Source organism: Tachypleus tridentatus, chromosome 13 (genome assembly GCF_004210375.1).
Source record: "Tachypleus tridentatus isolate NWPU-2018 chromosome 13, ASM421037v1, whole genome shotgun sequence".
NCBI classification, from domain to species: domain Eukaryota; kingdom Metazoa; phylum Arthropoda; class Merostomata; order Xiphosura; family Limulidae; genus Tachypleus; species Tachypleus tridentatus.
In genome coordinates, this window is record NC_134837.1 from 21,472,047 (window position 1) to 21,601,224 (window position 129,178).

Genomic DNA, 129,178 nt, shown 5'->3' on the forward strand with positions numbered 1-129,178 from the left:
ACAAATGTTTATAATCTGAGAAAGGACTATTACATATCATTTCGATGGGTCACATTAATCAGTGATGTCGAGAAAACCCATTGTTTGCTCTTCAATGTAAAATATTTTCTCAACCCAAACGAGCCGTTTTTGCATATAAATTTCTCTACAAGTGGGTTTTCTCAACATCACTGATTAAAGGGACAAGTGTTTTCAACAGTAGCACTTTGAACAACACTGATCAGTGAACTGAATCGGATCTATACCTACAGTAACCACAAAGGAAAACCTGTCCTTTGTGGATATACAAGTAAATTATCTTGCTTTAAATCCCAGCAAACCACTTAGTATCTAAACCATCACAATCATGATAAAAAGACCCACCACAACTGATAGACAATTTCAGCTAAACCACTTACAGTAAGAATATTGAGCCTTGGTACTTGGATCCACAATCTTCAATACCAGCCATTTACCATTTCATAAACCACTCCACTTATGCAGAATTCTACATCATGTTTTCCTATTTGGTCCTAGAAATGACAAAAAGCATTGGCATCCTTGTCCACTAAAGATGTTTAAAACAAGTCATACATCACAGATGTGTGGTGTAACAACAGCTTAAAGAGTAAAGAAATCCCTGACCAAAACTTTATTTTTCTAAAGCTGCAAAGTATCAACAAATAAAATATCAGTCTTCAAAGATCATGAACTTGAGTCAGAAAAATGGCAGCACTTGGCCTGTACACTTGCCAAAGACAGCTCTAAAGATGGTTTTAACTAAGATGTACTTTCACACTATCGACCATGGTAGCTAAGTTGATAGTAGCATAGTGTCTGATGCAACATGAAAAGCCAGATCAGTACAGATATGCAGTGTCTTGCTCAAAGAAACAGCAACTGAAAAATGAAGGCTAAAGAGGCCAATGGGAAGATCTCCACTGTCATGCATAGGTTTACAGGGAAGTTCAAAAGGTTTCTGGTATATTACAACAACCTGATCATACAGAAATCCAAAGGTTAAAGGATATTCATGTATTCCATGGTAGAGCACTGTCATCAGAACCTACATGGGTGAGCAAGAGGAGGTTGATTCTAAAAACCAAACTACAGAAACATTGATTATCTTTTCTAAGACTTTTATACAGACAGCTTGTCAAAACAATAGATAGATAGCTATTTGAAATCTTTGAATCCTTCCCAGGCATAGAAAAGTGTAATATAATAGCTTGGTGCCAGGCACAAGATGTCCTCTTGCCAAATCCATTTGAAAACAATCAGAGGGGCAAAAAGAGAGGTTGGAGATAAATAGTGCAGTATCTCATAGTTAATGTTGTTAGGTCCAATTGATGACCTGCTGGACTGATGAAGAGGGATCTGCAGTTCCACCACAGTGAATAGATAATAGTAGTCAGAGAGACCCACCTCCATGAGGTAAAACAGCAATCAGAACAGCAGAAAAGATAAAAATTCTCTCCAAGGGTGTCAGTAATCAAAGACACCAGCAACTTCCAAGCCATCAGACAGCAAGATCAAAAGGATTTGGGAGGTGTACAATTCACCAACACTCCAAATCTTGTCCTATAGAACTTTAGAGCTGGTGAAAATAGATATACTGGAAGTGAACTTAATCCAAAATTCTTTCTGGCTTTGACATCTGACCTGCCAAGTGTGGGCATGAGCCTGTTGATAAATGATGCGGTTAGATAGAGAAGGATACAATTACAAGGTCCACCATACTTGTTTTTAAGCCATCCTGGCAGACTGGAGTCCACCATGGATATGGATACTATGGAAAACATGTCAAGATCACAGAAATAGAACAAGCAGCTGCCTGGACTATAGTCAGTCATTGCTCTCATGCAGTTGCCAACAGATGGCAGACAGACAGTGGGAGGATCAAGTTCTGATAGAGTGAAGAAATGGGGCCACTCAGTCTGTAAAATGATTAGAAAATTATCACTGTCACACAGGTTACTAGCCACACTCCAATAAAAATGAGAATAATGTGAGGATGAGCAGATAGATCTATAGCAGTAAAAGACTGACTGGGTGTATGAAAGTAAACAAAGGAACCATCAAAGAATATAGATTGATTATGATCTGAGAGCATACACTCCATAGAACAACCCCTTCCATCAACGTTAGCACTATACCAGAAGGAGCTACGTCTATTAAAAATACACAAAAGGAGAATGGGAGATAGCAACTTATCTAAACGAACATTTAAGCCTGAGTAACTGTCTCTCCTGGAGACAGGTAGATGGAACAAATAGTGATGGTACAACCCAAAGAGAGATGAACTGCCACAGCCTCAAGTGAAGTGCCTAGAGACACAGATGTGAGGCTGTGTGCTGAGTGTTCAGCAAAGCCACACCACCATGGATTTGACCATCACAAAACCTGTCTTTCCTATGGAGGAAAAACTGCTGAAGGGTGATGGGATTGGCAGGATTCTGTGAGGAGAGACAGAGTGGAGAATATGAATAAATCAGGACCTTAATGATGTCCAAGTTTGAATGTAAGCCATGACAGTTCCACTATATCAGCGTAGCCATTGCTATTTAGCAGTAAATGAAGTTGGAGAGCCCTTTGGTTTGTGCCCATGTTTTTAGATGTATTCAGGGTAACATGGGAGTAACAAGAATAGACAAATCTCCCAAAGCCTTGGACTTCAAGAGACATTTGGTTTTGATGTATCCTTATTGATAAAAAAAATGGCAACATTTGTCCAAGGGACTTTTCAGATAGTGAATGTAAAATGAGGAATCGAGGTACCTTATAAACTGTAGCTTGAAACTGAATATTAAAGCTATGCAAAAGTGGTTGCTTACCAATCAAAGATTGTTTCACCTTAGCAATGAGTGTGTTATGGGTGTGATAAGCTACAAGAAATGTTCAGTGTCACCGACCCCACCCAACCATAGAACCAAATGAGAGAATGCACTACAGAGATGAAATCAAAAGACTAAGCAGCAACACCAAGATTTTAGGGATCCTACACCCAAACACCAGCACAAGGTTCACAACATCTGTTGAGAATGTCCAATACTGACCCCAGCCACGAAGAACTAGCTGAATGACCCTGGGGAGGCACCCTAAAACCATCCACCCCCACACACAGGAATTCGAGAACAAAGTAGTGTGTTGGGGTTGGACCCCTCAACCACCAGGATCCTCTCCTCCCCTTCAGCAAACACGAGTGGATATTCAGATTTCAGAGGAGGTAAGCTGAAAAGATGGAACCTTGTCTGGGAGGTCCACTCACAATGTACAGGCATCTATACTGAAGTAATTTAAAGAAAACATTGTACATCAATTTAAAAAGATGGCTATACATACTTAGGACAACTGGAAACACTTGGCCACATAAAATGTTTTTCTTTATTTAAAGCGTATATATCCCAAAAAGAAAATCTCAGTGAAAATGATTTTATACTTTCTTAGTTTACATATACAACGTTCACTATAAAATATTGATAGTAACCACTTATGTTAGGTAGTTTTCTTTATGTCATTTTTAAAGAAGTGCTAACTGTGAAACACTGTTCAACTTTCCATTTAAAAAAATTTGTTACCTTCCAAGAAAGATATGGTTAAATTCCATCCAAATATGGAGACATAATTACACAGTAAATATTGCTTTACCCTGTTAATAGGAAAATAATTGGTGGGAAAAGTTTAATTTGAAGTTAACCATACATGCAACTTAATGTTTACTATAATATAAAATTTACTACACATGTTCTCACAAAATCTGGGAAGCTTTAAGTAAGTGCTAAAAGTCTAATGTTTGTTTGTTTCTTTCTTGAATTTTGTGCAAAGCTACACGAGGACTATCTGCACTGGCCATCCCTAATTTACTAGTGTAAGACTAGAGGGAAGGCAGCTAGTCATCACCACCGACTGTCAACTCTTGGGCTACTCCTTTTACTAATGAATAGTGAGATTGACCATCACATTATAATGCCCCCACAGCTGAAAGGGTAGGCATGTTTGGTGTGATGGGGATTCGAATTCACGACCCTCAGATTACGAGTCAATCTTCTTATCCCACCTGGCTATGCCGGGCCTAAAGTCTAATTTTTACAATAACTAAATTCTTTAATAACATATTTTTATTGACTATTTGTCTGTGAATATCGTGTTTTGAATAAAATGTTTTCACCTTAAAGTTCTAATATTTCACTTCCATTAGCTCCAGAACCTCAATAAAATGTTTTCACCTTAAAGTTCTAATATTTCACTTCCATTAGCTCCAGAACCTCTTAAATGAATATCAAGTTTTTTTTCCAGCAAAACTTTTTATCCTATCTGTTATTTTTTTTCTTGCTAGAATGACTGAATGCACATTGTAACGCATTACTTATTTTCTTACTTTTAATTTAGTTTTTTTCATTGCTCTACATCTGCAACTGAACCCTGTCAGCAGGTCACAGCCTGGACACCTTTGTGTAAAAGAAGTATCAAATAATCAGTACAACTGTATAATTACACAATCAATGTATTTCTCCTATCAAGTACTTCTTTATTTAGTTTTTTTCATTTAAGTCTTCTAATCTAGCCTAATAAATTTCTAATTTTTTATATATCAGTTACTTTTATAACAATTTATACAAAATGAGTAAGAAATGTATTACTTGCTTCTTGAATCTTGTTTTCTTCAAAGTTTTTATAATTAAGAATCAAGCAAACGATGCATACTAAGTCTAGGTATTGTTGTATGACAAATTATTATTTTTATTTCAAATATGTAATTTAGAAGACAAAATATTAACATGCACATAAAAGAGAGAATACTCTAAACTACTATAATGTAATTGGCATTTAAATAAACTATAAATTAGTTTGAAAATTTTCATTATCTTGTTGAGCTGATCTTAGAAAATAGCAAACAAAGAAACTGAGGCCAAATTTTATGAAATCTGTAATTATAATTTTAGCACAATGAAAATGTTGGAGTAGTCATTATAGGAATCATTTTTAACTGTTTATATTAAAATCAAAACAGACTTAATATTAAATAAGAACACCACTGAAGTGAAATAACTAAAGCAGGATTTATTATATTAGCTCTTTTTCTTGTACATAAGATATGTTATGCCAATATTTGGATTCAAATGAAAAGAAACCATGCCTATTTTAAGATGTATGGGCATTTTTGCACTTACCTACAAGACCTGCTTTTTTAAAATTACTTTCATTTCAAAATTTAGTTTATGATTAGTCCTTATCAATGAATATACGAACAATGAAACACTAATAAATATTAATTTGTGTATATGCACTATTACACTTGGTAACAAACACACATTCTCACATGATAAGTGTTTCACTCATCACATTTATTCACACATGAACTTTTTAATATCAAGTTGCCTAAATCAGCTAAACCTAAGAATTAAATTTACATTTTTCCTATTGGTCTGTCGTAAGTTACCATTACTTACTGATGAAAAAATATAAAGTGTTTCTCATAACTCCATGTTGACAGTGACTCAAATAATGCATCTCAAGATGCTGTAAGGATTATTTACATTCTTTTGTAATACTAATAATTCCACAAGTTAAGGAAATTATCATATATCAGAATGATATTCCTAGAAAATACAAGTCCATAAGTTAATATAAGAAATAACTAGTATATATGATAAATGTAGGCAAAGACAGACAGAACTTCAAAAAATCATGAAAATATTTTAATGCAACTGGATGATGTTCTTGAACACTTGAAAAGATGACATTTTTATGACCTTTATGTTATTTAATCATAGTGATTTGAATCAAAGGCTTGCATCTTAACCTTCTGCTAATATAAATTAACCCTTTTAGAAGTGAGTTACTGTTTCCTGAAGAATCAAACTCTCTGAATCAGATAAAACTTTAGTTGGTGAGTCACTTGTTATGGATTTCACTTCTGCCTTTTCATCTCTGTGGTCAGAACAATAATACTGTCCATCTACATTAAAAACATTGTCTGGTGTACCGTGTTCTTTGCAAAATGAGTTAGGACACTCAACACAAAGAATTATGGATGCTTTTCCACAGTCATCACAGTGATGCCAAGGACACTCCCACTTTCCTAAAAAGATAAACCAATTTAAGAATACCAACTCTAAAATCAATAACTTGAAAAATAAAAAGAATTTTGAATTATCTGTTAAAATTAAATGTTCAAGAAATTTTCAAAAAGCACAACAAGAACATTTTTTACTGACTTCAAATTTTTCAAGAAATCCTTGGTTTAATACTCATTTCAATGTATAAGTTCAATCAGTTCATTAATTAGCAACATGAACATAGTCTTCTTAACATTCAAAGTAGCTTTTATTCCTTTAATAATGGTACAACTGCAAACCAAAGATGAATGTTAACAAAACTATGATATTCAAGGGTGTAACAGACATTTTGTTATCACATGCATGATTATTCCTGGTAGCTGGCTTGTAGAATAAATTACTGCACAGGTATAGAAGTTTACTGGAAATGTTTGTATAAGACAAAACAACAAATCAAACAAAAAATCAGGTGTAATTTTTTTTTTCTGTGAGACATTTTGGTTTTGGTCTTGTTCTGGTCAAAACTGCCAGTACAGATTTCCACACCCAATACAGAATCCTTCCACCCCCAGATACTGCTCTTTAGAGTGAAGTTCTACTTTCCACAAAGTTCACTGAATTTAGTAAGTGTAAATAAAACACACTCATTCAGTTAATAATATTGTTTATATGGTCTTAATATAAGTATGACCACTATTACATTTGATAGTTTTTTCCTAGCTCTGTAAAAATAAAATTGATGTAAAATGTGGATTTCATCATGAAGAATGAATACTTTTTAGTTTACTACTATTAACAAGTTGTTTAAATTACCCATGAATTACTGCTGTTGTAAAAAAGAAACATAATGAAATTACCATAAGGAGGCTTGGTTAAGTTGAGACAGTTGAGATGGTAAGCCTTGGGGCAACCTTTTTTGTCACACATTAAAATTTCTCCTCCTTCTCCACATCGGAAACATTCATCTTCATGTTTGGGTACTTGAGATTTTTTCTTCTTCTTTTTAATTAAAGTTTCTTTGGCTCGTTTTTCCTGTAAGGCCAGTGCCATACTCTATTTTTTTTTTTTTTAAATAAACAATATACATTATTTCACATCATTCAATAAGTACATTTACAATGTATTACACAAGAATGTAAGGTTTGATATCTGGTTATAATTACTGCTGTTGTGTCAGTGAAAAGAAGTTTTTAGGCATAAGATATGTAGTACAATCAACATAATTTCTTAAAATCTAATATATTATACAGAGCCTTGTAAGCAAAGATCATGTATTCCACAACACTAAGCTACTACGCCTTTTCAATTAAGACATCCTAGATTCATAACACCACACACAAATATCAAACAAGTAATGAACAGGTGTTGTACACCTACCACTGTGATAATCACAAAACCTCAGGTTTCCCACTTTGGAATAAATACATTGTACCACTGGGATTTGTGAAAATCATCCTAGACAGAGAATGAACATATTGGGCATAATACTAATGAAACACTAAACTTTTCCACAAACAGCACAAGGATAGAGCTTTCTCATATGAATGAAAGTTAACATTTTCCCTACCTGAAAGTGTATTTCCAGTAAATACACATCTACGCACAGAAAGTTATCTTCCTTTTACATCTGCCTTAGAGACTAGAATGCCACTAGCCTTTAGGCCAAAACTCACAATATTTCTCACGATTTGCACTACTCTTTAATAATATTTTTATGTGGTAAAGGTCTTCCATTAACAGGAGAGTTTCACACCTTCCTCTACCCTAGTTTCCTCTATACTTTTCACTCATGATCTTCATTCCATGATGATGCAAGGACTGCCAAGTTACACTGGATGCAAAAACGACAGTGTGGGAAGCATGTGGTGAGGTATCTATCAGAAATACATTTCCAGGTGAGGAAAATGTTAACTTCTGCAATGATATACACCTCTTCCCATAAAACTTGAATACCACCTTGATAAATGAAGGGAACAATGTTATAGTTACTCAGATGAGCTCCCTTCAGAAAGTTCCTGAAGAAAACCTATTGAGTGTGACACCCACTAGCAAGGGCTCAACAGGAGCATGCTCAAGGGAGACTATACTGCATCTATTTCAGGATACACTCTATGCCCAGAGCAGAAGAAAGAAAGAGGCAAACAAGAATCATATGTTGTTAGTATGGATGGAATAATAACATGGCTAAGTACTTTCACACAAGAGGTCAGAGAGCCAATATGTGTGTCATGGTTAGAATGCATTCAGACTGTACCTGTTGCACACCTCAACTATACCATCAGATTTATTGAACTTGCAACAATTGTAATTAATCAAGCATGTTTGTCTGAACTTTATAAGCAGACTCTTAAGCCAACACCAGCTGTAAGAGTGCATATAATTCACACCATAAAATGATAGTGGTTACTCACCTCAACTTCACAGTCAGACTCTTGGATCAACACTAGCTGTGGGTGAAGAACACAGAAATTCATGCTATATGTTATGTAATATTAAGTGTGCACGTGCCAACTCAACTGAACAGCATTAGCAGCTGTAGGAGTGCATTTGTATATATTGTACGATATCCTTGATTATAAAGAAAAAAACACGACCACAGGAGAAGTGCCTGATACTGTAAGTGCATGGGCACCTTGACTCTATAAGAAAGTATCAGCCTGCAGTAGAAGGGTACATATTTTGAAATGTGCTCATCTCAAACTCTACTGAACAGTCACAAGCCACAGGAAGAAGTCAAAGTATGCCTCTGTAATGTTGTTGATATAATTATATAAGAGGTGGTATGCACTACATTGACAGTATACCACTGTCCCATTTCCCACTAACTGGCACTTCGTGTTCTTACACCAGCAGCTAGTTCCCCATCAGTGAGGGTTCTCCACCACAACAGGAACTTGTAACTGGTAAGTATTTCACTTGCTTCACTTGAAGAAAATGGGCTGGGAGATTCATGGTGAGATGACCTGGAGAAAATGCCTGGACCTCCATCAGTCCTGTTTTAGCTGGTTAGCTCCTTTATTGGAAGCTGTGCAACAGGTAACCATGTAAACCTATTTTGAAAAGTAAGCAAAAGCAAGCCTGAAAAAGAAACAGGACACACCCTTGTTGGTGCTGGCTTTTTCCCTGATAGTCCAGTAAACAGATATCATCATATGGTATGAGGATATTTCAAAGTCTTGCAGAATTTGCTATCTAAACAGTGAGAATATACAGAGCCAAGGTGGATAGTATGAGTGTTTTTTATTGTCCTGCCTTGATGTGTAATTTGAGACATAAGTGTACCCTAAGAGAGATCAACAACCACCTGGGTAGATTGTAGGATGGAATTTGGAAGCAAGCAGTGATCTTCAGGAGAATAGACAGCCAAAAGGTGAAAAGAATGGGCAATGAAGTTATGTAAGGTAATCCATGTTGGAATAATCTCATCCAGTGGCTGTCCCATATGATTGGCAGGACAATGAAAAAGAGGCAATGAATCTGATGATGCAAACCACCTGCAACAAAACAACTCCCTATGTAAAGTAGGCTAAACAAAGAATTTGGCAGACCATATAAAGACAGAAGTAGATTTATTCCTGAAGGAAGAGGAATCCCAAAGAAGGTAAAGTGGAAGAATGAAACTTCAAAAGTGAAAAGTACATGATAAGTAGCAAAAACAGAGCACTGGAGTAAGTTTGGGTCCAAACAATGACAGAATAGTGAAACAGAAAGAATAGAGATAGCAGCTGAAGATCAGTCTGAAGAAATATGGTTGATGGAAAGTAGAAAGAAGGAGTCACTAGCACAATGAACTGCACAACACTGATCACAAGTGAGAAGTAAGAGAAATATGTCTGAAGAGAAAATGTTAGAACATGCAGGTTGTCAATAATCAAAATGGTGAGAGTAAAAATGTGCAGGATGACAATGAGGTCCCAGTCAGATAAGGGAACAGGGCTAGAGCATCTAAAGATAAGGAAGGACAGGAAACAGTATAAAGAGAACTGGAGAGTAAATACTTTACAGTAGTGATAAATGCGAAATTATGAAGACTAGGCCACACAATAAGTAGTAAAGGTGGGAACAGTTCAACTTTATCAAACTGGTAAGGGGAAGGGAGATGTGTGATAGTAGAAAGATCAGAAAGAAGGTGGCAAAACACGGACCAACATCGAAAGCTATGCTCCCCATGCAAGTAGAAAGACCAGCTAAAATGATGTGTAGATGAGGAAAAGAAAGAATTACCAGATGGTTTTGGTTTGTTCTGAATTTTGTGCAAAGCTACTCGAGGGCTATCTGCTCTAGCCATCCCTAATTTAGCAGTGTAAGACTAGAGGAAAGGCAGTTAGTCATCACCATCTACTGCAAACTCTTGGGCTATTCTTTTACCAACAAATAGTGCGATTGACTGTTACATTACAATGCCCCCACAGCTGAAAGGACGAGCATGTCTGGTGTGGCAGATTCAAACCCACGACACTCGGATTACAAATTGAGTACCTTAACCACCTGGCCGTGCCGAGCCTACCAAATGGGAAATTCCAGTTTACCAATCAATGAACCAGACAAATCAAATGTGAAAATTGAAAGACAAGATCCAGTGACAGAAGAGAAACAGGAGATGAAGAGGGGGTTAAGTTGTCATGTGGCACAGAAGAGAAAATCAAAAGTAAGCCAGCCAGAGAGACACCATCAAAAGAACACAACAAAGAGTGTCTCTAGTCAATGCCGGAACCCAAGGTAAAGACCAGAAACTGGTGAACATTATAGCAATTATAAGGCAGCAACAGTTGATGGTTTCTCTAGATGTTAGTTGCAGGTACTTACCTCAGTAGAACGCTTTATATTCATTTTTTATCACTTTCATAATTACAGTAATGATATAATATCCTTAGAGATCTAAAAGTTTGTTATACAAATAATCTGTTTATATGGCAAGGTTGATTTTACTTCTAAAAGTCACATAAAAAACCTTTCCAAACAAAATTGCCACTCTCCAATTAAAGCCATCATTTGTGATTTATTTTATGACTAACAATCATTGTGTACCACAAAATTTAGAACAGATACAAAAACACTTCAAAAGTTTAGCATAAAATTTCAACATCTGATGGAGCAAACAAACCTTATAATCAACCAACTACTAACATCATAATTCATTACACCTTGTCTCTAAAATTAAAATACCACACAATAACTATTCAGTGTTTTCTTTTTAAATATTTAACAAAAATATACCTAAAAAATGTTTCACTTCACTGACATAAGACAATGTCAATGTAACTACACACCTGAGACAATTCTTTTTATGAAGTTTATTTTCACAGTATTTGGCACATAAATTATAAGTGTTACAAAACACGATATTTAAAAATATACCAATTAATCTCAAGTAATTAAACTACTCTAGTGTTAAGTCTGATAATGAACTGCTCCTGCCTTAAAAATCGTTTTTTAAATACAAATTAGACTAAGAATTGCATGAATTATATAAGCAATGCTAATTCTTCCAATATTCTCAGATTCTCTCTGATAAGCACAAAGAAAAAAATATCCTTCAACAAATAGAGTCTTTAGAAGAACACACACCTTTGGTCGAACTCCAATGAAGCCACTACAGTTTGGTGCACCACACATACACTTTGTCTTTTCATCTCCACGACACTCTAAATTATAGTTAAAAGTGAGCTCTGAACCTGGATAAGAAAAGAGCATTAGTAATGGAAAATTGTACTCGTAAACACTTACAATCTTTAAATATAAAAAAAACACTATTAATTATTTTTCTAATTCATCGTGATTACTGTTAATATTTACTATTGTACTTCTTTACCAGTATGTATGGCCTTGTTTCAGATAACTCATTTTGTTTAATAACATGAAATTTGTAAAATCTAAAATCAATTTAATTTAAAGAAATTTAAATTTATTATATGCTTAGATTCAATGTTAGTTATAAGTTTCAATCTTTAAAACCCACTGAGCACTTAAAGCCTAAAATTACCTTACTTTCTCACTACACTTCTTCAAAAAATTATCCATTTCAAATACATTTTTCCCATTTCTGGAATACACATACTAAACCTATATTAGAACGACCTTCATGTACTTTATGGTTTCCATTTTTTATTTGCTGTAATTAACTTTTAATATCTAAGACCCTTTACAGAGTTGCCACTTCTATATCACATCTTCTTAATAAAATGGTGCTAAGGTTCACTAATGGCCTAAAATCTGCATTTAGTTTTATGATTCTTTAGTTTACTGTTGTATGTTTATACTCAATACAGCAATAAAAACTGTATATAGGAATAAGGAGAATTTTGTTACTGTATAACGTTAAATTACCATAAATATATATATATATACACACACACACACAAATTTTCTTTTTTAATATTTATGGATCTTACATGAATCCTGTGCAGTCTTTAGTGTACTTCTAAACTCAAACTAACCTTTTTACAATACCCTTGACATTTTACATACAGAAACTGCATATGTAAAAACAAGATGTATCATTACTTTCAAGACAATAATTTATGAATAATATAATAATGTCAAATATTTACATAGTTTTAAGTTTGATTGTTTAAATGTTCATAACAGTAGGCTATAATCATTTCTTAAGCATCATAATATTGTCTTTTGTTTAATATATGGAGAAAGTGCAATGTGGATGGACAATGCTGTTGATGATCTAAAACTTAATTCTCCCTACACAAACTCTGTAATTTTAATTTAGAATGTTGTAAGAAATCTAGCAAGCTTCTAGTAGGCATTAGAAGTCTGTTCTACACAAAACGTTAGATTTGGTAAATAAAATATTGTTTAGTAAAGATTTATCTTTGAATTTCCTCTACTGAGTCAATCTGAATGATGATTTTCATGCTACAAATAAATAGTTCTTTTCATGTTACAGTTTTCATATTTCACTTGCAAAGCTTCTAAAACATCCTGATGAAACCTTACTTCTTACTTTCTCTGACACTAACCACAGCAAAACCATTACTTTTAAAACCATGTATAATTACTGAAATAAGTAAATAATTACTAGGTGTAATAGCAGTGTAAACAAACAGTTCAGGTTATTATATACATGTAAAAGTGATAATGTAAGTTTTTTAATCATTTCTTCACTTTAAGGTTTCTTATCTACCTATTAAGTTTTATTTTTTTATATTTAGTTGCTTTTATTAAATACTACATAATAGTGAATAAAAACTACATATAATAAATCAAGAAAGTCTGAACCTAGCTTTCAGCCAGTTTGCATTTGACCAAAGGCCATTCCTGCTTTGGTAACTCATATTTCTCTGATTAAGTATGTTGTCTAAAAACATTCTAGCTTTCAACACAGCTTTAAAAAAAAAAAAAAAAATATCACTCACTAGATTAGGTTATACAATAACTGTAATTTATCTGGAATCCTACCTAACTAAATTATAAATATAATTTAAACATTTATACTGCTCAAAGCAATGAGTTATTCAATGCACATTTAGTTCTTCTTGAGAACTACTGTCTTTATTTACCAAAACTTCTTGTACATTACAATATGTTCTTTCTATCAGTTATAAACATGACCAATTAAAATTATAAACATTTTTTTTTAAAGACAGAGGTAGTGGCAGAGGAGTTTAAATACAAGTTGAATGTAGTTATATCTCAGTAATAAAAATGCTTCTAATTCATTGAACAATCCAAAGATCTTGTAAGAAAAGAGGAAAAGTGTGTTAGAAATTACATGTCCACCAAGTCATGTGACTCACTGTTGAAGATTGAGAATTTATATAATTATTTTCTTTTTAAAGTTAAGAAATCAAAATTCAGATAATAAAAAATTTGAATTCAAAACCAAGCTTATTAAAACATACTTATAATAAGGTTATACATATTTAAACTTTGAATGTAACTCTGTAAAATGTTGCAACATGCAGATTTTGATTCCTGCCCATATTAAAAGGGTTAAAACTGTTAGAATTTCAAAATGATTATGAATTGAAAGATGGAGCATGGAAGTACTGAATTATTGCCATAGAGATACAAAAGAAAACTTGTGTTAAAAGGGACTGGACAAGTATGGAATAGCATGAATACCCATTGCATTCTCTAGTTGGTCGAAGTATGTGACAGTTAAGCAGGAGGTATAAATGAAAGCCTTATCTTGAAGAACCCATACTCTGACAACCCAGTTTGCATACTATGTTTAAATGTGCATCTTTTTACTCAAAATTCCCTAATATTATAATTCAAAGACAATATGTTGTGATATTTTGTCTCTCACTTGAAAAAATACTGTTTGTGACCAATATACATGTGTGTAATGATTTTCAGCTTTTCAACTGGACAACTCTGTTCTAGTCACAAACAACCTTGACATACCATGTCCTGTTGTTCAGAATTTCCCTGAATCAATGGTTTATCTGTACACATTATTACGTATTCGTTAACAATAACAAAACGTTGCTGCTCATAGGTAGAAAAAATTTTAGAATAAAAATAAAATAAACTTCACGCACTTGAATTCTAAAACATTTACTGCACTGACAGTTAAGTTTATTTAAAAACATTACACAACTGGTGTGCCAAGAGAACATGCACATGTCAAAGCAATGTCCATTACCATAACTACCATTATCAATTAGCAACACATTTGTTTGTACAACCTTAAAGTAAATACCAGGTATTCATACGATACAGCAATGTTTTTGTTTTAATTCTGATTTTGTTCAAAATATATTTTGCATGTGCAATAATCATTAGTGAGTATGCTTGAAACTTGATAAAGTGCTATAAATAAAAGTAGAAATAGTGATTTAAATATTATAACAGAACCTATACAAGTCAACATTATGTACATTTACTTTTACTTCTTCAAGACACCTGCAGTAAGGTGTTTGCTTGGTTAATAAATGATACTACCTACTGTTGGACTATTTAGTGGAAATTTAAATATAAATCATGATTTATCAAAGTAGTAATTTTTTTATTATTAAATTCTTTGTTTTATGTCATTTTCAAAAGTTAACACCTGAATTGCATGTGAAAATCATAAATAATTAGTTTGTTCTGATTTGATTAACTTTGTATCCTTTGTCTTTACAATTTCAGGAAGTAAGAAAACTTCTCTTTAGATGAATTATGAATAACAATAATACATAACCCATATCATCACACCTAACACCTTCAGAATCACATAATGTATAACACCTCCACAATCACCCACGAAAGCATCGGGCCTCTTATTAATGTTATTATTCCATTATATTGAATCATAACTCTTTAAAATAAAACCAAAAGATTATTGAAATACAAAGTTCCAAGTTCACTGTAAAAAGACTGTTTTATATAAAAAGCACAATAATGAAAATTTTTAAACACGAAAAAGTCAAAGACAACTGAGTTATATGATAATACCATCAGGAACAATTTTATTTTCACCTATCACTAACTACTATTGTCTTAATATTAATTTATGTATAATTATACAGAAGAATTCATTTTATTTCTTTTATCGAGATCTGCAAATAGTTTAAATACCTTCTATAACTTAAAAACTGAATAACTTGTGTTATGTTGAAGTTAGTAAACTTCTTTCCTAGATCATTTTTACACAATATGTTTATTTTAATACAAAACTAGGGTTGAAATAATGAAACATAAAAACAAAGTTTTCATAGATATCATCTGGAAGTTAAAGTAATAAAAATTCAACATTTAATAGATATAATTAGACATTCAAAGATAGATGAAATACATAGTTACACTATACACAATAATAAGATGACAATCTTTTAATAGCTAACTGACTTTTGTACATCACCTACCTGCAGGTATATCACAAATAGCAAAGAGTCCAACTCTTGTATCTCCATTAACCATCCATTTCTGAGTTTCACAGTTTGGCTGGCAAGAGTGGTTCATAAAACGAGACAGGTTTCCCTTAGGGCCAGCATCAATGATGCGGTCTTTGTCAATTGTTAAGAAGTAAAAATTTGTATCATTTTCTTCATGCATCCATTTGAGGCGCTTCTGACACTCCTCTTCATCAATTAACTCTCCCACATATTCAATCACAAACTCACCCTGGCTCAACAACATAAAATGTTGTAAAGAACTTTTCATTTGTAAGTAAAATATACAATTCATGCTTCAATACAATTTATTTTCATCAACAATAAATAAATATCAAACCTGTTAATTTTTAGATACACCAAATTTTTGCTGTTTCTCTTTTGCAACTCTTTTCAAATTAATTACTAATACAAAGATGAAAAAAAACAGATACAACTTTATAGACTTTATGTGGTTGTTGATTATCAGCTCATACAGTATTATCAAACTTTCACTATAAGAGTGGAGAAGATAGGGCATAATAGACGAATCAAGAAAACTTTATTTTGAATTAATTAATATAACAAAACAAAACAAATATACATGAACTTAATTATTCATGTTGCATTACATTCAATGTTGAATTTACTTACCTTTTTCACATCTATTAAAGTCTGAAGACCCCAACCTCTTTCTTTCACTTTGAATGGTCTAGCTGGAACATAATTACGTTTCTGGAACCTCTGGTTTTGACACTTATCTCCAGCTGGACAAGTACTTGGACACTCAAACATCAATACACGATTAAGACAATCTATCTCATTACTACATGGATTTTTAGAATTGGGGTCACACTCGCACCGATTCAAACTAAGTGGGTCCACAGTATAGATTTGTACTTTCCCAATAGGTTTATTTGACTGAAAAAATAGCAAGAAATACTGTTTTTAAACTTACTTATCCTTGTTATTAAGAGTCTCACCTTTCCATAATTACAGGCATGAACCAATCTTTAGTTAATATTTCCATACATTAATTAAAGCAAAATAATATTCCAAGGATATCAAGCCTTTACAAATGAGCCAAAGATTACTGTAAATTACTTCAAAGATAAAGGAACGTGTTTCATATTTTCACACAACATACTCTTCATAAACATGATTAAAATCTACAATACTTTACTATCTTGAGTTCATTAGTATAACTCTGTCTTGGTTCATTTTACAAAATAACACTTTTAAATGTTAAACTTCACACATTTGTTACTTCACTTTTACTTTAAATTATGAAAAGTGTCTTCACATTAAATAAAGTATTTTAAGGTATATAAGTCAGTTTATATTTAATATATTATAAGCTTAAAAGCATACAAAAGTCCTCCAAGAATTTCACAATTGCATGCAAATATATTTTCCCACAAAAATTTTAGAATTCAAATCCTCAACTGGGAAAATATTTCATAACTTTTTTAATACACAATTCACAAAAGGTAAAACGTTGTTTTATGAATCTAGATCAGAGTTTTACTAATTAATCTACTCTATCACATTTATATGTAAAATATTACTTTCCATATAATTAAAGTTTTAAATGAAGGTTACACTTTGATGTACAGAATGTCCTAGAAGTTTGGACCTATATAGAAAAATACACAATGAATTCTTAATTTATTTATTATCCAAACTGCATGTCATCAATTCTTGGTATACTATACCAGCAGAGTATTTTCTTTCAAGAAATATGTACAACTGACATTACAAATGTGTTTGCTTAAGAATATAATGAGTCCAGATTTCTGGGACACCCTGTATTGGTAACTGAATACAGACAACAATTTTTTTTTTAATTTTCACTGTTGCAATGATGTTCATATAATGTGTTAAAGTGGTATCTAACTTTTAGAGTAATCAAATAATTCTGCAGTGGAAAATCATATTAGGTAGGCACAAACCTATACAAGATCAACAGCATAAACTCTACTGAAAATTACCAGCTCTGCTGCTCAATTCACATGAATTAGTCAAGTTGCAAATGATTTACATTTAATCTCTAATGAAGTACAATACAGTGAATATTTTATGCACCATTGAACAATACAACGTCAGGCCAATTGTACAGAAACCACTGAGATAATTCTTTGCAAAAAAAGTAAATTAGAAAATTTTCAGAGAAATATAAAGAACAACTATTTTCAGTTCCTTCATATTGTATAATTGTTGTAATGAGATGTAACTGCCAGGGGTTGGTTCATAACAAGTCATACAAGGAGTGAAAAGTATATACAACAGTGACAAAGTAGAGCAGTTTTTACAAAAGGATGTTTGACATATGTAGAATTATGTAATAAAAACAAACAGTTACTTGTATTCTAACTGGATTTCTTCATATAATGAAAACAGAACTATGGTTCGTAAAAGACCAAATGTTGAATTTTTATGTTGTTTTATTGGTAATGTATGTAAAGATCACGAATGACAAACAACATGAAAGTCTGGTGCATTCCTTAGGAAAAAATGTTCATATTTAATTATTTTTATATTGTCTCATTCAGTTTCACAAGTCTCTAATTTTTACATTTTTGTTCAAAAATATTTGATAATTAATAAAAAATATACATAAAACCCAAGAAATTAAACTCATTTTATAGCCTTGAGATCTTTTGCCCTCTGGTGCATGGTTTAGTTTTTTTCTTTGCATTTTGTTGTTGTACAAAAATAATTCCTGTAGCTTTCAAAAACTTATTTTCAAACATAAAAAATATATCAGAAATTAAAATTGAATGTCTCAAAACTACTATAATATACCTGGATTTCTAAATAACCTATAAGTACCTTAATAAAAATTCCATAGCTACTGGATAAATATCTTTAATCTTAGCTTACATAAAAATTTGAATTATAAATTATGTTTTCATATCAGGCATATTAGCAAACAATGACAACAAAATAGTTTAACATTTAAATTACAGATCAGAGGTCAAAGGCCATGTCATCGAGTTTGTTGACTTGCATTCAATATTTTATTGAACTACTATCTTATAATTTATGTCAATAAGTTTGGAATGAAATTATAGATTATAATTCAAACTTTAATATTATATATGAGTTAATTTTTTAATTTAACAGTAAATATTAAAATAACACATTTGAATACATGTTTCAGTGAGTCACATGGTATGTTTAATGTAGCACTGTTTAAAAATAGATGTTTGTGATGTCAAAATACTAAGTCTATAATTTTGTACAAATAAAGAACTCAAATTACTGATAATTATCAAGCTATAATATAAAATAAGAACCTCGTAACTTTTTATTTTGCTGAGATATGGTTTATGTGTTGAATTAACAGCTTAGAATGTCCCTAGAAATAAGCTTAGTAACTAAGATGTATTTAGATTTAAAGAAATATGAAACTTTGAGCAGTCTAAAGACACTCTACTTCATTGAAATTTTGGATTGAAAGAACATTGTAGCTTATTCACAGATTCATATTTTTAAAATCAAAATACATCTTAGTTACTAAGCTTAATAAATTAGTGGAATTTCATGGTATCATTGCAATTATTTTTTTTTTTTTAGTTGTTCAACTGTATATATATAAAACCGTAAAAAATTTTATTTGATATCCTCCATGTGCAAAACTTTAAAAGGCTCAACAACCTATGTCCAAAAGCAACCGAGTACAAATGTTGTAGCAAGAAGAAATAATTGTTTGCTTTACTTCTTAATTTATTGCCCTATATTTCAAAAAAAATAATTAAATAATTTATTTCTACATAGTAATAATCTATGTACATGTATAATGTATAATAACTGAAATGTGACTGTATATTACAAAATACTAGTCCACTAGGACACAGCCAAAAAGAGAAGAGTAAAGGTCAGTTTTATATCACTGGATACATGACCTGAGTGAGCATGCACAATGTCAATGCAAGTTTTGTAATTTTAGCTAGGCATGACTGGAAGGTCAGTATAATTAAAAAAAAATTATATATATATATATATCATTATAAGACTCAAGCTACTTTGACTAAACATTTGTATTATAATATGCAGTCATTTTGGTATGAAAAAGGCATAACTTATATTTATTTCCTTTTTTTTATGATGGTTATATGGTTGGTCAAGTGACAGACACCACACAGAGTGTAGAAAAAATCATGAAGTAAAAAGTCTTACTGAAAATAAATGTTTGAAATGAATTTAGGAGTTTTAGAAATTATGCAAATTGTATTTGAAATTTTTGAGATGAAGAATAGTTGTTTTAATCTTAACATGAATCACTCTGCTCTCAGACTAGTAATGAAACAGACTATCTTCACAAACAAATCTTTAGCAAAAATATTTCATTAAAAATCTGTTGCTTTTCTTGCATACTAAATACTTGTAATATTTACTAAAAGGTCTATAATATTTTGTAAAGATACACATGCTGTATCAAAATTTATACTTAACATCTGCAAATGTTTAGATGAACTTGTTTATATTATACGAAGCCCATAAAAAAATGGTTAATGAAATTTTAAATTTAATTCTATAAAACAGTTATAAAATGCATTATTTCATCCTGTCTTTCACATAGGATTAAATATTGAACAAATAAGCCCAAACATTCAACTTTTAAAATGTTATTTGCATGTTTGTTCAAATGCATACAAAACTAATCAAAGGCCAAATGAATGATGTACTTGTCTCCTAATTTTGAAGTAAAAGACAAGAGAGAATGCAGATAGTAAACATCACCCACCACCAATTTCTGGGCTAGTCTTTACCAATGAATGTGTGATTGACCATGATACTATAATTCTTCTATAGCTAAAAGGGTAAACATGTTTAATGACAGGTTTTAATCCCATGACCTACAGATTGTGAGTCAAACTCCCTAACTACCAAGCCATACCAGGCCTTTAAAAGCTAGATTTACACACAATATATAAAGGTATTACTCATAAGTGATTAACCCTTAAATGTCAGCCATCACCAATTATTATGTTACCTCAACATTCCTACTGTTTATGGGTTGAGTCTCATACATTCAGACAGAGCTTTGAGATAACTAACTTGTTAATTTTCAGCCAATAAACTGTCACAGGGTCAGCTAACAGAAAAATCAGTGAACTCTCAAAGGACAAAGATTATACTAAAATGTTACTAAAATACAGAAAATCCTCTATAAATTGCATGAATTATTTATTTTTAACCAACTGTCTCATATCTCTAACCTAAGTATCAAGTATTATTTAAATTAGCTCATTACATTTACTTAGTTGTTATACCTTTTTCTAATTAACAGTATTTTTACAAGACATAATACAGTTTATACTGTAAATGACTGAACAGAAACAAAAGCAATATCATCTTTAAAATTTTATACACCTTTATATATTTAAAAATTGGGGGTTTAGATGATTTCCCTGCTTCCAAGCTTCGAGCTTCTCTACTTGTTTGCCACTCTTTGAAAGCTATATCTGCCTCTTCCACAGCTGAATAAAAATTAACAAAGACTATATTAACCTAAATTTCTTCACATAAGACAAATCTATTCTACATTTTCTCTAAAAAATGTGAACTTGTATTATGCTTAAAACACAATTAAAACAGTAACATTTTCTGAACATAAATATTTTTATTTTAAAACTTTGACAAAGCATATCATTAAAAAATAAACTAAACTTATAATAAATGCAGTGTATCTACTTCCCTTTCAACAGCCTTTTACATCACTGCTGGTTCCTATTGTATAAAGTAAGTGAAAAGAAAAAAAAAGTTACACATACAATTCATATTTTCCTCTAATATTCTAAAAGGTATGTACCTTTAAGGAAAACCTTTGCTAAATGTCGGTATGGGAATTTTTCTTTGCTTCCCCTGTCCCCCTCTTGGAATACAAACACCCGTCCTCTATGGGTCCAGTAGTACTCATGTGAGCCAAAAAACTTGACAGGGAATTCTCCAATATCATGTTCCAGCTTCTGAATGTTTGATGGAACAGATAATGGGTAACATATTTTTCCTGGCCACCACCTGCATCACAGAAAATTGCAGTTAAAGCTAACTGTGTAATCTACCTCTAAATATTTTATAAACATAGATACATATTAACTAGAGTTTAAAATCATGTGATATTTATAATAAAAAAACAACTTTACATTTGATTATAACTCTTAACTCTTCTTTTGAAATGTTTTATTCAAGTTGTTTGTTCTAGAAGACTTTAGTATTTAGTGAACAATCAGTGAAACAGTTAACATTTTTTTCTCAGTGAAATAAATGTAGTTAAAACAAATGGGGAAATCACTCATCAAATACATCAATTAAGATGTGATCTTTCAAATATCAAATATTAATTTAATTTATAAGCATGACATCCATCCATTACTCTAACTAATTTTTGTGAATCTATACAAAGCAATGTTCATTATAATTCTGAATTTATTAAGTATTCACATACCAAACTTTGGTAAGCTTTTAGTCAACATTACAATTCTTTTTTACACACATAATAAAATATTTTTTAATAAAGTACTTTTACTAAGTATGAGACTGGTTATTTATGAACATTTAACTGAGTTAATCATTTGCATACTCTTTAGAACAATGTTTCTTAGAGCAATCAGTCCTGCCCTTCACAACCATCTTACAAGGTCATAGTATCTCATAAAAACAAACAAACAAAAGGAACGGTATATGCATATGTATATCACAATGGTTTTTCTTGTACTTGCAATTTAGTGATATAAAATAATTTAGGGAGGAAGTGAGCCAGTTCCTGGTATCAAAACGTTTCAGAAATGCTGTTCTACAACACCATAAATGAGTAGTTTTTGCAGCAAAATATTTTATTTCATACTTTTACCACTATAATAGCATAGTTCATTTCAGTCTTTAAAAACATCAACTAAATACAAAAAGAAAACAGTTACAAAATATGAAATAAGCTGTGTAAACAAGTAGTTTACTCTTCAGTAGTGACTGGGAGGTTTAAAGTTAATTAAATTAACAGCCTAAAATCTTTATCTTCTAACAGAAATAGTTTCAATTCTGTTTATGCTTTGCTATGTACAGCAATAACACTCCTCCTCCCTTAACAACAAAGCAACAAATTACAGCATGACCATGAAGCTAAAACTAACACAGAGTTCTTAACTAACATGAGCTACGAAATTGAAAGTGAGTTTTACTGACCTTAAGAAGTAAAATAAGAAACCTATGCACACTTAAGTTCTTGGACTTTCAAATTGAAAGGACTGTTGAGAAACTGAAATTGTACAGCAACAAGTGAAAACTTACATGTTTTTCACTTATACCTTTGATGTTCTGTATGCAGTTGATTCAATTTCTACTTTAGTTTGTTTGAGGTAAGATGGTCACAATTTTTAACAGACTTTTTAGATTGTTACAATATTCACAGATTTCAAAAACTCTTATTATAATAAGTAATAATCATAGTTGTCAAATGACAAACAACAATGTATAGGCATTAAGAAAACTATTTCAGGTAAAGAATGGTTGGTTGGTTATTTGGAGTTTTATGGCACAAAGCAACAGAACTATGTTCATCAAACAACTAGTACAAAAGGAAAAACTAAAATAGTATAAAACCTAAAAAAAAGCAAATTAAAAATTAAACAATGCCCCCAAATTAGATACAATCTAAATAGAAGTAAAAGGCCAATAGTCCATAAAAAAATAAAAACACAATCAAGTTGGACAGTGTTACCATCACCCAATGGTACTGTCCAACATCAGGGGTAAGCCCTCAGAAAACACGTATCTAAAATGGTACCATCACTAACATTCATAACAATGGCACAAAAGTAAAATGTAAGAAATTGTGATTTGTGTGTCACAAAGATCACACACTGCTGGATCAATCCCACATGATGAGAGGAAAAAAGTGATCAATATGTCACCTACATAATACAACTTCCTACTGTTGATCCTCAAGGAAACTAGAAGGTCACACAACAAGAAGTTGACTGCAAGTAGGTTCAAAGCCATGCTGTGATCACAGAACCATAGTCCATAAATTGCAGAGGCAAGACTGTAACAAACTTAGCTCTAATGTAAACAAAGTCATTCCTGCAAATATCAACATGGCCAGGAATCCAGAAAAATTGGAGAGATGGTAGAAGACAGTGAAAAGTGAGCCAGTTGTTTCTGAATAGTGATGAGAACCAATATTAAGCAATTACAGAATGAGCAGAGAGTTAAAAGGGTTGGTTTAATTTGTACATTTACTGTACTGCTTAGCTTCTATGTGATCCAAAGTAAAAAAAGTGGCATACACCTTAGTAGTAAAGATAAAAAATGTAGAAGGGATCATAGCAACTACCAAGCTACAACAAACCATAACAGGAGCACAAAATCATCTGATTTTGAGCAATCCATGAAAACAGGTGCAGAAAAATACTTTGAAAGACGTTTCACAAAGCGAAGAGACAACACTTCCAACTGAAAGTGTCTGACTTTCTCAGATGACTCAAAGAAAGGTCCCATGTGTGGATGGGAATGAGCCATGGCAAGATGGGCTGAACATCATCATCCAATGACAGATCCAAGTCAGCCAGCTGTACATGGAAATGAAAGTCAAAAGGAAAATTTGACAGACTGTCTATTCTGAAAGAGCACAGCCGACCAAGGAAGGAAAACAAATCCAGGTGAACTGTTGTTGTAAAAAATGAAGCTTGGTGACATATTATAAAGAAAGTTATAAATAGTGAAGATGAAAAGCAGGTTCATGAACCTTGGATTATACACTCTGGATGGCTAAGTGTGAAAAGCCCCTGAGCAAAGCCAAACTCCTGATGGTGGACAGGGTCCAGTATCTTCAAGAAAAAGAGCGTGGCAAAGCCACATACAATCAGTTACTACCTCCCTCCATGTTGCTGTTAATAAATGGAAGATGAATGACAGCAGGATCTGGTTCTGAGAGAGTGGCACTGATCATGGTCAGCCTTCTTCAAAATGATAGGAAAATGAGCACTGTATCATAGGTCACTGTTACACACCTAAAAAAAAAAAGAGAAATAGCAATAAAATACTGACTAGATGTATAAAAATAGTTAATAGAACCAGTATTGAAGAAAGAAATGGTGTGATATAAAAGCATTTGCTCCACAGAATAACTCTTTCCATCAATATCAACACCAACCAAGAAAAGAGTGCATCCATTAAAATCTCCCAATGTGAAAGAGGGAGGTGGTAACTCAAGATTTGATTGGTCACAAGTCTTTTAGGAAGACAGGTGCAAAGAACAAACAGTAATGATACAACTCAAAGATATAGAGCCAGCTACAGCCTCTAGAGATGTTTTAAGAGGAACAGACAAGTTGGGTACATTATGGTCAATCAGCAGTGCCATATCTACATGAATTCATCCATCAAACAACCTGTTATTCTTGTGTAAGTAAAAACTGTCAAAAGGTGACAGCATTAGCAGGTCTCAGGAATGCTTCTTGTAAGGAAAGACACAGGAAGATAGCAAGCAATCAAAACCATAATGTCATCCAAATTAGAACAAAAACCTCCACAGTTCCACTGTATCAAATTATTATTTTTATTTAGTGGAGAAAACTTGGTGGAGAACCTGCTTACTTGTGACTAATAATGTTTTTCTTTAATGGAAGAGATCTGTCTTCCTCCTTGGAAGTTACCCTGGGTCATTTAAGCAGATCTCTGTCAGACAAAGAAAATTTCAGTGCCAAATGTTGTGAATGAATAATGGTCCTGCATCTTGAGGCCAAAGATGATGAACCTGAGCAGTCATTGAAAGCAATTACAGAGACAGAAGTAGATGTAGATTTGTCAACTCTAGTATTTTGCCCTCTGTGGATGATAGAGTTGACAAGTCTAGCATCCACAGAGGGTAAAATATTTTTTTACATAATGACAAAAAGACTGTTAGAGACACTGAGAGGTATGTCTGCACTCCCAGTGTAGCAGTGGAACAGAGTGCATCAGCATATATCCTTGACAGTACAGGAGACAACTACTTCCAAACCTTAGTGTAAGAAATGTTGATTACAGTACATAAACATTGTACCTTTTGTTTCTCCACCCATTTAGTGCAAGATCTTAACTAAGAGGGATAAGAACAATCACAATTGATACAGTGAGGGTTCATCTGACATACATAAGCATCAGTCTTTGCCCCCACAATGAGCACACATGAAAGAACCACAACAAGATGCCTTTTAATGTTCAAACTACTGACACTGTAATATAAGGCAATACCTGCCTTGACTGTGGCAGGCAGATATGGTGATGTAAATATCAATAAAAGAACCTTCACTGGAATCACAATTCCTTCTTTTTGAGTGGAGATACATTGGACAGCAAAACTCCTTCACTGGAGTAACCAGTGAAGACATTCAACTCAGGAATGTTTCATAAATCCCTCTCAACAATCACTTCTCAGGAGGAATTCAAAGTAGCATGAGAAGTAACCTCAATAGATATATCCATAATGGCCTTCAAATTTATGAAGAGATCACTGTGTTTTGTTTCCACCAAGATGTTTGCAGAATGCAGCTTCTTCACTGACTTTGGAGTGCCAGTATGCCCTGCTGACCCCTTCTGAATAAAAAAAGAAATTTGCCCTAAAGGTTTGTCTAACAAAGAATGCACACTGAAAAAATGAGGTACAGGGGCACAATAGAGTGGAGACTGCTGTTTAGTCTTCCAAATGTGGTTGCTTTTCTATAAATTGTTTTTAGGGGCCACTGAATGCAGAATCCATGAAAAAGAAAAACTTCAGTCCACACTGACCACACTTATCATAGAGCCATACAAGGTAATAAACTACATTGCTAAAGTCAAGCACAAATTTTTATTAGCTTTTTAACTGAATGTATAACAGTAGTTTGTGAAACTTTTCTGCATTTTCTTTATCTGTAGAATTTTTTAGATATTTTTTCCCGAGTTTTATAAAAGGTATCTTAATAAAAAATAGTTTAGAAACTTCCTGCTGACTCATTTTGTTTTGCACACATATAATAATGATGCTTATTTTCAATGATACGTCAAGATCAGTTGGTAATTTTATACATGTCACATCAGTAAGATTTTTTAAAGTTTTCTACAAGGCTTGTAGTAAAACATTTTTATAAATATCCACAGTTTTATATGCAAGATTTGTTTTCTGAAAGGTCTTCCCATTTTTGGTAATTTCATTCTGGTTTCCTTTTTTTCATGTCAACACTTGCACGCATTTTTATACATCACAGTTTATTTAATTTATTCTTGTAATTCAGCATGTGTAGTAATGGTGTTCACTTTCACATGTAAAAATTTGAAAATATTTTTATATGTAAGAATTTGCAAAACGTATCATAGATTCATAAAATTTTTTTTATTAGTGGTGTTCATTTTGGTAATGAAATAAAATTTGTACAGAGTGTTCGAAAAGTCACTGTGCACTTACATATTTTATTAACAGATATGTTTCAATATAGAATACAGGAAGTAGATATGAATGACAATTATAAAAAAATGTTGAAAGTGACCCCCATTGGCATCAATACAGGCTTGGATATTTCTTATTTTGTTTCTAAACACTGCTATTAGTTGCTGGTTTGAAATAGACTGAATAAAATATTATTACAAAACTGCATAGTGACTTTCCGAACACCCTGTATATTATTAGTGGCTTTTTTAAGCCATGTGTTATAAATAAACCTTTGTTTAAGTTGCGAAATTTATAGTGTTGTATAATTTGTTTTTACTTTATCTCTGTATTAAGTAGAAGAATAATATAATCAGTTGTGAAATGTAATAACCCATTAAAAATGACTCAGTAAGTGCAATTTCATAACTAACAAACCTGCATTTTGCCAAATATAACCAAATTTTAAAAATTTCACTTCTGTTTAGTGCAACGACTGTAATAGACATACTCCAACTTTTACTAGAAACTAGCCTTCCTCTCCAAAACTTTTCAAGCAGCTATCAGATTGCATGGTTTAAAATCTGCTCTTTCTATAGGTTATAAGCATATTTAAAACAAGTAGCTGTGAATAAAATTATGGTTTCCAAAAAACAAAGGGATGGACAGGAATTCCCTGTTAGATTTTCTAAATATATTAATATCTCAGCAAATAATAAAAGAGATTATTGTTATTTTATATTCCAGCTTGTCAGTGTAAGAAGTCCAAGTTTCTAGCTGGTTAACCACTGTAGATATTCTATCATATATGTAATAATTTAAACAAAATAATTCAGAACATGAATGGGTCATGGCACAAGAATAAATATTATGTGTTTTTAAATATTACCTCTTTAATTAAGAAATTAAATTTATACAATACTAAAACTTGAATTAGTAACACATTTTGATGTCAAGTTTACTGACATATATTGATAATAAAGTTGTTTAATAAAACCTTGAATGTAACTCCTCAAATAACATGTGGCACACATTCCAACCCAACATTCACACAGAGTTAATGGTTGAAATACTTTTTAAAGAAAAACTGAAACAAAGAATATTCAAAGGTTAGAGAAATAGAAAAACTGGTGAAAAAAATGTACACAAAATGAGTGTTAAGGTTGGAAAAAGAATCAGAAAGGAAAGAAAGCAAATATACACGTGCTTTAATCAGTCCTCAAATTGGTCAACTACAGTTAGAAATAAGCCTCAGTCAGTCCTGATAAAAACATAAATGGAGCAAGTCTTAACTTCTAAGTAAGTTTCTTACTATTTTGAAATTATAATGTTTTATAACAATTAAGTTATAAATAAATCACTCTAACAAAAGAACAATGAAATATTACTAATGTAACAATGTACATAAAAGTATTAATAAATATTGTATTTTACTCCACTATCAGACTATGTGTTCCTTATTCTTGAATAAATATCTTCACATTGGTGACCTACTCAGTATTGCCACTGACTGCATGTTTCTAATATTTAAGTAACTACTGTTTTAGAAACTCAGCAACTGTCTCACGACAGCCCACTACAAAATGGCATGGTTCCTCCAAGATTTAAAAATCAATGAGCAACAGATTGTGAAATTGAAAAGTTATTACCCAAGTTAAACACATAATAAATACTACATATTTAGATATGGCTACTAGCACAGAAAAAGAAGACAGAAACACATGCTGCAAGAGACACAGATTCAGATGCTTCACAAATCTCAGAGATGCAATGCGTTTCTACATGTTTGACAAAAAATGTCCCACAGTATTACGGCACATTAGTTTACCGATAAAGCGTATACAGAGTCAATGAGATTTTCCCAGCAGGTAACTGAAAAAAAGAGAGAACAGAATATTGGTTACTAGTCAACATAGGTGACAGATCTTCATTGTAAGTGCACATTTATTAAAGAAATATACCAGAACTTTTAGATTATACATGAAGTTTTGGAAAGCATATATCAACTTCTATTGCAGGGCACCCCATCAGAACATTAGAAAAATATTAAATTCAAGTATGATTTGGAGATTTACAGCTTGAATAATTCATTTTATGTCTGGAAGCAGAGAGAGACAAACAGTGTTTTAAAGCAAGATTTTCTAAAAAGTTATGACACTGACATATCCATTACCAGAGGTAAATTAAGCATATTAATGAAGAACTTAAGTTTTAACCATATGGCCTCAGCACCCTTTTTAAATTACTTTCTGAATATGGTACTGAATTACATTAAAAATTTACTTAAATATTTTACAATCAAATATGAAAATGAATGAAACATAATATTGTATAATTTGAATCTTAATGTTGTGTAACTTTCAGTTATTGTTTCAAAATAAAAAAACTTCTCAAATACTTAAATTACAGTTCTCATGATGCGTAATCTTTTAAAAAAAACAATTTAGCACCATTTTCTCTTAAGCACACAAGCTAGCATGTAAAGGTGTTTCTACACACTAAATACATATATTTAACCTAACTGTCATGCATGTTCTAAGGTCTACAAGCTGAGTTGTCTTTGATGGAGATCAACAATATACATCTATTTATTTTACAAAAATGTATGTAATTGCTAAAGCTCAATTTACACTATACTCTACCAACAGAAAATCTGAAATTGGCACTTAGTTTTCCTAATAGTGTACATGAACTGCCATTCATACTGTTGTCTCGTTGATCAACTATAGCACATACAGTGGTTTGTTACATACATGTATTATAGTTAAAGAGGCAATTAAACTGTATTTAGGCCTTCCTTTTACATTTTAGTTAATTATGTATCATTTTTGTTTTAAAATCATATTTGAATAGTTTAATAATTTTTGTATGTTTAACTTGTTTCTCAACTCTTGAAAAGTTATAAACAAGATGGTATGTAAAAGAGCCATCTTGTTTCAGCAATGAATCTATGCATAAAGCCTGTTGAAATACTTTTGAAGAGTCTCGTAGGCATCAGTTAATTTACATACATCAATGATAATAACCACAGAACTTGAAAGGAAAATCAAAACTTTAAAATAAACTATAAGTGAAAAGATAAAGAATTGAAATTACACATATAACAAAAAATATGGCAATTCTAATTTATTTCTACGAGGAGTTGAAAAGTTTGTTTCAAAATTTTGTGCAAGGCCAAACAAAGGTTATCTGTTCTATTTGTCACTAATTTAGCAGTGTAAGACTAGAGGGAAGACAGCTAGTCATCACCACCCACCGCCAACTCTTGGGCTACTCTTTTACCAACGAATAGTGGGATTTACTGTCACATTATAATACTCCCATGACTGAAAGGGCAAACATGTTTGGTGTGACAGGGATTCAAACCTGCAACCTTTGGATTACGAGTCGAGCACCTTAACCTTCAAATATAAATATTTACCTAAAACACCTTTGATATTCATTTATAAAGTCTTATATAACATACAAATGAAATATGAGAACTGTAAGATAGAGAGAAAGTATTTTTATACTTTATAAAAAATCACCTTAAAGATGAACTATTCAAAGTATGAATACAAATAACTACATTAAATGACAAATGTTTTATTTTTCTTAAAGTATGTATATTCAAAAATGTTCTTGTCAAATTTTACACAGTTTCATCCATTACTTTTATTTGCGGAACGAAACATGATGACGGTGACATTACACGCAGTTGCCATAAGGATAAAGGAAATACAGCTTCAGACTTTTTTGCTGTTAGAGACACATTTAATAGCTTGCTGCTGTCTAATATGTGCAGTTCTAATGCCTCTCGTGTACTGAACAGTCAAGTGAGACTAAAGGTTCAGAGGTCTACATAAAATAACATTAACACTCCTCATGGTGATATACAAAACAAAAAAGTGAAAATTATGAGAAGATGTCATCAAAAAACATACTTAGTGGTAACAAACAGAAAAAACAAACACCAAGTAGTGAGAAAGTTAAAATAACTACAAATGTATTGCCACACTAATTACCTCTTCTGACACTTATAGCTAGTAGTTGACCAATGGGGCCTTCTTCCTTTCCCCCCATCTAAACATTGGTCTGATTATTTCTCACTTACTCCAGTACTTTATACCTCACTCAAATGCCCTCACCAATATTTGCCTCATGATACTCTCTACCTACATCAGTGTGCCCTCTTTCCTGGTATTGCATATAAGCACATCATTCATATTATATTATTACTCTTTTATGACCAACACCATTCCAGCCTCTAACACTGGCACTTTGTGAAAAGATGAGTAGGAGAGTACCAGCAGAGCTAACTATTGTTGGAAATACATTCATGACGTTATAAAAACACACAAGTTCAAAAAATCTTGATAGAAAAGAACAACTCTACAAATGGAGCACTTTTGAAAGGTGGACCTGTTTTATTCAGGAACAAACTGAGAATAGTGGTTTAATTGAATGAGTGATATATAAAGAGATTAATGACATCATGAAGGTCACCTGGATTTCAAGGAAATGTATGTTTCGCTATGTACTCTTGTGTCTCATTTCTGATACGATGTAGCTGATGGCAAGAGTATATGTGAAAAGTTGTTTAGATTATTTTATTTTAGAAATATCTAAACATATTTGAATACTTAAAATTATACTTTCCTTATAAAATTAAGAACTTAAAACATATATTACAAAGAAAAAAATGTAATATAATATCTTATTTGCTTTCTATTGGTTACAAATAATATAGTTTAAAACAGAGAAAACTACTGGCAGTTTGTCAAAGAGGATGTAACAGGTAAGAATGGCAAGTGAGTCTGATTTTCTAGTTTATGGCTCTGTAAACAAATAAGATTAAATGCTAAGAAAATTATACTTTGCTTGAGCAATATCTATATTGTAATGAGTAATTTACATTAAATTCCATATTTCAGAGAGGTATGGTAAATCAATTAAAGAGAAAATGTAATAATTCTCATAAAGAGATTTTTAAAAATATTTCCTTATAAAATTAAGAACTTAAAACATATATTAAAATTTGATTTAGTAACTATGTTTTGGTGCCCAGTTTATTCATACACAGTGATAACAAAGTAGTTTAATTAAATTTTGAATGTAACACTAAAAAAAAACAATTCACGTACACACTAATCTTCCTGTAGTGAGAGGATTAAGGGTTATGTGATTGTTATAACTAGCAAGTAGAATTACAGATTTGGTAAAGAACAAATTATCAAGTTTATTTACAGTACAGACAAAATGGTGTGTACTCTTGTGATATCATGGCTACTGTACTTGAAAAAACATAAATATTCTAAAAAACTATCTCAGTACAAATAACACTATGCTTTGTAATTATATTATTAAATATACTATTATACTGATCAGATAAATTAGCAGCATTTATTCCCTGAAAGCTTGATGAGTTAGGAAAATTTAGAAAGAAAAATAATCACAAAAGAAATAATACAAATATTACCTACTCAGGAAAAACTATAGTAGTTGAATTAAATGATTTGGATAAACAAAATTAACTGAAGAACAATAAGTAGCATGAATGACTTAAATCTATAAGTACATAACCAATTGATTATCATCTGCACAATATTAAAAATTTTCTAGCAAAATTTTAGATTTGGCTAAAATGACAATGGTGTACTACCTACAAACCAGAAGTGAAACAAATGAGTGAAAAGTTTGACAGGAAGCTGACTAAGACATCAATCAGATTGTTTCATACCATCTAAGCTACAGAAACAAAAACAAAAAATACAGCAGGAAATTCATGTGTAGTGAAGTGGGAAGTTGAAACTACATACAACTGATGCATAGAATAAAAATGATTACAGTGGAGATACAAAAGATTAAAACTGTATACAGTTAAAGATACCATTATCAGGAAAGCAACATTAAAGACAGTGTCGATGCTCATAACTGTGTAGAATGAAATAATAACCATGTGTAATTAAAGAAGACACCAACTAATTACCTGATGTTTTAAAACCTGTTGAGAGGTTTGCTTACTATACATATATTTATGAAGTATACTTATGGTTAGTGTTTTAAGTGATATTATGAATAGTTATTAAGACTGTATTTTTAATTTTTTTTTCATTAACAAGATCTGAGTTTATTTCATTCTCTCTGGGATTATAGAAGTATAGCTTATTATTGTTATTATTATGGTATAATCTTGGAAGATATAATGACAAAGTTTATTTCACCTTAAATTAATATAATGATTTAAGTTAACTTTACTGTTTATAATATTGTGATATTATGATGAAATATAAAAGGGATTATTGTGATATTGTCTTCAATTGCTATTATGTATATATATTGTATTCTGTTTTGATATTTCAAGATTCTGTCCCTCTATGTGTATATCTATATCTAACCTTAAAATATGATTAATCAACACGAAGTACACTGGTACAAGCTTCTATGTCATATCTATTGTAGTATGTAACCTTTAATCAATGTAAAGAATGATATTTACAAACTTTGGACATTCAGTCGATAAGGTTGTCATTAATTACACTCGGAATATGTGCACAAAAATTTCGAAAAATTACCTGAGTACATCTAATGATATAGAAAGTGACACTCTACAGCTATGATGTCAGCATATCAAGAGTCATAATACTTACCATATATAATGAACATCTGCTGTTGACTTATTCCATTATTTGTTAATTTTGTATTAAAGTTCACAAAAGAATAACAGCTAATGAAAATTTATTATACAGATACCTGTAAGGTCCTAACTTCACCCACACAATATCTCCATAATGTGGATGTTTTCTCATTTTGCAGTCTTCACAGAAATAACTGCCTTCAGGGGCCTCAACATCTAGACATTCTGCATGGAAAGCAGCAGGACATGACTCACAGCAAATCAAACTTCCTCCTAATCAAACAATATTAATAAAGGTAATATTTAGAAAAACGTGCAGACAGTGAACAAAGAGAAACTTGCAAAGCTACACTTTAGAACAAAATGTAAGTTCATAAAATTGAATACACACTAAAAATCTACACCTACTGATACAAGCTATAGAATAAGTTTTCAACAGCAAAAAAATGTTAATGTGCTCTATAATAGTTAATATCTGTACATTTTAAACCATCTTAAAACCAGTTACATTTTCCAAAATATATCTGATGTTCTTTCCTCAAAACTCTCTCTTGTCTCTTTAACAATAAACATCAAGCCAAGATTCATATAGAAAGTCAGCATGATAAAAACTGCAACACTTAACTAATAAAATAACAGTTAATTTGTTCACTAATACGAAAATATCAAAATATCTTTTTACCTGAATACAGTGTAATTACACAAAACCAAACTTTATCTTACAGGAGACACACACCATCTTGTAAAAGTACTCTACTGTTTACATTTTATGCTTTTATCCTTTCAGTTCTGTAAAAAGAAATAATTTTCACATATGCACAGCACTAAATTACACGTTTTTGGAAAAATCTAAATTAAAACTGATAGTGAGAGAAATACATACCTACAGAACAAATGAAGCACCAGCTGACATTAACATGTGTTTGATACTGCCTTCCTTTCTTAGGACAAAAATGATTTGCACAAATCATGTGTGTTGGATTAAGGATAACCGATCCAGCTGCAATACAGCTTTCACCCACGTGATAAGCTGTTGGACACCTTATGCACCGAATGTATCGTGCTATAAAAATCAGATAATGCAGTTTTAACACAAAATGGGCTGTTATTTTTCAATAACACCAGAGTTTTACAGATATGTATAATCTAATGATAGAGCTGAAAAGAAGATACTAAAGATAAAGTTATACAAATTACACAAGTATTTACATATTGATAAATACATATCTTTTTTATGTTGCTACACTCAAATTAAATTTTTGGACATTAAAAACTCTATTTCCATGTATATTTTGCATTCAGTTTTTATACAAGTTTTTTCACAAATTTTTCTGTCAACTATTTATACAAATTCTCAAGAAAAAATAAACCAACTATACAAACAAACAAGTTTCTTAATGTCCAAAAATTTAAAGTGGGCATAGTAACTTAAAAAAAGATTTTATCTAATAGTTTCACACATGGAAACCTCATTTAGAATGTCTCAAACTAAGTATCAATTTATTAGAATATTATCTATCTAATTATCAGATCTTGCAGTTAAGCTTCAGTTAGTTAATAGATGTGATAAACACTGAAAGTTGGTTGTCTCAGGTTTTGTAATTCACATTTAAGATTTTTATTTAGATGTTATCTCTATCACTGAAATAGCTGATAAATCTAGACTGCTTCATATATTCATGCAAAGCAATACAATGATAACTGTCCCTAATCCTTAGGGACTTACAGCCCCAAAATGCAAAGCTGTTGTTTGTTTTGTTTTGTTTTAAATCCCTCAATGAGAATGTGGAAAGCCAGGTGAAAAAGTACAAAGTGGACAAACCTTCTCCACCTAAAGAAGCCCAAAAGGCAACATCCAAGGTTCAGACTGACAGGATTGCATATGCCTTACTTAACAAAACAAAACTTATCTCATATGTAATTATGAACACTCATCCTCACACACAAGTCACCCGAGCTGTGTCTACCATGACTATAACAAAGTCAAACTACTTGTTATCAAGCCACTGGGGTAATAAGAGGAGAATAAACCTTCCCCTAATTGAAACACTCTGCAAATAGATCAAGAAAAATAAAACTGGTGAAATCACCCATGTCTTGAACATACAGAAAAACTGGAATATGCTTTGACCATTATGGAGAGAAAAAAAAGGTACAATCACAGAGGAAGTGAACACTGAAAAAACTAAGGTGCATATTCCCTTGGCAGATAAAGTCAATCTCATGACCTGGGTAAGAAAAATAAGTGTTCCCAGAATCAACTATAACCATTTTGGGAATCACAAGAAATAGGGAAGTAGAAAACAAAATGTGTGAATAACACAGAATCAAAATCTGTATGACAGTATAATGTAAGATATAATTAAAGCACACATATTAAAAAATAATGTGTAGCCAGTAATGAAAACAGAAATTAAGTGAGTAACATTTCTGACTCATGTCGTGCCAATTGAGAAAGTGAGGTATACGAGATATGACAGAGAGAGAGCCAACTGTTCCAGGAGTTTGTGTCAAGCTCCGACTGGTGAAGGGCAATCACATGCAATATACATGATAAAAAATAACAGCTTAAACTGAGGAACTATCAAGACTAGTGAGTCAAGTGAAAATCTTTTTTTTTTAACACAATGGAGGGCAGCTGAAGATTAGGTAAATCTACAAAACAATAAACTGAAGTATAATGATATGTATACTGTTACAAGCTTTATGCTATTTAGGGTAAACAATAGTAATTTTCTATCACAATCTGCAGACTTTATAGAACTAAAAAAAAAAAGAAAAAAAAAGAGTAATTCAAAATTATTTTCTCACTATTTTACTGTGGTTTCAAGGTCAGTCGAATCAACTGCCCCAATACAGATTACAATACAGAAAACAGTAGATACAATATAAAAGTTTTCTGAAAATAATGTTTGATATTAATTTAGGAGGTTTTTAAGTTTTATGCAAATGAAATTTTAAAATTTGCAGATGAAGAAAACTATTTATGATTTCAACATGAAAATAAAGATAGATATTTTGTAAAAATCCTGATTTTTTTTTTTTTTCATCTACTAAACACTTAATACTTGCTAGACATTTGACAAAGCATGTGAAACTACATTAGGTATTTTCCCATTATGTATACCACCATGGTTGCACTGTAGTTAGAAGGTCATGCAAAATGCATATACTAATTGCAACAGGGTTAATCATTGTTGAGAGAAACAACCCCTGGCACTAATTGTATTTACTTATTCTTAAGATAAGTTTATGAAAAATACTGAATACTGATGGAGAATGAAATACCTCGAGAGCGAGACTGTTTGGGATTGTCTGCAACACAAGAGTGGCAGACATGAAGAGGACAGATGAAACTACGTCCCTCGGTTCTTGATGTTAGCTGGTATTTAAACAAACATCTTTCATGGTAGAATCTTCCACAACTACTTACTAAGCACTTACGTATATTATCTTCTCCTACTTTGCAAACAAAACAAAGATGTTTTCCTGAAACAAAATAAAAGCATAATACACTTCATTTGTTCATCTTTACAGATTTACACATATAGCAATGTAATCTAACAGTATTATCCATAACAAAATAGCCAAGAAGACAAAGAACGAGGTACATGTGATAAGAAAATGACTTATTCTGAGTGTAAAGCAATTAAAACTCATGTTAATGTTACTATTAAATGGAAAGTAAAAAATTAGCTGTGTGATAAAAAACAACAACAAAAGTAGGACAGCTTAGGGAAAGCAAAAAGATAAAGTAGTAAAGAAAAGTTGTTCTCTAAGAAAGAAAAATAGGAACAAAAACCATTATTAACCAGATGCACATATAACATCAATCAGAGCTTGCTGAGTAAATAAATCTGGTATAAAATTATTTAATATTATAGTTTCTTTCCTCAATTTCAAAGATAGATGGGTACTTTCATTTGCCTAAATTGTAGGAGTATATTCATATAAAGCTATCGATTTTTGGCCTAAAAGATTATAAAGAAATACATTCAATCTCAGAAAATTCTCACTTATCAGTATAGTAGCACTACACAGCACTGAGTTTTCCCATGCCATGATTAGTTCCACCCATCTTAGAATTAAACACCGTAAGTTTGAAAACTTAAAATCTTAAATAAACTTTCACCTTTTTTGAAGACAAATGGATTATAAACAGGTGCTTATAATTGCTTGTTTTGAACTCATGATCTCAAACAAACAACAAAAAACAAATTTACAAATGTCCTTTAAATATTGCATAAAATGTACCCCTTATCATAATTCTCCATTCTCTCACCTTTCACGATTTATTTTTCAAACTTCAGATTATTGTACGTAATCTCTGCTTCCCTATCAAAATTGAAATTTTACTGAAAGTTGCAACTGTGATGAAAATTTAGTCATGAAGAGGCAGAAGGGAATGTGTGTTTGAAATTCATTTTAATTCTAAAAATGTAAAATTCAAATTAGTAGACTTGAGACTTACTTCATAAATACAAAAAGCCACAATACCCACACGATGTGATCATGAACATGAAAAACAACTGAATATATAAAACTACACACTAGAAGACCTATCATAAAGAAATATGTACAGTCAGAGCAAAATAACAAATTGCAGAATTGGATTTGTGGGAGAATGAGCAAAACAGGCCTAAAGGATGCTCAGAAAAAAGGTATTCTTCTCAGCAGAGCATCTCTTCACTCTTGATGCTATTTAATTCATGTAAAGGTGTTTTATTAAAATTAATGGTGTATTAAACCTATGTAGCCAACCACAGGATACAAGTGGCTGTATGAACAGATACAAGGACTTCAAAATTCAGTGGAAGGTTCTCAGGGTAGCAGTCCAGACAGATATTATGAAAGAGGTACACAGAAAATTAGGTAAGCTGAAAATGAATTGAAAAAAGACAAGGAACTGAATTCTGCAGACACTAACTTCGAAAGATAAACCAACAAGACTGGTAAACTAAAAGGTAGGAATGTCACCAAGAAAATTTGATAATATTTAAGCTACATAAAAAGACTTATCAGCTTCATTAATAAAATCCCCACATAGCAGTAGCTATGAAGATGAAAATGGCAAAAGTCATGGTAAAAAATGTAATTAAATAGGATCCTTCTAAGACAGATGACAAAAGAGGAAACCATGGTGAAACATGCCAGCATGGGGCGATAAAGGGAACTGGATAATGGAACCAACTGATTTTGGCCAATATACAAGAAAGAAATTGCACAAGAGGGTAGGCATACAGATCAAAATTTTTCTAAAAGAAGGCTAAACGTATCCTTTGCTAGAAAAGTTGAACCTACAAGTAGAAACTGTAAAGCATCATATAAAGTAATGCTGTCCTGAATGCATCAACCAGAAGATGACTGAACCTTTAGCACAACAAAGATATACCAGTCCAGAGAAAGAAAACGTGAATAAAACCAAAAAGTACAAAACCCATAACAAACAAAAGATACGAGATCAAGTCCCACCCTGCCTGTTGATATATATCACCAAAGACAGTGGTGTATGAGCAGTGAAACACAATAATGGTGCAACAAGGACCTACTGAGATTCAAATGGAACATCCCATATCTTTATCAGAATGATGTGAGAATGGGATATCTCAGAAAAAGAAATTTGTGATAACAATTTCACAACACAACCACTAGCTCTAAAGAAGGGCATCAGTGAAAAAATCCAGATCCAAAATAAATGCAAGAAAAAAGTAACCTATAATAGCAATCTCACAAACTAAATGAACTACACTTGAAGTTAACAGAAAGTAACAAAGTCCAGTAGACAATAGATCTGATAATACGCTCCACAAAAGGGCAAATCTCACTGATGGTACCTGTTGAAATGTCGGAATGGATCATTACTAGACAATGTCTAGCAATGGGAAGAAATTGATCCAATTCAGCTAGGAGCTCTAAGATTTTAATATGTGAAGACCATTCATCCATAAACCAATGTTCTAAAGCCTCATGGGAATCAACCCACACATTCCTGTCCAGAAGGAATGCATCCATAAACAAATGTAAATCCAGACATGGAGGAGAAAGCAGGACTCCTGCTAATATGTGAGCCTTGTCCAACCATTAAAGGAGATCATCTATAGGGGAAGGAGGAAGCATGACATTAGCATCCAAGTGATTTCGAGCTAGGTTCCACTGATTGTACAGAGTCCACTGAAGGAAGCACATAAGTGAAAAGCCTTCAGGATTAACCTATTCAGTGCCGTAGACGAGATAACTCGTCCAAGCTGATCGGAAACACAGTGCCATGGACGAGTTAATTTGTTCTCAATAATACCTAACGTCAACACTAGATATCAGCACCATACATGCATTTGACCTACTTACAAATTGTTTCACTTTCGATCCAAAATGGAGTCACAAAAAGTTACAAAATGAAGAAGCATCAGAGTTGTATTGTAGCAGCTGAAATACTTGGCAGTCAACAGGTTAAAAGTATCATAGAAAACCATATCCTCAAAGATAACAGAACCTTATGTGTAGAAAGTGAGGGAGCAGACAGGAAATAGTGAACATACAATTCCACAGAACAGTCAGAGAGAAGGTTGTGCCTGATAAAAATGACTGTGGAAATAATGGGGGAAGAACTTCTTCAATATAATCAAGAAGCCTACCTGAGCAGCTTTGAGAAAGAACTGATGAGTATTACTGGCTGACTCCAATTTGGAATGGGCCAGAAGTAGCCTGTTAGATAGGTATAAAAGGAAACACAGTCCTATGGCATAAAAATAATGAGCAGAATCCAGCCTGAAGGGTAGGGAATGAAATTAAGTTAGACGAAAGAAAACAGGTACCTGGGATAATGAAAGTGGGCAGGAAGTGGATTTTTGAATCCCTCAGACCTGAAGAACTCAAATATCAGTGATGAAAAGATGCCAACAATGAATGAATGCTACAAGTTGAGCTCCAACTGGGCCTCAACCTTCCACATAATTACCAGAACTGTTGGCAACATATCATGTGTTGTCAAGAAGAAGAAAAATTATGATTAATCAGTTAATGTCATAACATCTATAATAAATAAAATAAATTATGAGTATTAGTTTCCTTTGAATGGTTACAAAGTGTTTAAGTAACAATGTAGTTGCAGACACAATATTTATGGCACAATATATATAACAATGTTAAGTCAACATTGAACAAAGTGCTACTGATTCTTGTACAGATGTGTAAAAATTGTGATATGACATGAAAGATATCTGGGATACATTAATACCATTTTTGATTTGACTGCAAACTTTAATCACATTAAGACAGAAATATTATACCAGTGATACTAACATATTTGTCTAGGTCTCTGTCCTCTACACTAGATGCAGCAGGATGTTTTATTTTGACATGATTTTACATTATTCTCACACACCTCTTCTAACTTAACTTTGTAAAGCACAACCTACATTTTGTTTTCTGGTATTCCTTTACATAAAAATAAATTAGACAGGACTTTGCTTATTCAGAGTCCTTCAAGATGGCATTGCTGTAGCTTGGTTGTTTCTACATTAAATTTTGTATCTCTACAGAGCAGTGGTGATATGTTAAAAAAGTAGTTCCAATTAAAACTTATTAAACTATCAGTTTTGAAACTAACTGTTGTATTTGTAAAATACTAACAACTGTTTATGGCTATTTTTTGTTTCATTTCCTTAAATACATTTTTATAATCATAATTTCATGTATGTTTTGTTTGTCACAGACAGTTTCATAGTCAGTTTAGTAGTAATATTTATTTGTTAATTATATAACATATAGGTAATATCAATAATTATAACAACTTAGAGTTTGTTCAAAACTCTGTTGCAGCATGACACATTTTTACAAATGAAAAGTTAAGGTAAACATGTGAATCTTACTACCTGCCAGTAATGCCACATGAATAAACAAGAAAGAGAACAATTAAAGTCTCTAAGCAGCAAAGTTTCTTAAGATTTGTATTTTTTTTTCTTATAGCAAAGCCACATCAAGTTATCTGCTAAGCCCACTGAGGGGAATCAAACCCCTGATTTTAACGTTGTAAATCTGTAGACATTCTGCTGTACAAGCGGGAGGCCTTAAGATTTGACTTGTGCAGTTTTGATATTTAATAGATTAAGCAAAATTCAAAACATCTTACACTTACATCTACACACTAACATTTAAAATCTTAACTATTAACACTCCTATAGTAAACTCATTTACAAACATATAAAACAATACTGAACTGTCTTAAATAACAAGACTTCAAAACGTGGTACTGCAGATTTCTTTACTTTTCACCTAAGATAAAATTGAAAATATAAACCTATGAAGTAAAACCATATATTTGATTCTCCATGCTGTGAACTGCAGTTTTACCTTTTCAAGGCTTATCACCACAGGTTGGGTCAGCAAACCAAAGAAACAGAGTAAGGCTTTTTAAAGCAATGGTTTGGGCGTGTGTGCATATAACACTTACTGAGTTCTTAAGTCTTTTTAGCTTACTATTTAGTAACCTAAAGAAGAAAAGACATCTCAGTATCAACAAACAGTTAGTCCACTATATAATACTGAATAATAAATTTGATGCAATGTCAATTCAATGTCAATGTTGTTCATATACCTATATTAGCTCAGGTCATTAAACGGTAAGTTTAAAAGGATTTAATACACCACACACATCGTAAGTCTAAAAAAGTGTAAACAGTATTGTTCTAAAATCTGACTGCTAAGTGAATCTTTACTATCACATAATTCTAATGCATTGCATGTATGGTACATTTTTAAATACATAATTATAAATTATATATTATAATAAATTACTGTGCTCAAAGTCTGAAGGCAGGATCTCTTTTAGCTTTTTATATTTTTCCACTACTTGATTCAAATTTCCAGATACAAATTTAAAGTTGATTTTTATGTGTTAACTCTAAGTACATTTCAACAACTTCTAACTTTAAAACACTTCAGGATTGACAATGTGATTCATGAAGAAAAATAAATACTGCATACTTTCATTTTCATATCACTGTAATTTTGGTTTATGAAAACCAAATAACCCAGTTATAAATTTATTTAACTTTTTCCTATTCATCTCAAAGAATAACTATTTTTGATAAGCATCAATCACACAGTGAGAAAATATCATCCATTTTTTATATTAGGTGTTTTCATATACTTTTATACAGGCTTTATCTGAAACCTTAATACGGTGCCAAATCAAGTGGTTTGATATTTTACTAATAAAATACAGTTTGAAAATAGTTATAAAGGAAGTTTAAATATGATTGGAAAGATCAATAATTAGGCTATCACAGAATGATAAATATATAGGTTTAAGATTTTGTATAGCATCTGTAAATTTTCCTTTCAGCTCATTTTGTTTGTAGGTTTTGAAATAATGTGTGTTAAATTATATATTTTTAAAAGCTAAAGACACTTTCTTCAGTGTGAAGACATCAGATAACTTGTGATAATGTAGTTAAGCTTATATAGTTTAGAGACAAGTTGAACGGATAAAACAAAAATGCTTTGTTACAAGTTCAACACAGTAACAAATTTACATTATTTGGAGAGGTTTATCATTATCAGGTACATGCAGTTTACATAAACAGGAATACACTGCATGATACAAAAAAAGTCACACAGTTAGAAGTTGTTCATTGCTTAAGGTAGATTATTGATGTTTGGTTTCTTAAAAACACTTTTCCTTTACTTTTTACTAGACATATTATGGATTTATTCATTTATAATGTTTTAAACAATGCATTTTTTTATTACGTTCACCAAACAAAATAATCCTCAATCAGATAAGTTTACTCTCCAATGAGTATAGGTAACAACTGCACAATATTATGATGACTCAAATCTAATGTTATTTTTATATTTATTATATTCAAACAATATACATAAATACATTAGCTAATTGGCTATTTAATCACTTTGAATTGCAACTGCAATATCTTTTGAACAAAAACATTATTACTACTATCAACGACAAGAAAATATTTTCATCATTTAATTATTAATTTATTGTATTTACAGAAGATCAGTGTGGGATTACTGCATATTCTACAAACAAATACAAATGTGACAATGTGGTAGTGTTTGTTACAAAATAGGGCTATTATATAAAACCAAGGGTAATCCAAAAAGTACTTTAAAATATTTTAAAAAGGTTAATACCATGTGAAAATAATTTAGAGATTGAAAACTTTGTACTTTGTATTTTTTTTTGCTTGTCTCAATGAGAACGATAGAGGTGATATGTACTAACTGATTAGCAAATTCCACTAACTGCCCAGCTCTTTAGGATTTTAGTGTTGTAATCCTGTAATCACAGATTGGGAATTATGGCAACAAATTCAAACACTTTATATGTGACTTTCAACAAAATGTAAACATAGAAATAAAATATAAATTTTTGAATAAGAGAATTTACATACTTACACATTTGCAGTTTTATTATGACTAATAATCTGAAATGAATACATAAAAAATAACTTACCCATTTCCAGTAATTACAGTATAGCATAAGGAATAACTGATTTGTATAAAAATTAATTTTGTCTTGAAGATAAGCTAAGATAAATGAGCAAATGAATTAATCTCTTCTTCTCTCCATAGAAATGATATGCTACAGAAAAGGATAAACAATATTTCATTGGACCAAAGTAAAAGATGTTTCCTTTACCTGTCATACATTCATCACACATGAAGGAGGAGGGAACCTGGGTTAAGCCAAGACATGATGGGTGAAAACTTTTCAAACAAGGCCCTTTGCAAACAACAGTGTCTCCCACTTTCTCACAAATGTGGCATACCCTTTCTTGTCGAGCAGTAATTATAGTGGCTTGCTTCCCTTCTACTAATTCCTGGGCAACCATTTTGCAACTCTGTTCAAGCTCCTAGCAAAATAGCACAAACATTTTCAATATATTTATGTAAAAAAATTGCTGTTAACACATTGATACCAAATGCAGACCCAACTTTCTCCATATCTTTTATATAACAATTCATTTGTGATGACGAGAGCCCACTTGAAGTAAAAATGTATCTTAGGTTGACTGGTATGAGTATTAATACTTTTACCAAAGTAAAGCAGAGAACAACATTTTGACCTACTTAGATAATTTCTCATGTTCTCTTCTTTATTTTGGTAAAAGTGTTAACACCCATACCATCCATCCTGAGACACATCAACACTCAAATTATTTATCAATAAGCAGTACAAGAAAAAACTTAACAACAGCCACAAAATGAAAATTCTGCACTAAAAATGCAATATTCAATGCACATCATAACATAATAGTATATTCAGTTAGTAACGTTAATTACGAAGTTTACTTTTAATTTTGATCAGATATTACACTAATAACTTTTAAGGGAATATCAAAACTTTATAAATGCACTCCATAAATGTTTACTCACAGCTTGAAGCAAAGAATGGATAATTATTTTTCAAAATGGACTAAACTCAAAACTATTTAAGAAAAAAATTTATAAGAAACAAATAACTATGTTTAATGACCAATGGCTATTAGAAATGACAAGATCAGACAATAAAAAGGTTTATGTGTACACTGTCCTTTATTTACTGCAATTTATACACATTGATGCAAGTATTTCAAGAACAGGTAACAATTTTTTATACCTGAAATTTAATATTTTGGTAGGGAAAAGAATAGTAAAGCCCAGCCAATTCTCTCCATGCATCATACATTACTGAGTTATGTCAATACTGGACAGTTACAATCCTTATCAGCCACTCCTAAATGAGGCTATCCCACCCACCCCAAAAACCAAAAAAAGCCTCTTAAACTGAGAAAAAGTAGTGTATTTTTATTCACAATTTTATGAAAAGTAAAACTGAAATTAGAAATAAAGTTGTGTTGTAATGATTTTTATTGTTTGATTATCAATAAAAAAAAGAATAATGAAAAATTTAATTCACTTAAAAATAAAAATAAATTATAATAATTTATTTCCAGTTGTATGGTTAGCTTAATGAAAAACATTTACAGAGAGAACAATTCATGGTACTATACTAAGTGACTGGATTATAATTAAAATAATTTGTGTTAATTACTCATTAACAGGCAACAATCTCACTCTTTATATATGTCTCAAATTGATTCCTAACTTTGGAGAAAGTCCCATACATGACTGCCACACCCCACTACATCACATCAAACAACATAAATTTCTGGATTTCTTTAACAGCACAGTGTACAGTAGCTTGACTAATCATCACCATATGATAAGACCATGTTTCTATGTTTTATTAGAACATGACATGAATAAATTCTCTGCATTTTTATTACTTCATTATCCTTTTTTTCCACTTCTGATATCTAACTGCTTAAATTAATTAGATCACATAGCTAATTGTTTTAGTCTTCAGCAAGTAAAAGAGTTGTTCAGTATTTGTTAACTGTGCTGTATTAACCAACATATGACTACTAACCAATTTTTAAAATATTACAAAACACATACAACTAATGCTAATGGACTTCATGTCCTTATTCATTAATAATTATAACACATACATCATCATACATTACCAGAATAGGATTTGTTATTAAAACATCCTTGATGACGATTCAGTACACAATGCTTACAATAAGAAACAAAAAAAAACCAGCAAGTTAACAAACATTTACTGTGAAACTTATTACAACTCATCTTGTACATGAACTGTATATCCTACATTATTCACAAAACCTTGTTCACATAATAACTCTGTTATCATCATTTCAGGCAAATATACAAATTACTACCTCTTTTACAATGGATAAATAAGTGGAACAGTATAAACCAGTGTCCAAAAGTAAATAGCAAATAGAGTGGATTACTAATATAAAGAATAACTGCAAGTAAAACTTTTACATTTTAAACTTTAACACACTGTAGTTTTAACACAGTAAATAACTGCTTTCAATTTATGAAACATATTAAATTAAAGACAACTGTTGGTGCCTGAATCACACACAAAAATTTCAACTCTTGTATCATGTGGCCTTTCCCTCTATTGAAATTGTTTGGTTTTTAGTTATTCCTTTATTTTTTATAAGTACCTTTGATAAATTTTCAGTTTTAAACTTACCTACAAAAATTACACACATATGCAATTCACAACTAACAATAATTTTAAAACCAATCCATATGATATATCATTATAATTTAATTTAGAGGTTTACAAATTTTTACAAAAGTTATACAGTGTTGTCAAATTAAGGCTATTAATGGTAAGAAAAAAAAATGACAAAACAACTCAGACACTGAACAAAAATTATTAAAGTTCACCAACTCAACTAAAACAGTTGTTGTTCAAACACATTACAACATAAATAGAACACAATTATGACATGTCCCAGTCAGCTTGATAAGTGATTTTAAGGAGAAAAAGGTCTCATCAACACAAAATATAGAAGATACTGTGTATTTGACATATTATTACAATCTTCTTTACTTTTATAATCAACCATAAAACAGTGTCCTAAAACCTGTTGAGAAATGCATATTTCAGCTCCAAGAGTTGAACCAAGAACTGTGGAACCATAAGTTACACCTAGCATTTGCCAGTTATCAGATAATACATTTTAGGATAATTAACTCCAAGAGATAAATATTTTTGGCCATATAAAGTTTTTCTAATGTAAATAATTTGCATAAAAAAAATACTGCTGTTTCCAAGTCCACTTTTCATTTCTTAAACATATTTAATGGTACAAATTTACTATAAACTTATTCTGAAGATGATTCTTTGCATCTTTTTTGTAACCCTATCAAGTGAGCATCTAATTGGATCCAACAATAGTTTTCAAGAACACAAACCTTTTTTTAAGATTTTGTATTATTTCATTCCCTGTACTAAATGGTTTCATCCACAAAGGACCTTGTTTCAAATATGCTTTATGACTGTTTTACATATTTTGATTAGTCTGTAACTCTCTTTCCTCAAATTGATCTGGTTTTTACATCTTATGTACACTTGAATATCACTTATAGTATTAACCTATACAACATGTGTCCATGTATGTTCATACTAAGTTCCTATGCACAAGCAACAATTAACATACAATATATATAACTATTCAGTCACAATGGAGTTGAATTTATTGTATTTCCATTTCTCAGCATTTTACTAAACAATGTGCTTGTGCTATTATGTGTGGATGATGCAAATGCCATCCCTACTATCTTATTTGCATTGTTTTTGAAGGACTGATACTAACCCTCCCTATATGTGTTTGATTTTCTGAGTTATTAATAAATTTATCACTGTATCATTCCACCACAGAAACTCTTCACAGCTCTTTATACTTTGGTGAGTCACTTATTTACTCATGCTTGCTCTTCATGTAGTTACATTTATAGCCAATAGCAAGAACAAATTCTAAACTATAGAAATCTGATGATTTTTTTTATATTTGATAGCCAACACCATCAGTTCAAAAGAAAAGACTTATGTCTGTAGACTAAAGTCATTGCTCCATGTTGTAATGAAATTTCTAAACCTATTTAAATTTAATTAGAAGTCCAGGTAAATTACAATAGTCTTCAAACATTATATTATAGTGATGAAATATTTTTTGTTCTAAAATGCATATTTGAAAGTACACAAATATTTGTTTAAAGAAGTAAGTTATTAAAAACAGTGAGGCCCAGAATAGTTAATTTGCACTTGCAAAGATCACACAGATTTCACATTTCCTTTGGATGTCTGTGAAACATGCTAATGTTCTAACACTGTGACTTACTGCTGTTTGATATGGGGATTACTGTTCAAGTGAATATGAACTACACCAACAAAACAATGAAATTAAAAAGAACAGATATGAAGATGTTAACATATGGTAGTGTGAAAATAAAAACCATTAAACCAAGAAAATGATCCATCCAAAGAAGAAGGGGAAAAAAACAAATTACTGTTTATTTCATACAACTTTTTATTTCAGTAAATGCTGGTAATTTCACTACATTCAGTGTTAGGGTTGAGAAAATAACTGATAAATTATAAATTTTTATTGGAAAGACTTTTGATATTCATTAAGAAGCCCTAGAGGTTTTGTATATGAACTATGAAAAGAAGTATTTCATTTTTGACATGACAATTACCTTGCAATCACATTGACATAGTAAAAGGTTTATATATTTACAAACAAATCTTCAGTAGAAATATAATATTAAAACTTCTGACATTTTTTGTACAACAAATTTTAATGTTTACAAAAAACTTGTCAAACTTTGTGAAGACAAGTTCACAATTACAGCAGACATTACTATGAACATTTTCACAGTTCATTTTTCAGTTCAAAGGACCAATAATGCTGACATAGGATTAAGCTCTGGGAATGTATTTGCTGAAATCACATCAAGGCAAGCACTTAATAGTTCCATCAATGCATCTATTATACAAAAGTGTAGACTGCACAACACAGATCTCAAAATTGTGTACATAACCAAAACACAGTCCAATATTGAAATATGTGTGTGTGTGCGTGCACATTTGTACTGGGAGGAGGAATCTAGCAAAATAAAAAATTTGAGGTATCTAGTTGATCACTAAACAACCCCAACCAGCAATAGCAAGTAACTACAAATAAAACAAAGGACTGGAGTAATGACGTAATCCCTACAAATTAACAAGTATAATGACTAGAAACAGTGGAGAAATTAGGAGATAAAAGGAAATCAGAATAAGTACCTCAAGGATGGATATGAGTGACATAAGGTAATAAATTAAGTATTAGATAACCCATCTTAGGACCAACTACTCTAAATTTTATGCAATATTGCCTGTGCATCTGTCATAATATGATACTACTAATACTATATATTTGCAGTCTGTTGCTTACAGCAGTCAAAAATAGAACTTGTTTCAGGTCTCCCAAAATCATATTTGAGCTACTTGTAAAAAAAAATTAAATACTCTATCAGCCTTAAGCAGAATGCTGTTGGTTCACAAAATAATGAATGGCCAACCCAGCTCTTTTACTATTTGTCATGTAAGAACCATCTGTGGTTATGATGACAGATGAATGTCTACTGTGGATTTTAAATGCATGCCTACAGAATTTTTTCTGCTTCATCCTCTGCTCAATTTATATATCTTCTGTCTAAGCTGATTTCCACATATACTAGTGGTACAAGAAGTTTATTCCACATGGATAAGTCTGAAATATGATGGTGATCACTTATCTCAGTAGGGACTATACAACACGTGTACACACTAATGAATGTCTCATGAAGTACCATTTAAGCAATCCCCTGCTTGGTTGGTTTTAGCAAGATTGTTTTGGTTAGCTTGAATGCCCCAAATGAAAAAGGCAGTGGTTCAATGAAGATATACATGATTTTTATACTGCAAGATCCTAGTGAAGAAATCTGCTTATAAATAATGTTCTGTGATACTTCTGTTGGTTTGTCAAGTCTAACAGGACTTTGCCTGGATAGTAGTACAAGACTAGTAGCTATAAGGTAGAGAGCATAATATAAACCCTTGCCATTAGCATTTATCACCTACATCACAGGTGGAATGTCTGATATTTAAGACATCTACCACTAGGTACACAGAGGTGTTGTCAGTCATGTCAGGCAGGAACTTCAAACCAATCTTAACCTGTTCAGTGCCGTAGACGAGACAACTCGTCCAAGCCGATCGGTAACACAGTGCCATGGATGAGTTAATTTGTTCTCAATAATACCTAACTTCAACGCTAGATGTCAGCACCATTCATGCATTTGACCTACTTACAAATTGTTTCATTTTTTATCCAAAATGGCGTCACGAAAAAAGTTACAATATGAAGAAGCATTAGAGTTGTATTTTGAACTTAGGTTCAGAGTTGTCGTAGCAGCTGAAATACTTGGCAGTCAACAGGTTAAGCATGATTTACTGTATTACCTTTCACATATACATTTGTGACTTGGACTTGTGGTGAATTTTGTGCAAGCTATTTCAGCTGAATGGCTTGCAGCTTGTTGTGGTGAGTGTTCCACTGAGACTGTCATAATATTCATAGTGACAGTACTGTTGTTGTGTTGAACTGCAATGATCATCCTAGTCTCCAAATCAGTATGTAGCATGAAATTAAAGCAACTAATAATGAATTCCTTAGGATCTTAGAGTCTAGTCTCTTGAAAGAGTATGATGATATAACATATAGAAACATTTTCAAAGAAATATTTGCTCCACCCCTGACATTTCAGCAAGTTATCATTCTATAACACTGGAAGAAAAAGTTGTACTTTTTATGCATGTGCCATTTGCCAGGTTAATATTTATGTGTTTTTTCCCTATTCTTCTCCTTTTCTGGACAGCCAAGATCTCACACTCAGTACAAGATCTCTAGTGGACACCAGCATGGGGGTTGTTCAATGTATCACTGTTTGTAGGCAATATACAAATCACTCACTTCTCAGAATCCCTCTTCCTAGACTTATCCACACAAACTTGGCAAGCAAGTGATGGTAACCGAGTAGCCCATTAGAGAGTGCCATTCTTGAGGCTATATTGGCCAATAAGAGAATACATAGCAAGTAACTATGTTTCTCTGTGTAGTTTCCATCTTGTAATAACAGTGTCTTGGTGTTTCCTCTGTGTAATTATCTGTCAACCCAGTACAACCGTGATGACGAGAAAACCCACTTGTGAAGAAAATTATACATCTAAAAACAGCTGGTATGGGTGGAAAAAGTCCTAGTAAAGGAGAACAATGTTGTTTACTCCTCTACTAGTGCTTTCTCTACCCATACCAGCCATCATTTTTTAAATATATAACTATCTGATACATCTTGCAGATCTACAATGAACTGGTCATGATTTCATATCCAGAGATTCATCTGTCTTAATGTAGAACATGATTATGCTGTGGGTGGTTAACACAAAAACTGATCTTATCAATACATTATTTCCTGTTTCAGACTAATACCTGAACACGTATATGTGCTAAAATTAAACTAAGTTAACTCTAATTATACTTCTGTATATCTTTGACAGATGAAAAGACAGTAATAAAAACCAACACACTATGGCATTGTACTATACCTATAAATAAAAATATGGTAATATTGTAAGTAAGAAAATACATCACAAAATATTTCACTCTTCCAAACAATAGTGAACTCAGGACTAACTAGAAAGCTTTTAAACTACACAATCAAGTTGTTTCTCTAATATCATACTCAGGCCCAACTAAGCAGTTTTAAGCTATACAATCAAGTTTCTCTCATACTGGATTCTTAACTGATTCATTTAATAGAATATAACACTCCCAAAAACTTCACTTACTGTACTATATATGTAACTCTTTAATCAAAACTGATTACATACACTTTTGCCAGATGATGCTAATGGAAACACAGTTTAATGCTTTAAGTTAAACCTCAATCAGATAGTTTTGAATTTATAGAGCCCTCTCTCCAAAATCATTTACAAACAGATAAATTTAATATGAAATGTTTCAGTAAAAGATAATATCCTTCAGGTACATTATTTTGATTTTTCACAACACTAACCTCCCCTGCCTAAATTTCAACAGATGTGATAAAATTGCAAATACATATATAAAAAAACAGTTCATACTATTCACTTGTTTACCCTCCAAAAAAGCAAGAGTAAACAAGGAAGAAGGAACCCCAAAACCTATGTGAGGACTTATATTGATTTGTTCACTCAAAAACTAAAACTAGCCCACAGAGAAAGACATCCACCCGAGGCTTAGAAGAGTGTTCCCAATTAAAGGGGGAACTGGATTTGGATGTCTCATTCTGTTGTATGTTTAAATGCAAATCAGAAAATATTATATCTTCTACCCCAACAGAACATCATCACCCTTCTCTAAACTGAATGGTTATAGTCATCTTATGTTGAACCCATCCAGCAGGATGCCTCCATGGTTAACCACCCAAGCAGTTTGAAACTGATAAATTGTAATGACTCCCATACTTCACTGAAATATAGGTTGGTGGGAATGCACTGAGGAGCCTGGAAAAATGTTGACGTCTGAAACAGCACAATATGTAATCACAAAACCCTATTCTCAAAAGCAAACCACACCTATTTATTCAGTGGAGGTATGGCAGAGATGGGCAGCTATTCCCTTCTGCTTTACATATGAAATCCATGGGTGGTACACAATCTGGGATGGGCCAATTCATGAAGCAAGTGTCATGAGGTTATCCATCCACAAGTGACCTTATAAAACACCCCATCTCAAAGGTGAGCATGTGGAGCAACAGAATGGAAAGGCAATTCAACATGTTATAAAGCACATATTTAGAGTTAAATAGCACCTTAACAGGCACCATTTCTCACAGAGTGGGATCCAAGTAATGAAGGTATGAATACTGGAACCCTGAAAGAAAATAAATAATTAATAAAGACTTACCCAATGTCAGAATAGCAACAAAGATTGGAGTACAGCTATGGGTGGAAGGTAAAAACACAAGAAAGCAAAAACCACGATATGATGGGAGATTAATGTATTAGGGTTGGTCCACATGCCAGATGTGGATAAAAACAAGAAGCAACAGAAAAGGAAAAGTGTCAAATTTGATGAGATGTAATACAGTACAAAGTATGCTGGGAAGGATACAAGGAGAAATAAGCCAATCGGACCAAACAATGAATCCAGCAGGCAAGGGTTAAAGGGAGAGAGATCCCTGGATGAAAAGAATTGCCAAGTGATAAAGTGATGGAAGGAAACCATATGAGCAATATAACAATGAAGTGCATGCATTTGGAATGTCTGGCATTTGGAAGAAAGCAATCCACAGCATGAAGAATGGCTGGGAGCTCTAGGACATTTACATGTAAAGGTTGTTCTTTTAGAAATCAACAATCTGAAGCTTTTTGATAATCAGCCAATGCATCCCTGCTGGGAAGGGATACATCTAAGTGGAGATGCAAGTCAAGAGGATGAGGAGAAAGTGAAACATCTACCAATGTGTGAGTCCTGTCTAACCACTAAAAGAGATCATCTATAAAAAGTGAAGGAAGAGAGATGGAATCATCCAAAGTATCCTGAACAAGGGTCCACTGATTGTGCAGAGTCTACTTAAGAGAGTACATGTGTGCACAAATGAGTGGGGTAGTGGTGTCATAGAAAAGTCTTGGAGAAGAAGTTTGGACCAGACTGAGGTGAGTGTTGCAAAATACATCCAAATGGACAAAATATTGGGTAGGACAGTGAAAGGACTTCTCCAGGTTGACCAACCAGTCTACTTGAGCAACTCTGAGTAGGAACTGACAAGTATGACTGACCAATTCCTGTTCAGAATGGGCCCAAAGCAGTCAGTCATCCAAGTACAAATGGAAACTCAGCCTCAGGGCATGAAGATAATGACCAAAAGCTTGTACCACCTGACAGAAAATGTACATAGCCAAAACCAGCCTGAAGGACAGGGTGCAAAACTGGTATACCACCCCTTAATTAACGAAACAAAGAAAAAAACAAGACCATCTCAACATGGTAATATGCAGATAAGCATTGAAGACATCCATCTTGTTCATCCATAAATCTAAAGATAAAAAAGCCCACTGAAGATTGAAGTAGGATTCCATTTATACTATTTTAAAACAAATGGGCTGTGAGATGTTTGATTATTGTTGAAATCTTTCATTAAGAATTCACAAAATCTGGTCAATGCATAAAAACTGACAATGACTAATAACTAAACAGCTAATAAATTTGTAATGTTAATTTGTATCAACCAAGAATTTGCAATGTGATTCAACATATCACATATTATCAAGTACACTGCTAAAATAAAAAATTTCTCATTGTTAATGCTTAACTCCAAAGAAATTCTGCAAGCTTCTGTATTATGTAGCAAAACAAGTGAAATACCAAAAAGATGTTTTTAATATAGGATAAAATAAAATAAATGACTGGAAAATAGAATGCTATAACTATAATTCCTTGGTAAACTGGAAAAAAAAAATATTGTAACTCTAGGTGATCTATAATAAAAAAAACTGCAGAAATTATGTTTGTAGTACTTTGTTTTAAATAGCACTTAATCTATTTTAAGGCTTGAATTTTAGAAAGGTTTAATATGCTAGAAAACAAACAGTATAGAAAAATTGAATTCCAAAGTTCAGATTTTCTTAAAGAAGAATCACTATTAAAGAAGTAATAAAATCAACCTCACCTTCCTTTCAACTTGATCTTTAATAGTGATTTCTTTCTCTAGTATTTTCCCATCAGAAGTTCTGGACTTTTCTGTATCCTTTACTTTATCATACATATACCTTGATTTTTTACAGTTTTTATTTTTATCATTCTTTATTTTAGAAAGACTTGTATTTGGTTTAAGGTTCTTCATACCTAAAAGAAGAATGTAATAAATGTTTTCATATATAATTTATAAATATCATAAACAAAATAATGGTTGTTTGTTCCTAAGCAAGAAAAGAATTTACCCAAAACCTTTTTGGATGAATCAACCTGATTTATTTTTCATCAATGAAGAAACTTTTACTTATACATATATAACTAAATCTGGAACTGGAATTATCTACTATAACAGTACTTTATGCACACAAAGGTTAAACAGTCCATTTAAACACCCCTAATGGTTCAAGAATGACAATTTTACATTACTCACTAGAGATAAAGCATCCATACAGCAAGCAGCATTGCCACCACAAGGACAATGTACAGCTTTTTGAATCAAATAGCAGCACAAAGTAAATTTTATAGCACACCCACAGTAAAATTGCATTGTATGTGAATGCAATATGTGGTACCAAGTTTTGAACCTTGAATACTTTGAAGCACAGTCTGACAAGCTAAATACTAAGCGTCACTTGATCCTACTATATCTGTTTCAAAAAAAAATTTGTACACAATATATCAGGTCATCCTTTAAGTAATGTCCAATTTTAGGTTCAGAAAAAGAGAAAGGATTTCAAATGTTTTTAATGTTATTTAATCAATAATGTATGTTTCATTATTAGTAATTACTTCCTGCCAATGATTCATAAGTGTCTGAATGCCACTTCTACAAAATTCTTGGGATTTGGAAGAAAAGAATGTAGAGAGGGTAGTTTTGACATCTTCATGTGTTCCAAGCTCTTTTCAATCAAGATAGTTCTGCAAAGTTCGGAATAGATGATAATCAGATGGGGCAAGATCTGAAGAATAAGGAAGATGTGGAAGTTTTCCCAGTCTAGCTATTCAATCTTTACAAATGTGACCTTTGCTGTATGGGGCTATGCATTATCCTGGTGTAATGCAACACCTTTATGACTGATCAAAGCAGGACTCTTTTCTATCAGTGCAACATTCAAGTGCTCTAACTGTTGTCAGTAGAAGTCTGATGTAATTGTTACATTGAGCAGCAGCAACTCAAACAATATCCCACCAAATGCTTAACAACACTTTCCTAGGGTGGAGGTCCATTTTGGGTTGTGCTTCAGCCAGTTTATCTGCACTGAGTCATTGTCTGTGGCACTTATTTATAAAATATCCATTTTTCATCTCCAGTCACTAACCTGTCCAAAAAAGATGAGTTACATTCACAAAATTGCAGAAGTGCAAATGTCCACTCTTGCTCTAAGGTTGACTTCTGTCAAATCATGGGGGATTCATTTTCCAGATACCTGAGCACACCAACTTTGAGCAAATATTTTGAGTAGGCTCCTACATAGACTGGTATTGCTCCTACCAACATCTGAGAAAAATATCCATGGATCCAGATAGGAGGGTACTCAACTTCAACCCTCCTTTCCAAGAGTGGAGGAATTCACTTGAACACTCTGTAGGAAAAACCTCTAACAGTCAGTGGTGTCGTGGATAAAGGCTTTCACTTTTTGCACTGTTTCTAGAGCACTGCTCTTCAGGACTCCTCAATATGCATTACCCTTTAGAGCAGTGCTCTAGAAACAGTGAAAAAGGAGAACAAAGTTCCTTTAATTTTTAAGAGCAAACTGATTTTAATTTATTCAATCTGATGATAAGCAGGGATGGGCAAGATCCCTTTCAGCTTTACTCAGAATATTCCATGAGTGGTAGGCCAGCATAATATGGTCATACAATCTGATGAGCTCCTAAACTGTCTTACAAGTTGTTGTTTCTACAGAGCCTGATGCATTTGGCAGTAAGTATAATGAAAACTGGTGGCTAGTGCAGAATTGTATTGATAAAAGCACACCTTTCTGGGTAATACTTGCTACAGGGTAGAATCCAATGAAAAAAAGAAAAAAAGGGACTATGAAAAGTAAAAAGAAAAGAGAAGGAAAAAAAGTCCACTTCTAGGACTTTATAATTTAGCAGATATGGTCACAACCTCCACAGGTGGAAGGCAAAAACCCTCAGAAGAAGAAACTGCTAGACTGTGTGAATAATGCGAGAGAAAAGTATTGGAAGAACTCTACATACCAACCTGCACAATTTCCTTTAGTGGTCAATTCAAACAGGTAGCTAAAGACATTGAAATGTGATGAATCTAATGTGATATGACTCATAAAAGTTTTCTTGCCTGTAAAGAAAGTCCAGAATTAGTAATATAGCTAAATTTGCAAAACCATTTCATCAAGGTAATCGAGGAGAAATCCTGGAAAACTGAAGAATCTAAAAGAAAATACAGTTAGTGCAAACCACATAACATCTCAGGACCTGACAGAACATAACAAACGATCGAAATCCAAAGAGTCATAGAGAAGAAAATCTGATAAATTAATTGGAAAGAAAAATTTATCCACTTCTCTAGCTGAGAGTTTTATGAAGAAAGGACCTACCAGTGTATAGCAGGACAAAAGTGGAGTGATAAAGAGTCCTGTGCACATGTAGTGTAAACAACTCCAACTTATCATATCCACATGCCAACACCAAAAAAATTACACTTTAAAGGAAAAGTGATACATATTACACGACGTTAAAGGTTCAGATTGATGTCAAGACAAAGCATGTATTACCACCCTAATATCCAAGTTAAGCAAATGAAAAGATATTTTAGGAGAACAGACACAAAACAATTTTATAGGCTGGGTAGTACTGCAAGTTTAAATATTTTCCAATGCTTAAAATAAAAAAAAATAGTAAATAAAACATCCTAATGTAAAGTGAAAGTAGACGAAGCTAGACCTTAATCAGTGATGTCGAGAAAACCCACTTGTAGAGAAAAATATATATGTAAAAACAGCTCGTTTGGGTTGAGAAAATGTTTTACCTAGAGGAGCAAACAACGTTTCGACCTTCTTTGCTCCTCTACAGAAAAAAATTTTCTCAACCCAAAGGAGCCATTTTTACATATATATTAAAGCTAGACCTTGTCAAAAAGTCAGGTCAAAAAATGATACATGGCAGGCACATGTGGGTGAGTGAGTTGAATTTATTTATGAGACACTATTGACAATAAGTGTGCCATTCTACTGATAAATGGCCATTGTGGGTCTACAGATAGATTGAGACAAAAACAAGACCACTTTAGAAATTAAATCCCAATGCTGTGCAAAGGACTGCATAAGTTCCATACATAAAATGTGAGCTTGGAAATATCTAGGCATAGAAGGTGTAATCAATGTTGCCTCAAGAGAGACTGGCAAAGAAGAAATGACAGAGGTGGACACTCTTGAAGATATTGTAGAATATAAAGCCATGGATGAACAAGGCAATACAGGGCTACCAACAAAACTCAACTAGGAGTGGATCAAACTATAGCCAGTACTCTTGAGTGGCAGAAAAAATGAAGGGAAGGCAACCCTTGAACTGAATGCATCTATCACCAAATCCTGAGAATGAGGTACCAAGGACCAATACACCTGTAGTTGATAGTTCCAGAACATGTTAAGTGCATCAATTATTAGAGTTGAAAACTGAGAACAAGTCCCCTGCAAAACCTCGCAACAGAATATCAGGCAAGGGAACAGATTTCTTGGCTCTGATAAGAAACTCAGCCTTGATGACTTCTGAGAGGAGAATATGGGTTTGTTGCTCTGCCAATTGATGAAATGGTGCCAGAAGTAACCAGTCATCTCTTTAATACTGTGTGCACAGGCCCAAACAAACAAATATGATAAGAAAAAGTTATATATATAAAAACGGCTGGTATAAGTAGAGAAAGCACTATGTAGAGGAGTGAACAATGTTTTGACCTTCTTCGTGAACCTGACAATGACTAAAGAAGGTCAAAACATTGTTCGCTCCTCTACATAGTGCTTTCTATCCATACCAGCCATTTTTACATACATAATTTTCTTTACAAATGGGTTTTGTCATCATGGATGATGAGAAAAAGCTCTAACAACTCTGCAGAAGACATATGGTACAGATGCTAGAGCAAAAGTTGGAGCCTGGAACTGTAAACCTGATCCTTGGGCACAAAACATAAGAAAGTGGCATGGTTACTTTTCACTAGGAATGTGGAGATATGCATCAGCATCAAAGTTGATCATTCACAGACATGGTGAAAATGTCAACATACATTGAAAAAACTCCATTGTAAACCTAAAAAAATCTACAAATTGATTGAGATGAAAAAGACTGATGATTGATTGACAACTTCCTGTCTTCTTGTGCACAACAAATAAATGAGAATAAAGTGCTAGAAGAACAGGATAACCTCTCTACTGTCCCCTTGACCAACAACTCTCTGATAGCCTTGTAACAAAGATACACACTCTGCAGATAAGTTAGGGGTGGAGAAATGAACTGAATGATCAACATCAATGCCAGAACCTGAAGTACCTAAGTGCTCATGGATCTATCATGAACAAATTCCAGATGTTCATAAAATATTGTAACCTTGCTCCCAAAGATCCCACTAACATAGTCACTGATGATATTGGCAACAATCTGCCTGAGCGGAGAAACTTCTAAGATAAGAACAAAATCTATTATGAGTACCAATAGATCAATGAGCCAAGATTCAGGACACACAATGGGAATAATTCCACAGCTTCCAGCAGCAGCCAATGAAAGTCTAAAGACCAATACTGACAAGGGAAAATGCAAAAAGGTGATGACAATCCATGATTTCAACACCTCTCAACTGCCCAAAGGCATCATGGGGTGAAAACAAGGAGTCTTGTATAATTCACCAGGGACAGCAGTGGGTAGACAAACTCTCTCTAACAAACTTATCTCTATCCAATAAGTTCCAACAAAATACAAGCCAGGAAAAGAAAGAGCAAAAGCTAATAGTCTCATTAAGGTAGATATCAGCAAAGGCCCCAATTCATCATCAAATTAATGTGGAGAATACTGAGAAGCTTCTCATAAAATTTTAATGGAAGAACAGTAATTAGGGTCTGATGAATATGAAGAATTGTGATCTGTTCAAAGTAATCAAAGGGTCCAGTTTGGAACTCTACATGTTCAAAAGAGAATTGAGTCTTTTGGGAAATTAAATATAAGTCCTCCTGGTAGTGGTTAGCCAAAGAATGCTGTTTTGAGAAAGAATGGAAACAAGGCATAGCTATCTCATCACATAATTGAGAGGTAAACCTCCCGGCATGAACAGCAATATCCTGTAAAGGAAAAAAACTACATTGTCACTCTCAAACCTTTCAGTTGTCAAGGAAGGAGTAGGTTCAGTGAGAAGAGGTGGAGCAGAAAGTGGCTGATCCAAATTGACCTCATGGGAAACCAACCTAGTAAATGACAGTGGTAAAACAAAAATCCAAATTCTTTCAAGAATAACCTGAATCAACAACAAAAGCAACTTCAGAACTCCCAGCCATATATCCATATATATATATAAATATCGCAACATATTAGATCACAGACAGCTTCAACTGAGAGTGTCCCTCCCTCTCTGATCTTTAAGAGATGTTAGATAACAATGATGCAATAGGAGTGGACTGATTAGCCTTCATGCTAGAAACAGTAACCTGAAAATTCATGCCTAAAAATGGCATTGCATACACAATTTTTTTAACAGAATTATTAATTATAAATTGTACAAAAATGAATTAGGTGATGCAAAAATTGCAAACAAGAATGTTAACTATCACAGTACTTCTTTATAGAGATACATGTCTAAATGCTTTGTTGAGAAAGTGATAAAATTATCTGAATGAGGTACTTGTATACGGGATAGAGGGCACATTGATGAAGGTATAGAGTATCACAAGACATGTATTGCCAAGGGCAAATTGAGTGGTGTATACAAGATTAGAATAAGCAAGAAACAATTAGACCAATGCTTAGATGGCCAAAAATGGTGGTCGAGTAATAGCTCTTATACGTTTCAGTTTATGTATGTATGATTTAGCAATCTCATAGCATTATACATTTACATATATTTACTATTTTCTACATTACTTACCTTTCAGTCATGCCTGGCTAACATTACATAAGTTTCAATGACGAGGCACATGTGCATTCATGTTACCTTATCCAAGAATATAAATATGGTCTCTACACAATGACCTCTGTTGGCTGTGTTTCATTGAAAGAATATTTTGTAAAATACATTTACATTTCAGTTACGATACATTATATACATATATACATTATTATTATTTACAAATAAATTTTTAAATGTATTTTTCTTCAGAAGTATAACAATAATTAAAGAATTATAGCAAACAAATATTTTTCATATTTATGAACTTTGTACTTGTTTGCTGCTTGCTGTAGGTTGTTAAGTCTTATCAAATTCACAAACAGAGGATGAGAAATGAAACAATTCTTTTTAGGTTTCATATTTACATTTTGAAATAACCAAAACCCATAAATTACAATATCAATACCACAGAATTCCACTATACTTTACCAAACTTGGTAACTAAGCTGTAATTGAGTTTAAAAAAAATGAAATTTCAAACTCATTTTCCACTTGGAATTAGACATGAAAAGAAACAGTTTGCCACCTACTACTTCAGAGGCTGAAAAAGCTATGAGAGGGAACAGTCTGAGCTTTTGATCAGTTATTCACACACCATAGACAAAAGTAGGTGTAGTACATAGTACATAAGTTTCCAAAAATTGAAAGAGGTGGGCAGAACCACTGTGTTTAATTTAGTATGTACCAATATCTCAGCAAATAGAAAGAGCATGATGTTCTACTTTTATATTCTAGCTTCTCAATATCAGTAATTTGAGTTGTTAATTCATAAGAAACTATACATTTTGTATTTTGGGATCACAAACATATAATATGAACGAATATTGCATTCAACATACCATGCACACATAAAAATCAACATTTAGGCTTTTTCTTTTCTAATATTTACTTTTACATTAAAAAATTAACTAATGCCCAATACCAAAATCTTAATTACAATTTGCAATTTGATATCAAACTTCTTAACATAAGTTCACAAAATAGTAGTTTAATAACATCGTGAATGCAAGTCAACAAACACAGTGACATGGCCCTTGACCTGTGTTGATAATATTAGCAAAGTTCCTGCAAGTTAGGTCATAAACAATTATATGTATATACACATATGAATAAATATTTATAGCTATAAACCCCACAGAAAAAAATGTATACAAAAACATACTTAAGGAACTAATCTTCAGCACGTACAAATATTCATAACAATGCTAATTATTATACCATGTCTTACTAGCACCAAACATTCAGTTTAATTTACCATAACACAAGAAATCCAATAGCCTAATTTTACCATTTGCAAAAATTCTGTGGATTTGCCCAAGTTCAACTTATTTGGTACTGATCATCTCAGTGATGTGTTTGACTATAATACATTAATTTTTCAAATGGTTTTTAAGGTACAAGTAGGTGTCAATTAATGTAGATCAATTTCAGGATTTTTTTTTTTTTCTGTTTACCTAAGAAACAAACTATATGTTTGTGGCCATCTAATAAATGTACAACTATATATTATATAGTTATATAATTATAAAACATACATAAAATACTGTTCTTCAGCTTCATGATAATTGGAACTTCAAATCTTTATATTCAAATATGGCATTTATCAAATTATTATTACAGCCATAATTTGAAACAACTTAAAGGCCAACTGTGATATAACTTTGTTACATGTGTAAAAAAATTCAAACATATACCTTTGATTTTTGCTTTCTCCTGAACAGAAATATGTACACCTTCAAGCTTTCCCCACGTGTATTGAGCTTTCTGGGAATCGATCATTTTTACCCATTCTTGATACAACAAGTCTTCAAGAGCTACATCAGTAAAATCTGGATGTTGCAGTCTCTTTTCATCTAAATGTCTCTTACAAAACACAGAAAAACTACTACTTTCTTCAGCTTTCCATGAACTATGTTCTTCTTGTAATTGTTTTTCTGGACTTTTATTCTTGACGATCATACTCCCTTTAATTTTATGAGAGAATAATTTTTTATTATTTGTGACAAATTCTTCTTTAGGTACTTTGGTTTCAGATATTTGAGACTTCTCTCTGGCAGAGGATTTTCTGGAATGTGATTTCACCTTCTTTTTATTATTCAAGTCACTGTTATCTAACGTCTGTGAACCTGTAACAAAATAGAGTTGTTTCATTAACACCCATTTAAAATTTAAATACGATGATTTTTACTGAACATTTAGTAAATGTTTGGAAAAAATATACTAATGGTTTGAATTCAGTTGAAAGATATTTTACTAAGTATTGCCAATGATTAGTGAAAGTTAATTAATGGATTTCATAAAACTGAATTTTTAAAACTACATAAATCATTTAGATTCCAAACATTTTCTCAATATGATATATTACATATTGGAATAATTATAAATATTGCATCTAAAGCAGTGGAACTATTGTGTAGCAAAAAAATGCAAAATAAAAATAACAACATTGTGTTACAGATGTACAACACCAAGATCCAAACCGGAAGTAAATAAATATCAAATACACTGCTGGCCAAAATCTTAAGGCCAATGAACATGAAAAAAAATGTGCATTTTGCATTGTTAGACTCGACCACTTAATTGAGTAGAGCTTTGAAAGATGAAAATAAGAAAAGGGAAAATAAAAATAAAGAACTTTTTTAGCATTTAATAATTAGCTTAAATACTGTCAATGTTTGACAAAAAAGACAACCTAAAGCCAAACAATTTCCTGAAGTGGTGTGAATTAAATTTGGAAAATATAATCCATCTGTTATTTAGTACACGGGTTCCCAAACTTTCTCAACACAAGGATTCATAGCCAATTCTGCTTCCTGACAAAGATCCCACACCATACTAATTTATGAATACATATTCAGTACCTTAACAGTATGGTATTTTGTTTATTCGTTATGGCCTCCCAGGGAGTCTGCAACTCCAATTTTTGAACCTGACTTGATTCACAAAAAAATATGAACAGGATGTAAACTGGTAAGAAAAATTTGCCAAGTGTGGAGTTTTTATCACTGAAAATACAAATGGAAATCTGTTATGAAATGAAGCTTGTTATGTAGTTAATTTTATATAACAATATCAGTCTTAGTGAAATGAAGCTGTTTCTTTGTTGTAAACATTAAATAAATTTTTATACACCTGCAACAAAATACAAATGAAAAATCAACACCTATAACAGTCAACTACACAAAAAAGGAATATATAAAAAAGTAAACAATTATATAAAGTCAATATTACAGAAATATACAAATTAATTAAAGGCTTTCAGCTGTCAATAATACCATACAGTTTTGTGTAAAATAATTTTTAGTTTGATTTTCACATCCACCTTTAAACAACTTGTTACAAATATTACAGCTGCTAAAAACTGAAGCAAGACACAAACTGTAACAATAAAAAAAAAATCTAATACAAGCATAACAAAATAAATATAAGCAATTTATGGCATGTGTTATACGCACTTTAGTGCTGGAAGTGTGTGCAAGAAAATTTTACAGTTTTACTGGGTACTATCAGTCACTGTTTCACTATTATAATTTTCTTTTGCAGTAATGGTCTCATGTAGATATTTAAATTCTTATTAAATTTTATAGTAGTTTCTTATTATTTCTAATTCTACAGCTAGATTAAGAAATATTGTAAGACAATTAGTTTTCTCTTTGATTTACTTATGACATCAATCACAACTGGAATTTCATATCCAAATTCAAAATCTTCTGTTAAATTACTTGTTTACTACTCCATACAGTTAATAGCTAAACTGTAGTACAACAGCAAAATGTTAAAAATTATAATCAAAAACATAATAATGTTAGAAATAGGTAAAAAATACTTAAGTTAACAAATGCAATGAAAATAATAATTTGGTACAAATGAAGCTAAAGTAAGCAGAGACTAATTCATTTTGTTTCTTATTTTTCTTGGCTACAACACAATTACTTTTAATCAAAACTTAATATCAAAGTTGTGGAAAAAGTTACTTGTAATTTTATATTTATGGAAATTAATTTATGAAAGTCACAGTATTAAATTTCATTAATTCACTATGCATATATTAATTAATTATTACATAAAATTCATTTAACATATTACATTAAATTTCTTATGCAGCAATGACTACATTTTGTTACCCGAGTTATTCTAAAATTCTCTGCTATCTACTTGTCTTCATATAATTTTTTGTAATTTATATAAATCATTTCATGCATTCAATGCATATTTTATTTATTTATAGTATTAAATATAGATCTAATACATGACATAAATTCTTAAATATTAATAACTACATTATCCAAAATAGATAAACAATGTACATAAAATTGTACATTTGAAAGTTCTGCTATGGTGTTTAGAAATTCACTGAGAAGGCCCAACTTCATCAAGTTCTTCTGGGTTAATGACCAAAAATGCTAGTAAAATTGAAGAAGACTCAAATTATTCACTACAGTAGAGTAGTCATAAAGATTTGTTATTTGCTGATAACCATAATTAAAAATTATCATGAATTGTTATATTTTTAGTAGTTCTTCTGGTAGAAATTACTAAAATATAGTACAAAAATGTAAAGCTTTCATGTATACATGTAACTGAAGCCATAAAAATATTCAAACTACACTTACAATACATCATCTACTAACCTACATCTACAGCACTTTTATTTTGCTTTGGCATTACATACTGAAAGGTGAGTTCTTGCTTGCGTTCTGCTCGGCTCATTTTTAAAGCATCTTCTGCCTCTTCCACAGCCAATTCCCAGGCTTCTTTCCTAGCAGACTGCAATGAAAAAGACATATTTATTAACTTTCATCTAGGATTATGGTTACTAGAATTAACTATACTAAAATCTACTACTATATTTTAATGGTTCTCACTTAACCCACTATCCATTACTAATAATGAACCTCATAAACACCATAAATGACCTCTGCATGAGAACCAATTTGTATTTAATAAAGCATGACATTATCTCTCAGTTATAGTCTTCATTAAATATGAACAAATATCTCTGTAGTTTATTTTCTCTGATTTAGTTAGAAATTTACCCAATTTCACACATTTATTGTCACCACTGATAATTTCATTAACTTTATTTGTGTAGTTATTTTATTCAACAAAACCATACTATTTCCCTTTTCCAGTTTTACAAACTAATTGTTTTCATAACTTAATTTTTAAAGCTAAACATTCCTACTCATCTATCATACTATATTGGAACTCTGGCTTGCATGATACTAGAAAAATGTTTTTATTATGTAATGTGCAACCATCAAGTTCATGTAATTTTTACCCTAGGTACACACAGATTTGCAACAGGAGTTACAATTTTCCTGTTTCGCCTCTGTTTCCCATCACAGAGAATTTTACTTTTCTCTATTCTTAAGGTGCGAATATGATGTCATGAATACATCTAACTTTATCTAATGCACTGGCGCCATCTATATAAATATAATAGTACTGTCTGTTGTATGTTCACCTAAATACTTTGCAGGGTGTGGATACAATTGTTTATGCATGTTTTTTGTTGTTTTTTTTACCTCTACTTCACCCCTGTAAATGGATCTTCACTAAATTTGAAATGAAGGTTTGTTGGGTCAATAAGGAGATACATGCAAACTTATGGTTTTACATTTTGTGTTTTGCTACTTTTATAAGCATTTTTTTTAATTGCGTATAAAGCAAACAACTTTTTGTGTCCTAAGATAACCTTTCATTAATCATGAATTTACATAACTTCCATCCAGGATATGAGTACCCTAGTTAGTAGTAGTGATATTTCTTTCATTATTATATTCAATGAAAGATGTTAGGTCTATATCATTAATCTGTGTACTTTCAAATGATTCACTGCTTTCTTTCTGTGTAATTAGTTTAAACAGTTGCTTCAACAATTACCTATAACTTGATAAATAATTATCATATTTAAAAATTTCGGGGGAGTAACAAAGTTTAGACTATGGATGATAACTGTTTCTTTTCTTAGCATTTAAATCATTAGATAAATTAAAAATTACTTTACATGAATAATTTATGAAGGTTTATTCTTTTTTATTTTCTTTACTTGTTTATTTTCTCTAAATGATTATTCCTAAATGTTTAAAGTTTCATTATTTTGCATAGTTATCCAACTGATAACATTGATTACATTAGCTTACTTGCTTTTCAAACAATACGTTTTGTCAAAATTGTCTTTTAATCAATTTAAGTGATATTTATCTGAAATACATTTTCAATGGCTTAAGAGAATATACATAATTTAAGAAAGATTGTTTAAAGTTTAAATTTGAAATCAAACATCACTTCTCATATCAGTGCTATACTTTGTATACAAACATTTTTTGCTTGCCACTAACCTCTCACCTAATCTCATATATTTCAATATGATATTGCTGTGTTATTGTACACAATAAGAGATAACTTCACATTGGCTGGTCCTATTATAATTCAACACCAGATCACAAGGAAACCAAGCTTCCATTTGAGTAGTGATAGAATGAAGGAAAGCCAGAACCACCACCCTACTTTCTACTTAGTGGAAATGGCCACACACAGGAGATATCCTCCATGGTCTACCACTATAGCAGGTAGGAACTAGTGAGGACTCCCATGCTCCACAAGAAATAATGAGAAGAAATCATGTGAGGAGTCTGAAGAGGTATGAAACATTAAAATAGTTAAAAGATAACCACTATAACCTTATGTAGACCAGCACTAGGTTTTAAAATAAACATGAAGGAGTTCCCTGTCTGGCTTATTCATGAGAGGGCATGGTTTGGGCCAGGAAAACAAGCATCACAAAAAAACCTCAAATGGTCTTGAGCAACACCCCATTTCATGGGTGAGTGCTGTGTCAGGCTAGGACAGTTCTACACTGTGTGGATTCTAGTTAAGTATACTCTGGCAAGCAACACTATCTAAAAGCAGGATCCTGGAGGGTCCTAGAGAATTCTGTAAAAACAGAGTAAGAAAAGCTTAACCAGAAAGAGGTAGTATGATGTGTGAAAAACAGTGAACTGAAGCAGTCTATAGCCTGACATGGAAGAAACAACCAAATGATGTAAACAGTGTGTGATACATGTAATAAAGATGCGAGTGGTCATTCACATAACAGCCTAAACAATTTCCCCAACAGACAACTGAAATAAGCAGCCAATAAATAAATGAGTTAGAGGGTGAGTTTGATGAGTTGAAACCTCAATACACTGTCATGCTTCTCCATCGAATGACAAATGTGCAAAATGGATAAATTGTTGGACCTAACTAGTGAGTGAAACAGAAGAATTCCACAAAAGGAAGAGATGGGATTGGGAACTAGAAAACAAAAAATGTAGGTAAAATAACAATGGACCACATGAAGAGGACAGAGTATATGACAGAATATGAATAGAAATAGGGGTGAGAATGGAAGGAAGAGATACAGGAATGAACTAATTATCACCTAACTCACTGTAAACATTTCAAGGAGAAAAGCCTAATCTGGATAGAGAAAGATATATGGAGTGATGGAACAGAGTGTGAGAAGAATCAATGGTGTACACATTAGAACACCATCAACCACAGGAGACGAGAAGGAGGGAAGAAATGTTAATGGGCAGATGGTATAAGAAACAAAAAGTCATAGGTTCAAATGAAGGAAAGGGCATGCAAACAACATTAAGGAACCAATCAGGCACACAAGAAGAAGAGGGAGAGTCAAGGAAGAAGAAATTCAACGTAATGGGAAAATTGAAAGATACTCGAGAGAGCCATCCAGTAACCAACAGTCGAGACAAAATGGCTTTGGCCAATAAATCCATGTGAAGAACACAAACAGATGGGGAATAGAAAGACAAAAAGGTGATAGGGTTTAATGCTGAGATGAGTGGCAATTTTGCTGATAAACTTCTAAAGAGGTCAAGACAAGCAGAATGAGAAAAGAAGAAGGCTACATGTAAAGACAGTACCAACTGTCCTGAAAGGGCTGGACAAATCCCAAGTATGAAACCAAACTGACGACATAGCTGAATGTAAGAGAAAAGTACAATGTCAAAGAAAATCAAGAAGTAGTGTAGTAGAGGAAAAGAAGGAAAGAAGTTAGAAGGATCAGCAGAAAAAACCACAATTTGTTTCTACCAACAGAGTGCTACCAGAAAGACCCAACAAGGAATGTCCAAAATAAGGAAAATAATTAGAGAGAGGAGACAAATAGGGAGTAAGCACAAAAGGAGCGACCTAATTATTCTTGGCTGAATGCATCTACTGCTAATGCTAAATATACAAAGAACAAGAGAACTAAAAAGTGACATTTTGCATTGTTGTAAGTGACAAAGACATGGATGTGAGAAGTTCCCAGACAAGAGCAAAGCTACTGAAAAATACAAGGATCAAGGAACCACTCAAAAAAAAAAAAAAAGAGTCTGAGAGAGGTCTCACTGATTATATATAGTCTGCAGTAAAAGATGAATGTGAGCATATCCTAGAGGGTATAAGGGGCTTACAAGAAAGCCCAAGTACCCAACAAATATAGAATCTCTAATACCAGAAGAGAAGAGGAAAGAGCTGTGGAAATAAAACATTTCATATCCCACATGTGCAACAGATATGTGTTGAGATAGGAAGTGAAAAACATACCTACATGATCCAGATACTAGTTGGGTGTGTAAGATGAGACTTCTCCAGCTTGACTAGTGAATCTAGACAAGCTACCACCAGAGAAAGGTAAAGAATATGGTCAGAGAAATACTATTAGAACTGAGCTAAAAGAAGCCATTAATTCATGTAATGTTTATATGGTACTGATATTACAAAATTTCTGTATTACATAGCCATAGTAAAATTTCCACCAGAAGGCACATAACTAAATATCTTTTGATGTTTAATTTAGATTTATATCAAAAATACTTTGTTGAAAAAGCCAAATTTTGTTTTTTTTTAACTTTTTTTTAAGTTTTTTATTTTGTTGCAATTAGATACTTTCAAGTAATGATAAAAAATGGAAATAATTTAATGGTCTTTTATACAGCTAGAGATTAGTTATTAAGGTTTCCATGCTTCAAATTTATAAGGGAAACTAATGGAATTGCTGTATTCAGGCTATTAGGAATTATTACAGGTCAAAAATAAATCATAATAAATCCTTCATCTGTGTAATTTATGGTCATAAAGATAGCTAGACTAGATCTACTTCTCAATATACCTAAATCTGTGCTATACATGAATATAGACTAATAAAGTATGCATATAAGAGGTACGAATAAAGCTGAGAATTTACCAAACTAATCTGGATTAGTAAAAATCAGCTTATCTGGATGGATGAGGGATCATGTTATGTTAATGATACTTTTGCAGATGAGAGCTAGGCTTGTAAAATATATTTCTGCATTCTACTCTGGATTCATTGCAATGTCAATATGCTTCACAATTATGGATCCTTTAAACCTGAAACAAGATCAGTCCACCTCTATTAACCACACATTCCACAGCTAATAGTCTTGAACTTGAGTAGAAGGATGCAATAAAAGTCACTGTTAGATGTATCACACAAAATTCGTTCCTCCCTTACATCTATCCATTCTACAAGAACAGTCCAAAAAATAAGAGGGCTGAAATTATCATCCAAGGCAATTAGAACTGAAGGAACTAGATGTCTGCCTCATCTAGAAACTACAATGAAGCATATAATAAAGAGAATACAGTCTTAGTTTCTCACCTACAAGAGATAGATTTTAACTGAATCAAAGTGATGATGTCAAATTGAATTGGGATCATTTAGTTGAAAACTGAATTAAAACAGCTTGAATTACAAAACATGAATGACTGACTTCAAAAAATAGTTTTGGATGTACCACACTATGCCATTACACGTGTTTTCTTCTTGTTTTTCAATAACTGTGACCATTAATGCAGTCAGTCTCTTAACATTCTATTCTGTTTATTTTCAATTGAAAATATTTTTCAAAAACAAAAATTATTTTCAATTCAGTCTTGAAATAGACTGAAATACAACCAAAGTAACTGACTAATGCTAAAACCAAAGCCCAGAGCGTCTTGAACTCTTAATGCAAAAAGATATGATCACGTTCTTCCACTTTATGTTTGATGCAGTGGTAACACTTCTCAAGGTCAAAGAATACTGACAGAGGATGTCACTTGAGAAAGGCTTCTCTGACTGAAGCTGAATCAGGTGGTCTATGATGGAGCATTGTCGTCAGAACCCACATTTGGTAGGTGAGAGGAAGTTGTTTGATTTGAAAAACCAAACAAAACAGGCATTAACCATCCTCTCTAAGGTTTTACAGAGACAACTCGTCAAAACAATTGGACAGTAGTTTGAAGGAATTTTGGGATCCTTTCCAGGCTTAGAGAAAGGTAAGACAACAGCCTTGTGCCACATATTACGAAAAACATTCTCCTGTCAGATCCCGTTAAAAACAATCAGAACAATAGCAAGAGAAGCAACACAGATAGTACAGCATCTCATAGTGTGCATCATCAGGTCTGACTGATGTGCTGCCAGACCAATGAAGAGCCAGTTTGAGTTTCACCAGTGTAAAGGGACAATTATAATCACAGAGACTATCAGCCTGAAAGCAAAGAGGTGATCCCTATCCTGTGTCTTGATAACTAAAAAGGTGGAGGATGAAGCAGAAGTGATAGATACCCAGAAAAAGCTTTCATCAAAAGTATCAGCAATGCTCCAGGCATCAGCAACTTCCTGACCGTTGGAAAGCAAGGTCAAAAGGGGGACAAAAGTATACTGACCACCGACCTTCCAAATCTTGTCCCATATAGCTTTGAAACTCATGGTAGAAGAGATGATGGTTGTGAATTTAATCCAAGATTCCTTCTGGCTTCAACATCTTACCTGCTCAGTATGTGCATAAACCTGCTGGAAATCAATGCAGCTCTTAAGTGTGGGATACCTACAAGAGGTATCTCAGACCTGTTTTTGAGCCTTCCATGCCATGTGGCAGGCAGGATTCCACCATGGAAAAGGATACCATGGAAAACACGTCAAGGTTTTAGGAACACATTAAGCAGCTACCTGGACAATATAGATTGCTTACAGACAATGACAGGATCAAGTTCCAAGAGAATAGTGATAGAAGACCAGTTGGCCTGGTTCAACTTCTACCAGGACAAGTGGGTCGGGTGGCATCGACCACAGCCAGTCTCTCTAAAAAATGACAGAAAAATTATGACTGCCCCATGGGTTATTGTCAACCCTCCATGAAAAGTGAGAGAAATGTGAAGGAAAACAGACCAAGAGATCAATAGAAGTAAAAGACTGACCAAGTGCATGAAAATAAGAATAAACTCCAGTACTGAAGAGAATGGTTGTGATCTGAGAGTATATGTTCGACAGAGTGACCCATCTGTGACTGAAGGATGACGACTGTATTGGCAGGTTTCAGAAATGTTTCCTGTAAGGAAAAACACACAGGATGATAGGAATCAATCAGTGCCTTGATATCCTCTAAATTAAAATGGAAACCTCGATAGTTTCACTGTACCAATGTGGCTATTTATATTTACATGGAAAGCCCTTCCATTTTAGGCCACATTTCTTCTTTTTTATTCAAAGGAAGTCTATAGACCTCCATAGATCCTGCCTTGGGTCAGGTGGGCAGGTTTTTGTCATTAGAAAGATTCCAGCAACTAAGGGTGTGAATGAATAATTGTTCTGAATCTCAGGGCCAGAGAAGAAGATGGACCCGATGAAATGTCCAAACCCGAAACAAAAGGAAGTGGATCCATGATCTGCTGGAAGGAATGGGTGTTGACATTGAGAAGTCAACTATCTTAACCATGGAGAGCAAAAACATCTTTAAATGATTTGACAATGAATCTGTTAGAGGCATGAAGAGATCTGGCTGTGCTCCCTCTGTTGCAGTGAAACAGAGTGCTGCAGCATATATCCGACATGGAGTGGGGGACAACAATTTCCAAGCCTTTGAACAAGAGATATTGTTTACAGTCTTCAAATGTTGTATCTCAAACATAGAGGAATTGTATCAAACTCTTACTGGTTGAGGGTTTTGCTGCATGAGATGCCATCACACAGTAGGACAATTTCACATGATTCAAGTGAAGTTCAGGTGAAAGTTTTCACAAAGCTAATGGCATGCAAGTGTCTGAAGTAGATTAAGATGACTTCAAGAAGTAAACAACTTTGTGTAAGGAGGTGAATGATCATATCAGAATTACTGAGATACAAGACAATTGTTCTTTACACCCATCAGTGAAGCTCCTCCAATTCCCTAGCTTTGAACAATTTTATCTGTATCACATGTCCTTATTTGATGAGCACGCTTACCAACAAAAAAGGGAAATTTTATAGCTAATAAAATTTCATGATGGTAGAAATTTTTTCACAGGGCAGGTGTAAACAGTTCTCTTAAAATGGCTTACATGTGATTATTACTGTTTGGCTCTGAGCATCTACCAAAATGTTTTTAACCTCTTTAGAACTGAACCAGGAGGCAGCTAAATTACAGTAGTTTTGGAAGATTCTGCTCTAAAGCCTGATAAATATATTGTGTTCTAAAATATGTATTTAAATGCTAAAAGAATTATTAAAGGAAGTAACTTAGTAAAAAAAATAACAATAATAATTAAGGCCTAGCACAGTTATGGCTTGCACATGCACACAGATCACACAGGTCATGCACTTTTCTCAAAATGTTTGCAAGTGCTCATGATATAGTGCTGTGGTTTATTTTTTTTGACCAATGGATTACTACTCAAGTGAGTATAAACTACAACAATAAAACCATAAAATTAACAGAAACAAAATAAACAAAGATTGACAGTTAAATTATCAAAGTAAGAAGACCATTAATCCAGCAAAATGATCCATTCAAATAAAAAGGAGAAAAGGTACTATTCATGTCAGTCCACATTTTTCAAATTTAATTTCACTACAGCTAAAGTACAAAAAATAAATAAAATAGAGAATCCTACTGGGAAGAAACTTTTGACTAGAAAGATACATAGATTATGCAAATGAAATACAAAACTACAGAAAACCACCCAAGACTTAAAATGACTCAGAAAATGTTCTAAAAATTCACAGACAAATCTTCAATAGAAATGTTTTATTAAATTTTCTGACTTTTGTGTACAACAATGGCAGTAATTTTATAACAAAAAAGGAAATCTCATAAAAACTATTGTCACATTCCCTTTACTTCAATATTTAAAATGAACCTGAAAATAACCATGGAGGAAAAATGTATATGGTAACTTACTGTAATCTTGAACTTTGCAAGAAGTTTCTCCCGATTCTTACATCCTCTTGGGATTGCAGCCACATATTTCTTTATGTATTCTTCAAATTTATCCCTTCCTTCATATGCTAAAACACAACCTGGCTTAGTCCATCCATGATGAGCTTCATGACCAAAGTACTGGACATGATATATACGAAAAAGGGTCCTTCCTACACAACAAACAATATGTCTGTGATTACCATTTATATTAAATTTATAAAAATAAGGCAATACTCTTGTTAAACATCTTACTTTCTTGTTATAAAAAAATATTTACTGCATAATAAAGAATGCAGAACACAGAACAGCATACATCATAGCTTCTAACTGTACAGACAAATCTTCAATAAAAATATTTTACAAAATTTGTTTTGTTTTTTTACATAGAAGAGATTTGCAGTGTTTACTAAAAGCTTTCCAAATCTTGTGATCATATATCTAACAAATTCAGAACTATATTAGAGGTTGAAACCCCATCTTACCAAGTTTTCTGTGAGTTTATCCACTTAGTAATTAATTCACAAGGTAATATCTGTATTATCATACCCATAATACATATTAAAAATAATTTGTAATTATTTTCTATTTTTGATGATTTTGACAGTCAAAAAACATTCTTAAGCAACAAAGTTATGCATGTACAGATGAGAATCATTAGAATCATTACAGTAGCAAATAGTGGTTTAAAAGAAAATGCTACAACAGTAGGCACAGTTTATCTTCTGAACATGATTTCACTCATTATTACTAATGACAAATAAGTATCAAATGTATTATGTATATCAAATAAAAAAGTCTAGTAGAGTCTGAACCACCTTTAAAATCATTCACTCATCAGCTTTAAGCCCCTCTACTTTCCAGATAACTAGATAACTGCTATAGGTATGAATGATATATAATCAACAAAAAAACATGGTTTGCAGCTTCAAATGCCTTCCATAAAATGAAATACAGATTAAAGAAACTTTCAGACCCAGAACCAAATGATTTTCTTGATGCAAAATTAACTTTCACATTTCTAATTCATGTCTTAGCTCAGTGGTACACTTTATAAGTGCTAGGCCTTTCCACAATTATACTTGCATGTATAAAGTCTATTAGCACTGTTATTCCATATATAATACCAGTAAAACTGACTTCATTAATTTACAGACATATCTTTAGTACAAATACTTAAAATATATAACAAGAAAAATCTGTTGGACCATCTAGCACATCCCATTCACTATACTAAACTTTAAAACAAACATAAAACACTCAAAGCCAGCCCTTATAATTCAAATATTCATTAATCTTTCTTTGAAAATCCCTTAAATTTGCTACATTTATCAGAACTGAAGGCAACCAATTCCAAAGGTTAACAAAACCATCCTGTTAGAAAAATAGGGATGTCTAGCTAAAGATCACTCCTATCATTTCAAAATTGACCTAGATTTACCTTTACTATTCTCATCATTAAATACTAAAACAACAGGATTCATTAACACTTTCAATTTCCTCAACAATCTTAAACACCCAATCAGGTTTACTCTTTTTCTTTTCAATAAAAAACAATTTTAAAGAACCTAGCTTATCCTATTCTGTTAACCATTCCCATCCAGTAACTCTTTTCTTAACATTCACCAATCATTCAAAGTCCTTTCTAAGTTAAGGAGCCCCAAATTGAACAAAGTACTCCAAATGCAGTCTAATCAATGAAATATATGACATCATAACTCCTTTAGACTGGTATTCAATATTTCTGTAGATATAACCTAAACTCCTATTTGCCCTGCTACTAGCAAGCATATTTCTTGGATGGCATAAAACCCTAATTAACTAAAATACTAAGATTCTTTTTTTTATTATTCATAACACTGTTTAGATTATTCCTGTCAGAACAATACTAATAATTCCAATTGTGATGCACCACATGCATTAATTCACATTTGTTACAACAAATCCATCTGCTAGTTAAATCCCAAACTCATCAAATAACCCAAGTCTTTTGTAAAATATTCTCTCCCTCAGAGTCAGCAACACCCAAAACATTAATATCATAAGGAAATTTAAATAATTTACTAACCATTCCTTCATAAATGTTATTAATGTAAATCAAAAAGAGCAAAGGTTATAACACTGAGGATTGAAATCTACAGGAAAAACAATAGAGAAGAGGAGGAAGAGAAGTGAAAAAAGAGACACTGAGTAAAGATCACAATGACCCAATGATAGCCATGAATTGAGTCCATAGGCTAACAAATAAGTGCCACCATGAGGCCTGGGCCAACTGACCTTCAGAAAGAGTGAAGGTGATAGGTGTGGAGACAAAAATAGAGGGGCAGGAAGAACAAATATAAAAAAGAATAAGAGACCAAAGAACATTAGAGGGCACACAGAAACAAAAGAGTAAAGAAGTGACAGAAAATTTTAACTTTGCAGCAAATAAGTGGAGCAAAACATTGACCATATAATGAAAACTGGGGAAGTTGAATAACAGAGAAAAATATTACAACTGAATAGATTTCAACTGCACATAAACCATATGCAGAGAGAGAGAGATAAAGCTAATGAAAAGACACAAGCATAAGTAGAGAAAAGACAAACCAGAGATACCCCAGAAAAACTATCTATCTGGAACCTAGAAAAAGGCTTAAGTTAAGAAATAAAAAGAAAACAGATTGTGAAGAGATAGAGCATGAAAGAAGTGAAGACCAGTAAGCCCTACTAAGGGAAACACGAGACAAAAAGTCAACACCCAAGCAGGCAGAAGAGATTTCAGGGACTGAGAAACCAATGAGGTTAAAGGAGAGTAACCATAAACCATGTTAAAGGAATTATCAAAATTAAGATGATTAGGCAAGGAAGAGTGAAAACAATGCTGAAACAAGAAGGTCTCAGCATGGATACTAAAGTCAAGTGGAGGTGGGGGGAATTAAAAACTACAGCATTGAATACAGAGTGTAAAGAAACACAGGACATAGGAAATATGGAAAGCATAGTGCAGTATTGAAAGAATCAGCATAGGAAGAGATGGATGGCATGTTCCCTAACAGAGAACCAAATGGCAAGAACCAAACCAGACAGTGGAAAACAATGAACAAAAAGGCCAACCATGTTGTCAAGCTCAGGAATGGAAAAAACATAACTAGGAGAGAGAGAAGCTGGGAAGGAAAACAAAATCCAACAATGGTGAAAACTGGCAGCAACATCTTCCACAGTCAAAGACTTTACTAGCCAAGAACATAGTAGAAGGTGCAAGGAGTTTCAAGAACTTATGTTGTATAATTTAATTCCAGAAAAAAGTTTGTGTTAATGAATAGAGCTAGAACCCAGTAAGGGCAAAGCATCAGAAACACAAGTTGACAAGGTTGATAAATATGAAATTTTACTCTAATACATCTTGTAGTATACTACTGTTCAGAAATGAGCAAAAGTGAAAAAATGGAAATATAACCCTCACAAAAGTCGAAACAACAAAACAGGCACTCACTAAAAGAAGAAATAGTAAAAAAAGATAATAACTGATTAAAAAATACTATTACATAATATTAAACAATAAGGTCATGCAACATCGTTCAAAATGAAAAGCAAAGCAAGATAACCTTTCACTACTGTCTCAATGAATTACACTGACCATGACCATTAGAGTTTCCATACTATATGACTTTTAACATTTTTTTTGTACTTTCATGAAACTTTTCAAACATTGAAGGTATTTTGTAGACACAAAATCTGTTTTAATTAATTATTTATCATAAATTTGACTGAGTGTCTGGAGGTAGTGTTCATTGTTCCAAGTGAAAAGTGATTTTCAATTTAAGACAAAATATTTTTCCTCTGAAAATTATCAAATTTCATTTCTGTAATCTCTAAAATCTCTTAAATAAGTACAAAGGCTTTTTTTTTTTACAAAGACTTTATATTTTATCCATTATATTCTCTACCCTAACCCTACACATAATTGATTCATTTGAGCAAACTTGAAACCATATACAAAAAATGAGAAATAAAATGTATAAATAATACATTGGCCATTAAGTTCAAAAATAGTTCTCCCTAGAATTTCTATTTCTAACCTATTCACACAAATTTCTTTTGTTTATTTAATGTTAGCAACTGAAGTATAAGCATGCTGAATATAAATCAATGAATCACTCCTCCTGCTCTTACACTGCTTGATACTATAATCTGACACAGTCAATAACAAACAAGCATATGCAGTATAAGTCTGGATTTCCATGAAGTTTATCATAACCCTGCCTCTGAGAAAACAGTGGGAAAAAATTTATTAACTTATTTACAGTAGAATGAGTTCATGAATGAATTGTGTAAAGTAATAAAAGCAAGCCTTGTTTATCCACTAAGTGAAAAGGGAAGACATTAATTTTTGCTGATTTCAAAGAAGCATTTTAGAAAGCCAAAATATTATCAATTTACAATACATAAAATCACTGATATTTATCTATGGCTTTCTACTTATCATATATATGGCTAGAAAAATCTCATTTCTATTCAGAGCAACAAATTAGTCAATAGACTTCATTATTTCTAGTAAAAACTTGGCTTTCCCCTTCAAAGTAATTTTCAAATGACTGATGTACTTTTTTATTGGTTATAAATGTGAACTTAAGAGAAACAAAAGTGAGTAGCTAAGAGGTTTTAAAAGAATGGAGTAGTGGGAGAAGCTAGTCTAGTAGGTTTGCTAAATATATTGATACCTCAGCAAACCAAAATGGTGGGCAGTTTTTATCTTATATGCTGGCTCATCAGTGTCTGGAAGTCAAGCTTATAATTTTATAACTATTACACACATTGTACGGTATACAATGTAATTCTGATCAATAAGACACAAGGATATGCAATGTCACGCATAAAAAAGGTGTAATTAGCATTTTGATTTAAATAATGTTTTGAATTATGAAATTCAAACATATATTAAAATTTGAATTATAAACTACATACTGATGCCAAATTTAATGACATATATTAATAATAAAGTTTTTACCTAAATTTTGAAAATAATTTTAAAACACCATGACATGTTCTATTTAGCATGTCTTTAGTGAGGGGGGTAAACACATCTGTTAACAGCAGTGTTGAGTTTATGAATGATGTTGATTCTAAATGCAAGTTTCTATAGGAATTCTACTATGCATAGAGGATGTACCACTCTCTTACTGTGAAGGATTATTACTGCATGACTATTACATCATGTACCTGTGCAGTTTATGTTAAAATATGATTTAGGTGAAAGATAATTAAAGGCTAGTGTTGTTTGCAAAATCTCAATGGCAGACATACAAGAAATAAGTATTGTATACAAAAAAAATACATGGTTTATGTCAAAATCCAGAGTTTAGAAAGTTCAGAACCATCAAAAACACATGCATGCATAAATAATTAAATAAGTTACAAACTAACTTAGTAAGATGCACAGTGAATGCTAAAGTTTAAGCATTTAAAACCTCTCTGACTGCAGTGCAATGTATTTATCACTTGAAATACCTTGCTGTATATAAAACAGATGATTAATCTAGGAGCTCACTAGGAGGGAAGGTGCAATGACAAGGATCTTTTAAAAGAGCTACTAATGCAGGAAACTTTTAAGTGCTTTGTCCTTTAAATACATTTTAAATAGTTTAATCAAGCTTCTGCTTACAGCTTTAGGCTCATATTAAAAGTAAAATTAATTTAATTTTTTGTTCCACTTACTTTAGTGAAAAGGCAATGTTCACAGCAGTAAATTTATTTGTCCAACCACACTGCTGTTGGCATTTCATTATTACATAGTAGTCACTGCTTTCACTCATAAGTTCTTAGAATTGGCATAGATGACACCCATAACAGGTTTTGTATGAAATATTGTAGAAGAATAAAATAACAATATGACATAACCATGTGCCTAAAAAGAGCTGTAAAAATATTTTAGTAACTTTGGATACTTCACATACATAAAATGTCAACAGCATTTAGTTTTTCTCCCCACCTAACTGTAAGTCAAAGATGTTAAATATTCTGAATAACACAAACTCTTGACTAATCAATGTATGCATAATTTATTTATCACATTATTTAATATTAGGGCTGGGCAATTCAGTGCATTTGCTAATCAACCAATACATGGATTCATTCCTCTGTTATTCCAACTGATTAGTACATATCTCCTTCAATTATGAGAAACGAATAATCGAACAACATGATAATTAGAATAACATCAATTTATTTTGTAAAATAAAATTCTTGATAGATATAAGTTTGTATGAGAAAGTTTAAAAACCATCAGGGAAAGAAAAAATAAAATTACAATATATTCAGATGATACAGCACTAATGTGTAAACAAATAGCATTTAGCTTCTACTCAGAAACTGCAGTTACGTTTCATTTTACAATGAAGATTATATCTTAATTTGCATTAATGTTAATGTGATTGAAATGAAAGTAAAAACAGTTAAAAATAAACAATTAAAGTTGTTAGTTCAAATTAGTTATAATTATTAATAAACACAGTTGACTAACTATAACACAGGAAAACAGAATGACTGTTTTGAAAGTTTTATGAAGTAGTAGTTTACATAGTTAAACCACTTGCATTTTCACTTATTTTGGGCATCAACAATACCAAAAACACACTTCTTAGAAAAACTACTGTTTTTAAACAATGAAAAATCATTTCTGTAATATATATATATGTTACATGAGCACCGATAACTTTGGTGAAAACATCTCTCTTATGATATAGACATATTATTAGTGTCTGGAAAATGCTAAGGTGCAACATTTTTTCAAAGCAAGATTTAAGCTGCATTTAAATTGTTATATTACCTTAGAAATAATAAGATACTGGCTGAGGTATTAGTTCCCTTGCTACAGGCATAGTCGAATTAACCACGTTCATGACCCTAAATGACTTTTATAGTTTACACACTATAACTTCTAATATTTTTTGAGTATCTTTGTAAAGATTTGCAAATTTTCAGCAATCTTTAAAATTCATCTGAAGATAACAGTTCAGAATTTTTGATGAAATGTTTTCATTAGACATTTCTCCATAAGCATACTGAGTCAGTGTTGACTACTCCAAGTACAAAGTGACTAAAATGCTTTTCTTCATCTGAAGAATCTCAAATTTCATTTGTGTACTCTGTCAAGCCTTCTAAGTAAATTTCAAATGTTTTTGGAAGAACTTTATATTTCATCTGTTATTCTTTTCAACCCTGATTCTGTTTGAGGTAGATCAATTTGACCTACCTTGTAACCACCACAAAAAATTCCAAATAAATCTATATTACCTTTTTTTTTCTAAAATGACTTCAAAGTGCAACATGAAACATTTGTTTATTAGCTAAATAGCTTAAATCTTGTAACATATTTTCCAATTTATTCTTTAATTTTTTTCTTTTTTATTGCCATTTGAACCATGTCTAAACTACTATTCCTACCATAAAATGTGTATTTCAGAAACTTGGGGCTCAAATTACCTTATGAAATTACATAACTCATGAGCTTTTTGCAAGCATATTTCACAAAAAAATTGTCATTATTTTAACTAATCTAGTCTTATCTAACCTAAAAAGAATAATAAATAAAAATGCACATGAAAAATGATAAATTACTTATCTGAATCTTCTTTTTTGCTGTCAACTGTTGATGAAACATATTTCTACTTTTTTATATTAACAGTACTACTGCACTAAATAATTTTTACCTAATTAAATAATGCACCAAAAAATACAGAATAATAGCATGCAAAAAGCAGACAATGTTTTATAAATATCTAGTTTTCTAACTATGTGACAACAGCAGGTAAGCTAAGCTTATCAATTTGTTTCCTGTATGGATAAAATTTAAACTGGAGAAAGTGAAATAAATAATACTCTTTACAGAAAACAACGTAATAAACATATCAATTGTTAGATTAAAACCTTCAGTTTCTATAGGTTATAAATAATTCAATATTAAACATCAGAGAACACTACAGGTAAATCCTTAAAGATAAGATGCAACAGATAAGTGTTGCAAGAGGGGTCTGATTTTCCATATTATGACTTTGTAATCAAACAAGATTGAAAGCTATAAAAATCATGCTTTGCTTGAGTGATAACAACGATGTAATGAGTAATTTATGTTAAATGTTGTGCTTCTCAAAAGAGTAGCAAATAAATTAGAAAAGAGAGGATACCCAGAAAGAAAATGTTACAATTCTCAAACTAGAAGAAATTCAGAATTTAATATTGCCTTATAAAATGAAAACCTAAGACTTGTAGAGTATAAAGATTTGAATATTTTGTTAAATTTGTATGCAATGATAAGAAAGTAGTTTGATTAAATTTTGAATGTATCTTACTGAAATCTTGAGGCATGCACAGAAAAAGATGTTCATTGTGAAGGTATTAACTGTACTGTTGTACAACCAGCTGTGTCTATTTCAAACAATCTTTTATAATAATCAATTATTCAATTGAATTGAATAAAAACAATGACATCTAATGCTTATTTTTAAATAAAATTAAATAACAGACCATAAATTTTGATAAGAAATTGGCAAGAGATCCACATCCCCTGGACCATTTCCTTATCCTAACATTTTATGCAATATTTAAAAATACAATTTTTGATTTCTGAAAAACCTAGATGGATCCAAAACCACTCCATTTCTGCACCTGCTTATGCAACATTAAGAATTTCTGTTGCACAATTATAAACTAGAAATGTAACACAATGTAATAAATTGTAAAGGTATACTTTATTTAACACTTGTATTCCAGAGTTAATAGTGCATGCTACCAACCAGTTGCCTTCTCTCTAGTCAGCAATTAAAAATTAAATGATAGTGGCACATAGCCTTAATAGCTTTGCAAGAACGTTCAGTGGCAGTGAGAATCAAACCAAATAACCTCAAACAACAAGGTGTTCCACACCCATAAACAAATATAATGATAAAGTTTGATAGTTGAAATAATTAAAAACATTAATAATCAGAAATCCCAGATTCAGTTAGTTGATTATTTCTATGATAACTACTTTAATCATAATTTAATTAAATGCTTGTTGGAATAATAAAGAAACAGCAATAAATTGAAAAATTAATTTCATTTATTTGATTATTTTCATGAAAAAGCAAATTCTTAGTCATTTCAATAATAAATTAATTGCATGGCTCTAAGTAACATAACTGCTACTCATTGTTAATAAATTATATTTAGCAATCTACTAAATTACTTAGCTCTATTAATGAAATGATAAAAAATAAAAATATATTGTACTTTTCATTCAAATACAGATACAAACAAGAACAATTATTAAGTATTATTAGTCAAGTTCCTGAAAAAAAAATAAAACTTAAACATGCATACCAGAGACAACTTTTTTGTCTTACTCATGTCTAATTTATATACACAAATTAAGCTAGGCTGTAAAAGAAAAAAGTTATCAAATAATTAAGGATAAAATATAAAATCTATGCACATAATAAGATGATTACAACTGTAGTTTGTTTGTTGGTAAATGCAAAGCTATTTGTGTTCGACCCACCAGGGGCACTGAAACCTGATTTTTAGTATTGTAAGTCCCCACACTTATCATTTAGCCACAGGAGGAGAGACCTTAAAATGTAGTCTGGGATCAGATTCCATGAGTAATTCTCTGTTATTATCATTATTTATTTATTTATTTATTTACAGAGTCACCAGCAGAACACTAAACAGAGTAATTTAAGTATGGCAAAGACACATGGAAGAGGATTACTATGAGCATATGCATACAGGTGCCTATCTGACCAATTCTGACTGAGAGAACTGATGTTCCACACCAGAGAATGAGGAACAGGAAACTAAAATTTAAAAAAAATGGCATATTTGAAAGAGTGACAAAAGCTTCCAAATCTAGGACACCCCAAAGAGCACACAAAATCTAGGGAGGATCTTGTCAGGATAGGATAATCAATTTGCAACCAGATTCATGGCACCCAGATGATGACGTACCATCACATCAGTACAGAAGATCTGATGTGTGAAAACATAGATCTATTGACTGAATATCCATTGCCTGGTGATGTAAAGACTGCTGTAGAATTGACTGGACCATCAACAATTGAACCCAAAAAACCCACTGAATGAGAAGGAAAGCCCAATAAACAGCAAGAAGTTCCAAAAGATTGACATAGAAGATTCAGAAAGAGATCATTGCTATAAAATCTCTCAAGTGCCAAGACACGCATCCCACCAGAAAAAGAAGAAACTATAACAGGTGATATTCCAGACACGTAAAAGGAACAGGAACACCCACAGCAGTATTGTTCCAATCCAACCACTAGTCAAAGTAAGTCTTTAAGAAACGGGAAAGAGTAAGAGGGGCATTTAATAGATCCTGAACAAGGCTCCAATGGTCTGTAGAAAACTGCTGACAATGACAAAGCATAGCATGACAAAGAGGAAAGAGGGCTTCCAGAGCAGCCCACATTCCAAAAAGAGAGTGAACCTCTCACACAAAGTGAAGGAGATAGTGTGAGATGCTGCATATGAAACATTCCATAGCTTGCAACTGAAGTAGAGTAAATAGAGCAAAACAGAGGAAGGAGTTGATTGTGACACAAAAGAGGAGATGAATGGAGGTAGAGAACCATACCAAAACAACATTCAGAACCCACTGATCAACTGCTAAGGACCTTCAACATGAGCAAAAACTGCTAAAGTGAACCATAGCAAAAGACTGAACTGCAAGATTAGAGAGGGTACTAGTTATGATGAGGTAGTGTCATACTTTTGTTGGTGGAGGGTTTCTGCACCATAAATTGCACAGATAAGTTGATGTATCAATATATAGTGACATGTAAATTTGCACTGATAGAGGGCAGTATAAGTCAAGAAAGCTTTTTCAGAGATGAAATTAGACATCATATCAGTGAATAAATTAATTTAGTAAATATAATTTTTAATAATCATTTAAGAAATAATAATTTAAAGAACTTATTTCTGATCTCTCTATTTATTGTTTATCAGCAAAACTGAACTATGTTTTGTGATTTATAATAAGTTACAAGTTTCTTCAAAATTTAAAATTTATTTCCAAGAATTTAAAAACCAATGAAAATATTAACAAGAAAAGAAGGGTTAAGAAATGGAAAAATAAAAGACAAAAAACAAAATAATTTCATAAATAAAAAAATTTAACAATTTGAGTATAAATGAGAAAGAAAAATACATTGTAGCAAATAGATTTAATTATCTTTTTCATGTAATATAAATTTTGTGTGTAAAAAGTGAAAGATGACTCAAGTACAAGAACAGACTTCTTATGATTTAGTCTTTGTGTTTATCATAACACAGTGTGGTAATCAAACTGAGAGTGTTATAAGTTTTATAAATTTTATCAAAGAAGATTGATTGGAACACAACAAATCCTCAGAAAGCTCAGTTACGGAGCACTGGCCTTCTTAGCCAGGATCCTGGGTAATAATCAATGTCCAACAGTTGTTCTTCATTTATGAACTTCTTCACTCAGAGTTTGATGCCAAATATTCTTCTATTATATTTAAAAAATCTCAAATGCTAATGATCTTAATATTAAAAATAATCTTAAGTTATAATGAGAGAGACCACAACTTTTGAAAATTCTATTAAATTGTTACTATTATTTGAACAGCACTCCTTCAAGTGTTAGTTAGCTAATTTAGGCATCAATGCTTGTAATATGCCCAATCCTCACCAAGATCATTTATGACATTAACAACTGCTTGTTAAACTCTTAAACCTCCATCATGGGCATATTCAATGTGACATAAATGAGAGACCCACATCAGCAGTATGACTTGGATCAGTGCACATAACCAAGTTGCCAGCAATTCTAGATACAAAATTTATGGGTTAGATCCACAGCTAATAGAAATGACACAATCATAAAGTGTTACACACATCAAGAAGGGAGTAATAACCAGTGAGTGTAGCTGATGAAAAGGTTGGGGAATGAGGGTAGCAGGTCAGGAGGGAACAACTATAACTGGAGCAGGCAAAGAAACCATGATTGAATGAGCCAATAAGGAGCAATCAGAAGGCCCATGCAAAATGTAATGGGATAGGAGGATTTACAAAGGGAACTGGTTCAATTAAACTTGGGTGAAGGCAGCTGTAGTCAGAACACCAAATCAAAAGTACCTGATGAATGAGGGAAGTGGTAAATACATTGATATGAGGGGTACACCACTAGTTGCAAAGCTACTAAACATAAGGATAAACTCTCCTAGACACTCTCTAGGATAAACCTGTCTAGAAGGGAAATGAAACCTGCTACCCACAAAAAAGTACACTTCAACACAACACACTGTCAAATGAAAGTAATGACTATGGGTCTAATCAGGATATCCAAGGAGAGAAACACAAAGATCTTGATTAAGTTCACCCTGGAGAAAGGAAGAAATGATCCAAAGCCCAGTGAACAGCATGGTAAGAAGAGAATGTTCAACCTTGAACCAATAGCCAACACACCCCAGTTCTGGTAATGAAGGTGAAAGCAAGACAACTGCCCAAGGATGAGCTGTGACTAACCATCAACAGAGATTAATCATAAGTTAGAAAGAAAGGGTGATGAGTTTGTGTTTTTTCTTATTGCAAAGCCACATTGGGCTATCTGCTAAGCCCACCAAAGGGAATTGAACCCCTGATTTTAGCATTGTAAATCTGGAGACATACCGCTATACTAGCTGGGGGGGGGGGTGATGGGAGAATCTAAAGGAACCCAAGCAAAGAGCCATTGTTTGTGAAGGACCCATGGAATTGACCTCTTATGAGTTCAACCAAGGAATATGTGAGGTGTCAACAAAGACCACATCCCCAAGAACAATAAAACCTCACAAGCAGAAAGCAAAGGAGCAAACAGGGCATTCCAAACAATGCATGCCATAGCCAAAATTAAAGATGGTAAAGAGATGGGTGTCAAAAAAACACCCAAACAAACAAGGAAATGGATAGGACAAAGGAAGAACTTTGCCAAGTTAATCAACCACCCCATCAAGAAAAGAAACTGATGATTATGTCAAGCTGACTCCCATTCAGAATGAGCAGGAAGAAACCAGTCATGTACATAGGAGAGAATGTGCAACTTCGGAGCAAGAAGACGGAAAATGAAGGCTTACACCAACAAATAAAAGATATAGTGTCAAAATCAGTCCAAAAGTGAAAGAACAAAAGCAATGCACCATCCCACAATGGAACATTCAGATAAGCATGGGAAAAGTCCAACTTGGATGTCAAAGACCCATATAAAAGGCCTACTGAAGAGTAAAGTAGAATTCCATGGTGAACGGGGGAACATAGATATGTCGAGTAAGATGGGAGATGTCAATGACCAGTTTTCTGGACGTGGCCATTTCAGGATCCACAAACATGAAGGAGGAAGATCCCCAAATCATGTGAGGTGTGTGAGGCAGACTACAACTGTCTTGGAATTATGCTAGCATGGCAAGGAATCCTGAGGAAGAAAAAAGGATGTGTGCTGGATAAGAAAGGAAGAGAAAAAAGTGATGATGAGACCTTCTGAGCATAGTCTGTGAATCCAAACACTGGATATGAACAGACTCCACTGATAACCTTCAGAGCCAAACCAAGCAGTCACCAGAACCAGTGATGGCTTACCATAAATCACTGTGAAAAATGACAAACTGGCCAATGTGAAAGTGAGGCTAAAGAGGACATTCATAGAAATTCCCTCACAGATCCAGTGAAAAGCCCCTGACAGGAGATGGATTGAGTACAAGTACTGCAACCAAACTGGCATGGTAAAACAAAAATGTGAAAAGAGTGCATCTTTGAAGTGTGCAAAAAATTCAGCACTTGTCCCAACAGGCAAAACCAAACACAATAACAATGATAATAATGCTATTAAACATAAAGGAGGTAAACTACACAATGTGAACCTGAATATCAGGGGACTGGGAAAACCAATTAAGGTTGATATGCAGAATGTAAAACAGAAAGACACAGATCATAATATTTAGGACCAATAAACAAAATATCACACTTCTAAGATATACAATCTGAAAAACTTACAAAGGCTGAAAAGAATCCTCAGGCAAGGTGTAGAAAGGTACAGCAAACTCAGGGAAGACAAAAATCAAAATTCTCATCAGCATGGTCAGAAACAAAAGACATATAAATACCAAGAAATCCCCTGATGGTTCAACTGTACCTAAGACTTGAAGTAAGGTTTCATACAAATTGGATGGGCTTGAAGTGGTAGTATGAACTTCGGAATAAACGTTTTAAATCCTTCAAACAAGTGAAATAAAAAAAAAAGAAGAAGCTGAATTAATGTAACCCACTTCAAGTCTATACTCAAACAAAAGAAAGAATCTGACTACTGCTACACAAGAAAATAGTTCGGTAGAGGAGTGTAGAGGGAGCTACTTGCATCACGTGAGTAGGGTCATGCTCCTACTGGTTAATTAGTAAAGTATGATGATTTATGTGAGAGACAAATTGGAATCCAATTCCAACATGAGAAAATGGGAGGCTTCTGGCATGCATAAAGAAAAAAGTTTGCATATAGAGGGCAACACTGAATAAAAATACCTAATATTGTAAGAGAAAGCAAGTTCCATATCAGAATACAATATTTTATATAAACTCAAATGTATTTTTACCAATATCAACATGCTACAGTAACTGTAATGACATAATTATCTCTACATATCTGAATGTATTAAAATGCCCTTTTCTTATAGTAATTCTCAAAAATTTTGAATTCTTATAAATATAATCAATTCATTTTCTTTTCAACAAATGAAATCAGAAAATAAAAAACAATCCTTACCACGAATAACCCTGCTGAATATACCTTGAATAGGGTCAAATGATACCATGCATGGCCACCAGGGGTGTCCAGTTATCTTAGACCACAACAGGTCTCCAACTAGCCACTCGGCTGGTACTTTCCTCTCATCTTCTAATGTAAGCGATAATTTTTGTTGCTTAAAAACACTACTGTCTAAACAATCATTAGGATGTAGAGGCAATGATATGGTGGAAGTGTTAATTTTGCTTTTCTGGTGCAAATTTGAAGGGATACTTTTTTTCTTGATTAAACTGGAGGAAACTTTAGAATTATCATTTTCTGCAACTCTATTGTCAATATGATTTGCATATGAGCTTCCTTTGATTTTAGAATGTTCAAGTGAATTAGTGCTTGTACAAGAATGTTCAGCAGGCTGACTCAATTTTGAAGTATCTGTTTTAACAGTTCGCTTTCTCACTAACGGGATTGCTTCCATGTCAGGACTGAGTTCTCTTTTTTTGTGCAAACGACCATATCTACTCCAAGTTTGAGCTTCTAACCTACCAGTTACTGTCTGAGTATTACTACTATGAATCAAGGAGTCTTCAACACTGTTTTTATCCAAGATATTCAACTTTGTCTTTGAGATTGAATTTTCTGACAGTTGGATGTTATAGGTAGCCACAGGTGGTTCACCTTTTAAATACAGTAAGTGGTTATTAGGGTTCACACTGTTCACACTAAAGCTCTCTCTGTGTTCTTCATCAGAATGGGTATTAACACAAGGAACTGGTGATTCATTTGCCATATCTGACTCAATTACATTTACATGGTTTTCTTTTTCAGGAATAACACTACATTTCTCAGGAGAATATTTAGTTTTATGTGTCTCACTAACAGAAATTCTCTCTTCAGTTGTATTTTGTTCTATAGTGTTTTTCTGTAAATCTTTTGCAGAATTTAGTTGAGCATCAATACCATTTAACAATCTTCTTTTTTTTTCAAGTTCATTTTTTATTATCTTTGGTGGCCGTCCACGTTTTCCAAGTTTCCATTTCCCATTATAAGCAAGTATAATGCTCTCTTTTAATTCAGCCAATATACTTTCTGTTTGAACCTGACAATTAGGTTCAAGTTTTGCTGCTTGTAACTCATCTATAAGGCTACTGCCTACCATTCCATTGACATTTAACTCCTTGTTTTCAAATGTTTTATTTCCAATGCCTGAAAACACAAAACTTGAACTGACATTATCATCATTATGTGCATCATCTAGCTTAGTTGTTTCCTTGATAGGTGTCTCCTCAGTGATCATTATTGGAACTTCTTGGAGGCTGGATTGTGTTACTAAAGAACCTTCATCACCAACTTCTACTGACAAAGAATGAGGTGCACAAGTGTCTATTGCCAATGCAGCCATTTCTTTACCTACATATAGGGTAAAAATTCAGAATGTTTTCTGTAAATATTTCAACAGCAAAAATGTCAACAAACTGTGATTGTGATACTGAACGACATAATTACATAAGATTACCTGCTTTGATTACACTAAATTTAGCAATAACCCATAGAAATTTAAAAGGCTCTGAATCACGAAAACAGTACTTTCATTGTGTTTTTAAAAAATGTAACACTAGATTTTAAGAAAATATAAAATATAAAGGTTGCACCAACCTATCACATATCTAACTGCTGTAAGGAAAATTATTACCTTTTTTGGAAGACCTTGTCCTAAGGAAGTTGACTGACAATTGTCTATTGGTACACCTGACCCTATTCCTGTACTGAAATATTTTTACTAATAATACACCACTACTAGTAATATTTTATACAAAGCTAGACATTATGTAGACAAAAGTATGACAAAAATAAGAGATGATGTGGAAAACACAGAAAAGTATGAAAAACAAAGTACAGTGTTAGATATAGAAAACCATTTCACATTAAGTTTGATGCAAATTTTATGATTTAGATAGTTTATATAACATAGGTGTCATATTAAATTAGTTTTACAAGCAATATCTTATAAGTTCATTTACACAAAGATTTACAAGTCATTCGTTATGTAGCTCAATTGTTATGAATTACTGACGGTTTATATTAGTGATATTATTACATTATGTTGCTAGAACTGTAAAATCCTTTATTCTCAATATTTAAAATTCCCAACAATTTTCATATACATCCACTTGAATTCAGAAATGTGTAATATTCAGCATGAAACAGAATTCCACATTATCCCCTATTATAAAGCATTTTATATTAGAAAAATACTCTAAGTAATCTTCATACCAATACTCCATACCTATGTGTGTGTGGAAGTGTACGTGACATTACAGTTCAAACTTTCCAAACAAGAAAGAAATCATACAATTATGCTAATATTAAATTAATGCAAACAGGTGTGTCAAATACTAAAATGAAACTATTAAAATGGTAAAAAAAAATTAGTAACTTCATTTATCATACTCACTACATTATTTGATTTCCTTTTTAATTTTTCATTACAAAAATTCTTTAACTCCTTATTGAAAATATTTAGTTTTTGAAGTGTGTTTATGTAGCACTGAGTTTTTTTTAACCCACTCAAGTTATATCATTTAAAAATTCTAGAGTAGCAGTATTATTTCATACACATTTCTTTACTTTTCTAATTATTCACCATTAGAATTTAACCTGACTTGGTGTAACAGCTGACAGAATGATTCTGCAAATTTGAAATATATTTACTGCATATGTAATTGAAATGATAACCTATTACTTTACCTAAGTGGGAGAGTTTATTCCATTAACAAAACTTACATGACAAACCTCTGAAAGTTCCTAATTATTTATAGTTTCATATAAACTACATTTCTTTGTCCTTCTGACACAACTTATACAATTAAGACTTCAATCAGTAATACATTCATAGATGTGGAAAGTGTCTTCTTGATCATGCTATTATCCTTTACAAAAGTATCACATTTTTGATAAGCTTAGTAAGATCCTGGCTAAGTAACAAGAAGTCTTTATTATGGCTCAAATTCCTCATTATTAGAATGAAGTCAGTATGAAATCTATTTTTAAAAATACAGAGTGAAGGGAAGATCCAGTTAAATTACATCTAAATAAGCCTGATCACTTGATAGGGATCATTTAGGAAGGATTGGAACTTTATGAAAAACTCTCAGTAAGCTTTCAAAAGAAGTCTTCTTATTTAAAGTGTTGGAAACTCTTTTAATAATGATTTTTCTTGTAAAGATGAAAGCACTTTGTTGATGTAAGGAGTTGAGTGGCTAACTCTATTACCTACCAGCATCAATTACATTTATTTCTATCCAAGTAATAGAATTATTGCAATTATAAATTATCATTAATATTTTTGATCAATTCAAGGTTTATTCACTTAGTCAGTTAGTGTTAGTAGTCTATACACAAAAATAATCAAGCAATCAAAACTAGTATTTATAATTATTACTTTCATTTATTTTAAGTATCCATATCTCATGTGAGAATAATTAATTAGTTAAATGTAATCAATCAATGAATCGACAATTATGCATTAGCAAACTTCACTAATCTCTAACTCTGATAATGTTTACATAAGCGTTTGATAAGGTTGTAATAGTTTAATTAAAAAGTTAGATTTTTACAGAACTGTGATATACTCAGAGAAGTTAAAATATATCTAATAGAGTGTAATTTACAGTAACCTTACAAGTCACAATTTTCCTATACTGAAAATTTGCAGTGATCTTATAAGTTACAATTTTCCTATACTAAAAATTTGCAGTGATATTACAAGTTACAATTTTCCTACACTGAAAATTTGCAGTCATCTTATAAGGTAAAATTTTCCCATACTGAAAATTTGCAGTCATCTTATAAGTTACAATTTTCCTATACTGAAAATTTGCAGCGATATTAAAAGTTCCAATTTTCCTATACATAAAATTTGCAGTGATCTTGTAAGTTACAATTTTCCTATACTGAAAATTTGCCGTGATCTTATAAGGTAAAATTTTCTCATACTGGGAGCTGACTGATATGATAACAAATCCCAATCAAAGGAGTAAACTGCAGTTTTGGCAGTTCCTGCCAAAGTTACATCCCCTCAAATAGACCCAATCAGAGATGGAGCATAAGACTGGAAACATTTTATCATCTACACCAACAGAACACCACTGCTCTACTCTCAACCAAAAGGATTCATCATTTTTCATATATCACTATCACATTCAGGAGGATATCAGTATGATTCATCACCCCAGAAACTTGGAACTGGAAAATGGTAAGGACTCCACTGGAATAAAAAGGAGTGAGAAAATGCAGTGGAGTGTCACACAAAACATCACCACCAGATACAATACAACAAGCTACCACAAAAATCCTGTTCTGAGAAGTAGATCATTCTTGAATCAGCCCAGAGTATATATGGCATATAGGCAATCTGGATCCAACCAGGAATAAAGGTGAAAGATGGAAGAAACAAAACCAAAAGGAATAACATGCCACATGAGCTACCAAAGAAAAGATCAAGCTGAAGCAGCCAAGAAAACAGATCTGTCCTTCCCAGGAATATGCAATCAAAAAGACCTGACACAAAGTGACAAAAATGAGCAAAATCACACAAGAAAGATAGTGAATTGGATGAGAAAATAAAGGTATAAACTGATCTCAATCCTGTCTTAATGCATCAGCAGCCAAGTGGATCAGAAACTGAAAAAAAAAAAAAGACATACAGATCCAAAACAAGCTTGAAGGGCAAGATATAAAACTGGTACCCAATCCAATGGTGAACAAACCTAAGACAGAAACACTAGGAATGAAAAATAGAAACATGGGCATAAGAAAACACAATTTTGACCTTACACATCCTCAATCCTGGAGAAATGGCCTACCAGAGTGTGATACAAGACAATATAGCAAAAAGAGAAAAAACCAAGAAGTGATGGAGGTACAACAGATCAAACACAGAATTCCAATCTTCATCACAAATACATGGCTAATGAAGAACCTCTGTGATATAGGAGAGGTAAATAATGGGAAAGTGCAAGAAATAGAATATGAATAAAGAATGCAATGACTAAAGAGACAAAAGAGCAACCAAAAAAGTAAAAATTGAATGTAGAAACAGATAGCCCAGGTGATTCTAAAGTCACAGGAGTAACAGTCCTCTCCCTCAAACAAACCACCGGAGGAAAAGAAGGATTCATAAGTCCTGACTCAAAGTGGAAGGGAAGCAAACTTGCAACAAGTCAGTGCCTCACAACAGAAGATCCCAAAAGCAAAGAAGCCAGATTTGTAGGCACTCACTTCAACATGACAGTAAAGAGAAGAAAGGTGTCTCATGAAAATCCCCAAAAAATGGGTGTAATGTGTCGGAAAGGAGGTGTAGGGTGGATAATACCAGTAGAAATTATTGTAGGGTAAGATGAAGTCTGGAAAACTTGGCTAGGGATAAAGGAATAGAATTAACAGTGTCTGTCCCCATACAAGCAACATATATTCTAAGTGCAGAGAAGCAAGAAAACAAAAAATAATCTGCCTGCAGTAAGCTAAGGCAAAATGAACCAAAACCTGTGGAGGGTGAGGCATGCTAGCATCATCTCCCAAAAGAAACTGAAAAAGGCAGAGTATGACCTAACATTTCTGGAAAAGATGGGGGAAAACTGTGAAACGTATAAAAATGGCTAAGGTAGGCCTAACAGACTCTTGATTACGTGGAGGATAACTGTCAAAATACACATCACCCTAAATGGTTTTTAGCAGTTTAAGGAGGAAAATGAGCAACAATGGAAAAAGAGTGGAATAACCCTGGCCCCAGATGTCCTCACAAACTAAATTAAGTGTAAGAAGTATAAAATATAATTAATTACAAAAATGAAATAGTAGTAAAATTTGAAAATTAAATGCGTTTAGTGACAATAAAAAAATGTCCTAGATGGTACGTGGTGAAGAAACAATATATTTAACCTAATTTATTATTTACCAGTAAAATGAATGACAGGTCAGCCTAAAATAACAAAAACATATCTTAAACCTAATTTAACATTGTAATATAAATTATATCACAAAACTTTAATTGAAAAACCCTAACTGTACAAAAAATAGGTACAAATCTAACTAAACATACATTACTAAAACCAAATAACTACAAATAATATTCATATCAAAATAATCACAAAGCTATAACACTATAACAGCTTATCTGTCTAAAGTCAGTAGACCATATTCAAAATGTGTGGGCCCCAAAGCTTGAGGCCTGATGAAGGACAAATCAAATCATGATCAATCTCCTAATGTATTAAAGCTGACAATTCCTCAGATGAATACCACCACTTGAGGCCTGGGTAATTGAAGATGTTATAATTTACTTCCAGCACAAAGTGGAAACATAAACTTCATGAAGCAAACAGGTTAACACCTGCAAGATTAGAGAGGGCACTGGTTATGATAGAGGTAATGTCACTTCTGTTGGTGAAGGGTTGTTGCACAATCACTTGCATGTTGGTATGCATAGATATGTGGGAGTATCAAAATCTTGCATGTTAGTATGCATAGATATGTGGGAGTATCAAAATCTTGCATGTTAGTATGCATAGATATGTGGGAGTATCAAAATCTTGCATGTTAGTGTGCATAGATATGTGGGAGTATCAAAATCTTGCATGTTAGTATGCATAGATATGTGGGAGTATCAAAATCTTGCATGTTAGTATGCATAGATATGTGGGAGTATCAAAATCTTGCATGTTAGTATGCATAGATATGTGGGAGTATCAAAATCTTGCATGTTAGTATGCATAGATATGTGGGAGTATCAAAATCTTGCATGTTAGTATGCATAGATATGTGGGAGTATCAAAATCTTGCATGTTAGTATGCATAGATATGTGGGAGTATCAAAATCTTGCATGTTAGTATGCATAGATATGTGGGAGTATCAAAATCTTGCATGTTAGTATGCATAGATATGTGGGAGTATCAAAATCTAGGAAAAGAACACGAAATATTTCCACTCCATATGAAATTAAAAAAAAAAAACATGAAGAGACCACACACAAAACAGCTGCCAAACAGTGCCAAAGTGGTAGACTCAAATAGGTAGAATCACATGCATCAGGAGAGTGTGTTGCACACTCTCTTTGTTTTGTCAGTAAGAAACAAAAGAAAAATGTGCATGTTTATATTAATAATCTGAGTTTTATAGTGTAAAAGCTTTATTAAAATATTAGACAGTGTATCATAACATCAGACTTTTGCTGAAAACATATGAATGCATCCACAGAAATAAACTTGTAGATAACTGAACATTTAAAAAAGAATGCACCACTATATGCATATACATATGTTTTTAAAATATTGAAACATCTGTACTGTGAAAAAAATTTTTCCTGTTTTCACTAATTGTTAACAAAGAAAGTTTTAATATTAAATTTCATATTCTGTTTTACAGTAATATATATAATTTTTGTATTGACTGCTCTTTTAGTAAGTAATGTCTGTTTGGTACTTTATCGTGTTCACCACTTTAAGTGATAAGTTAACTACATACAATCATAAACTTCTGAGTCATACTTAAATATGTGAATTGTTTTACTTTAACCCAACATGCATGTAACAAGCAATTTTGTCACAGTATGCAAGAAGTGAAAATTTATGCATTCAACATTAATCTACACTAACACTGTCTGTGAAATTACATTTTGGCTACCAGCTGCCATCTGTGTTCAACTTTAGTATCTGCCAAACAAGAAAGATATTGTGGCACTTTTCCTCACTCCCTCAACACAGTTTGGTGAAAACATCCATGAAGAATTCAAGACAAAAGAAACATCAATGAGAATTGCAAGGAAACTCAAATTATTGGGGTTTATATTAGAAAATACAGAGGTAGAGGGCTTTTAGTTGAAATGTATTAAAGGTCACCAGAAGAAACTGATAAAATTAACATATAACTTTAAATAGTGATTAAGTTTAAAGCTCTTAATGAAGTTATAATTACAAGATATTTTAATTTCAGGTACACAGTTTGGATGATTTTAAAAGTTGAACTGTGAGAGAAATGGTTTTCATCACTTGGACAGGAAAGATAATTGAATCTATAATTTTTTAATTTATTGTTAATTTCTAACACAGAAATTGAGCAAAAGTGGTTGAGATTGGAGAACATCTGGCTATAGGTGATCACTTCTCACTAAGATTTGACATTTTATTGCATATGGAAATCAGGAATAATAAGATTTTGGTTAGAAACTTTCAAAAAATTAATTTTGAAGAAATGCAACAAGAACTGTATACTGTGATTGTTTCATTTCATCATTCTTTAAGCCATCCTGGTAACACAGGGTTTATCATTTTACTGTATAAGTACTGATTAGGCCACCTTTTACACATATACTGTGTTCAGCCTTGGAATCCTTACCTAGGAAATATAATCAGTTGTTGGAAAGGGTTCAAAACTGGGCTACTAGGATAATAACTTGGAGTGAAAAGATTACAATAGAAAAACAGGTTAAGATATCAGAATCTGCTTTCTTTTGACTGAAAAATAAAGAGTTAGTGACCTGATTGAGGTGTGCAATATTACTAAGGAAATTGTCAGTACCGCTTCACTTTTTCTTCCCATTTGATGGTGAGAATGCTAAAGTAAGGGACGAAACATGTACCTATTGGCAGGGTAGGAGCCATCATCAAGTTGGACAGTTTTACTTTTCTAACAGGGTGGATGGCTCTTTGGAATGGTTTACCATCAGGTGTGATGGAGGATGTAAATATAATGGAGTTTAAAAGAAGGTTAAATATTTAAGTGATTAGGGCCTGATTTGATGTTATTTTTCTACTTTGTTTTTAAATATAGAGGGCAGTCTTCATGATCAACTGCTTCTTATTGTCTCTCAAATGTTATGTTACAAGGTGTATAACTTCTAAGATTTCTCTGGATGATTTCAGACCTCCAGAATTAACTTCTTCCTATTACAATAACTGGTTTAGTTTTAAAGGCCCATTATGGATCCTTGTAATTACAAAGTTGCATCCTGCCCAAGCTTCCTTGTGATCAGTATGGTAAAAAGATGTGTGATATTTTGGATTATGTTTCATTTGAATATATGTATGGTAAAATAGTGTCGGAACTAAGGCTTATTTCACACTTATATATGTAAAAAAATGGCTGGTATGGATAAAAAAGCACTATGTAGAGAAGCAAACAATGTTTGCTCCTCTATATAGTGCTTTCTCTACCCATACCAGCTGTTTTTACATATATAATTTTCTCTATAAGTGGGTTTTCTCGTCATCACAGATTCTTATTTCACACTGTATGCTTCAGCAGGTTCAGAAGAGATCGAAGAAATGGCCTTAAGAAAACAAACAGCAGACTTCACAAAAAAAAACAGATGATATGCTTTCTAGCTCACACAAATGCAAAGTCCTAGGGAACTAAATGTACATTAAGTGACCAATAGAGAGTCCTTTAACTGCCTTTATATAAAGATTGAGAAATCTTACGATTTATTCCAGAGGAAAGTCATGACCTTTTGCTTATTGAAAAATGTAAACAATTTTTAACTATATCGGGATGTTCTAAGAGGTTATTTGCATGGTCAACTTTAATAATTCTAGAGCCCTGGGAAAAATTCAGTAAATGGAGTTCCATAATGACAAAAAAAACTCATAAGAAAATTAAAAGGCATAGCATCAGATGCCTTTCCATGTCTGGGGTACCAGCAAATTGCCCAGTTAGCCCAATAGGTAAGACCACCTGTGATTATTTGCAATGACCATGAGAGCCTCCTGACAATGTGGTCCCTACTATCATGTTGAAACTCTGGAAAAGAATATATCCTGACAAATATATATTGCCAAGCATGGTCAATATTCAAGTGGTTGTTAATAGGTTATTAAAATTACAGGAACAACATAAACCACTGGATTTACTGTTACTGGTAGAAAATGTAAAACCTAATATTTGTGATAAGTATGCAAGTTGCAATGATGCATGCATAAGAAACCAAATATTAAACCTGTAATAGGTTTTGACTGCTTAAGCCTGAGTGTACTGCGAGGTTAAGGTGTGCATGTTGTCTTTTACAGTAAGATTCAAACTTTAATTAAACAAATTTAATATCAATATACTTCAATATTAGCTTTACAATGTCTTTCAACATAATTATATAATGATATGTAGGGTTGATAGATATATTTATAACCAACAGAATACACAGACTGATAAAACCTTACAACTCATCCTCCATTTTTCTAAGAGAAAAATCATTGTCAATTGCATTGTAGCTTTCAGACATACACAGCCCAATGCTCTGAGCATTTAAGAGCATATTTATAGCTTACTTAAAAAGCTGGATAAATTTTAGCAGTTTGGGGGAATTGTATTCTAGAAGGTGACATTTTTTTTTTTTTCAAAACTGCATATTTAAAAGTTACACTTTACTTTGATATACAAACAACTTAGTAAAAATAGTGAAGTTCAGTATAAAGTTAATTAAACCTGTAAGAGCAGAGATCATACAGTTCACAAGCTCTGCTCACTGATGTTTATAAGAAACAGCTAATGGGCTCTGTTGTGATTTATTGCTTTTTTTGTGAATGGATAAACTTCAATCCCTATATAAAGTCTAATAATAAAACCATAAAACTGAAAACAGATGTAAAAAGTACACTTGAAATTGTGAAGACAAATAATTTGAAATTGTCAAACCAATTACAAAAAATTAAAGAAAAGATATTACTATTTTATTTCATATTTTTTCACAGCTTCATTTCACTATACATTAATGATTTCACTACAATTAGTGTTAAGGTAAAGAAAATATGTAGTAAAATATAAAGTTTCACTGAAAAACCTTTTGATATTCACTTATTAGTTTCCACAAGTTATGCAAATGTAACATGAAACTATAAGATGAAAATAAATATTTTTATTCTTAACACAATAATAACCACCTTTCAACCAGCCTAACTCAGTAATGGCTTGGTTAATTCCAAGAAAAATATTCAATAAAAATACTTTATTAATAAAATAAGATTTTATATGTACAACAGACTTAAATGTTTACTAAACCCTTCCCAATTTTCATAAAAATACACTTAAAACATTCTGAAATATAACACGTACAGTGCCATGGTTACAAGGCAGTTACAACCATTCTTTCATATTTCATGGGTACCATCACACTGACAATTGAAAGCTACTGTAAAATGTGACAGCTTGTTATAGCCCCTGTCAAGTCTGTCATGATACCCAGTGATTTGAACCCATTATTCATTATTTTATTCTTAGCAAGAAATAAATACTTTTGAATTTAAATTCTGTTAATAGTTATCATGGCATTGGCCAGGAAATCAGCTGGCATTTTTATATAGTCAAACGTACAGATAAACTTCACATTTCCATAATGACTGCTGTGAATTCAATACTTTCATTTCAGCCTACATTAGCAATGCTACATCCACAGTAATATGACATTTTTGAAGTATATTATTGTATGAAAAATTCAAGTAACTGATAAACTAAGTCAATGTGTTAAAGTTTAAAAGGCAAAACTGGATATTAATTATTAACAAATTTAGTCTAACAAAAAAGTTTTAGCAAATCTGATCATGACCTAAACTGCAAGAGCTGCCATATTGATCAGAGATGGCAAATCTCAGTTTATCCAGTAAAACTATGCAATCTTGATAGAAAAACAGTACAACCCAGTCAATACAAATTAATTTTCATGAACAAAATATTAAGATATGGTACAAGCCCACTCATAGCTCCAGTAGAATGTTTTGTTGGGGCTTGTTACAGCCCTCTTGCATCTATCAAACATGAAAAACCATACAAAGATGGTCAAATTAACTGAACCCATACATAGCTAAAGCAGAATTTTAATACATCAGTCAAAGGACTTCCAACGGATCAACAAATCAAAAACACATTTTCAAGTCTAAACAGCATCTCAATCTTACAATGATAGAACTCTATGAAATAATGGTAACATCATCTGCATATTACTGGACTGGAAATTTTGGATTTTTACACAACCATAACTTTTCATTGCTTGAAATTCATCCATATACTCACATGCATGGATTACCCATCACTGTACAAAGAATGACGCTATTAGCACTGAATTTGGCACCTTCCAGAATTTTGATAAGCATTATATTTTGGCAAAATCTAAATATTTTTTATCAGTTTTTACATGGACTTGGAGTTAATTTGAAATAATTATTTTTTTTAACTAAATGAGAAAGATTTACCTCTTAAATTGGTGACTTGTGAGTTTTCTACTGCTTTAAAACTTGCCAACACAAAACAGTGCTTCCGTTACTTATGAAAAGTGTATAAAGCCAGTACATACAATATTTAACTTCAATATTTCAGGTTTGGTTAATGATAGAAACATTTGTGTTAAGTGGATGATAGATGATAATAAACAAAGATATCTGTGAAAATATAACACCTTAAAAAAATTATCTGTTTTAACCCTTTCGCTACAAATTCGGTATAGTATACACAAGTTCATTTACACGTGTTAAGTATTTGCACTATAACTTTTGATATAGTATGTGAACCTTCACAAAATGTGGTACATTTTTAGTAAAGATTACAAGTATTTTTTACACAAAAAATCAGATTTTGAAGCCTGTTTTGTTACTAATGTGAGTGTGAAGTGATTTTCATGTTATGGTTAAAAAACTATTCTCTGTCCCAAAAAATCTCAAGTATTATTTGCATATTCTCTAAAACCTCCTAAATATAGTTCAAACATATGTTTTCAGTAAGACTTTGCATTTTGTTATTTTCAATACTCTATGTGAGGTCTGTCACTTGACAAGTCTGGCAAGCATCATAAAAACGAGGAAATAAATATAAATTATGCCTTTTTTGAGCTAAAATATAAATACCTAGTTTAAATAGCTTAAAAGTCTCAAAATCCTATATATTTATTATTTTTTTATTACATTGACCTTCCAGTCATGCCTAGCTAGTATTACACAACTTGCATTGATGCAGTTCATACACACTCATGTTACATATCCAGTAAAATAAAACTGACCTTTAGTCTTCTCTGTCTTGGTTATGTTTCAGCAGACTAGTATTTTGTAATATGCAGTCACATTTCAATTATTATACATTATATATATGTATATAGATAATTACCATATAGAACAATAAATCAAAAAGTAAAGCAAACAATTATCTCTTCTATCTATGACCTTTGAACTCGGTTGCTGCTGAAAATAGATTGCTAAGCCTTTTAGAATTTTGCACGTGGAGAATATCAAACAATTTTTTTTTTAAATTTTATATATGTTTTCAGTTGAATAATCAAAAAATCATAAATAACTAGACTGATACCATATAATTCCACTATAATTTATTAAGCTTAATAACTAAGATATATTTAGGTTTATAAAAATATGAAACTTTGAGCAGATTAAGGACACAACCTACCTTCATGAAATCTTGGATCGAAAGAATGTGGTAATGTTTTTACAGATTAAAATGGTTGAGAAAACCATTCTGGGGATATTTTAAGCTATTACTTGGTTATTCACATGTAATTATTGAAGTAAGTGTATGTAAGATACCATTTTCAAAAATGGAAAGAGATAAACAGGGCCACTGTATTTAGTTCAGTATATAAGCCATATCTCAGCAAAATAAAAAGATATGAGGATGTTATTTATATTCTAGCTTGATAATATTAGTAACTTGTGTTCCTAGTTTTTACAAAACTATAGACTTAGTATTTTAACATCACAAATATCTAATTTTAAACAGTGCTGCATTCAAAATACCAAGACTCACTGAAATCTATATTTGTGTTATTTTAATATTTTCTTTTAAATTAAGAAATTAACCAATATATAATATCAAAGTTTGAATTATAACCTACAGTTTGATTCCCAAGTTACTGACATAAATTCATAAAATAGTAGTTCAATAAAATTTTGAATGCAAGTTAACAAATGCAATGACATGGCCTTTGACCTGTGACCCATAGCAAAAGAGTTAAAAGTTTCTGATGGAATCCCTTGATCTTTTTTAGTAAAATAAACAGAATTACAAAATGCATAACTGATTTCCATTGGTAGTATAAAACTATAAACAGTGCTTTTTTATTTTGTTTCCTAATTGAAGCCTATTTGTGGACTAAATATCAGGCTGTTGCATATGAAATGTTAGATTTTTAAAGGAAAGTGTAAAACAAGTACATCTTTTTGTTCTTTAATTTAGTTAATCAAAATAATTTTTTTTAGATTCAATACACTACTGTCAAGGAGTTGTGAGTTTATAAATGCCATCTTTAAAATTTGGACATCCTTTGATCCAACGAAGTTTTCAAAGATACTTTCAATTGACCTTTTGGTTGCAAATGTCTTTTTCTTTAAAAAAAAATGTCCAAATGTTTAAACACATGATAATCTGTATGGAAAAGATCTGGTAAATATGGTGGATAAAGTAAAGTTTCATACTGAAGTCTATTTAGTTTTTGGACAGTAATGTGCAAGACATGAGATCAAGTTATGAAGCAGTATGGGCTCACTGCAACTGACTATTGCTGGATGTTTTCATGACAACCTTTGATGTATAACTTCATGTTCACAACAATATTTCTATGTTATGACTGTTTCTCCTAAGTTTAAGATTGAATAACAGATTACCTCTTTTAACAACCACCAAACACAGACCATAAGGTTCTTATGGTGAAGAACTGGTATTGGCATATATTTTGGTGCTTCTTCATAGTAAAGCCTCTGTCCAGATCACTACTGTCAGTTATCGTAAATAATCAACTATGAATAAATGGGTCATTTTTGTTGCAAGCAAGGAGTAAGAAACAAATTTTAACTCATCTTCTTTGATAGTTTACAGTCAATTCGTAAGATACCCATTTATCAAGCTTTTTCATGTTACCAATTGTTTCAAGATGCCAGGAAACTGTTGAATGATAACCATTAAGTTTATCGGTAATTTCTCATGCAGTTTGATGAATATCTGAATCAACTTATGCCTTCATTTCTTCCTCATTATTAGCTGTCTGAGGGTAACAAAGAAGTTCATTTCCAAGGCTTGTGTCACCAGAGCAAAATCTCCTAAGCCAGTAAAAGGTGCTATGCACTCATCAGATGTGTCATCATTAAATGTGTGGTTGATATTACAAGCTGCTGTCACCACATTATGACCAAGCTTGAACTCATACAAGAAAATTACGTGAATATCAATTTTATCCATTGTGACAACAATCAATATAAATATTATTTTGTCTATGAAATAAGAAAAATATAGTAAGCTTGAAATGAACCAAAAACTATACAATATTATGTTGACAAATTTACAACAATGCTTCTCTTTTAGCCACTAAATATTGTATTTCAAATCTGCACATGAAATGACAGTCTTATAATTGACCCAATGTTATAGTATTATGTCAGTAGAGAAACTTATGTGCAACTCAAACAAATTATTTTACAATTGAATATTTGGCCACAGATTTCTTGAGCAAAAAAAAAGTGAAAATTATTTGTGTACTCACAAATTTTGAAATTTAATAAAACAACTTGATGAAGTTCATATCTTCTAGGAAAAATAATAGTTAATTGTCTGAAAACAAAATCCTAATTAAATATAGTCTCCTAAGCAATAAAACTTGTTTACTAGTTTCGTTAAACTGAATTCAATCATCTAAAACTGTGCTACAATAATAAATTCAATACCTTAAAACAGAGTATTTGGTAATCAGAACAGTTAACTTACTATTTGTTGAAATTCTTTTAACTCACGACCTTTTAATTCTTTACGACTATCTGGATAACTCCTTTGACACCTCTTTAAAATGTTAACATCTCTGTACCTTTCTTTGACTTCTCTATTGACTTCACTTGATGTTCACTGCAATATTTTTCTATAAGAAAAATGGTATATCTTTTAAAGATGTTTTAGCGTAATAATACAGTCACACTTTCAAACAACAAAACAAGTATTACAAAAATATACTCTTATAAAACTTATAATCAAAAATAATTTAAGTACAAATGACACAATGCTACATAACTGCATTATAATTTATCCATATCATTTTTGTTTAGTATTTTCTTAATTTAAAGTAACAATGAATATTTTGTAACTCAATAAATAATACTTACATTACAAAAATTATGTTCCAAGCAACTTGTACCTTTTCCTTAAAACTTTTTGTGTGTTGTTTAGGTAGCTTTATAGTTTTAGGTCTTTAAATAAACCATTATTTTACCAACTAAGGATAGAAATACTATCTAGTTATGTGTGAAAAGTTACTATAAGTTGTAAATTTCACAACCCTTCATGATTCAATAGTATGCATAAGTATCACAAGAACAACACAAGAAACAATTTTGTTTTTCACAGATATTCCTGCACACTCATCCTTAAGAAAAAGTAAAAACTTAAGCCTACCCTTTCTTTAGCAGAAATAATAAATTTTCCTTTTACACATTTGAATAGTACTGGCATCTACTACTGCAAATAACATATTATTTCACAATACAAAATGCTAAATTAGGAGTAAAAATCAAGGAAGTAAGACAGGAACTGGATTGTTATGGTACAGATTGCTTTGGGCAAAAGTGAAAATGAGAGCACTGAGGTACAAAGGTTAAAATTAGTAAAAAATAAACCTGTCTATATAGACAGGTTTGCTTAGCATTCAAGTACCAATCTGTAAGAGATTTAAACCTTTGGCCTTTTACAATGTGAAATGAATGCAGTGAAAGAGACTGATTAACCACACTGATATTTATTTTTAGAGAAGCAGAAAAGAAGATAAGGACAAGAATTTACTTACCAGGTGCTAAAGCATAAGAAACTACAGTATGTGATGACAGTACAAACTTGCACACCAAGGATTACTATATTTATGTACTGCATGAAAAAGCAAATGATGTTGAAATATGTATATTAGAAAAACTGCTCAGAAGTTTGATGAACTCTATCAGTTGTTTAGGGAAAGAGTTACACATTTAGCACTTTGTGGATGATCCCTCAGATTAATTTGAATGATTTACTTAACAGAAACCAAAGCTTAAATGAAAGATTATTAAGGATACATTTAGAGCAATAAGTGAGCTGATTAGACCTGTGGAATGATTCTCATGAAACAGCTTGGCTTCATTTAAGGTTAGTAGTAAGATGTTTGGGTAAACTTTAATTATATTCATTAAAGATAATTTAAACTTGTTTTGCATAGTAAACATTTGCCTCGTATATGGCAAATTCAAATAATTTTTCTTTCTACGTGCCAAATACGAGCAATCTCATAGTGATTTTAGACAGAGCCAGCATAAAGCAAAAGTGAAATAAGGAATCACTTAGTTGTAATTCATTTAGTTGGTGATCATATGGAAAAATAAAAAGACTATCCCTCTTAAAAACCCTGCTTCTACAAGTTTTCATTACTGAGAATCTATTCCACCAATAGAAAAGAAAGCAAGTCCTACCAAACCATGCCAAATGTACACAAAGAAAAAACTAACAAATGAAACACAATATGCCAGCTCTTTACGCTGCAAATTGCTTCAAATAATATTATACATAATTCTTATCAGATTTTACTAAAATTCTCTTTTGTTACAATTTCTTTTGCAGATCTTGTGTAGAGTGTTTATGTTCTTTTATCTCAAACACTACTTTTATTGTTGCAATAAATTTACTTTCTGGGCCAAATGAGTAATTTATTTTTCGTAAATTGAAATAATAAAAGAAATATTAGTGTGGTTTTATTACAACTTTGCAACAAAACATGAAAGTACTGTATTATGCATTGTCATCTTATGCCACAATACAAGATACCTTATATTATCTTAAGTGAAGAACTGATGTCCAAGATTGCCAGCCTCAAACATAAATGTTAACCCTCAACACCAAAAAAATAAAATGCCTGACATTAAAACAAGTTGCTATGAGCCTTCTCACAATTGGCACTGAATGTGTTAAACAGGTCTCAGTTATTTCCATTACATCAAAAGTTTCTGATATACCTATATTTTAAGATCTTCCATTTTACTTTTTTATACCTCTAGCATTTACAGAAATATATTTTCCCCACTGTCATAGATAACAAACATTTAAAACCCTTTACAAACTGATAATTAATGACAACAACTTAAACCTACAATGCACTGCTAGAAGTTCCACTATAGTACTTTAAGGTATCTCAATTTTACAGAAAATTGAAATGCATTTTCCATATGAACAATCCATTAAAAAATATAATGCCTAAAAGATATTCTTCAAATTAGTTAACTGTAATAAAATAATGGGCCCATTCATTCATTCATTCTTCATCAAACATACATGGATAATATACTTAAAATTGTATTACATATATATACAAAATGTATTACATCTAGAATAAAGTTGTTACATTTTATGTAAACCAAAAATGTCTCCCCAATATTTTTTCCTATTATAGAATCCAGCAATTAGTCACAATTTTGTTAGAAAAAAAGGTCACATTTCATATGAATACCATAAATAAAGTAAAAAATACAAAAAATATTTAAATCACTTATATACCATTATACATCAGGATACTGTTGGAAACCTACCTCAACGAAGAGTTCATCAATGCTACACGCAGCTACAAGAACTTCTAAGCAACTTGCGTGTTGTTGGACGAGAGAACCACAAGACTGTGGCAGACTTTCTTTGTTATGTCAGCTGGAATATTCATCTTAATCATTAACATTAAAAACAATGAATATACGTGTAATACTACAATATTATATAAGCTGTTTTCAATATGTACATATGTATTGTCTATAAATGAATTAAATGTTTTTGTTTCATTGTGTTGACAATGTGTAGAAATCATGTATTGTCAGTTAATAACCGATTTATTTTTTTTATTACTAATTATTTATAGTATTTAAATAAAATATGACTTTTATCCTGTGCCTTTATTTCCTTTCACTCTTGATACCCACAGGCCTCTACACAATGTTTGAAAGGAGGTTTCTGATATGTGAGATCAAAAGTCAACACATACCGTGCAAGGCATAATTGGCACGTAAAGCATCCTAATGTTACAGATTTTGGGGAGTGTATAAACCAAAGAACTTGTGAAAAAAAAAAAATAGTTGCTGTAACATTATATTTGTACACAGCTTAAACTATTGCATGGCTGTTCACATAAAATCAACACACATCTTATAAAATGTGAAAAAATTATTATTCTGTTGTGACACTACATGTGAGGCTAGACTTAAATTAGCATACATATGATTTATCATAGTAAAGTACTGTACTATACACATCTGAGTATTTATTAATAGTTAAAATGTATTACTAGGTTACACAGCTTTGTACAATAACAGTATATTATTTATATTGTAGCTATACAAGTTTAATTTTCTTACACCATTAAAATAGATGATTTGGCTAAACCTCCCCAAACCCCTCTACCCCCACATGAACCCTTTTGCATCTATAAATTTCAAATGTGTCTGCTACTAAGCAATATTCATTCAACATACTAATTTAAAAATTCATAACTATTGGCCTTAATACCTAACCTTTCTGAACAATCATTATTGTATGACCTCTCTCCTATATATGATAAACGTTAATACAAACACCTACCCCTTTTGAACACAAACTAATCCTATTGATTTTTAAAAATCATAAATCAAAAAACTAATGTAATGCAATGGCATTATCTCAATTGAAATGAATACATTTTCTTTGTTCCTTCTTAAAATGCAGATTTTAACAACTGATACAGTCCATATCTCTTTCATTGCACAAACCATCAGCATGTCTGGGGTAGGTCATACTTTACAATTTTTCACAGGGTGAAGAATTATCAAATGGTAACTTTTTTTAAACTTTGTGAAAAGTATTTCATAGTACAGTTGTTAAATTAACCAAATTTTGGAAATGATGCAAATAAAAGATATTATAATGATAACATTTTATTATTTAAAACAATTTGTGCTATACTCATGAAGAGGAAATTAACGTTTTACTATAAACTCATAACGTCATAAACTTAAAACCTACATCTGTATAAATTTAATTTTAGAATGAGAAAAACGTAGTTTCTTACTCACCCCAATGTCTGTGCAAAATATGACATTAAATTTTGACAGTTTTGTGTAATAGTAATAGTTTGCTGGCTATGTTATTTTTACTCAAACAAAACAGCCAAGCTTCAGTGACAAGCCATGACGCAAACACAATACTTAAAGTCGAATCAGAAATTTATATTTTTGAATTTGAACTACATACTTATAAAAAAATTGAAATTTATTATACAATTCTACAAACTGACGCCAATCTACAAAAATAATGAGATGTTATTATTAACTTTCACAGTTTAAGCTCACTACATGATAAACGCAGGCACTTGAGCCTACTTTTTAATTCTTGCTCTCAATCTCATTTGTATATCTTTTTTTCAGAAATGGTACTTCTAAATATTCATAAATACTCACAATTTTTTCTCACTTGGATTTTCACATAACATACGAGATACTAATTACATCCAAAAAGGAGAACACGAATTTGAAATGTAAAGTTAGATATCATGAACAAATACCAAACACCTAGTCTTAAAGACTAAGTTTGTCGCGAAAATAGTTAGAAACCGATATTCAGAGTTGAAGTGCATGAAAAACTAAACGAAATAAAATCGCTGACGACTCAGTTATTTTACACATTATTTTAGCTTTGGTTACAGTTAAGTTCCATCAAAAATTTTACAAATACATCGTATTTGCATAAATTAAGTTAAAATGAAACTTTAATTTAATAACTTTCTGAGCATGCCGTGAACTTTAGTACTCATTTTCATTAAGAAATTAAAAAAAGTCCTTAAAAAACACGTGAGATGACAGAATGCGGTATAGTATTGTAGTATCTATGCGTACAACGTGTTTTCTATCGTCTTACTCAAAATTCAAAATTTTCGTACATACATTGTATGAAGTTCCTTTTGCTCTTGTTTCTTATCGTTCTATGTAACTCAAGTTATCACGTGCACTCTCTCGTGGGAAAACTGTCTGTAAAGTTGAATACCGACTTAAAATCGAAGTAGACAGAAATCTTTCCCACAGCCACATCAGTACTACCTTCCTTATTTTTCAATGGCAATAAGAAAAAGTACAAACAGTGACCTACGTAATTAGCACTATTGCTTCTTGTTATGATGGCGTTTCTCAGTCTGGAATTGTCTTTCACAGATATTTAGTCAGATTCTGCTTTTACTTCACGCATATCTGAACGTTTCAGTAAATGCGCCATCCTCTGTAAAAACATTCATTCTACGAAATAAATAGTTTTCACTGCATTTAATACTGTGTACACTTTCATTATTTTTCACGCTTGGTCAAAAAATTGAAATTTAAACCATTAAAATATTTTCTACTAGAACCTCCTGTTATTTACTAGATACTACTTATTCACTTCAAAAAATAATAGTAATGGACCTGTAAATGTCACAGAGTAAGTAGGAAAAATAAAATTTTGGTATCGTTTATCAGTTTATTTTACTGAAGTTTTCTGTTTTTGCCTTGACATATGTATTTCTCTGTGTTCTTCTAAACTCGTGTGTTAGTAAGTTTAATGTTTTTCACTGGGGAAATGGCATTCTTCACATGATGAAGGACGTATAACTTTAACTAGGAAGAATAGTTGATGTGTGAGGACAGACAATTGTTTGAGGAAGTAATCTAGTCTTAGAGAATTTTCTACAGGGCTTTAGAGGTTTTTGTCATGCTACAAATATCTATGACTTCTTATTCATTATGGTTGCAGACTCAGGAAGAAGAACTGCTGTAATTTGGTGTCCTTACAATGTTTAATTGGGTTCTTCCTCCAAGACCAGAATCAACCTTAGTCTTCAAGAAGCAAAGAAGATTCAGATTGATTTTAGTAACATATAGGTTGATGAGTTCAAGAGTGAAATGAGCAATGTATACAAAATTTTCAGGCAGAGTGATAACAGCTGTGGTTGAAGCCACCTAAAAACAGCCAAGAGAGACTGATGGTACCACTGTTGGATGATGGTTGGTAACCTGAGCTGTTCTAACATCAGGTGGGGCATTAGGCAACAACTGGTGAAGTAACTGCATCATAGGGAAACGATTATGCTCTGCAAGATGGAAGGTACACTTTCAAAACACAGGACACTCAATGAATCCCAAGGTCAGGCAGAAATGATGAATTAGTTAGTGTGTACACCTCATTATGCCAACCTAGAACAGAGGATTGCTGCTTATCAGAATGACATAGTTCCTGAACAAGGATAAGGGTATTTCTCCCTCAAAACTTAAGAACAAGCAATGCAAAACCTGATGCTCAATCTATATTGGTAAGTGCTTAAGTTGGTCAAGCATTTGGATGTGGAGGGAAAAGCTGAGAATACTTGTTTGGCTGTTTACGGTGAGCCAGATGAGTAAGCACTAGACACAGAGGCAAAAGACAGCTCTAAGAGTTGGTTGAGCCATTGTATCTGGCTTCTTAATCAATAATGCTAAGATTAAACCAAACCACCATGAGCTAACACAGTCAGTGATTGTGGGATCATTGAAGGAAGTAGTGATCTTTGATTTCAAACCTCGCAAATATTTATAATACAAAGGTGGAACTACATTGTGATTTCCACTTGGTTGTTGTGAAGCAAGGGCAACTGGTGGAAGCATTTTGCAAGAATAACTCACCTCATATAACTGAGTGGCAAGAGCTCTACAAAAAATTATGCACAGCCATTGCTACACCTTTCCCATCATGTGAAGAGCATATCACTTGCTTATATGAAGTAATGGAGTTGTATTTCTCGAGTGCCTCAATACGTGCTGTTGTAACATGGCTTACAAAAATTTTAGCTGAAAAGTCTTAGATATCTGAATTATGTCAGTCATACTTCACAGTGCTTGGAAAGAAAAATGTTTTGAGTTTGACAGCTTCTAGATGGTAGAACATAACTGTACCACAGCAATTGAGACATAATTTGCACGATGTGACCTCAGAAGGTTACAGCAATGGGTATGCTATTAGTGTGTGTCAATGTTTCTCAATATATATACATATATATATATAATATGTCCATAGATCAGTGTTAATCCATCACAAGCACCATGCTCAATTGTGGAATTTCATAGAAACAGATCAATAAAAAACTGACAAAATATTCACACAACTCTTTGTGGCTCTCCATTGTACCTGTATTTTAGTGGCGCTGTGAAAATGTGTAATAGTGATATATATATTGTAATGTTCATGAGGTTATTCATGAGTGTTGCAAAACATGAATGGATCAGTTACACGTAATCATATCTATAAAGCCACATGTGAATGGAAATAGAGAATTTTATCAGTATTAAGACTTTTTAAAATAGAATTAACTGTTATTAATAGCCTGTAACAAAATAATTTACAAATACAGTGTGCCTGTTATTTTCCTAAGTACTTGTAAGATAAATTATCAATTTCAGTACTGAAGTATTTCTCAGGAAGGGAATTATCATGGAAAGATAAGAGAAACAGAAAGACTCGCACTCTATCTCATATAAAACATAGTTCTTCCTGCTATTTTGTTTGCAAGAGCAGTGCAAGATATTTCATTTGCACTGAACTAAAATGTTTGAGTGATTAAAATTATCAATATTAATATATACAATTCACCAGCAGTAGCTTAGACATCATAACAAGCATCAACTTTGTATATTCAGTATTTTACTTTTTGTGATGGAATGTCTTCAATCATGCATATTGCTATTTATAGTAAACCACATAGTTTTCTGAATATTTTCTGCACTTTGTTTCCATACAAGATGTATGAAAATGGAGTCTGCGAGTGTACTATGAGGTAGAAAATAACACCCAATGATAAAACTTCAAAAGAAATAAAAACTGGATTTATCTAGTACTAACCTCGAACCTGCACAAAATCACATAGGAGAAATGAAGAAAGTAATATTTAATTTTTATGATCAGAAGTATACAGTGCAATCTGCTACCACAAGTCACCTCATGTGTACAATATCTAATTCTGCAGTTTTAACCCTAACCTTTCCTGCTAGAGCCGAACACTCTTTATATGACAACCACATAATAATGGAAGGGATGAATCTCAGTTGAATGATAAGCATATTTGCCATTGACATGGAAATGGTAACAAGGGGCTGCATGGCTAATAAGATACTGGTCAAGCAGAGGCCCCAAGAAGCCTGAAAAGTGAAAAATCCACAAACATTAGAGATTCATTTTCTATAAGCAATTAGTTGTGTAAATAGGTAATCCCTATAGATATGACACTTGACCAAGATAATCCATGTATTACTCTCTTTAAATGTAATTCCTGTGTGAGGGGAGTAATGGTTCTAACTAAGCAAGATATCCTTTTCAACCTTCATACTTTGCATTTTCAATCTGAAATTTTTGGTATGATTGAATTCTTGACTAATGATTATCTTGTTCTTGAAACAGCTAGGGTATTCTTCTTGTGTGCATAATTTCAAGTCTTATTCAAAAAGTGCCTTGAAATGATACATTCAGTGGCATTACGAACTATTCTAAATTACTGTGGTATTTAAAGTTAAAACCAATTTCCTCAACAATTATCAGTTAGAACTGTATACAATAAGTGCAAAGGTCATCCATGAAGTTTTAAAGAATTCCTATGGCCATTCTACGTTGACTAGATGTTCTTCTTACTGTGTAAATAAATAGGCTACACAACTTTCAAACAAATAAGCATAATCTTTATTTAAACAGCAAAAAAAGAAACTTAACACCTGTACTTACAGGTGATGATGGGCAGACATTTAAGTGTTGAAATTTTCACTTTCTCTCAAGATAAAGGGCTGTTATGTCAACACAAATGTTTTGTTGCATAAAACATGTATTCACTTCAAAAAACTATGAAAGAATTGGACATAGAAAATGCACCTCAATTCTAAACTGTTTTTTCTTTCTAGTGAATAGCATTACCACCTGACCTCTACCCCTAACAGCACTGGTTAGTTATCATTTCCCTTTGATGTCATAATCAACCAGCAACTGATATTCTAGTTTTAGTTTTTTTTAACCAAAACCTGATACATTGAACTATGCTTGTGGTTAAATGACGTTACCTATTAGAACAACAAAAGGTTAAATAACTAAAATAAGACAAAGTCAGCAACTCTGTACTAAATATTGCTGCCATGGCAATGTTAAAATTAAATGATCAATACTTTAAAAAATTCCATGTTATTATAAACGACAGAAACCCACAGTGTGCTTGCATATCACACCTCTCCCTTCTCTTCCTCAGACCAACAATTAATTAAAATTAACTTTTAATACCAATTATCTTGAAACTCACAATGTAATTAAGAACCGTGTGTTAACTTTACCTTATTCCCGAAATCACTGATACATGACACAAACGCTATACCCTTTAATTTGCATTTACAATCACAGTAACAAAACCTTAATTTTAAACCAGAATCGTTACAGTAATGAAATTCAGTTTCAACAACATAAATGTTTTAATATTAAGTTATATGCACGATGCATCAATAATACCCGTGCAAAAAACAAGAATTAAAACGCATGTCACTTTTTCTTTTAACAATGATACAAAAATAATAATATTACAAGAAATAACTGTTATAAAAACAATAGGGATACTCAAAGAAACAAAAATGTTTGAAAAGTAAAATGTTATACAATAAATAAAATGCTGAATTATTCTGTTCACTTTAGGGGTGGAATGTCTAATATAAAAAAAAAAAGTACTAACTTTTTAAACAAAAGTCAGAACCTAAATAACATGAGAAAATTCTAAATAGAATTCGGTATGAATTTAGAAAATGAAAATTAACATTGCATGAAAGTCAGAACGTCTGATTCATGTAAATTCAAAACGAATATTCATGTAAAAGATACTCAAATTAAAATTAAAACGGACTAAAACACAAAATAAAAAAGTTAACATTAAATACTAAAACTTAAGCAATGATTTCATAATATCAACCAAAAACGTAAAGAGGTTAAAAGTACATTTGGCTAAAGTTTTGAATGTTAGTATGTTTAAATGTTTATATATTTAGCAATTTCCAAAGACAATGATAAATCGATAGAAAGAAAATAAACATGTCTACAGTGCGTTGAATTCATCCTAGTGTTGAGACATCGTTCCTATTTATACAAACCACATTCTCAGATTCGGGCTGCTGTTTCCTTACAGTTGGCTATTTTTGATTTCTTCAGACTATCCGAAGTATTCTTTAAGGCAAACTGTCAGCATGCCTGGCCATACCAGCCTCACCTCCTTGTTCCACGTTCTTCCTTATTATATAGCGCCCATTCTTTTTTCTATTCTGGAACGACTTTTTCAACCCCAGGATCTTTTCTAGTGTTTGATTATCCTTGAAAGCTTGTCTGGGAGCCCTACCCTCATACTCCTCTAAGACAGAAGTTTACCACTGACATCAAAGGCGTATGTCTTTCCAGAGCACCTTGAGGAAGAGGCTTAATCGTTCATGGTTAGCAGCATGTCCTTACAATCGTTGTTCCATTGTCACTGTCTCCTCACAGCATGTGTGCTCCTAAGAACCAATTAGTGATGGGAAGGTCTTCAGCTTTAGGATGTGGTGCCCTTCTTGAAGATATCAGCATATCTGACAAAATCATCTAGTCATAGTAGCATGCCCTCCAATGGGAAACGCTACCGGACTTCTTGTCTTAATCTTCACCTATGTTATCATCATCAGTACTGATGAAGTTCCCATCGTCATTCTTGTTGCAATCTGTGGCCCCTTCATTGCATTGGTGTTTTTTTTACCTATTAATTCTCTACCATTGAAGACAATTGTGTCATCTGCGACAGATCATACAACACATCCACAAATAATGATATCTCTTATATAAAAAGGAGTAAATTTCGAAAACAACTACTCAATTTCCGTTCTCTTCTTTTGTGCAACATCATTACATGTGACGTGTGTTCCTTTTTTCAATCCTGTTGGGTTCAATAAGGTTTGCAAGTATCTGCTTGATAGTTTGATACGCCATTAGCTTAATGAGGTAAATTAGGAGTCTTCACCAGGCATAACACCTTCCATAACTTGGTGAACAGCTAGCAGTTAAAGTTGGCCCCTTTGTCCATATGTATCTTCTCCAGTGCTCTAAATGACGCTATCCAGTTCTCAGCTAACACATTTTTGACTACCTATGTTAGTGTATCAGGTAAAGTACAGGATTCTGTTCCCTTTATGAAGTAATATATAACCACGAATATGTAGCAATTGCTTCTTGGAGTCTTTAGAAGTAGATCAGTGACGTTCAGAACTATTATCTATACAGAAAAACCAGCAATTCTCTTTTGGCCAGTTCTTCCTCTGAGTGCTACGTAGTGTAGAGTGTTGACAGTAAAATAGAAAATCTTAAAAGTGCAAGTACGTGTCGCATCTTGGTGTTCTCCAGTTCAAATGGTTATATAGCATCAATAATATATCACTCATCACAGAGCTTTGTGAACTATTAGCAGCAGCACTTTTGGGTTGGTAGTAATTTTACAGTATGCCTTCTTGTACTTGCAGTTGTAGATACAAGTTCCACCAATTATATGTATCAATGCTAAGCTCATTTGTTAGTACTTGGTGGATATCTCTTTGATGTATCATTAAAAGCACTCATGCTGGGTTCGGATACTTCAACTGCTCATCCTGAAGTTATTAAAATGTTAGCTTTGGTACCCATTCTTTAGTGGTGTCGCCTATCTTATGTGTTTTTATTGCAATTGCTGATATAGTGGTTTTAACTCCAATACAGTGTCCAAAACAGATCATTCCATAAACATACAGGACAATAAATTATGACAAAGTTATACTTTTGAAATATTATTTTTCAATGCTCCGTCATCCACTCTGGAGTATTAATGTTCATTAACTATTTCAGTGAAGCATTGTTCAGCCAAATGGTGAACTATCTACCATAAAAGTAATGATGTAAGTTCTTCAAGAAGACAACATGGCAAGCAGCTCTTTCTTTGTAGTGCAGTATTTGCATTTGGAGATTGTGAGCATATGGCTGAAATGTGACCATGCAATTCACTCCATCTTTCAGGTCTGCTCTGGATCCTTTGTTGCTGGCATCTGTATTAAATAGAATCTCACATTGCTGTTAATAATGAACTAGCACCGTAGTATCCACTTAAACAATGTTTAGGGACAGGAATGTTTTGTGAAACTCCTCATTCTACCAAAATTTATTTCCTCTGTCATGAAACTAGGCAAAAATGTCACTGTTGTTTAAAAATGATTCACGAATTACTAATAGTATAATGCCAAACCGATAATACTATGGACACTTGCACCCAATTTACTGCTCAAAAAAGTGAAAAATAATAAGTAATTGGTATGAATTTCTTGGACCATTGGCTAAAACAATTAACTCTTATATTCTTGTGGTCCAAGGGTACAAGCAGTTCCTTTACCTTTGTTCCATAAGCCTACAGCAAAATATATGATTCCCTATTCTTGCCTTGAATAATGTCCAGGTGGAAGCATCAACTACAGATTAAAAGCTGTCTTGTTAGTAGCCTTGTGGGAAGGTCAGTATAAACTTGTCCACTCACTAACAGCACTGTTGTTGTTTTCAGTTCCAGTTTAGTGGAGGTGCCCGATTGGCAGTCCCTCAATTGGTTTTGGTCAACTGCAGGAGAAGCACTTGAGCTACACCATTCACTGATGGAGTTGTTAATGTAGCTGCTGCTGTTGGTTCTCTTCTTTATATTCTATGGGTCGACATAAGCACTTCAAAATATATTACAATGGTCATGACCAGAATTAGGGTGATCTTGTCCCTTATCCCTAAATATTATCTTATAAATTCACTGGGGTGTCCGTCATTGAACTTACTCACCAAAATGTTCTCCCAATCGGCAGAGAATATATCTGAGTACACTGTCACACGCAGAAGATAATTCAAGTAGGTGGTCATTATTTTAGTGATCTCCTTCTTTCAGGCCTTCAATTCGAAAGAAGTGCAATCACTGGTACTGCTCGACCATGATAAATGAACTATCTTTCTCACCTGCAAGTACTTTTATACTCGGGGAAAGGCATTATCTTTGTGGAATCTTTGCTTTAAACTCGTTTAGTAAAATATCAGCATCATTACGCATGCACAATATCTTATTACAAAGAATTCTGCAATACATCTTGATTTCATGGTACCTAATTTATTTTTCTATCTGCTTGTTGCATTTTGAGTTAAAAACGTATTTCTGGACAAGAATCAGATAGTATTTTCTACAATAACTACCCACGTCATCTAGGAAGTTTTCAAGAATTCCTATGAAGAAACAATGGTTGATATCATAATCGGCCACTAAAGAATATTTTGTTTTCACTTCGTTTAATCCAGAATCAATATACAAAACTGCAATGTTCTTGCAGCCAGACAGTGTCTCCTACTAAAAGAAAAACGGGGTGGAAAAAGTATTATAAAATAATACTAGCAATCTTGAACCACGTGTAACAGCATAAAAACTAAATAATAGATAATTTAAAACATTTCATGTGCATACCACAATACCAAGGAAAACTCTAGGAAACTTTAGGCATAGTTAGAACCGAATTTAAATTTGTAGAGGTGAGTATGTTGCTGGCAGTGCACTTCAATACGTTGATTTCACCTTATGCTGCAGTAAGCCACAGAAGGCAAAGATGTAGAGAAAAAGTGACAACAGTTTTGGAAACTCTGAAGACCACTGATATCAAAGCTATTGAAAATGTCTTTCTTAACGTTACTTACCAAGCTCATGTTGTAAATATTAGGGAGCTATTAGCAATAAAAAAATTGTTAAAAGGCATGACATTTCACAATAATGTGTAGTTTGGGAGATGATTAAATCATTCTAAGTGGTAACTCTACTTAAGTGGTGAAAAAAACACGATTAAATGTGCCTTAATATAATCATGCAACATATTCCTGGAATGAGATGTATTTCCTACATTATTAATATAAATGCAACTTTTATATATAATTGTGTTTACCTCATTCTCTTCTTCAGAATAGTTTGATTTTCTTTTAATATATATATATAACTATGTAGACTTTGCTTACAGTGGTTTTGAACATTCTTTTTATTGAAAAGTTATTTTAATGTTTTTAAAAAGTTAAAGTTAAAATTGAAGAGTTTGTTTAAGGATATGATAAATGTATGATTCGTGTACGTAACATTAATCCTGTTTGTCAAGGTTTTGTTGTATATTTTAGTATACATATTTATCTATACTGTTTTGGGTTAACATGTGCTCAAGGGTTTTTATTCAAAGGTCTTTGTTTTTTATTTTCTTTCCTGAGTCATTGTTAAGGGTTTTGCAACATGTTTGAATTTGTCTGTAAAAGTTTACCTTTGTGTTATAAATGTTTGTGTTCAATAGTATTTTTGTCAAGTGAAATAATGTATTGTAGTTTTCATGAACGAAGAGTTGGCTGTGTATTGCACTTTCTTTGATAGAGTGTTGATGTCTGGGTTATGTGTAACTGTTTATACGTGTGAAAGAGAGATAACACACTCTTTGGGCAAGACTCATATTGATTTTTTTTTTTCGTTTTAAACATAAATGTCATTGTCAACTTGAAAGCGTACTGAATTAGGTGTGTTTTCTTATAGCAAAACCACCATGGGCTATCCGCTGAGTCAAGCAAGGGTCATCGAACCCCTGCTTTTAGCGTTGGAAGTACGTAGACATACCGCTGTACCAGCAAGGAACGAATTAGATGAGAGAAGAAAGTGTGATATATAATTATATTTTGCATTTCTACCTTCGTAGTTGATTATAACATCATTCTGAACTTATTATTTATTCTGTATATGTGCAGATTTCATATAACAAATGATAAAGTCGTTGGATTCGTTTTGTTCCTTTGTTATTCTCTAGAGATAATAACTGTTTTAGTGGTGGATTTTACTTTAAAACTGTGTTTTGTGAAAGAATGTGGACAATCATGCCATCCAATGGTAGATTTGGTGATGTATTGAGGGAATAACGTTCCTTATGTTTGAATGGAATATATTAACAGTGATAAATATGGTGCTCGTATCCTGAGAATACAGTGTTTTAAAATTGATATATAGTTATTTTTCTCTCTCAAGCTTAAGATCTCAGTTTGGTAGGTGAAATTTATGTCCTTTCTTTGAAGCTTAACTTACAATGTTAACTAATTCCGATTAAACATTCTGATAGATCCTTAATATGAGTTACATGGATAACTATTCCATAACTACCGAAGAATTTCACGGTCATGCTACATTTATATCTGTAAAGAAGGTAAAAAACGAGAGAGCTGGAAATTTTATAAATAAATAAAAGTCTGAAAAGAAGTCCAGAAAAAGTTCTAAACGACGAAACCACTTATTCGCCCTTTTCTCAAGATGAATATCGAGGACATTTATGGTTCTTTGTTTAGACTGAAAGGGTGAGCATGTTGGGTGCGACAGGGTTTCGAACCCGCGACCCTTCGGATTACGAGTCGAACGCCTTAATCCACCTGGCCATGCTCACCCTTTCAGCCGTGGGGGCGTTATTCAGTGACGGTCGATCCCACTGTTCGTTGGGAAAAGAATAGCCCAAGAGTTGGCTGTGGGTGGTAATAACTAGCTGCCTTCCCTCTAGTCTTACACTGATAAATTAGGGACGGCTAGTGCAGATAACCCTGGAGTAGCTTTGCGCGAAATTCAAAAAACAAAAGAAAAATAAACTGTACGTGATGACGTTTTTGCTGACGAAACCACGATTATGTTTCATGGATAGAACGTTTTGGTTTCTTTGTTTGTTTTTCAATTCTGTATTTATGGCATTTCACCAAATACCAATGGTTTCAATATCAATTATAAAAAAAGAAATTTTTAATTTACAAAGAAATATATCCACATACAACAAGTATAATTATTAATAATGGAGTAGACATTTTCATGAAAGCTTTCATCCAAAAGATTGCTTGCGATGATATTCCAGTGTGTATTTTGAACCTATATTAAACTAGTTAAAACTGAAATATCCCTTGCTGACTGAACTGTAACTTTATCTGAATATGACAGACGACCAATTTTATCAGAGATCAAATGTTATTATGTTGTTCTGTCTGTCAGACAAAGAAAGCAAAGTGATGTTTGAAATGCAGTCACATTTTCTTCGTTCAGTTCTCTCCTTGTTCATTTAAAATAGAGATATGCTTTTTTATATCTTTAGCAGTGGAGTCTTCAGTATTGAGAGAACGAAAATTAAAATAATAAGCATTGACTAGAAAGGAATGATGATTGTCTTTCATAATATGTTGGTAAGTGCAATGAACTTTCCTTTTTTGTTCCACAAAATTTTGATTGTTTTTCTTAAAACCTGTCCAGTCTATTTATTCTTATACTAAAAAGAACGAGTCCATATATTTAAGTCATAATAGTTTTCATAAATTATCTTGAAGATTTCGGCTGTTATTATGGAAAATTCTGTATAATGCTCTTAGAAAAATTAATTTTGGATTCAACATACTACAAGTAGATAGAAAGAAAAAAATTGGAGTTATGTTGCCAGGATTTGTTACAGGATTATCTTACAATGAGGTACTGTGTATACATAATTTTACCTTTTTGCTAAAAAGAGTTTAAGGAAAATCTTATGTGAGGAGAATGGCTTCTTTTGAATGTGAAAGCACTCATGGTCAGAAAACAAAGTGTGTTCATGGAGAGAGATGTTTGATTAAAACAAATATTGAGTCGAAGTGAAGTCACCTTCTGGGTGTAGAACGTTTGCCAATATTGTGGAAGTTCATGACCACAGTCAGACTTCAACCTCTAACTCAGAGTAATCTGCACATTTCTGTTGCACCTATATTATGTGAGAATTACTGATGATCAGTCTTAGTTACATGGAAATGCAGACCATTTAGGTTCACCAGAATGATAGGGCACATAGCACATTGTAAATCACAGTAAAACAATATGGCTCTGTTGCTGGCAAAAGCATTTTGCCAATTAGGTTTGTCTTCCTGACAGGTGAAGCAATAGACACACCAGAGCAGAAACCACAAATCATGACCTGAGGTACCAAGGGTAATTAAAATGCTCCTCATTGAATTCATGGAAGCCCCAATAAATGAGGGCAAGTAGGAATGTGCAACAAGCCTCAACTGACAGCTCATTCATCTGCAACTGTGAACCATTTGGCATTTGCCTGTTACAGTAGAATGCCATCCTCCACAAATAGTCGATAATATGGGCAACATCTCTTTCTAACATTTACAAAGGTAGCATGATAGTGGGAAGCTTTCACTCAGCACATAAGATCCATTAAGTGAGGTGAAAAAGATTATAATTAAGTAACTTGTTACTTAAAGTGTAAGCTTTTATGTAAATGATGTTATTGTTTTTCAAACATTATAAGCCCTCATACATTAATCAATGTCAATAAAATGTATTTCTTTAGATGTTAGATTGAATTTGGTATCATTTATTCCTTGCTTTACTTGTAAATTTCCTTATGTTGGCTGACTTGTGTGTCCATTCACGCACTTGGGTTTTTAAACAAGTATATAGTAATTGGTGTCTGTCTCCCTAAATGATGCTTTCTCGCTCCCATGATACAGCAGCCTGTTACAAAGATGGGATCAAAGTTTTGGGTAAACCAAAGACCCTTTAAGTAAAATAACAAAACCTAGTAAGCATATCTACTTATATGTCATGTAAGTTAAGTAGGCATATATATAAGAAGTCACAATGGATACAGCTGGTGCTAATGCTACTGCTAAACATGGCACTTGCCCTGGACCTAAAGCAGAGAGAGAACAGCTGCTCCTGAGAGTCAATCTAGAGCTGCTAATGTAAATGAAAAACTCAAACAGCCAGTGGTCCCAACAAAGAAAGGTGCTACTCCTCTAACCTTGGCCATACAAGTATTATAGGGCAAGCCGTACGAGGTAGTACAAAGTTTTTAAACTCTATCAATAAAACTGCAAGAATATCACTCCAGTTGCTCAACAGGCAAATATACTCAGATTAAGAACAGTCAATAATGCTCAACATTTTATCAAGGCTTACGCGCAATTGAGAAAATCTTCAGATTTCAAGCATGTAGGTTGTAGATTCTCAGAAGACTATGGTATATGAGAAACACCTAACACAGAAATAAAAAGAATACAAGCAGCAGTTCAAGTAAAAGGTAAATCAGTTAGAGAATTCAGATATATGCTGTAGAATTTAGTCAATAAATTAAGGAGAGCATATAGACATCCACTTGTTGAAGAGATAGTTCAGGCTACCTTGAAATCAAATTATGAGAGTGGGTTAATTGGAAATTTAACTAGAAGAAACATAAATGAGGCAAATATACCTAATGCTACATTATCAGATTTCATATAAGTAGCTACCAGGGAAGAATTATGAGAACAACAAATTTATAAGCAGCAACACTCAGCTATAAAAATGGTTAGAAAGCAGAAGTTTAATAGAACTATGAACACCCAACTCAGCCTAAAGCTGATGAGCTTAAATACTTTAACTGCAATAAGTTAGGTGTAACAGAAACAGCCAAGGGATGCCAAGTAATGTTCCATTGATCATAAAGAGTCTATTGTAAGAAATGAATATGTGCACAACAGAGGGGGAGTGATACCATGAAAGACCACATTCCCAAAAGTGATAGAAACTTGTTTGCAAAAAGTGAGGAGGCAGACAAGGCTTGACAAACTACCAATTCCATGGAACACAGTCAGAGACGGCAAGGTTGGATCTGACTGAGATAAGTATTGAAATAGACATGCATATGGGTAAGATGGAGTTAGAGCTTCTATAAATAGCTACTTAAAGGAGCTGATCAGCATGACAGAATGACCCCAGTTTGGAATGGACCAGAAGAAGCAAGTTGCCCACATAACAACAGAAATGTAGCCCAGGAGCATGAAGACGAAGCGCAAATGCTCTGACTACCCAACAGAAAGCATAAAGTGCAGAAGTAAGCCCACCAGGTAGAGCATAAAACTGCTACACCATCTCATGATGGATGAACCAAAGATATGGATGAGATTGTGCTGAGATGGAAATATGCAGGTAAGCATTAGCAATGTCCATCATGATCATCTATAAAACTGAAGACTGAGGCAGGATTCCAGAGTGAAACAGGAAAAGTTAACAAAGAGATTGAGGTAAAACAAATCAATGACACGCTTCCAGTCCGTGATTTTCTTGGAAACAAAAATAATCTAAAGTAAAGATCCTGGGATTGATAGCCTGTTGAGTGAGGAGGTCCTGAATCATCTCTGACAGATACTGACAAACCATGGGATCAAAGGTGGAGGGAAGGAAATGGATAAGGGAGACAAGGAAGGTTTGGAAAGAAATAATAGTTTGAATCCTTCCAACAAAATTTGGAGAATACAAACATCACTGATAAAGGAGTGCGACTGGAATCATCTCTGACAGATATTGACAAACCATGAGATCAGAGGTGGAGGGAAGGAAATGAATAAGGGAGACAAGGAAGGTTTGATAAAAAAAGGTATCTTAAATCCTTCCAACAAAATTTGAAGAATACAAACATCACTGACAAAGAAGTGCCATTGACTGAGAAAAGCAACAAGTTGATCTCCTACTGGATTAAAGCCTACTGGGTAGTCACTGGTATCATCAGCAATGTGGCAAACATCATTAAGGAAAATGATGAGTTGTGGCACCTTAAGAAGAGACAGGTAAGGTTAGTAAGGTAAAGAAGAGGAAACTGTAACAAATGGCACATTTAGCTCTGACTGAGGCAAACAGGTACCAGACTGCAAAGGAGAGACTGTTGTTGTACCAATGCCACACAAGATTACAAAGGCTCTGGGATCATATCAAAAATGCCATAAAAATGTTGCCATACAAAAATCCCAGAAATAAGGTGTAGGTAAACATGCTCTTCATAAGATAGCATCCTAACCTAGAAGGTCCAAACAACAAAGAAATTACAGAGGTAATGCCAGAGCCAAAGACGACAAATAAATTAACATGGAGGTAAGGAGGAAATGAATGTCCCCAGAAACTCCTCAGAATGTCTATGAAGAACCTCAGATAGAAAATGAATAGTGAAAACATTCCCCAAAAGAGTCATGAGGGTATCACGTAGATGGGAAAATTGGGCATGGGTTAAACTAATGAGAGATTCGAGTCCTGCCATTCAAATGGGTAATCAAAACACAACAAATGTTGAGTGAAATAAAGACAGTCTGCATGATAATTAATAGAGGGCAGGATAATATGAAGTCCATGAGGGATGAGGCATGCTAACACCACTGATTAACTGGGAAGCCTATCGCTCAGCATGGACCCAAACATCAGAAGAGGGGGGAACCAAATATGACTGGGTAGAATGTTCATGTGGTAAGGAAGAATGTGGGTCATAAGAAATAATGGTAAAGGATAAAAGAACTCATAACTGAGAAAAAAAGTCGACAAAATCATGGAAGGCTGAACTGAATCTTTAGGAAAGGTATCAGAAAGCACAGCAAAATCCTGAGGTGAAAAGAGGTAACTGAAGTCCTTGTTAGTCTGAACACATTCAACATGTTCAGAAAGAACCAAATCTGAGTCTAGAGGTAGAGGTTGGTCCATAAACCATTCAGTCTCCCTGAAAATAAACACTGATAAATCTCCCGTTAGGGTCACCTGCACCCGAGGCCCAAGATAAAGTACCATCAAAATTGAAACACCCGAAATGATAACATTGACTTTGGAATTCATGCTTCAAGTGTCAGAAAAAAGATGAATGTTTATAAAAGAAAAATTACAATGAGTTAGAATTAAGGTAATTCTAAAGAAAAATGGTAATTTTATAAAGTATAACAACTTTGTGAAGAAATTGTATCTCAAAATGAAATCAGGTCAAAAAAGAAACACATCCAAGCACATGCACTGCCAAACAAGATGTGATAGTTCAGTAGAGGTGTACAGAAGAAGTCACATGTTTCTAAGAAAAGTTAAAAGGTATATTCATACTTCCATTTAGTAATTTTACACATTTTACCATCATTGTATGTCAATGATAATGGATAAGTAGTGATATAGCAGAAAATATGGAAGATAAAATACAAACACTTACCTCAAAAACTTTTGATATTCATATACGAGGTTCTAAAGATTATGTAAATAAAACGTGAAAACTGTAAGATAAAAAACAGTATTTTTATAATAAGATCTAGAAAGATAATCTAACTTGTACTATCATAATTTTAATTTTACAAAAGTCTTTTAGAAGTAAAAATATTTTGACTTACAGTAAAAAAAACCAAAACATCTAACCAACTGAACATGTTGCCCTGCAGTAATACGATTTAAGTTCTGACCTAATCATTTAAGCTTAGATTATTTAACTCTTGCTGAGCAACTAATGTTAGAATGGAAACAATGAAAAATGTAGAGTGAAAATTACTGACATAATATTTAGATGGTTGAAAATTTCTCTTGTGCTGTATTAGAAACGAAATGCTACTCATAAAACATTTCCTAAAATTATTAAATAAAATACATGTAATCCATAAAAATAAGTGATAAATATACATATAACAGTTTAATTTAAGCCGTTTTGTAAAAGTTTGGAAAGTCTACCTAGATGTCAAGAACTAATAATTGAGTTTATTAATTTGGTTATTTTAGTTTTTTAAGTTTCTCACTAATACTTCTTGAAAACTGAGCTGTATAGTACTGATCAAGTTTCTTTTATTAACAAAAAAGAATTGATTACGTTTCTTACAAAAACTGGTGTCATTAAATTAACAGACATATTTCTTAAGAATGGTATTAGTGCCAGTGCCATCTTTGTCAATTTTGAAGTTTTTAAAATCTGTTTGTTTGTTTTTTGGTTTGATTTCCACTTTTAATGTAATGCTTTAAATGTTTCTCTTCATAGAAGTTCAAGAAAGCTTTTCTTTGAAAATTTGCTTGTTGGTGATTGTCATGGTAATATGTTATAAAAACTACTAAAGTCTTGGCATTTTGAGAAAATTCATGTGAGTGAAAAAAAACATACTTCTAATATATTATTAATGTTATTTATTGAACAACAATTAAAACCTTTGCTAAGAAAGCTGACTTCTGCATTAGAAAGTGTTCTGTTTGGAAGATTGATAACATTAGAAAAAATTTGGAATTATTTGATATAATTAAATTAGAAACGTTTATCAGCAGCAATATTAGAATGAAAGAGCTAATTTTTAGAGACAATTAAGTATATGTTTTTAAATATATTTTGCTTTGTGATGTTAATAAGGATATAATAATACAGAAGGTACAGGTATGGGTTTTGTGTTCAAATCTTTATGAAAATTGTTTGCACAATGATGCTTCACGAGTACTCACACCAGTTGTCTCTAATATTAAGTGATAGCTAAACAGCACCATCCACCACCAAATGTTAGACTACTCTTTACCAACATAACATTGCCCCTAAGGATGAAAAGAGAAACATATTTGGCAAGGGGTTTCAATCCTATGATCTACAGAATGCAAGTCTGAGTACTCTAACCATCAGGTCATGAAGTTTAGTTTCATTAATGAAAACTATGCTTTGCTTCAGCTTTTGATATGTTTCATCAGTTCTTGTTCATGTTTAGTTTTTCTAAGTTAAAATGGTTTCATACTTCTGTATGGTTCAATGAGTTCTGTATCTATACTAGATTATTTATAGAACTTTAGTTAATGTTCTTAGTAATTTCTATTAAAGTCTACAGAGGTAGTTTCAAATGCTTGGTGTCACATATTATTATCACTTATTGTAATATGTGTCTTAGTAATGTAGTATATTTATAAGCTGTAAGGTATTAGGTAGACATGTTTTATACTGAAGTTATCTAGAGCATCTCTACTTAATGTTTTCAGCTAATCAAAAAACTTTTGGTTAGAACCATTAAACTTGTGCTGTAGCATAAGGTGCCCCCTGTTGCAAAGGATAGTAAGTATTCTATTGAAAGAGCTACCTAGATAAATAAAAAAATATTCAGTATAATGTCAGTTAGATACTTTCATTAGAAAATGTCAACTAAAATAAGGTAACATAAAGGTAAGACAGAATATCATTATAGAGAGAGCTGGTGCTGGTGGAAAATTAAAAATGGAATAAAAATATACATATATTAGCTGATAAATAACAGACATAGATTTGTGCTGAAGACTGTTGTTTAGATATAATAATGACAGTAATAAAGTTTAGGGATTCCAAACACAGATGATTAGTGGGACAGTCCTGGGGTAGGAAGAACTTTGAGCAGAAGTATAAAAAATAAGAAATGTTAATAGATGAATTAAAAAGTAGAACATGAACATTGGTAAGGAAGGATAGGTTAAATGAAAAACTAAATATATTGATAGCAGGCACATTAGGTTAAGTGAAATTTTAATAGAGTAGGTAAATAAGAGCTATTAGGAACAACCAGGCAAGTTGGTTGGAGTGATCTCATTAACAAAAAGAGGTTGGACATAATCTCTTAGAGCCTCATGTCCAACAGAGGGAGCATGAAAGAAACAAAAAATGTGTATGGGATGTATCAAATTGGAATGGAACACTTAAGTAAACATTAACTATGTCTTCAAACATTTGGGCACACTGAATAATTTCAACAAATAAACGATTGGGGAGGAGGGCATTTTTCTCATAGGCTTATGACTGCTCCAAGTGGCCCTGGGTTGAGGTAGCATAGAGTTGAAAGATAAAGATAAGAACTAGAAGAATGTTAAGAGAAATGACATATATGAATTTGGAAGCTAAGGTAAAGATACCAGAGAAGCTCAGGTAAAGTCCACCATTGACAAGAAAATTAATGTTGATAAGTCTTGTGAGGTATACATTATCAATGAAGGCAAAAATAGAATTTTATTCATAGAGGTTTAGAGTAAGTCTCTTAAAGTGCTGGATTTTATTGTTGATATATATGATGACCGTTTTTAGAGTTTTCGGTTGAAAGGTATTTACTGGCATCTCTGGGGATGACATTTGAGATACTTTTATGTCTATAGCTAAAAAAATATTCTGTCTTTCTTTATTACTATATGACAAATATCATCAGTGT

At 32.4% G+C, this 129,178-nt stretch overlaps 1 protein-coding gene across 7 annotated transcripts; it reads right to left on the bottom strand.

Moving 5' to 3' along the window:
• Positions 1-5,020: 5,020 nt before the first annotated feature.
• Positions 5,021-114,865, bottom strand: LOC143240146 (histone-lysine N-methyltransferase NSD2-like). 7 transcript variants are annotated; one of them, XM_076482099.1, is made up of 19 exons: positions 114,493-114,865; positions 107,701-107,812; positions 104,873-105,020; positions 89,155-90,543; positions 74,349-74,539; positions 65,760-65,895; positions 62,823-63,254; positions 54,988-55,163; positions 44,522-44,735; positions 37,147-37,347; positions 34,742-34,921; positions 33,975-34,131; positions 21,672-21,880; positions 21,233-21,339; positions 16,508-16,774; positions 15,848-16,106; positions 11,607-11,713; positions 6,896-7,091; positions 5,021-6,061 (listed from the first exon to the last, which is right to left on the bottom strand). In XM_076482099.1, exons 4-19 carry the CDS (start codon positions 90,533-90,535, stop codon positions 5,808-5,810), a joined length of 4,467 nt encoding a protein of 1,488 aa, XP_076338214.1. In that variant the 5' UTR covers positions 90,536-90,543; positions 104,873-105,020; positions 107,701-107,812; positions 114,493-114,865; the 3' UTR covers positions 5,021-5,807. The 7 variants fall into 7 exon arrangements, with proteins under 7 accessions (XP_076338214.1, XP_076338210.1, XP_076338216.1 ...); XM_076482095.1 differs by lacking the exon at positions 114,493-114,865 and adding an exon at positions 110,071-110,397; XM_076482101.1 differs by lacking the exon at positions 114,493-114,865 and adding an exon at positions 110,071-110,397 and having other exon boundaries at positions 104,869-105,020.
• Positions 114,866-129,178: the final 14,313 nt, after the last annotated feature.

What these genes read in the sequence shown, in the direction of transcription:
- LOC143240146 (XM_076482099.1), bottom strand. Translation starts at nt 90,535, where the DNA reads ATGGCTGCATTGGCAATAGACACTTGTGCACCTCATTCTTTGTCAGTA. An exon ending in TTGCAAAGTTCAAGATTACA is followed by an intron (nt 65,896 to 74,348) that starts GTAAGTTACCAT and finishes TTTTCATTGCAG; the next exon opens with TCTGCTAGGAAAGAAGCCTG. An exon ending in AGCAAAGGTTTTCCTTAAAG is followed by an intron (nt 21,340 to 21,671) that starts GTACATACCTTT and finishes ATTTTTATTCAG; the next exon opens with CTGTGGAAGAGGCAGATATA.